This window comes from Narcine bancroftii, chromosome 11 (assembly GCF_036971445.1).
Source record: "Narcine bancroftii isolate sNarBan1 chromosome 11, sNarBan1.hap1, whole genome shotgun sequence".
Lineage (NCBI taxonomy): Eukaryota > Metazoa > Chordata > Chondrichthyes > Torpediniformes > Narcinidae > Narcine > Narcine bancroftii.
In genome coordinates, this window is record NC_091479.1 from 44407919 (window position 1) to 44552097 (window position 144179).

General features: G+C 44.3%; 1 protein-coding gene and 2 long non-coding RNA genes across 7 annotated transcripts; 2 read left to right on the plus strand and 1 right to left on the minus strand.

Annotated features, from left to right (window-relative positions):
- The first annotated feature begins 7171 nt into the window (after positions 1-7171).
- On the plus strand, positions 7172-80705 carry LOC138745739 (uncharacterized). Of its 5 annotated transcripts, none has more exons than XM_069903012.1 (3): positions 7172-7330; positions 42733-42873; positions 63295-66093. In XM_069903012.1, exon 3 carries the CDS (start codon positions 63377-63379, stop codon positions 64367-64369), a length of 993 nt encoding a protein of 330 aa, XP_069759113.1. In that variant the 5' UTR covers positions 7172-7330; positions 42733-42873; positions 63295-63376; the 3' UTR covers positions 64370-66093. The 5 variants fall into 5 exon arrangements, 1 of the variants encoding a protein (XP_069759113.1); XR_011346469.1 differs by lacking the exons at positions 7172-7330; positions 42733-42873; positions 63295-66093 and adding exons at positions 72141-72655; positions 73300-73487; positions 78596-80705; XR_011346467.1 differs by lacking the exons at positions 42733-42873; positions 63295-66093 and adding an exon at positions 78596-80705 and having other exon boundaries at positions 7172-7387.
- On the minus strand, positions 64942-94019 carry LOC138745740 (uncharacterized). Its single transcript, XR_011346470.1, has 3 exons — positions 93701-94019; positions 91293-91388; positions 64942-65084 (listed from the first exon to the last, which is right to left on the minus strand). It is a non-coding gene; the product is annotated as an uncharacterized lncRNA (long non-coding RNA).
- A 45788-nt stretch (positions 94020-139807) lies between these two features.
- Positions 139808-143130, plus strand: LOC138745319 (uncharacterized). The gene is made up of 3 exons (XR_011346167.1): positions 139808-139910; positions 141032-141221; positions 141803-143130. It is a non-coding gene; the product is annotated as an uncharacterized lncRNA (long non-coding RNA).
- Positions 143131-144179: the final 1049 nt, after the last annotated feature.

Genomic DNA, 144179 nt, shown 5'->3' on the forward strand with positions numbered 1-144179 from the left:
GCGGCAGCCAGCTGGAAAGTGACGCCACGACACAATGACGTAAAGCTGGAAGTCGGGGAGTACGTCACCAGAAGTGGGTGGGCCAGCAAGCACACGTGGGGAATTTAAAACAGTATGTGGTAGCGCTGCCACAGCGGATGCTACAAGGCGATAACTTCTTACTTGCTGCAACCAAACAGGTCTGCAAGATACACCAACCTAAATAGAAAACATGACGAGAAATCCAAGAGATCATAAATTCAAAAGGATTAGTGAAATCTTTACTCTGTATTATTAACACCAAAGTCCCTATATTTTTAAGGCATTCGGACAAGTAACTGAGAAACATTGCACTTTAAACACATGGTACGTCAAGATCAGAAGGATTGGAGCATTATTGTTCAAGTGACACAACTTTAAAAAATAACATCTAACTTGATGAAGAATGTGATGCTACAACAGGAAAAACGGATGGAATCAGACACATTCTATAAGCATTGGGAAGCACAGAAAAATGGATTTGTGAGAAGTGGCTTCACGTTCACAAAATCTACTCGAGACAAAAGTTGAGAACAAAGAACATTTATTTACATTTACAACATTGCAAGGTTGGATACTCTCCCCCTACCTCAGGAAAGTACACCGAGGGCGGGAAGCTTCTTTGTTTTTATACATTTTTCAATTCACCTCCCCTTACATTTTTCCTACATTTATCCTTCTTGGATTGGTTTGGCACTTTTCCCTATTCGCCTGACTCTTGACTGACTCCAACTTTCTCCTATCCCGTACTCACACCTCCTTTTCCCCACCCCCTATTAAACAAGCTCTTTGTGTGTGTACGTGCATATTTCTTAAATTCCTTTGTTATCTTGTTTACTCTGTTCTGCTGTTTTTCATGCGCCATTTTACACAAAGAACATTTTAGCTTTTTTCTTGCTTTTTCTTTCTACCTTCTATAACTGTTTCAGAACTCCTAACATTAAAATAATAACTGTTTCTAAACTCCTGCAATTAAAATAATAACTATTTCTAAACTCCTTCAGATTTGTTTTCCATCCCTTCCTAAGCGACCCAATGACCCCCGACAGGTCCTCCCCGACTTGCGACCGTAATGAAACCTGAAAGGTCCCACAATGGACGCAAGTCGGAGATTTGCCCCTGTGCGAGGAGCCCTGAAGTCTTAGAGACTATTTTTAAAATCAAACGAGAACAGAGACAAAATGTGCAGATTGATTTTGTGACTCCGTTTCTCAGGGTCCATCGGCTGGGGGCAGCCACCTTAATTTCAGTGCGCATGCGTGACTTGTTAGTTGGAGCTTCCACAAGGACTTTGCTGAGTGGCCCTCAGTCGGCACGTGCGTATTGTTAGGTCTGCTTTGTTCATGAATGAGTGAGACAAACACCAGGCTGAGTCGAAATCAGGGTTCTTTGTTCTTTATTACCGGATTGTAACACTTGCGACTAAACATGTTAGTCGGAGAATGCATTCTGCCGTTATCAGCAAAATGGTGATTTTTTATACCCTTGGATATGTGCTTAGAACATCATCATATCATTACTTGTCCAATGACTAAAACTGTTGCTATCCTTTCCCTGCTAGCTTCCTGCCTCTCAATCCATCAATGTCTCTCTTATCTTGTAAGTACAAGGATGCATTTACATCTTGTTACAGCCCTGTACAGGGCAGGGTAACTCCTTACACATTCCCATCTCATGATGTTTTACTTTACAGTATCAGCCGCACATGCGCGAACCCAACTCCAAGTAACAAATCCACAGCGCATGCGCCAACCAGACTTCCAAAACTTCACCATTATGGAGGAACATAATCAGGTTGCTAGGCAGGGAAATAACTTATTCCCACGGGCCCACAGGTTGACAATGTAATGTCAGTTGAATGGGTCCGTGGAATGAAAAGGTTGAGAGGGATATGGTTTGTTTGCAAGCAGCTTGGCCAGCAGAAAAGAAGGAGCGAAAGGACTGTTTCAGAGTTGTCTATTTGGACCAGTCATTTGAGTTGAATCTTTAAAAAATTCATGACAGGCTGGACTATCATTTTAGATGGAGATTTTAGATTGACACATGCAGCCCGGGAACAGGCCCTTTCAGCCTATGAGCCACAACCACTCAATTACACCAATGACCTACAACCCCCGGTACGTTTTAAATGGTGGAAGGACCAGGAGCAACTAGTGGAAACCCACGCAGACATGGGAAAAACGCACAACTCCCCACTGACAGTGTCAAATTTGAACCCGGCTCGCTGGCCCCTTAACAGCGTTGTTCTAACCGCGACGCTAACCTCGCCATTCTCAATGGTTCCCAGGGTTCTTCCTCCTACTTTCCATGAGCTGTGATTGCTTCAAATTCCAGTGCCCTTGTTTCGCTGAGGCTCTGACCCCTGCCCAGTGACTCTGTCCCCAATGCTTCTCCCTGGCCAGATGATCATCGCTCTCTTTCCCGGCTCTCACCCAAACTTTCTTACCCCATTTCCACCACCTACAACCCCCCTGTCATGTCCCACCCACTCACCCACAGGGCCAAGGGTAATGAGGTGGGGACAGGTCCAGGCTTTAGTCACACAGCTTGTTGAAGGACAAGTGAGAGCAGGAGTCCTGGGGAAAATGGTGAAGGGTAGTGTGTACTGTAGCAGCCAGCTACAGGGGCACAGCCTCCAGTGTGGGGCGGGGGGGGAGAGAGAGGACTGGCTCAGATGGGACAGATGTCCCGGTGCCAGGGGTCAGGGAATTCCCCAGCTCAGTGAAGGTCTGGGATGCTGCCACCGGCAAGGAGACTGGACCACTGCTCTCCCCACATCTCCACCGTCTGGGGGTCTCTGGAGCAGCAGGTTCCAAGTCCTGTCAGTGGGGGAAGGGGGAGGTTCAGTAACTGGGGTGGGGCAGTCCGATGCGTGATCGATTGGAGATGGGCCTAGTGAGAGGATCGGTCCAGTGGGAGGTCAGACATGATGGGGAATGGGCCTTTGGGGCAGGCCCAGTTGAGGGCTGGGGCTTCAGGATGGGTCTAGTGGGGAGGCGGGGGCTTTGGACACCAGCCAGTGGGGGACAATGGCTTTGGGAATGGACCTGGTGGGGGTCAGGGGCTTTGGGGAGGGACCAGTGGGGAATTGTGTTTGTGAGAGGACCTGTCAGGCAAAATAATTAGTGACAGGCCGAGTTGGGAACTGTATTGGGGACGGAATCGGTAGGAGTTGGGAGGTCCCGGTGGGGATGCGATTGGGAATGGATCCAGTGGGGGATGGTATTGGGGTCTGATCTGGCGGGGGACGGTATTGGGGTTGGATGCAGTGGGGGAATGGATTGGGGATGGATGCAGCAGACGACGGGATTGGGGACGGACTCATCGGGAGACGGGATTTTGGATGGAACCGGCGGGGACAGGATTGGGGATGGACCCGGCGGGGGTTGGGATTAGGGATGGACTCGTCTGGAGACGGGATTTTGGATGGAACCGGCGGAGACAAAATTGGGGATGGAACCAGCGTGGGACGGTATTCAGGTTGGACCCAGTGGGGATGTGATTGGAGATGGACCCGGCGAGGGATAATATTGAGTATGGACGTGGTGGAGGAGAATTTTGGAGATGGACCCAGTGGGGGATGGACCCAGCAGGGGACTGCCCATTAACTCACTCTTCAATGCCTCACACCATCTTTGGCGAATGATCACAGCCAGATGATCACTGCTCTCTTTCCCAGGTCTCACCCAAACTTTCCTACCCCAATTCCACCACCTACAACCCCGTCGTCATGTCCCACCCACTCACCCACAGAGTAATGAGGATGGGGCAGCTCCTGGCTGTGGTCACATAGCTCGTTGAAGGACAAGTGGGAGCAGGAGTCCTGGGGCAAGAGGTGAAGGGCAGCGTGTACTGTTGCAGCCAGCTGAACTGGGCCACAATCTCCAAGGTGGAGGGAGAGAAAGGACTGGCTCAGATGGGACAGATATCCCTGTGCAAAGGGTGAGGGGATTCCCCAGCTTGGTGAAGGTATGGGACGCTGCCACCGGGAAGGAGATGGACCACTACCCTCCCCACATCTCCATTGTCTGGGGGTCCCAAGAATAGCTCATATTCCAAGGCCTGTGGGTGGCAGAATGTGGAGGTTCAAGAACTGGGGTGGGGAAGTTGTGATGGGTGATTGATTGGAGAGGGTTCCAGTGAGGGAACGGGTCTGGTGGGTGGACAGACGTGATGGGGATGGGCTTTTGGGTACAGGCAAATAGGTGAGGGGGGATGGGATGGGGACTTTGGGCTGGGCATGTTGGGGGAGAGGGGCTGGGTGAAGGCCCTGGTGGGAGTCAGGAGCTCTGGGAACAGTCCAAGCAATGGGTGGAGCATTGGGGACGGGCCCAGTGGGGGACAAAGGCTTTGGGGACGATCTCAGCAGGGGGCGGGGTTTGGGGACGGGCCTGGTGGGAGATGGGGGCTTTGGGGATGGGCCTGGTGGGTGACAGGGGACAGTATTGGGGATGGAGCCAGAGGAAGGAGACCACCCCTGGAGCTCCAGTTCACCATTGGGTAACTAACCTTGGCCCACGGATGTACTTTGATCTGCGGGAACTTGAATTCGGTGCACTTGGGGTTCATCTCTCGGATCTGCTCCCTGGTTGAGGTCCCCAACATCTATTGGAACAGAAACCACCTTCACTACTGGCTCAAGGTGAGGGGAGCAGGAGGGTGACAAGGGGAGGGGATGCAGTGTATGCGTACCAGGTCAGGCACATGGGACGAGCCCAAGAACTGGGGTGGTGGTGAAGGCAGAAATCTTAGGGGCATTTAAGAGGCTCTGAGTCACATGGATGAAAAAAGAATGGAGGGTTATGAGGGAGGAAGGGGTTAGTTATTTTTATTTTGGTAGGAATACATCAGTCGGCACAACATCGAGGGCTGAACTGCTTGTACTGTGCTCTCGTGTTCTATGTTAATCCTGTCAGTCTTTCAGCAAGCGGAGATGTTGGGTAGGGAATGCTGCCGACTGGCACATTCCAGGCTGCAGGAGTACATGATGAGGAATGGACGGAGACTTGGCGCTGCCAACACCAAGGCACTATAGGGATGGATCATAACCCTCCCATTACTGGGCACTGAGAGGCTGAGACCAAGGGGAACTCCTCCAACAGCACAGGGGGCAGTAACCACACGGTATCAAAATGGTGGCAATGAAGAGAAACAGAGACGTATACAGCAATGTGCAGTGAAGGGAATATCTGGATTCAACAGGAGGAGGAGAAAGGACTTGCAACGGTCTTCCTCTTTGGAAATAATTTCTGAATAATGTCAATTTTGTGGGGTGGGGGGTTAGGGAAGAGAAAAGCCCTACTCAGTCAACTTTGCTTCATGAGATACATTCTCCGATCCAGGAAATCTCTTCTGCACCTGCTCCAAAGTACAAGGTCAAATTTATTACCATTGGATAACACAAGTACGACCTGATGAAACAGCGTTCTTGGGGTAAACACATGTAAACACACAACCAAGCCCTCACACTAACATACAAATGATACATGTGCAGCACGTCCAGAAAAATAACTCCATATTGTTGAATAAATAGCAGAGTCGAGGAGTATTTGTATGAGCAGCTCATCAATCGTTCCACGTTCTCCCTGCTTGGAGGAAGCAGCTGTTCCTGGGCCTGGAGGTACCGGCTCTGAAATTCCTGGATCTCTTTCCCGACGGGAATAGCTGGATGATGCTGTTGGCCGGGTGAAGGGGTCCTCGATGATTTTGTCAATGATCATAGTGGATCACATTGATATTTGGGGTGGTGGGGGGCAAGAGGGTGTCCCCAGTGTTGCTCTAGGCCTCTTCAGGTCCCGTGGATTGACCTCTGATCATTTAAAAAATATATTATTTATAAATTAAATACACAAAAAATTAACACAATTAATAATAATACAAATTAAATACAAATATATGTGGTATATATAAAAGAAAGAATAAATAAATCCCCCCATAAACCACCTCATGCCCCCTCCATCTGGACATCAGCAAACTGGCCTCTACTCAGCCCCCACGACACAGATATAGGCGACTGAAAGCAGCGAACAGTGCTCCATTCACTGGTTCTGGGGAGGTGGGGGATCATGTTAACTGGGAATCCACCCTTTTCACAAGATGGCTGACGAACATGGTGACCGCACAGAGTCCACGGGGACCAACAACTTTCATCCCAGGGGACAACACGCACGGAAGGAATCAACAAGGACAAAGCCTCCAATCGGAGGCCGGCGCAAATGTGACATCACTCCTGTCGACAGTAGCGGGGAGAGAATAGAAGTAGAGCTATCAGTGTAATGAAGCATCTTTAACTTTGATTGCTTGAGTGTGTGTCCTCCTTTCCACCCTTCACAGTAGCGCGAACACTCCAATTTCACATCGGGAGTCACGTGTCAAGTTTCCTTATATGAAGAATGAGAAGTGCACACATACTGTCAAATTTGTTTCTGGGATGTTTTAACCGGGTGATAGGAGGAAAGTTTGAATATGGATCTCTTTGTCATTGGAAAAAAGGGAGATGACCTTACAACATTATGAGAGGACACAGCAGCACGGATCGAGAGACAATAATGCAAAGGAGCCGATCACCAAGTGTCACAATTTCCCAATAACCGATCGGCTGCTTAGACTTTAAGAAATGTCTTAAATGAATATGAAATATCCTTGGAATTCTCTACCCTATTGAAGGTTAATTTGAAATTGGGATCCATGGACTTGTGATGAGTTTATTGGCGGACACATTCGTAGAGGGATCACATGCATTTAACGTAGATGCAGATACTTTGAAAAAATTAACAGACATTAAATTGGAAGCGTTAATAAATTTGGAGGAAAGATTGAGAATAAATAGTCTCCCTTGTAGTTGGGGTACAATGCATTTCTTGAGATCAGAGGAATCTTGGAGCCAAGACAAAGTGATCCTATGAAATCTAAGGATTTGATTGAGTTGTTGGGGTAGCTGGAAATGGAAGGGCTGAAGGGTCTCCTGCTCTTTCGACTGCCTGTCTTCTGTCTTGCGATGCTGAGTGGGTGCGCCTTTGTGTTCGATCGCTCGCTGATTGGTTGCTTCCGTTGCACGAGTCAATGGGCTGATTCGGTGAGGCCGCTACTTGATTGGACGCTGAAATCGGGTTGGATTGATAGGCGGATTCGCGGACTGATTGGCTCGTGCTGTGAGGAGGCGGGACGTTTGCGGCGACATCGTCTGCTCAGGGTCCGTCGCGTCCCCGCTTGCCCAACGGGAAGAAATTGGCGGCGGCGCCGGGATCCTCAGCTGCGCGGTCCAGGGAAAACGGGCGACCAGCAGCCCGGTGGGACCCACCCGGGAGCGCCGGTACCGGCGGGGTGCGAGGCCTGATGACGCCGACAGGGCGAGGCTGGAGGCCGCGGGGTAACTTGCAGCGGGAGGTGGCGGGGGCAGGAGATTGGCAAGTCTGGTTGGCGCATGCGTGGTGAGTTCGCGCATATGTTGCAGATACGCATGTGCCGATTGAGGGCGACGAAGCGAAACATTTGCGCAAGCGCCAACTGATGACTGGCGCATGCGCATAGAAATTAAGATGGCTGCCCCCATCCAATGGATCCTGAGTCACAAAGTCAATCCGGACATTTTGGGTCTTTTGTGCCCTGTGTCTCTGTTCTCCTTTGTCAAATCATTTGATTTTTAAAAATAGGCTCTAAGGCTTCACGGCTCTTCGCACGGGGTCAAAACCTCGACTTGCGACCATCGTGGACCCTCCCCCACCCCGAAGCGACCATTGTGGGACCTTTGGACTCCACTACGGTCGCAGGTCGGGGAGGACCTGTCGGTGTCATTGGGTCGCTTCGGAAGGGATGGAAAACCAATCCATTTTTCTTTGCTTCCCAATGCTCATACAATGTGTCTGATTCCATCCGTTTTTCCTGTTGTAGTATCACATTCTTCATCAAGTTAGATGTTATTTTTATAAAGTTGACGTACCATGTTTTTAAAATGCAATGTTTCTCAGTTACTTGTCCAAATGCCTTAAAAATATAGGGACTTTGGTGTTAACAATACAGAGTCAAGATTTCACCAATCCTTTTGAATTTATGATCTCTGGGATTTCTGGTCATGTTTTCTATTTCGGTTGGTGTATCTTGCAGACCTTTTTGGTTGCAGCAAGTAAGAAGTTATCGATTTGTAGCATCCGCTGCAGCAGCGCAACCAAATAAAGAGACGTCCCCACAAGGTGAATTTACTGGTTTAAATTCCCCATGTGTGCTCACTGGCCCACCCACTTCTGGTGACGTGCCCCTGACTTCCAGCAGTGACGTCATTGCATTGTGGCATCACTCTCCAGCTGGCTGGTCGCTATGCAGAAGTCAAGGGCATCTCAGCCCGCACATGGTGCTAGGCCCAGGCTCCTTCTCAGTGGTAAAGGGGACTCTGTGCCATCTTGGACTGTCCAAGTGTTGCAGTGATTTGGCCTTTTATGCTTGCCCGGTCGCCTGGTGCGCTACAATCTCAGCATTGATTAGGGGAAAATTCTTTCAATGTTTTATTCACTTTTATTACAGAATTCTTCCTAGTATATCTGTGTAACATTGAAAGTAATGGGTTTTCATGAACAGGGATCATGATTTTACTCATAATTTGGTGAGCCAAATTATGATAGGACAGTTATTGCTAATGCCCCATGGGAATCAAAATAAAAATGAAGTGACAAAATTAGGAAGGTTTTTGACCCTTCCTTTTAAGCAGGATGTCAGGATAACCTTCATGTTACTTGCTGAATTAAAATGTGATTTGTCAGTTCTTATGGCAGCTGCCATATTGGCATTGCAAGGAGAGATGGGAAATGGGTCAGGTCCTTGGTGGTCCCAGTAATGCAACGTAGAAAGATGTCACGGGGCTGAATGTGGTTTAGGGAGGGAGAGGGTATTAATTTTTAGGAAACGTATGTGGCCAGCCACCTATCAATATTTTTTTTATCAAATAGAAATTCCTGCTGGTAGAAGCCATTTCCTACTTTGAACAGGCCCAATATCATTATCCAAACAGATATTGTTAAGAGCCCAAAGGATCCCAAATCCCAGCAGCAAGAGACATTCACCAAGACAATTGGTTTTTAAAACAGAAGTTATTTTTAATCAAATTTAATCATGAAAATAGAATCAAACTTTAACTTAACTCTATACTTAACAAACCCCAATTAATCCCCTTTTAATTCTAAGTGCACATGTTTGTAATGTGTTTAAATTTAAGAAAAGTTATTTGGTTCATAGTTCAATCTCACTTCTCCTTTTTCCAAGTTCTCTGGATACAGGCAATTCTGCTGTGCACAGAATGGAATGTGTATACATTTCACCAGGATTTGGTGCTCAAAAGGTAAATGTTTACCGCTCAGGATAGTTCTTGTAGGGTTTTTAGAGAGAGATTTGTTGTTCCAGGATTTCCACAACTGAGTTACCACCATTAGTCACCTCAGTGTCTCACTGATGAACCTTGCCCCGTTAGGGTTTTCCAGATGGTAACGTCTTTCTGCAAGCTACTACAGAGTTCCATTCCTCTTATTCCAAACAACAGGAATTCTTTCTTCTGCTTAACCTAGTGTTAGATAAACAAAACCGAGAAGTGACTTTCCTGGAAGCACCCTACAGAAAGGCACTTGTAGCCATCCTGGCTCCATTTCCAAACAATGGTCATTCATTTTATAACATCAGTTCAATTAACACCTACTTGTGAATGTGCATAACATTCTCCAGAGATCTTCAATATTTCTTCAGTCTTTCAAATAAGATGTTTTAAAATGTATGTGTGTGTGTATGTATGTAACCTACTCTAAATCTTACCAAAATCCCAAATATTACCAAATTCTTCAAATATATTTATCCATTACAATATCATGTAAGGAGCATTTAAGAGACTCTTAGACAGGCATGCATAGGTGAAATAAAAACAGGGTTGTAGAGGAAGCACAGCGCGATATTACGAACTACCACCATCAGTTCACAGACTTACCTGACACGTCGCGGGCTAACAGTGCTGGGCACCAAAGTACAGTGAGTGTATCAGATGAAGCCCCTGCCTAAAGGCACGGGGCACTAATGGCTCGTAGCTTTAACCTGCTGGTCCTGTGTACCGGAAGGTGTTCACTAATATTCTCATTGACAGGGAGGGAATAAAAGGTCTGTGTATGTCTGCAATAAACCAGTCTTGAGTTGACAACCTTTGTATGTATTTGCCTTTATTTAGTAGCATCTATCGCAGTAGCTCCTACAGGGTATTATTTTTTTGTTAGAAATATAAAGATCAACACAACATCGTGGGCCAAAGGGCTTGTACCGTGCTGTAATATTCTGTTATTTCTGTTATTGCTTGATTTTGAATATCTGTTGTAAGTGTCACATTTGTGGCCCGAAATGTGAAGTTAATAAAACATCAAGCACAAGTTTTATCACGTAAACTTCTCAGTGTCTTTATCTTCCAGTTTCCTTTGTTCTCCTGCTTTTGTTCTTATCTCCCTCTCATACCACGTGACTTCCGGTACATCTCATACATATTCATTATCATGACATCCCTCCTTTAATCAGAAATAAACTTTACCTTCACTTACCAATATCCCTCGGAAACATACAAACATCGTAACTAATGGTAATACTATAACTCAACTACATAAAGTTTACTTCCTACAGCACTCATACATGCACTTTATGATATAAGATTAAAATACTGTCCCAAAGTTCTAATTAAAACTATGGCACAAAGTATTCGTATCGTTTGGGCGCTTTCCGGTTTCGTTTCGGCCTGCCTGCGATATTGTCGTCGCTTCTCGGTTGTTCACTCTCAGCGTCGGAAATACTGCTCGCCACAGCTTCAGGTGTTTCTGGCGCTCTAGTCACTTCATCAGGTGTGCTGATAACTGCCTCTGGAACATCATCAGGTCTCTCAGTTTCAGCATCTCGTATTGGCCTTTCAACATCTTCGCTCGATGTATCTCTGGACTGGTACTTTTTTACACCTGATACATTTCTCTTATACAGGACTCCAGTCGGAGACTTGACTGTCACCATACTGCCACTTCTGGATACGACAGTATAGGGTTGATGGTAATAAGGTGTGTCTAGCTTACCACCAGTTTCATGCCTCACTAGAACATTATCTCCTGGCATGATGACTGAGTACTTAGCTCCACGTTTCAAATCTGTGTACAGCTTTGCTGCACCTTTCTTTTCAGCATCGTGGTCCCTCATCTCCTGGTCATCTCGGATTTCCTTTATTTCTGGCATTTTTGTGCGGATTTTTCTCCCAAAAAATGCTTCTGCAGGACTTTTTCCAGTGGTTGCATGAGTCGTTGCTCGATAGACAGCCACATAAGATAGCAATGCTTCTCGCCAATTTTGTCCTTCTGCCTGTGCAATCCTCAATCATTTTTCAATGGACTGATTTTGTCTCTCTACTTCTCCGTTGGCTTGCGGCCATTTCGGAGTTACTTTATGATGGTGGATACCTGTGGTTCTCATGTATTCCGCAAATGTCTCTGAAATGAATTGTGGACCATTGTCTGAGTATAATGTAACAGGTCCTCATCTCGTGCTGTGCACGCGTGGGTTCGGATTCCATCCTCATCGCCAATGTCACATTTGTGGCCCGAAATGTGAAGTTAATAAAACATCAAACACAAGTTTTATCAGGTAAACTTCTCAGTGTCTTTATCTTCCAGTTTCCTTTGTTCTCCTGCTTGTGCTCTTATCTCCCTCTCATACCACGTGACTTCTGGTACATCTCATACATATTCATTATCATGACAGTAAGCTCTGTGAGACTTCAATAATGTAGCAAATTTGCACAACAACATTGCAGTCAGAAGTTTGTATCTCCTGGTTGACTTGAGCTTTTCACATTTTTACACAATGCTTTATAGTTCTGGTCAGTAAAAAAAGAAATATTGTGCATGTTGAAGATGTCATTATGTCTGAAAATAACACTGGAACAGAGTCATTAACACCAAGGTAAATATCACCCTTTAGTGGCTGGTGAAGTTTCCTGATAGGCATAAGTTATCCCCCAGTGGCTACAGTGATGTGAAAATGTGGGTAAATTATTTTGTATATGATTTATACATGTTAAAATTAGCTGTTTTTTGTTCCAATTTCAGGTAGGTGTGGTTGCAAAGTGGGTAAGGATAAAAAATACTTGGGGATCAAAAACCGGGGCTTGCATTTGATGGTGTGAAAGTCAAAATGGAAACTCAGAATAAGGCTAATCTGATTAAGCAAGCCACTGGCTCTCATACTTCCACCAGAAGTGAATCTAGAATTGAATTTTGAGTCTTTTATGGTGGGTATCTTCAAAGTCTTTTGATTGCAAGACTAAATTAAGAGCCCTTTTGCCCCTGGCTGTGCTGAAAGATTGTTTTGTTTATCAACTAAATCTTTCTGAGAGGGAGAATAGAGTGAAGCTGCTTTCCTACTCATTGGTGATGAATCTTGCAGTAAGATCTTTCAAATAATTACAGATTACTAATTCCTCCCAGTCCTCGGGCATTTTCTCCTGCAATCTACATCAGTTACCACCATCCAGGGATTCTCATGCAGGGTAATGTTTCACAATTACCTCCTCCAACCATGTCCTTGCACTCTGTGGCAGGAAACCCAATCCAGAGTAAATGACAGATTGGCTGAGTGCCTCCACTTGGATCACAATGGCCATCTTGGCTCATGGTCGCAAGCTGTTTTAAGTTCTATTCCATTCCCACACTGACCTTTGTCTTCTGCCTCCTCCATTGTCTGGGTGAGGTCAAATACAAAGGAACCATCTCTTATTGAATTTGTGAATCGATGGTATGAATAAGGAATTGTCCAAGTTCATGTAACCAGCCCACACCCCCCCCCCCAGGTTTTCTCTCTGTCCTGTTGATCCACTCAGTTCCCCTCATATTTTCCCTTCCAAACCAGATGACTTATAAATGTGGGCAGAGAAATGGCAGATGGAGTTTAATCAGGACAAGTGCCTTGCACTTTGAGAGGACTTGTAGTAGTGTTGCAATGAGCGATCTTGGGGTGCAAGCGCGAGCTCCTTGAAAGTGGCAACACAAGTGTAGAGCGTTAAAGAAATTATTCTTCATTGAGCAGGGCATGAAGTATAAATGTGGTTAGGTCACATTTTGAGTGTTTTCTGCAATTCTAGTTGCTGCATGACAAAAGGAGTTTATCAGGGGGCTGCTTGGGATAGAGCATTGGCTCTGAGGAGTGATTGGACAAATTTGGATAGTTTTCTCTGGAGCATTGGAAGCTGAGTGATGGCCTGGTTGAAATGTATCCAATTATTGTAGTCCTGGAGAAGGTAGATTTCTTCTTCTGCCCCCGTGGGAGATGTAAAAAACTACGATGCCTATATTGAACATGAGAGGGGGAAAAGGAGAAAAGTGAGGCAGGTTTTTGCACAGTGCGGTGGGGGTATGGCCCACGCTGCCAGGATAGTGGGGAAATCGCCATTATTTAAGAGGCATTTGGTTGGGCACATGAACAAGAAGGAATGGGTGATGTGTATGGACCATGTGCTGACAGATGGGATTAATTTAAATGAGCATCATGGTCACCACAGATATTGTTCACCAAATGGCCTATTCCTAGGCTGCTCTGTTGGGTGATGATTCATCTCTTTTCAAGGATTGTTGCCGATGGGCAGTAAAATTTTCACAGAGGTCTATCTCCAATGAATGTATTTAGAACATTTCCATGAGTTAATTCCCTGTAGAAACAGCAGTTTATTATAGAAACATGGAAGATAGGAGCAGGAGTAGGTCATTCGACCCTTCGAGCCTGCTCCGCCATTCAACGAGATTATGGCTGATCTTAAAGTTCAGTACCTCATCCCTGCCTTCTCTCCGTAACCTTTAATACCCTTATACTGAAGAAATAAATCTAATTCCCTCTTAAATATATTTAATGAACCTGCCTCTACTGCCCTCTGTGGCAATGAATTCCACAGATTCACCACCTTCTGGGTAAAGAAATTCCTCCTCATCTTGGTCCTAAATGGTTTGCCTATTATCCTCAAACCATGGCCCCGGGTTCTGGATTTTCCCATCCTTGGAAACATCCCATCTGCATCCATTCTGTCCAGTCCTGCCAGAATTTTATATGTCTCTATGAGATCCCCTCTCAATCTTCCAAAATTTGAAGGACATCATTACTGAATCCATTTTAATCAGCCTTCACCTTGTACAATGTTCAGTTGAGACAAGAAAAACAAAATGCAACTTTTAACCTCGAGGAAAGATTAGTAATCCTCTGTACCATAGAATTATTTCTGAAAAAATATTTGGAAAATTTTGTGAATTCAGCTTCCAAAGAGGAACCACAACAAGATTTTTAAAAATTAAACACAGAACATTTATTAGAAGATGTTTATCACTTTCAACATGTTCAGGTTCAGTAATGATCGATTCTGGAATGGAATGTGGCCGTAATAAAAGGAATGCAGGATAGATATATTCCAAGGAAATATAAATTAATGATTTGGATTGTGGTTTAAATGGTTTTGTGGCCAAATTTATGGAGGTTGTCAGAAATAAAACTTCTCACACATGAGTCTCTTTAAAACTGATGACACGACAAGCTTTATTTACAAGTCTGCAGAGTTGGACTCAACTGGTTTCTCACCAGTTAAGCCCCGATACATACAGTGCATTGATTTTTATACCCTTATTGTTTGCCCTTCCCCTTCTTATTAATACTGTTTTAATTGGTTAGTATTACAAAAGCATTCTAAGTATAACTGCATTTTTAATTATCACGTTCGTTACGTACGCTGTGAACTCTACATACACTAAATTCTGTTTCTCACCCTTCTTATCAATCCTTTGTCTCCTGCATGTCTCTCACTATGACCATGAAAAGATAGATTAAAAAAAAACATATTCAGCAGATCCTTTTGTCCTTGACTGCTAGTAAACTCCCTGTCCGTTCTGGCTTCCCTGTTTATGATTAATCATCACATTTTAACTTAAGTCATTTTAACCTAAATTCTCTATATAACAATCCACCCCTTTCTCTCTTTAAAATGTGTTGAATATATATATAGATATGAATGGGGATTTTAATCTAGGGAAGAGAAACGTTTTATGATACATTAATCTCACGCTGAAATAAAAGTCTTACAGGGTCTCCCATTCCCCCTGGTTGCATAGCTTGTTCGACCATGGAAATCACCAGGCTGCGTAGACAGGGAATAATACAGGGCAAAATAAGTAGGAGGAATAAAATACCTTCCACAAGAAGGTACGCCACCAGGTTCCTCCAAACCATTTGTCCATCCAATTTAATTGTGGGAAAGGATGCCAGGTTTGAACCGGTACATGGGACAATGTACGAATATTATCAGCGATTTTTCGAATGGCTTTGCCATTATCATCAATCTGTAAGCAGCAGTTAGTCAAATTAAGCTTTCCACATACACCTCCTTCCGTGGCTAGGAGATAGTCTAGGGCCAGACGGTTCTGATATATAGCAGAGCGCATTTGACCTTGCTGGGATGTAAGTAATTGCAGGGCTAGAGCTGTTTGATTTGTAACAATTTCAAGGACTGCTTGTAAGCGAATTATGCAATTTAACATATATATAGGAGTACGATAACCCCAGGATCCATCTTGAGCCCATGTAGCGGGACCATAATATTGAATTATGCGTTCTGGAGGCCAATCATCTCTCCATTGTCCCAAATGTACCGTGGTAGAGCGGGGTTGACGATGTAATGTATCAAAAACCTTCACGCCTAATTTATGACCGTGATCGTGGGGTAGGAGGAAAAATTCTGGGCGGATTATTCCTAGGAAACAAGTTCCACTCCACTGTGAGGGAAGACGAGTATAAGCTTTATTACCACATACCCAGAATAATCCATCTGGGGAAACTCCATACCCCCTTTCCCAAACTCTTTTAAGAACGGGATTTGATTGGTATGGTCCTGTGATGGTGGAAGTGGTACATTTCCAAAACTGAATACTGCTATTAGACAGGGGTAGGCAATTAGTTTTAAAAACAGTGGATAAGAACCAAGTCTGGGGTTTAGGAAACCAAGTGAAAATACCAGGCGAAATGCGAATCCATACAGCCTTGCAGGGACTTTCTCCTACTGGGTATTTGCCGGCTCGTGAGAGACAATAAAAACCAGAGGGGAAGTTAGAGAGAGACCAGGTTTCTCTTGATCTCGTTCGGTTAGTTGTCCAAATTCGGGAAATCATGGTCAATGAATTGAGGGGCTCCCCCCACCAAGGCCATTGCTCTGACATCCGTGGACCCCCGCAGACCCAACAATTGGTTACATTAAAAGTTCCTGCAATTTTAGTTGCCAGATCTACAAAAAGGTTATCTCCCCCAACTGCATTACCGAAACTTACATGGTTATTTGGATGGACTCGAACTAAGTCCGGCTGTCTTAAAGGGACAGGCATTTTCGAGTGTGGAGTGTAACTTTTCATTGGAACAGTACGCTGGTGTATGCAAAACCAGAGTCCATCAGGGCATGGTGGGTTTGAATCACCCTTCCAACCGTTAAGAGGGAAAGGAGTGGTATTAGGAATCTGTATATAATGACCCATATTATTTCCTTCTTTTTCCACACAAGGGGTATATGGATGTTGGGTGGTATTTTCTGCCCAGCATTTCTCAGGAACTGAGGTATGGGAAATGAAATTACCTTCCTTTCTTCCCCAAATGTGGTCCTGAAACAGGACCACTGTGTCTCTGCATTTCTTACATTTCACACCTGATAAAGACATAGGCAAACTAAGAAAAATCAAAGAACATAACAATAACATTGTGAATTAAGTCTTTTTGCGAAATCGTAAGGTAAGAGGTTTTTCTCCAGGAACACAAGTCCAATCTGAGTTCGTATCAGGGTCCTGAGGCGCCTCTACAGGTCCCTTAAATCTGGATGCGTGTGTCCACCCCTTCTCTCTTGTTCGTGCTGCAGCTTCTGTAGTTAAGAGAACTTGGTATGGACCTTCCCACTGGGGCTGGAGTTTCTCAGTCTTCCAGGTCTTGATGAGAATCCAGTCTCCTGGTTCCACTTTGTGTAAAGAAAAGTCTAGAGGCGGTGTTTGTGCCAATAGTCCTCTCTTTCGTAAATCTGCAAGAGAGCGTGACAGTGCCTGTAAATAGTTCCTAACAAATATATCCCTTTCCCCCAAGGTGGGACACCCCTCAACTGTACTCCAGAAGGGAAGCCCAAACATCATTTCATAAGGGGACAGCCCTACATCTTTTCGTGGGGCAGTACGAATTCTCAATAAAGCCAGGGGCAGACACTTTATCCAAGGCATTTTAGTTTCCACCATTAACTTTGTCAATTGCATTTTTAGTGTTCCATTCATACGTTCAACCCTCCCTGAGCTTTGTGGATGCCAAGGGGTATGTAATTTCCAAGAGACCTGTAATGCATTACAAATCAATTGCTGAATTTTTGAAGAAAAATGTGGACCCCTGTCTGAGTCTATAGAATCCATTATACCATATCTGGGGATTATCTGCTCTAGGAGGAGGCGAGCTACTGTAGAGGCTGTAGCATTTACTGTTGGGAAGGCTTCCACCCATCGGGTAAAGTGATCTATTATCACCAACAGATATTTCCATCTTTGGACTTGAGGTAACTCTGTGAAGTCGATCTGGATACGTTGAAAAGGGCGTATGGCTAATGGTTGACCTCCCATGGTCCCTGTCCTCATTACCTTCTTATTAATTTTTGTGCATAGGTAACAATTCTGCACCTCCTGTTGGGCCAAGGTGTAGATTCCCTTACACACATATTCTCGAAGCACTGTGTCACATAAGGCTTGGGTGCCCCAGTGGCTCTGATGATGCAGGTGTTTTAAAATATTGCGAGTTATTTCTTTATTTAGAACCATTCTTCCATCTGGTGTCTTCCATGTTCCATCAGGCAACTGGCTTGCGCCCAGCTGATCCATGTCCTTTTCTTCCTTAGCAGTGAAAATGGGAGCTTTCTTTATGCCTTGCCTTATTGGGATTAAGGTCAGCAAACGGACTTCTTGTTGCATGGCTGCCCTTTTGGCTTCTTCATCAGCCAGTCTGTTTCCAATTGCTGTCGGGTTATCTCTCCTCTGATGGCTTGGTATGTAGACCACTGCTATTTCCTGGGGTAATGTCAAGGCTTCTAAAGTCAGAGTAATCATCTGTTCGTGTGCCAATTCCTTTCCTCTTGATGTAATTAGACCACGCTCCTTCCAGATCTTACCAAAGGTATGCACTACCCCGTATGCGTATTTGGAATCAGTGTAAATCGTTCCAATTTTCTTTGCCAGTATTCTGAGGGCTCTCTGCAAGGCATATAGTTCACAGGATTGTGCTGACCAGCTTCCGGGTAGTCTCGTGGATTCTACTACTTTCCAAGTATTTCCTTCTATTATAGCATACCCATTTCTTCTCATTCCGTCAACACATCTGGTGGAGCCGTCAATGTAGAATTCATATCCTTCTCCAAGCGGAGTATCGCAAAGGTCTTCTCGGGTCTTGGTCTGAAGATCTGTCAACTCGACACAGTCGTGCTCCACCTCTCTCTCTGTTTCACTGCCGTATAAAAACTGAGCTGGGTTGCAGCTATTAATTTTTGCAAACTGTAAATCTTCTCCAACCATTAAAATGGTTTCATACTTTAATATGCGAGAATCAGTCAGCCATCGATGGGCAGTTTGTGTTAATAAAACACTCACAGAATGGGAGGTGTACACAGTCATCTTTCCTCCAAAAGTAAGTTTACGTGCTTCCTCTACCAACAGAGCAGCAGCCGCTACTCCCTGGATACACGTCGGCCATCCGCGAGACACTGGGTCCATCATTTTGGAAAGGAAAGCCACTGGGTGTCGCTGACCGCCTTTTTCCTGTGTTAAAACTCCCACAGCTGTTCCTTGGTTATGAGTGACAAATAGCTGGAAGGGCTGTTTTAAAGAGGGCAGAGTGAGTACTGGGGCTCGTGTCAGGCGATGCTTCAAGTCCTCGAACCATCCCTCCTCCTCCTGGGTCCATTTCAATGGATATTCATTTTCATTTGTCAGTTTTTCATACATAAACTTCACCAAAGCTGAGTAGTCCTCTATCCATAACCTACAGTAACCTAAGAGCCCCAGGAATTGTCTTATTTCCTTCTTATTACGGGGTAAAGGCATTCTAGTGATTCCCGCAATCCGTTCAGGGGTAATCCGTTTCTGTCCTTTACTTATCTGGTGTCCCAGATAAGTTCTCTCAACAAACTGTAACTTGTTCCTGGACACTCGTAGACCCTTTTTCCCCAGATAATTCAAGAGTCTAATGGTCTCTCTCCTCATTTCTTGTTCCTTGGGTCCTGATAATAGTAAATCATCCACATACTGCATTAGTTGGGAATCATCAGATTGTGGATAGTCCATCAGGATTTGTTCTAGCATTTGTCCAAACAGGTTTGGAGATTCAGTGAACACTTGGGGCAATACAGTCCACCGAAACTGTCTCCGTCTACCTGTCCATGGATTTTCCCATTCAAACGCAAACATATCTCTACTTTCCTCTTCTAACGGACAAGTCCAGAAGGCATCCTTCAAGTCGATAACACTAAACCACTCATGGTCTGGGGGAATCCGACTCATAATAGTATAGGGATTAGGCACCACTGGGTGGCGGGTCTGAACAATAGCATTCAAACTTCTTAGATCCTGAACTAGGCGATAGGATCCATCTGACTTTTTTACTGGGAGTATAGGGGTGTTATAAGGTGACATGCATTCTTCTAATAGTCCGTCTCGTATTAAAGTCTCAATTACCGGCTGTAGCCCTTTTCTCCCTTCCAAAGAAATAGGATACTGACGTTTCCTTACCGGCTGATGACCTGGTATTAATGTGACATGTAAAGGTGGGATGTCCAGACCTCCTCGATTTCCCTCCTTATACCAGACTCTCTCGTCAATCTGCCGTTCATCCTCTTCCTTTAAAGCGCAGAGGTGGACTCGCACTTCTCCGTCCACAGGGAGAGCACCCAAACCTAGGAGAGCCTGTAAGTCCCTTCCTAGGAGGTTAAATCCAGCCGACGGTAATAACAAGAGGTCTTGTACCCCTTCTCTTTCTTCCAGTTTCACTGTTACTTGGGGAATTATTGATACCATTCTGGGAGCCCCTTCTATCCCAGAAATTGTCAAATTACTTTTTACAGGCTCAGTTCCGATTGGCACAGTTATTACACTACTTCGTTCCGCTCCTGTGTCCACCATAAACACCACCTCTTCTCCCTTGGGACCAATTTTTAGTTTTACCAGGGGTTCCCTCTTATATTTGGTCCCTAACATTTGGAACCCCTGACACCCCTAATCTTCTTCCATAAGTTCGAGGGCACGCAATTCCCTCTTGTATCGGGGGCATTCCCTCTTAAAGTGTCCTTCCTCATTGCAGTAATAGCACTTAACGAACCTCCGGGGTCTTCCCTCTCTTGGATATCTTGGATTGTTTAGAGGAAGGTTTTGTTTTCTTTCCCCTCTGGATTCAGCATTCATCTGTCGGATAGTCTGTACCATAACCTTTGTCGCCCTCTTTTGATCTTCTTCTTCTCTCTGCACATATACTTTTTGTGCCTTTTTTAACAGGTCACTTAGGGGTTTTTCGCTCCAGTCCTCCTCCTTTTCTAGTTTCTTTCTAATGTCCTGCCATGATTTGGAAACGAATTCAATTCGAATAAGCTGTTCACCCATTGGTGTACTAGGGTCCACGCCAGCATACTGTTGGACATTCTTTCTCACCCTCTCCAAAAAATCAGTAGGGGACTCGTCTTTCCCCTGGTGGTTCCCAAATGCCTTGGTAAAATTGTGACCCTTTGGCACAGCCTCCCGTATCCCTTTAATTGTCCACTCTCTATATTGTCTCATACTTGCCAATCCCTCGGGTGTTCGTTTGTCCCACCTGGGTTCATTTAAGGGATATTTTTGTTCATGGGGTCTAGGGTCCCCAGGTTGTTCATATTCCCACATGAGGAGGGCAGCCCGTCGAATCATCTGCCTCTCCTGGGGTGAGAATAATGTTCCCATTATTGCCTGCATCTCTTCCCACGTATATGTGTTTGGTCCCAGGAATTGGTCAAGCTGTTCAGCCAGTCCTATAGGATCTTCTAATAACTTTTTCATTTCTTTCTTAAATCCCCGCACCTCTGTACTAGTTAGGGGAACATTCACATATCCCGTTCCCCCTCCCGGTCCTCCCATAGGAACTTCTCTCAGGGGATTTAGGCTTATTGAAAACTTTGATGGTCCTGGACCAGTCTGGGATCTTGTCCAGGGTCGGTTTACCGGTGGAAGTTTAGGGTCCGACTCCCTTAATTCATCCTTTTTTTCCCGGCCCCCTTCGGGGCAATCAGATTCATCACCTTTCCCCTCCGGTAATAAGCTTTCCTCGGGCGCAGTAGGCACCGGGGGAATATAAGGAGGGGGAAGGTTGTCCAGAGGTTCCCATTTCTTTTCTCCCACTACCCTCAATTTAAAACATTTTGTTAAGGATCCTGGCCAGGGAACCCAACAAAATGCATACGCTGACTCTTCTTGATTCACCTTTGGTCTCGAATTTACATATATGTTTAATGCTTGTCTAACCCAATCCTCATCAGATCCAAATTTCGGCCACCAGACCGAGGAACCTTTAATAGGTTGTTTTGACCAAAGGAGACAATATTGGACCATCTTTTTCTTGTTTTTGTCCCGATATCTTTTACTATCCCAATTTTCAAACATTCTCCCCAAAGGGCTGTCAAGGGGTACTCCCAGGAATTGTCCTGAATTTTCAGACGAGCCCTTAGATTTTGATCCTCCCATTTTCCCACCTAGATCTGTTTATCGTTGCTGAGAACCCTCTCGTTCTGGACCCTACTCCCTTCTTCTCAGACGCCTCGTCGGAGGTACTGTCCCTCCTTCGGTTACCGCTGAGGTTTTCCTGGGGTTGACCCCTCTCTTCTCGGCACTTCGTCGGAGGTGCTGTCCCTCCTTCGGTTACCGCCGAGGTTTCCCTGGGGTCTATCCTAGAGTCCCGCGACAGGGTCCTCACACTACGACAAAAGATCTATACCTAATCTATTACGTTAGGTTTTTATCCAAACAGGTGTATCCCGTTACACCTGTTACCCAATCCCCACACCACAATCGTAAGTCGTCACTTACCGGTGTCTTCCCGGGGATTGAACCGTCACCCTTCTCCTCTCCGTCTTGTCGTGTCACCTTGTCCGGATACCACTCGCTCAAGCCGCCCGAAGCGACGAGCAAGGGACTAGGAGCCGCTGAACTCAGCGGGGTGCACCGCCTCCGATGTCCCTCTTCTCGCCTCCCCTCACGGCCGGAGTGTAGATCCTGGACGAGCCCCCATTTGTCAGAAATAAAACTTCTCACACATGAGTCTCTTTAAAACTGATGACACGACAAGCTTTATTTACAAGTCTGCAGAGTTGGACTCAACTGGTTTCTCACCAGTTAAGCCCCGATACATACAGTGCATTGATTTTTATACCCTTATTGTTTGCCCTTCCCCTTCTTATTAATACTGTTTTAATTGGTTAGTATTACAAAAGCATTCTAAGTATAACTGCATTTTTAATTATCACGTTCGTTACGTACGCTGTGAACTCTACATACACTAAATTCTGTTTCTCACCCTTCTTATCAATCCTTTGTCTCCTGCATGTCTCTCACTATGACCATGAAAAGATAGGTTTTAAAAAAAACATATTCAGCAGATCCTTTTGTCCTTGACTGCTAGTAAGCTCCCTGTCCGTTCTGGCTTCCCTGTTTATGATTAATCATCACATTTTAACTTAAGTCATTTTAACCTAAATTCTCTATATAACAGAGGTCACCAAGATAGGGGACAGAGTAGGAAGTGTAGAAACCGTAAAGTTGCATAAGGATATAGACAGATTAGGAAACTGGGCAAAATTATGGCAGATGAGATTTAACATCGAGAAATGTACAGTTGTACATTTTGGCAGTGGAAATAAACAGGAAGCATACTATTTGGATGGGATGAAAATTCAGACCTTGGATGTGCAAAGGGACCTGGGTGTCCTTGTGCAAGGAAACCTAAAAGTTAATGACCAGGTGAAATTGGTCATGAAGAAATCGAATGCTATGTTGGCATTCATTTCAAGATGAATAGTGTACAAGGGAAAAGAGATGTTAATGAGGCTCTATGGGGCACAGGTGAAACCTCATGTCGAGTACTGGGTGCAGTTTTGGGCCCCCTATGTGAGAAAGGATGTGATGTTGTTGGAGAGGGTGCAGAGGAGAATGACTAGGATGATTCCCAAAATGCAAAGGATAACGTACAAGGAGTGTTTGACAGCTCTAGGGTTGTATTCATTGGGGTATCGTAAATTAAAGAAGAAAGCTCATGGAGATATTTTGTATTTTGAAAGGTTTAGATAGGGTGGATGCGGGTAAGATGTTTCCCTCAGTGGGTGAATCGAGGACAAGAAAATTAGAGGTTATCCATATAAAACAGGGATTGGGAAGAACTTCTTTCACCAGTGTCATGGAGCTGTGGAACTTACTGCCTCATACAGCAGTGGATGCCAGATCACTGGGAGTATTTAAACAAGAAATAGACAAGTATCTCGTTAGTGAGGGCATGAAGGGATATGGGGAAAAGGCTGGAAATTTGAAGGAGTGTAGAGTAGCTCAGTGTGTATTTACAGAATAGACTCAATGGACCTGGTGGCCTGGTTCTGTTCTTTTGTCTTGGGATCTTGTTCTCATTTGAGAGAGATTATCGAAGGCAACTGAGAAAAATGGAAACATTCGAGGCAATTGTTGGAGTAGGTTATTTGTTTGCCATCTCTATCTAAAATTCCAAAATTATCTGTCACTTTGGATCGGTGCCGATCCCTCCAATCCCTGAGGAACATAGTCTTTCTAATATGTCATGTGTTCTTTCAGCTACAAATGATTCTCTTTTTCAAACATGGCCACAGGTTACTCGTGCTTCATTTCTGTCTTGCAATTTTTTGGGTGGTTTTTCAGTTGTAAATGTGGCAAATTCCATTTTGGGAGTGGATTTCTTGTCACATTTTTCCGTGATGTATTTGAAAAAACGTTGTGTGGACTGCAGCTCTTGAATGGAAGTGAGCTGCATTTGTTGTCCTTCCAATGCCATCTGCTGCCTGACAAGCCTTCAATCTGATTCCTGCCTTTCCAAGCCTTGCTCAAGTGTTTTCCTCGCCTCGTGACCCCATCGTAACGGTGTAATGGTGTATAAGCCACCATATAAAGGCAGCGTCTGAGACACAGGCTCGTAATACCCCAGATTATCTTAAAATCGCAAGATTGGATTGGCAAGAGTTGGACATAGTCCACAGATCTGACAGCAGCTGGGATTCACAGTTGCATATGGTTCTGAAAAAAACTAGGGATTGGCGGCATTGCAGAGATGATGGTACCGTGAACAATTCCACCGTGCCTGACTGATACAATATTCCAAGTTTACAAGACTTCTCAGCAAACCTCCACGGCAAATATGCATTTGCTAAAATAGATCTAGAACGTGCTTACTATTAGATTCCATTTGAGTCTCCGGATGTTTCAAAGAGAGCAGTGATGCTCCCATTCGGCATGTTTGAGTTTCTGAGAATACCATTCGGTCCATGGAATGCAGCTCAGACATTCCAGTGGTTCATGGACCACGAACTCACTGGCCTTGGGTTTGTTTGGTGCTTGTGTTCATCAATTAGATTCTGGTTGTAAGTGTGGATGAAGCGGAGCACAAGATCCACCTTATCTCATCGTTTCCAAGGCTTGAGGAATGCGGCATCGTGATCAATCCCAGGAAATTGTTTCTGGTGCTTCTGATCTTGTATTTTTGAGGCCTAGAGTTATGCAACGTGGTATTTTGCCTGATGAATGGGAAGTACGTGAATTTTGAGAATTTCCTCCCCCCGTTATGGTTGGCCAGTTGTGATGGTTTTTAGGTATGAGGAATTTTTATTGCTGTTCCCTGGTGAATGCCACAGCATCTCTATTACCTCTTGCTGAATGACTCAAAGGATCTTATGTCTGTTTCAAAAAGAACTTAACTTTGAAAGACAATGCTGTGTATGCTTTCCATGATGTGAACACTGTTCTTACAAATGCCACTAAGGTTGTACATCAAATGCCCAAGGCCTTGCTTTCTTACCACAGATGCATCTGTCAGTGCTGTGTGACCAGTGTTCGAACAACGAGTCTGTGGGCAATTGGAAACTTTGGCATTTTTTGTTCCAGCCAAGTGGTCACCAGCTCAGGAAAATATAGTACATTTGGGCAAGAACTCTTAGCTATCTATCTCGCAGTGAAACATTTCAGTTTTTAAAAAAATATATTTATAGTTTTGTATACAGTTCAATATAATAATAGAATCCTATCCAAATGATACTTTCAATTATGAAAATGGAATAAAAAAATAAATGTTGTACTGTACATAAAAGTGAGAAGAGAAAAAAGTATAAAAGAAAAATAATACAGATCTAGGTGCAAAGCTCCTGTGATAACTATTCCCTCCCAAAAGGAAAGGCAGGATATTAATAAAATAGTAGAATTAAACCGACATTATAAGGTTCAACCATTAAGATTATAGAAAAGTGGTGGTGGGGTGGAGAAGTGAAAACATTAGATATCCAAACCCATATCTAAATATGGTTTCCATATTTTGAAGTAGGTATCATACCCAGTTCTAATATTATAAGTCACCTTTGCTAAGGGAATACAATTTTGCATTTCCCCACAATCAATTTTAAGATGGGATTGAGCTCTAAAACATGAATTTGAAAAATTAGGAATAAATTAATTGATATGGCATTAAATATAATTGATGAATAAGTTATAATTAACTAATCTATCAAAAACATGAATTACTGTCCCAACAAATGTCAGACCAGAAAAAAGGGTTAATTTCAGTTCCCAAATCCAATTCCCATCTTTCTTTTGATTTATTCAAGTCTGGGTTTGGAGATTCCTCTTGAAGTAGAAGATACAATTTGGAAAGGTTTCTTTGTAATTCCCTCATGAATCCCAATTTCCAATCCAATATTTCAGCTTTTTTACTGGAAGGTCATCCTTTGACCATTTGTACAGACCACCAGTCTCTTATGCATACTGTATCTCTACTTGCGAAGGGAGATTCGGCACTTGGACTTCATCCTTCAATTTTCATCGGACACACATGACATCTGAGAGAAAGCGAATGCTGTGGTTGGTGCCCAATCCAGGTGCGACATTACATACAACTACTGGCATCAATTTCAATGCCATGGCTCATGCACGGTGCACTGATCCCGATTTCATCCGGTGTAACCAGATCAACTCTGGTTTCCATCTTCAAGATGTGACCCTGGATGAATCGGCTGAAATGTTGGTCTGATTTTTTTTTCCCCAACAGGAAGCACTAGGCTGTATGTGTGGGCGGCTATGAGGCAGGAGATTTTCTCTTCACAATCTATCTCTTCCTGGTAGAAGAACATCAATCAAACAGGTTAAGGAACATCTTACCTGGCTTCGTGTTAAACAGAATGTTGGATTATAGGCAAGGACTTGCTTGCTAGGTCAACGCCCTAAAGTCTCCAGGCACATGAAATTAAAGCTGGGGGATTTTGTTGCTTTGGATTCCTATTTCCAGCACGTGCACCTTGTGGCTTGGAAGGTCCACTTCTGCCATCTCGGCAATGTACTTATCTGCTCACGTGTGAGGACAGAACTACCAGGTGGAAGGATGAAATTCCTATCATCGGCATCTCTGCAGAGACAATTGTTTGGACTTTTCTGGATAATTGGATTCCATCTTTTGGTGTTCTGGGCACTATTGCAACAGATCGAAGGTCTCAGTTCGAGTCAGCATTGGTCTGAGCTCTCACTGATCCTCTGGGCACTACCTGAATTATGACGAAGCATTTCAGGGCCAACAATTGAAAGCACCATTGACAGCAGGTGGTAAATCATCGACATGGAGCAAACGTTTAACCATGGTTCTCCTTTGCGTGACTACAGCTCTTAGGGCAGATCATGGATGTTTAGTGGTAGAGCTAGTCTATGGCTGTATGCTGACCTTGCCAGGGAGTTTGTGAATCTGAGTCCAGACACAGTGCTCATGAACAGGTCAGTTAACTTGACCGTCTTCGAGAAAATGAGATTACTCTGATGTTCTCCTATGTGGCAGCATCATCTGCAGTGGATGTGCCAAATGATTCACTACAGTGTTCTCGTGTGTTTCTTTGACATGATGTTGTTTGTAAACCACTTTAGCCCATTTACGATGGTTCTTTCCAGGTCTTATGGCACCATCCATAGTGTTTTTTGATTGACAGGAATGGAAAAGGTAACACTGTTTCCATCAACAGGTTGAAGCCAGTGTATTTCGAATATCCACGTTCTGCATCAGGGCCAGAGCGAAAGGACCAGTCATGCACCTGCATCCCCTGTCTTCCAGAATCATATGAGATCAGGCTGAACTGTCAACCCTCCAGACCGTTACACTGGGGACAGTTCCATTCAGTCGCCTCCTTGCATGGATCGGAGGCTGGAGGAGGGAGTGGGGGTAGGGGGCTGTCACGGTGATGCATCTGCCTGCTTTGGGAATGGTGCCAGTTGCCGCTGATGATGTAATTGGATCATCGCACTGGAGGAATAGCCCACGTGCGCAGGTGCATTAAGCGTCAGTATATGGGTGATGGATCTCGGATGCAGGAGTGGGGGAGAGGGAGAGCGTCAGGATCACCATGTGGCACTGAGCTAAGGAGAAGGTCAAAGGGGTTTGGCTGGGTGATGTTTGGGGAGTTGAAGAATGCAATGTTGTGTCTGAGGAGGATAAAGAAGGTCGACTGCATTGTCTTCTGGAGGAAAGAGTGAGGGTATTCTTTAATTGTTTGTAAACGATGGTATATCAGTGCCGTTACAAATCTAACCCTTCCCTACCTCACACTCATTACCCTCTATTATTTTTCCATCCATGTATCTTAGAGTGTTTTGAATGTCTTTATTGAACCAGCCCCCACCTCCACCCCAGCAATGCATCCCAGACCCTCACTGCTCTGTATTTTTTAAAAACTTTTTTAGACGATCAAATCAAAAGATGAATGGAGTTCTACTGCTACATCTTGTGATCTCATCATCATTTCTTTGCAGATTATGGGCAAATTGAGAGAAAAATGTTTGTCTTAAATAGACACTATGAAGGAGAGGGGGAAGGGTGGATCCCTTATTATATCTGCCGTGCAAATACTGCGAGCTGCATTGTTCCACCTCATAACAACACATGTAACACCTCATCATCAGATTTTTAGGAATTCAGGGGAATATTAATGATCTAAAATGCCCAAACTGGATAAATAAGTCGAGATGAATGCCTCGTATTCCCAAATCGGAATGCACTTTGGAAGGCACCATTGGGTTTTCGTGACTTGCTCATGAACCAGAATTTCTCTCACATGGGTTCTTGCTCCTGAGACCATTCTCTTGCTTCCATTTCAATGAAGTGGCTACTTTCCCTTCCTGGCTCCCATGCAAGCTCCCTGTGGCTTCTTTTGTACTGACTGTCATTATGTTGTTGCAAAGTACTGTCCATCCATCTTTTCTCAAAATCTGGACTAATCCGTACCAACTCATGAAATATTGATGCTCTCCATTTATTGACTTTCTTGATTTGAGTTTCTTCCTGTCCAACGTGGTTCGACAGTGGATGGCGCAATCGCAACTCTGTTGCGCTGCCAGTGATAGGGATGGGGTTCAAATCTTGCTCTCTCTGTAAGGAGTTTTTAATGTTCTCCCTGTGTGTGTGTGTGTAGGTTTTCTCTGGGGTGGGGGAGGGGGCTCCAGATTTTTCCCACTGTTCAAAAAGTATGGGGGGGCTTGAAGGTCAATCGGGAGGCACAGGCTTGTGGGCCTAAAGGGTCTGTTACTGTGCTGTAACTAATCCGAATTTCAGATTTTTCTGGATTTCGCGAAGACAGATTTAAGCCCACCAAATTTGTGCTGCTGTATCCACCCCCACTCCCTTCTAGTTGCGCTGCCATTTTCCCCCACCCCTCGTCCGCCTGATTCGCGCTGCATCTCTCTCCCCACTTGCTGGTGTTTGGATCTTTCCGGATTTTAGATGTCCGGATAAATGATTGTGTACTTCTACTTAACAATGAAGAATGATCAGACAAAATCCTACTCTTATACTCTGTATGTATAAATCTACCCTGTAATTGTACTGACATTAAGCAAAAGTCAATTCTCGAAAAAGAATCATGTCTGGGTGAATAAAAAGAAAAGTATTTTTCTGTCAGTATTAACTTCCTCCAGATTTCCACCAAATTCAAATCTTTCATTGAGTCTAACATCCATTTAGCTATTTTGGTTCTTTGTACAGTTTTTTGAAATTTATCCAACTCTCAATTAAAATCCCCACCAACCAAAATATTTTCATTAGCTTGACCCAGATTCAAAAAAGTTACAGAAATAACATCTTCATCATCTTCATTGGGTGGATAAACATTCATCAAAGTCCATGCTTCAGCAAAAATTTTACAATTCACCAACAGCTCTCTACCCAATGTGGCAGAGAATGATTCCAACTGAAACGTTATCTTCATATGAACCAAAGTTGCAACTCACCTCTAGCTTTTGAATTAAATGAAGATGCAAAAACATGTCCTACCCAATCTCTTTTCAATTTCTTTCTCAGACAAACGAGTTTCTTGCAAAAAAGCAACATCAACCTTCATTTTCTTTATATATACCAATATTCCCTTCCTTTTAAGTGGATTATTAAGTCCTTTAACATTAAAGGTCAAAAAATTTAAAAGAGCCATAACTTGATTTCCTCTTGAGATTGACACTTCACACAGCAATTACATATTTAAATAAACCCAACCCCCCCCCTTTCAAACAATAAGAAAACCCTGAAAAAGTGTAAAAACCTACAAGAACCGGACCCCCCTCTGTAGTTCATACCACAAGTGGCAGATGACTTTAGAAGTAGTAGAGTCAACCACCACCCCCCAACCGTAATTTAAAACCCATCAGTCATCCTAGTGATAACAACCACATTGAGCTTGAGCTTCATCTTCAACATCACTCACCAATTCTGATTCCAACTTCTTTACCCCATTCCCTTCCCAATCTTATCCCAGGACATTTTCCCCATCGATTCCTTCAAATCTGGGAAGGAATTCGCAAACGGGAATGCACCATAAGGACTCTCAAAACATTGAGACTGATCTGGCCCGTAAATCACCTTAAATACCTTTGGATACCGAAAAGTAAACTTATATCCTTTCTTCCACAGCACTGCTTTGACGAGATTAAACTCTTTCCGCCACTTAATGATCTCTCGACTTAAATCAGCATAAAATAAAACCCTATTGCCTTAAACCATCATTGGGGTTTGATCAAGGCGAGCTTTCTGAACCGCAAGCCACAATATCATTTCTCTATCCTGATATCACAAACATCTTCAAAGAATCGCTCTTAGCATTTGACCCGGAAATGGTTTTCTCCTTAATGGCCTATGAGGCCTATCTAAAAAACACGACTCCAAACATCTCTGGAATCCATTTCCAAAAATAATTTTACAGGATCTTCTGGCAGACCAACTATCTTAATATTATTACGACAACTTTGATTTTCCAACAAATATCTCTTCTGGACATACCAGCGTGTAAACAAATCCTCAATTTGATCCATTATCTCCACATAATGGTCCACACGGTCCTTACAGAGAAATAAAAATGTTACCTATCCTCTTAAATTGATCTTGTCCAGTGTCCACTGCTGTTGAACTCTTATTAATATCAACTTGAATAGATGTAATTTCTTCACACATACCAGCCATTTTTCTCTTCATACCAGCAAATTGATCATTTAAAGTTTCAAAACCTTAGGTTATAGAAGACATCATCTTTTCATTTGGTTGGATCAGTTCTGTAGACATGAGGTTGACTTCCATCCCTGTTGCAGGGGCCTTGAAGTCTGGGGAAGGCCTCTGTGGTGAAATGACAGTTTTCATTGGAGAAGGAGATGTTCTTAAATCCTTAGGCGTCCCTTCAGTGAGTCCAACTGCAGCAAGTAGTCATTCTTGCTCTTCTTCTTCTCGAACTTCTAAGTTGTCCTCCTCCACCTCTTCTCTGCCACCTCATACCTGGCAGCCCAACTGCGGATCTGATCCAGAATTTCCTGAATGCGATAACTTCTACCCATGCTGAGAAGCTCAGTAGAACACAGGGGAGCATCTCCAGATGCATACAGGCAGTTCCCTTCCCGCTAACTCATGCTGGCATTCGGGCACCAACACCCCGCTCTCCTTAGTCAAGCCGGCTCATGTCGGATTCCATACTCGCGCTCCTCCTGGCCTGCCACCAGGCCAAAGATCTCAGCGCCATCTTGCGTCTGAGGATGCGGACGTTTCTTCCAATTCTCCTGAGTTCCACGTTGAGGATTCGGATCTATCTATAACTGCTCCTGAGGTTCCTTCTGGAAGGTCGGCCTTGCTTCTTTTGTACTTTTCACAGGTTGAAAACCGAGGTTTTTTCTAAGTTGCTGGTAATGAAATGGTATTGTATGAACTGACCAGTACAGGCATGGGCTGGCCCACCCTCCTGATGACATCCTCTCCGAGACTCCTCCCTGGACTCCTCCCCTGTGACCCAGGCCATAAAGTTCGAGGCACCTCTTCCTTCCCTTCACTTTCTTGCTTGGACCCAGGCCTGCAGTCTTGTGTGTAATAAAGGCTATCGTTCCCCTTATTCTTTGTCTCTGTGATTATTGGGCCAACTGGTCGTGCCCAACACTGCTTTTTTCCTTTCTTAATTTCCAGAATCCTACTGTAGTAAATTACTGTTTAAAACATTGATAAAGTCAAAAAAGTCACTACAGTTCGAGTATTGAACAGTTCAGTCAGGGAGAGGTGTCTTCTCACATCTTTTTCCGACGCCATCTTGCCATGACAACCCCCCCCCCCCTCAGCTGACTCCTTGAACACCATCCAATCCATAGAATCTAGGCAGTCCTGCAGCTGTCTTCCCTGATGTGACCACCTTCTGGTTGTCCTGATCTAGTAAGTGTTGTGAGCAATTTTAGGCCCCATTTCTAAGAGAGGATGTGATGGCCCAGAGGTGGTTTACAAGAATGATCCTGGGGATGAGAGGAATAATGTTTGAGGAGCATTTGATGGTTCTGGGCCTCTACTTGCCCGAGTTTAGAAGGATGAGGCAGGACCTCATTGAAATCTGATGAATAGTGAAAGAGCTGGATTGAGAGGATTTTGCCAGTAGTGGGAGAGTTTAGGACCAGTGGGCACAACCTCAGAATAAAAGGATGTCTGCTTAAAAAGAAGATGGAGAAACCTTTTCATCTGAAGTAGTGATTTTCAAACTCCTCCTCCACACCCCCACCCCGGATCATATTCCACTTAATCTCTGTGCCAGAAGTTCTCTGTTAGTAAGGGATTACTTAAGGTGGAATGTTATTGGAAAGAAAATGTTTGAAAACCTCTGTTTTAATTGTACCTCATTGACTGTTTCTATGCGTGGTTTCATATCTCCAGAGGAAATGGGCCAATGACAATTTTTCTCAAGCAAAATATTTCCTTCACAATTGCGTCCACTGCAGTCTTTCTCAGCCTTTTTTCCCATTCATATGCCACTTTAAGCAATCTCTTACTCATTTTTCGACACTCCAAGGAATAAAGTCCCAACCTGTTCAACCTTTCCCTGTAGCTCAACTCCTGAAGACCTGGCAGCGTCCTGGTAAATCTTCTCTGCACTCTTTCAATCTTACTAATACCCTTCCTGTAGCTAGGTGACCAGAACTGCACACAATACTCCAAATTTGGCCTGACCAACATCTTATCCAACCTCACCATAACTTCCCAACTCCTATTTTCCATATGTTAATTAATGAAGGCCAAGATGACAAAAGCTGTCTTTAGAACCCTGTCGTCCTGTGACACCACTTTCATGGTATTATGTAACTGTGTTTTATCTCTTGCTGCCAATTTGTATAACTTCTCTGTTCAATTTCATAAGGTTGGCTTCTGGAGTATTTTATTGTGCCCCTTGATCTAGAGAGTCTGGCAGAGCAAAGCAATTTTGTTTTCTTTTGTCGGCTCAAATTTTGTCACATTGATCCAAAAACAAGTATTTTCACCATTCCTTCATTTCAGATTCTCTGCAGCTGTCGTATTGAACCTCATCATGACGGCATCATGTTTGTCTTGTTTATCTTTTACCCCTCCATCCAGACACAACGAGTCGACCCCACTCATCCAGCACCACTGCCATTTCTGCTGCTCGGTTTTTCATCCCATGTATTCAGTTTGTTATTTCCCCTCTTCTTTTTCTCAGCAAAGAGAATCAGGTTTGTTTGATCATCTTTCTGAATCCCAGTGAAAGGTTATCGACCTGAAGGTTTTAACTCTGATTATTTTTCCAGTAGATGACCTGCTGAGTATTTCCAGCATTAAGTTTTTATTTTACTGCCTTGGTGTATTACTGAGTGCTTTGAATGGGAGAAGAAATATGGGTTGGGTTAAGTGGAGATGTTTCGATCATGGAGTGCGTTTAGAAAAATAAACATAAAAGGGGAGGGTGCATGGAAATAGTTAAATCATCTTTTAAAATTGTTTTTTGAGCTATGATTGTTTTCCGATGTACGTGCAGTGTTCAGAATTAAAAATTTATTGTGATGAACATGTCAGAAAATTTGTCATTTTGTGGCAACAATACAGATGCAAATATTGTTCTAAATTACATTTTAAAAAAAGAAATCCATTTGTGCAAAATGAAGAGTAAGTGAGGGAGTGACTGTGGTTCCTTGAACATTCAAAAATCTGATTGCAGAGGGGGAGAAGCTATGTTTGTATCGTCTTCATGCTCCTGGACCTGTTTCCCTGGTGATAGCAGGGTGAAGAAGGCCTGGTCTGGGTGGTAAGGGGGAGGATAGAGGTTGTTTTCTTGAGACTCCACCTCTTGGAGAAGCCCTTAATACATGGGCTAAGGATGAAAGGGGAAAAGTTTAGTGGAAACATGAGGGGGAGCTTCTCCACACAAGATGGTGGGAGAGTGGAACAAGCTGCCAGCTGCATGAGGAAATGTGAGCTCAATGTTTGTATTGAAGAACTTGGACAAGTTGAGGGATACGAGGGTGTTGACAGGCTCTGGACTGGATGCTGGTCAGTGTGATAAGGCAGGATAAGAGTTCTTCAGTTGGCGCGTTAAACCATAAGACAGACAGCTGTGTTCTCACCCATTTAATGGATTGTGCGTGGTGCAGCGGGCCGAGGAATGGCACGTTGATCTGTGGAGTCCCCTGCCGGAAAGCACGGGATACTCACGGGGCTTAATTTAAACCTGCTGGCAGCAAACTCTTAATGATGTCCCACCTTGTCCCGTGGAGCCCGGAACAAATAACCATATGACAGTTTACTGCATGGAAACAGGCCATGTCGGCCCTTCGATTCCGTGCCGGTTCACATGAACCTCCCCACTAGTTTCCCCCTCCCACACTCCACCCATATCCTTCCAACCCCCTCATATCCATGTACACATCCAACATTCTCTTCAGTGACAGAAAGGACCCTGCCGCAACTATCTCTTCTGCCACCACCACAGAAGCCTCTTATAACATTTCTCCTAAAGTTTTGCCCCCTTACCCTTAACTCATGCCTTCTTGTTCCAACCTCCCCCGCCCTCAGGGGAAAGAGTCTACTTATGTCTAGTCGATCTATTCCCTTCATAATTTTAAATACTTCGATCATAACTCCCTTCAACCATCGACATTCCAATGAATAAAGTCGCAGTCTCCTTAATCTTTCTTTGTATTCTAGATGTTGTAAGTCAGGCAACATTTTTGTAAATTTTCTCTGCACCCTCTCCACCTTATCTATATCATTCCTATAATTTGGAAACCAGAGCTGAACACAATTCTCCAAACCTGGCCTCACCAATGCCTTAAACGCTAGTCTATGCTATGATTTATGAAGGCCAGCATGCCATACCCCTTCTTAACTACCCTGTCTTCATGGGAATCCACCTTCAGTGAACTCTGTACCATAACTCCAAGATCCCTCTGTTCCTCTTCATTTCTCGACCCCCTCCCCTTAACTGCATAGGTCCTATTAAGATTATTTTTTCTGGAATGCAGCACCTCACACTTGTCAACATTAAATTCCATCTGCCATCTTTTCCAAACAAACCAAATCCTGTAATCCAAGAAAACCTTCCTCACCATCCACCACTCCCCCTATTTTCATATAGTCTGCATATTTGCTTACCCAGTTAACCACACCCTCATCCAAATCATGAATATAAACAACAGGGAACCCAGCACCAATCCCTGAGGCACACCACTCGTCATAAGCTTCCATCCTGACAGACAGTTGTCCACCATGACTCTCTGCTGTCTATGTCCCAGCCACCTCTGAACCCATCTCACTATCTATTAATCCCTAGTGACTGAACCTTGCTAGCTAACATTACATGTGGAACCTTATCAAAAGCCTTACTAAAATTCAAATAGATCTCGTCAACTGCCCTACCTTCATCCACTTTTCTTGTCACCTCTTCAAAAAATTCAACAAGATTCATTAAAATGATTTTCCCTTCACAAACCCATGCTGGGTGCCACTGATCAATCCCTGTCTATCCAGATATTTGTACATACTATCTCTAAGAATACCCTCCATATCTTTCGCCACCACCAAAGTCAAACTTACTGGCCAATAATTACTTGGCCTGCACCTTGTGCTTTTTTTAAACAGCGGAACTACATTTGCAACCCTTCAATCCTGCGACACCACACCCTTCTCCAGTGATCTTTGAAAAATCACTGTCTGAGCCCCCGCTATTTTCTCCCTGACCTCCCTTAACGTCCTGGGAAAAATCCAATCAGGACCAGGAGACTTATCCTCCTCTATTGACCCTGGAAGCTCCAAAACCCTCTCTTTACTAATCCCTATTCTTTCCATAATTAAGCTATTCACCTCATTTATCTCACATAGTCCAGTGACACTTTCCCTTGTGAATACAGAAGAGCAAAATATTGTTCAATATCTCCCCCATCTCATGCAGCTCCTCACATACACATCGTCCACCGTTCCCATTTTCCAGTGGACCTACCCTATCTTTAACCCTCCTTTTACTGTTGACATATATGTAAAAACCCCAAGGATTCACGTTCACCTTATTAGCTATTGACACCTCATACCTTCTTTTTGCCTTTCTAATTTCCCTCTTGACGTTCTTTCTGCAATCTAAGTAAGGATCATACATCTCCTCAATCTTTTGTTTCTTATATTTAGCATGGGCCTCCCTTTTATCCTGAACCGTTCCTAATTTTTCTTGAAAACCACGGCTCCCTTGAACTTTTAGTCTTGCCTTTCGGCCGATCTGGAACATAAAGATCCTGTACTCTCAAAATCTCACCTTTTAAATACCCTCCAATTTTCCTCTTCATCATTTCCAGCTAAAAGATCAGCCCACACAACTCTCTACAATCCCTTCTCATTTCCTCAAATCTGGCATTCCCCCACTCGAAGACCTTCAACTTCACACCCAACCTATCTGCTTCCATAATTAAGCTCAATCTAATGAACCCATGATCACTGGATCTGAAGTTCTCCTAACGCTCACTCCACCACATGCTCATTCCCTAACCACAGATCGAACATTGCCCCCCCCTCTAGTGGGCATCTCCACATACTGCTGCAAAAAGCAGTCCTGAACACATTGTTTGAACTCTAAGCCATGCTGACCTCTCACTGACTGTGTTTCCCAATTGATGTTAGGACTTCACTTGCCTCCTTTCTGGACCAATCAACCTCGGGTATTGCTTAATCAGGCTGAAACCTAGATTTGCCTTGTGGCATAATGGCAGAGGACATGAAATTCTGGCATATAGTAGGTGCATTGGATGCTGCTACAGCATCTCAAGTAAGAGAATTTGTTGCCAATACCCTGGCAGAAAACCAGTACACCAGGTTCTGCCAATTTTTCCTGGATATGCTGGAATTGACAAGACATGAGTGCGGCTTGCGGCTTTTAAATATGGAGGGTCTGGGTGACAGGAATCCATCTGATTTAATGAATGAGATGCTCACATTAACAGATGGTCATTCTCATTGTTTACTTTTTGAGACTCTATTCCTGTCCAAACTCCCAGGTCATGTTGCAATACCAATCATTCACATGGATTTCCACCATCCCCATGACATAGCGCGGGAGGCTGACAGGCTCCATCATACTCCAATGCAAGAGTCTGCTCACGTCCAGACTGTTTTTGCAGCAGATCCATCTCCCGTGTCCCTTGAGCCTCCTATATCTGCAGTTCAGTCAAAGAAGGATGAGAGTGGTGTTTTTACCATGGCCATTGGGGTAAAAATGCCCATAAATGTGTCCCACCATTTACCTATTACAGCAAAAAGGCAGGAAACAAAAAAGCCGGCTACCATTAATTGCCTCGGCAGCTGGGACAAGTATGGGCCTATTGTATCTACAAGATGACGCTGGTAAGCACAAGTTTCTTGTAGACACAAGTGCTGAGGTCGGTTTGCTCCCGCCAACCTATTTTGAAATAAAAACCACAATAAATAACAACACCCGGCTCTTCAAACAGCAAATGGGACGACAATTCCCTGTTTTGGCACATGACGGGTCATGATTGGGATAGGAGATGTGACATTCCATTGGAATTGTGTATTGGCTTTCATTGCCCAGCCCATTATGGGTGCAGATTTTTTAAGGTCCCATGACTTGCCAGTAGACGTGGAGGAAATTGGTTCATGCTACCAGTTTTCAAATATACCCACTGGTATGTAGCAAATGGAGAGTTGCCCATCTAGGGGTGCAAACCCTGCACAAAGATGCCTATGCTGCTCTTCTCAATGAATATACCTGTATTTTCTCACCTAATTTCAATACCTCCTAAACAGCCCAGGATGTGTCCCATTACATAGACACTTCAGGCCAGCTGAATTACACCAGGGCTCTTCGTCTTCCACCTGATAAACTGCTCAGGCAAGGGCAGAGTTTAGTGCAATGGAGGAATTAGGTATCATTCAGCACTCCAACAGACCTTGGGCATCACAGTTACACATGGCACCCAAGAAAACAGGTGGATGAAGACTCTGTGGCGATTACCGTAGGCCAGGGGTGTCAAACTCAAATTCGCAGAGAACCAAAATTAAAAACTTTTGCTAAGTCGTGGGCCAAACTAAATATTTATTGAAAATTTTCAACAACATCTGCATGTTTTCTCTTCTTTCAACATATGTAATGTTAAACTTTTTCTCATTAAAATAAATGTTTAATAATATTTTTGGTTAAACTCTTTCCAGACGAAGCATTAACAAATGAGAAATAAAATATAAAATAAAGTTTGCTGTAAAGCCAGACTTCTTTTCATCTCCTCCACCTTCTGGAGCTTTTGCTTCTCGTTCAGATCCTTATACATGTCCTGGAGTTTCGTTTCATAGTGTCGCCGTATGTTATATTCTTTAACTACAGACACGTTGGCTCCACACACAAGACAAACAGGTTTGTCTTTTAAAATGATGAACATATAGTCTGCCTCCCACCTGTCTTAAAAGGTCCTGTTATCTGTCTTTCTTTTGGCCATTTTTCGTAAGAGGTTTATTACATGTGAGTTAGGCGACAGATCGCAGATCCTAATGAAAGTAAACAGAGGAGGTGGGGGCGATTAGCGGGCTGACGGGTCGGCGCCAACGCATTTGCAAAGCATTCTGGGACTTGTAGTATTAGCTGTGCATGCGCTATATTGGCGCGGCGACCAGCGGGCCAGCTCTAATACATATTTTATATGATCTTGCGAGCCAAATATAATTATATCAAGGGCCAAATTTGGCCCGCGGGCCTGAGTTTGATATGTGTGCCGTGGGCTCAATAACTACATCCGACAGATACCCTCTCCCTCATATTCAAGATTTTGCTGCCCAACCGCACAATTTCTGTGCTTTCTCCAAGGTTGATCTTGTCATGAGACACCATCAGATCCCAGTCCATAAGGATGACATTCCTAAAACGGTGATTATTACCCCTTCTGGGATTTTTGAATGTCTTAGGATGCCACTTGGGTTGAAGAATGGTGTTCAAACCTGCCAGCGGGTTATAGACACTTTGGGCAGAGATTTAGAGTTCCCTTAGATCTACTTGGATAACATCTGGTAAAAACAATCTCGTCACGAATATTCTGTCCAGACAAACTATATATCATATTCAGGGTGACATTGATATTCCTGAATTAGCCAGTATCCAGGCAATGGACCCCGATGTTCAGGCATACAGTACGGCCATTACTAACCTGGACATACAGCAGTTGGCACCACAACTGGGTGGCCAACCTTACTTTGTGACATGTCTTTGGGCTACACTCAATCAGTGATTCTGCCATCTTGGAGGCAACACCTTTTTGACCAGATACACAGCTTGTCTCATCCGTCCATCAGAACATCTGTCAAGCTCATGTCAAATAAATATGTATGGCATGGTCTGCAAAAAGGCGTCGCACAATGGGTCTGCACATGTACCTCCTGCAAGACTGCTAAAATTTTGTGGCACACTAAGGCACCTCTTCAACCTTTCCCAGTGGTACGCAGGCGGTTGGAACATGTGCATGTGGACCTGCTCGAATCATTGCCAGTATCTCAAAATATGAGATACATTCTAACAGTCGCAGAATGTTTCACGCGCTTGCTAGAGGCCATCTCGTTTCCATCCAGTGACACTGAGACAAGGGCCAGAACATTCATCATCAATTGGATGGCTAGATTTGTTTTCCGGCCCACATTACTTCAGACCGCGGAACACAATTCAACCACAATCCAACGGCCTTCTGGAACAGTTCCACTGGCAACTGAATGCGCTCCTCCATTAGGTCAATGAGTTGCCATGGGTTCTATTGGGAGTGCGCATTGGCTTCAAAGTAAGATACGTCTGCATTGTCCGCTGAGATGGTGTATGGTACTGTCCTTACAGTTTCATGGGACATTCATTTCACACCAACTCTGATCTGAACGTCCTTCAACAGCTTTGACATGGTGTCGTGATCAGCAAACCTTTTCCTACCTATTGACATGGATCCCCTAAACAGAATGTTCCCCCACCACACCTGGATGCTGATTTTTTTGTGCACAGACAGGTCCCAGGAGTCCCGTTACAACGACCGTATGAGGGCCATTTCCGCGTGGTGAAGAAGGATGAGGTATGTATACTTTGGACATTGGGGGACATTCACAGCTGTTTAGTGTGGACAGACTCAAGCCTGCCCATGTGGATCCCGCTTCACCCATTCAGTACCCCCAACCCAGACGGTGAGGGGGTCCACCTAAGCTGCATGCAGCTGCTGCTTTAGTTTCTGGTGACAGTTCGGGGTGGCGGGTGTTGGTGTAGCAGCTGTCTAGTGGGCCGAGTGGGCACGGTTCTTTGCCGGGTGCGCAAAATCATAAGACAGAGAGCTGGGTACTCATCCATTTAATTGACCACCCTCGCGTGGTGCTGCGTGCCGAGGAATGGCACGCTGATCTGTGGATTCTGCTGCGGGAAGGCGTGGGACACTCACAGGGCTTAATTTAAACCTGTGGTCCCGTGGATTGGCAGGAAACTCAGAATGATGTCCCACCTTCTCCCATGGAGCCCGGGACATGCAGTAAATGAAAGAAGCCTGTAAAGTCTGAATAAAGCAGTCCTGTGTTGACTAACCTGGTGTCTGTGTGTGGCTTTAATAGCTCTATCGAAGTAGCCACTACATATTTAAATATTTGGGGTGATTATCCCACTTACAGGATACTTTTCACAGCCATCTCACAGCCTGTGGGAAGAAGCTATTCCCCAGCCTGTCAGTCCTGATTTTGCTGATGGACGTGGTTAAAGATGCTGTGCACTGGATGGAAATGGTTTCTTTACAATTCCTTGAGTCCTATTTGAAAAACACTCCCAGTAAATGTCATCTACAGAAGAAAGGGAGACCAAAGTGATCCTCACAACTCTTTGTATCATTCCTGTCTGATGCTTTACAGCTACTAGACCATCCAATGATGCAGCCAGACAGGAAACTCAATTGCGCCTGTGTAAAATCTCAGGATGAGAGCCGTTGTCCTTGACCGCCTCAGCCTCCTTGCGAAGTGTAGGCGCTTCTGACCAATAATGAGGTGTGATTGTTTTGTGTATTAATACGTGTCCACCATCAGCCACCTCCCCACCATGACTACCAGCCCCACCATGACTACCAGCCCCCCCCCCCCCACATCACCATCGGGCACACAAAACTCAAAACGGTCACCCAGTTTCCCTATCTCAGCTGCACCATTTCATCGGATGCAAGGATCGACAACGAGATAGACAACAGACTCGCCAAGACAAATAGCACCTTTGGATGACTACACAGAAGAGTCTGGAAAAACAAACAACTGGCAAACCTCACAAAGATTAGCGTATACAGAGCCGTTGTCATACCCACATTCCTGTTCGGCTCCAAATCATGGGTCCTCTACCGGCATCAAATACGGCTCCTAGAACGCTTCCACCAGCGTTATCTCCGCTCCATCCCAGAGATCATAAATTCAAAAGGATTGGTGAAATATTTCCTCTGTATTGTTAACACTAAAGTCCCTATATTTTTCAAGGCATTCGGACGTAACTGAGAAACATTACATTTTAAACACATGGTACGTCAGGATCAGAAGGGTTGGGGCATTATTGTTCAAGTGACACAACTTTAAAAAATAACATCTAACTCTATGAAGAATGTGATGCTACAACAGGAACAACGGATGGAATCAGACACATTCTATGAGCATTGAGAAGCAAAAAATGGATTGGTTTTCCATCCCTTCCTCAGCGAACCAATGACCCCGACAGGTCCTCCCCGACCTGCGACCGTAGTGGAGTCCAAAGGATCATTCAGACCCCACAATGGACGCAAGTTGGAGTTTTGCCCCCGTTCGAGGAGCCCTGAAGTCTTAGAGCCTATTTTTAAAATCAAATGATTGACAAACGAGAACAGAGACACAGGACACGTAAGACCCAAAATGTGCGGATTGACTTTGTGACTCAGTTTCTCAGGGTCCTTCGGCTGGGGGCAGCCATCTTAATTTCAGTGCGCATGCGCGACTTTTCAAGTTCACCAGATTTTGGTGCTCAAAAGGTGAATAATACCATTCGGAAAGGTTTTTGTTGGTTTTCAGAGAGAGGTGTGTTGTTCAGGGAAGCACTAGTGTTTTTGTGACTCAAAGTACCAGCATCTGAAGTCCGCTATCTCTTCAGAAAAGCTCTGATAGCTTTAGCATGGAGCAAAGCTGAACCAGGACTTTGCAGCTATTTAAGGGAGTGTGTGGGCAGGGTTTGTTCTAGACCAACAATCTCACCAAATGACTCTGCTTGAAATCAAGATTCAAACCATTTTGAGGAATACAACAGGAATTGTTCAACAAGAGCCTGGTGTTCCCTGAGGAGTTTTCTTTCAAGAGTGGAAATGATTTTTTTTAAAAGCCCGTTAATCTTCCTGATACAGATCTTTGTATTTAACTTTCAGGTTGCTATCTGTTGTTAACTTGGAGGCCTTTAATGGAATCTTTGCTTTAACCAAGCAGTTTTCTTGCAATTTTCCAGCTGTTGGATGCGATTCAGTTGCGGCAAGTTTAGCAAGTGGGATTTTGATGTGAAACTGCAACTCACAACGTCATTTTTGTGTTTGAAAATGCAAATGTGAAAATATTAACTTTGGTCTCCTTGGTTTGCTTAAGTTTACAGAGTAGACGTTGGGTCAAGCTGAGAAGACAGAGTTGGATGCCCTTTTGGCTAATCGGCTGGGCATAGCAGAAAGCTCAAAACGAGGGTCTGAAAAAATAATGAAGCAGACTGAAGTGCCGTTGAACCAAACCCAGGTAAAGAATTTAATTTTGTGCTGTGTACTTAAGAGAGCAAACGATTTGGGCTTTTAGTGGTGACCTATTTAAATGAACAAAATCTGATTAGAATTAAAGTTTATGGAATGTTTGGAAGGTGCCACAAAAAATGGAGCGTATAAATTAGATGTTGTAATTAAGATAAATGAACAATACAATGAGCCTGGTGTCACAGTATCTGCCTACCTCTACCGTACATCACCATTAAACGTTCTCCCCAGTATGAACCTGATGTCAAAGTATCTGACACAATTAATTGAACATCACTGTTAAACCTTCTCACGAATGTGAATCCTGTCTCATAGTTTCTGCTTCAGTCTATAGTCCATCAATGTTAAACTTTCTTCCCCCTGTGAACCTGGTGTAATAGTATTTGCTTCAGTCTACCGTCCATCACCGCTAAACATTCTCCCCACTGTAAACCTGGTGTCACAGTATCTACCTCAGTCTCCCATACATCACCCTTAAATCTCCTCCCTACTGTGAACCCACTGTCAATGTATCTGCAATAGTGTAATGGGCATCATTTTTAAAAATTCTTCCCATTGTAAACCCGGAGTCACAGTATCTGCATCAGTCTACCGTACATCACCGTTAAACCTTCTCCCCACTGTGAACCCAGTATCTGCCGCAGTTTATTGTACATCACTGTTATACCTTCTCCACACTCTGAAATCGGTGTCACAGTATCTGCCTCAATCTACCGTACATCACTGTGTAACATTCTCCCCAATGTGAACTTGGTGTCACAGTATCTATCATAGTTTATCGTACATTACTGTTCAAACTTCTCACTGTTGTGAAGGCATAATCTTAATATCTGTCTCAGTCTCCCATACATCATTGTTAAACCTTCTCCCCCTGTCAACCTGGTGTCACTTTATCTACCACAGTTCATTTCACATCATCTTTAAACCTTCTTCCTACCGTGGTGAACATGGTGTCACAGTATCTGTCACAGCTTATTGTAAATCACTGTTAAACCTTCTCTCTAGTGTGAACTCGGTGTCACAGTATCTGACACAGTTCATCACTGTTAAACCTTCTCCCCACTGTGAACCTGGTGTCACAGTATCTGACACAGTTCATCACTGTTTTCTCCCCACTGTGGTCTACCATCATATCAAAAATAAAATTCTACCCTCAATGAACCAGGTGTCACTGAATCTGCTGCAGTTTTCCTTACACAACTATTAAACCTTCTCCACTCTATAAACCTGGTGTCACAGTATCTACCTCAGTCAATCATACATCACTTTTAAACCTTCTCCCCACTGTGAACCCAGTGTAACAGTATCTTCCTCAGTCTGCCGTACATCACCGTTAAACATTCTCACTTCTGTGAACCTGGTGTCTCAGTATCTGCCACAGTTTATGTTACATCACTGATAAACCTTCTCCCGATTGTGAACCTGTGTGGCAGTTTGTGCCAGAGTTCGTTGTACATCACCGTTAAACCTTCTCCCCACTGTGAAACTGATGTCACAGAATCTGCCCCAGTTTATGTTACATCACTGATAAACCTTCTCCCGATTGTGAACACAGTTCACAATATCTACCTTAGTCTACCATATATCACCGCTACATCCTATCCCCACTGTTTACCCAGTTTCACAGTATCTGCCTCATTCTACCGTACATCACTATTAAACCTTCTCGCCACTGTGTATCCAGTTTCACAAATCTGCTTCAGTCTCCCAAAAATCACCATTAAAATTTCTCCTCACTGTGTCACTGTATCTGCAACAATGTATCGCGTGTCACGATTAAACCTCCTTCCCACTGTTAACCCGGAGTCACAGTATCTGCCTCAGTCTACTCTACATTACCGTTAATCTATCTCTCAACTGTGAATCCAGTGTCACAGTATTTGCCACATTATATCATACATCACCGTTAAACCTTTTCCCCACTGTTAACCTGATGCCACAACATCTGCTGTAGTTTATTGTATATCACTATTAAACCTTTTTAATACTGCTGTGAACCCGGTCTCACAGTATCTTCCTCTTTCTTCTGTATATCACCGTTAAACCTTCTCCCCACTGTGAACCCGGTATAACAGTATCTGCCTCAGTCTGCCATACATCACCCGTTAAACCTTCTCACTACTGTAAGCCCGGGGTCTGAGTACCTGCCTCAGTCAACCATCCATCACAGTTAAACATTCTCACCTCTTTGAACCTGGTGTCTCAGTATCTGCCACAGTTAAATCACCGTTAAACCTTATCTCCACTGGAAACCTGTTTTCAGAGGTTCTGCCAAAGTTTATCATACATCACTGATAAACCTCCCCACTGAGGTCCCGGTGTAACTGTGTCTTGCTCAGTCTGCTGTACATCACCATTAAACCTTCTCCCAACTGTGAATCTGGTGTCACAGTATCTGCCACAGTTTATCGTACATCACTATTAAACCTTCTCACTTCTGTGAACTCATTTTCATGGTTTCTGCCAACATTTACCGAACATCACTGTTAAACCTTCTCACTACTGTGAACCCTGTGTCATAGTATCAGTCTCAATCTACCGAAAATCACCATTAAACCTTCTCCCTAATGTGAACCCACTGTCACAGGATCTGCCTAAGTCTACCGTACATTAATGCAAACCTTCTCCCTACTGTGAACCCGGTGTCGCTGTATCTGCCCCAGTTTAACATACATCACTTTTAAACCTTCTCCCCATTGTGAACCCAGTGTTTCAGAATCAGTCTCAGTCTCCCATGTATCACCATTAAACCTTCTCTGCACTGTGAAACTGATGTCACAGTATATGCCAGAGTTTTTTGGACGTCACTATTAAACCCTCTCCCCACTGTGAACCCAATGTAACTGTATCTGCCTCAGTCTCCCGTATATCACTTTTAAACTTAGTCCCCACTGTGATCCTGGTGTCACAGTGTATGCTAAAGTTTTATGCCCATCACTGTTTAACCTTCTCACTGCTCTGAACCCAGTGTCACAGTTTCTGTCCCAGTCTACCGTACATCACCATTAAACGTTCTCCACACTGTGAACCTGTTGTCACAGTATCTGCCACAGTTTATTGTACATCACTGTTAATCCTTCTCCCGACTGTGAACCCAGTGCCACAGTATCTGTCTCAATCCAACACACATCTGAGTTAAACCTTCTATTCACTGTGAACCTGGTCTTCTAGTCTCTGCCACAGTTTATTGTACATCACTGTTATACCTTCTTAATACTCTGAGCTCGGTGTCACAGTATCTTCCAATTTCTACCAAACTTACCATAAACATTCTCCCCAATGTGAACCTGGTGTCAATGTACATGACACAATTTATCGTACATTACTGTTAAACATTATCCCCACTGTAAACCTGGTGTCACAGTATCTGTCTCAGTCTACCAGACATCACCATATTACCTTCTCCCCACTATGAACCTGGGTCACAGTATCTTCCTCTGTCTTTAGTACATCACCATTAAACCTTTCCCAACTGTGAAACTTGTGTCACTTTATCTGCCACAGCTTTTTTTTACATCACCATTAAATCTTCTTCCAACGGTGAACATAGTGTCTCAGTATATGCCAGAGCTTATCGTAAATCTCTGTTCAACCTTCTCACTCCTGTGAACTCGGTCTCACAGTTTCTGCCAAAGTCTACCGTACAGCACCCTTAAATATTCTCCCCACTGTGAACCTGGAATCACAATATCTGCCTCAATGTACTGTACATCACTGGTAAACCTTATCCTCACTGTTAACCTGGTATCAAAGTATCTGACACAGTTTATCGTACATTACTGTTCGATTTTCTCTGTCTCAGTCAACCATACATGATCATTAAAGCTTCTCCCCCTATGAACCTGGTGTCACAGTATCTGACTGAGTTTATCATACATTACCGTTAAACCTTCTCACTGCTTTGAATCCAGTGTTACAGTATCTGCCTCAGTCTACCTTACATCACCGTTAAACCTTCTCACTACTGTGAACTCGGTGTCACAATATCTGCCAAAGTCTTCCGTACATCACATTAAATATTCTCCCCAATGTGAACCATTTGTCACTGTTTCTGCCATAGTTTATCCTACATCACCGTTAAACCTTCTTCCTACAGTGAACCTGGTGTCACAATATCTGCCACAGCTTATCTTAAATATCTGTTCAACCTTCTCACTCCTGTTAACTCAGTCTCACAGTATCTGCCAAAGTCCACTGTACATCACCATTAAAAATTATCCCCACTGTCAACCTGGGGTCACACCATCTGCCTCAATCAACTGTATATCACTGTTAAACCTTATCCTCAGTGTTAACCTGGTATCAGAGTATCTGACACAGTTTATCATACATTACTGTTAGATTTTCTCACTCTGTGCACCCAGTGTAACAGTGTCTGTCTCAGTCGACCGTACATGATCATTAAAGCTTCTCCCCCTGTGAACCTAGTGTCACAGTATCTGACTCCGTCTTCCGTACAACACTGTTAAACCTTATCCCAACTGTACACTTGGTGTTATGGTATCTTCCTCAATTTACCATACATCACCTTTAAACCTCCTCCCCACTGTGAACACAGTGTCACAGTATCTGCCTCAGTCTACTGTACATGACCATTAAACTTTCTCCTCACTGTGAACCTGGTGTCACATTATCTGACACAGTTTATCGTACATTACTTTTAAACCTTCTCACTGCTGTTAACCCAATGTCACAGTGTTTGTGAAAATTTATCATACATCTCTGTGAAACATTCTCCCCACTGTGAAGCTGGGGTCAGGTTACCTGCCTCAGTCTGCCAGGTACAGCACCAATTGCTCTCAGCCAAATGTGCTGTAGTTGAGTTTGAGTGGCCAGAGGTTACTGCTCAAGAAGGCCAGGGGCTGCCATTGCCCTTCAATTAATTGCTCCAGTGCGCCCCCTACTGCTGTGCTGGATGCATCTACTGTGAGTGTGGTGGGTGTCCCTGGCCTGGCGTGTACCACAAGGATTGTGTTGGCCAGTGTGTCCTTGGCCCTCTGGAACACCTCCAAATCCTCATTGTCCCAGGTAATGTCTTTACCTTTCTCCGCATGATGTGGGCCACCACTGGTATGAATTGGTTATAAAAATTAATTGTACTGGTGAATTTATGGTGTGTTTGGGTAAGCACTGAACAGCCTCTACCTTTTCAAGCAGGGGCTTAGTTCCATGCCTGTTGATTTGATACCCCAGGAAGTCGAACGTTTCCAACCTGAACTGGCACTAAGTAAGGTTTATAGTGTCCAAATTGCTGCAGTCGAGTGCACAGACGCCTTAGATCACACATGTTAAACTCAGGCCCGCGGGCCAAATTTGGCCCATGATATAATTATATTTGGCCCACAAGATCATATCAAATATGTATTAGAGCTGGCCCGTTGGCCGCCGTGCCAGTATAGCGCATGCACAGCTAATACTACAAATCCCAGAATGCTTTGCAAATGCATTGGCACTGACCCGTCAGCCTGCTAATCGTCCCCACCTCCTCTCTTTACTTTCATTAGGATCTGCGACCTGTCGCCAAACTCACGTGTAATAAACCCCTTATGAAAAATGGCCAAACGAAAAACAAAAACAGGACCTTTCAAGACAGGTGGAAGGCAAACTCTGACCCCACAGTTTGATGAATTTGTATCTTTTTCCTATATCTGACATGATCATCTCTAATCTATTCATTTTTTCTTCTGTACTTTTAATTCTTCTTTTTATTTCATTAAATTCTTGTAATTGCCATTCTTTTACTGATTCCATATATTCTTTAAAAAAATATATCCATTGTCTTGCCCTTCCCTTCTTCTTCCATTTCTCTGTGTTCTTCTACTTCTTCTTCCTCTGGGTTGCTCATCTGTTGTTTCCTCGATTTATTTTTACTCTCTTCTTTCTTGTTCTCGTTGTTTTCTATGTTCTCTTCTTGATGTTGTGCTGTGGCTGTCATTCTCAGCTGTGGAGATCGACTCCTCAGCTGATCCCCCCTCCCGTCAGTGTTTTTTTTTTGTCTTGCGCATCGCGCATGTGCGAGGAGTCGCGCCAGCGCAGTTGTGCACTTTTGCTTGGCTCCGCGAGCCATTTTTGTAGTCCCGAGCTCGGGACTTTGGGACTTTGACTGACCTGAGGGAGCGGGCTTCTCTCTCCACAGCGGGCTTCCTCGGACAGGTAAGGCCTTCACCTTCTTCTTCTGATGTCTTTTCTTCTTCTCTTCTTCCCGTTGCTTTCGACTTTTCTTTCTTTGCTGCCATTTTCTTCCCACCTTTACTTTCACTTTATTTTAATTTTTGTGTTTGTGCCTTTGTGTTTTCTGTGTTTTTTTTAAACTTTTCCAGAAAGGGCTGGAGTTCCCCGACTGGCCACTACTCCATCACGTGACTCCTCCATGTGACACAGTTTATCGAACATTACTGTTGAACATTCTCCCCAATGTGAACCTGGCGTCACAGTATCTGCTACAGTTTATTGTACATCATGTTAAACATTCTCCCTACTGTGAACCTCGTGTCACAGTATCTTACACAGTTTGTCGTACATTACTGTTAAACATTCTCCCCTCTGTGAACCTGGTGTCACAGTATCTGACACAGTTTATCGTACATTACTGTTAAACCTTCACCCCACTGTGAACCTGGTGTCACAGTATCTGACACAGTTTATTGTACATCATGTTAAACATTCTCCCTACTGTGAACCTGGTGTCACAGTATCTGACACAATTTATCGTACATTACTATTAAACATTCTCCCCAATGTGAACCTGGTGTCACAGTATCTGACACAGTTTATTGTACATCATGTTAAACATTCTCCCTACTGTGAACCTGGTGTCACAGTATCTGACACAGTTTATCGTACATTACTGTTAAACATTCTCCCCAATGTGAACCTGGTGTCACAGTATCTGACACAGTTAATTGTGCATTAGGTTAAACCTTCTTCCCGCTGTGAACCTGGTGTTACAGTACCTACTTAAGTCTACTGTTTATCAACGTTAAAACTTCTACCCACTGTGAATCTAGTGTCACAGTATCTGACACAATTTATCGTACATTAATGTTAAACATTTTCACTCCCGTGAACCCATTGTCTCAGTATCTATCTCAGTCCACCGTACATCACCGATAAACATTCTCCCCACTGTGAAGCTGGTGTCAGAGTATCTGCGTACGTCTATCGTACATCACCATTAAACATTCTCCCAACAGTGAAAACAGTGTCACTTTCTCTGCCACGGTTTATCATACAGAACTGTTAAACGTTCTCCCCACCGTCAATCCCGTCAGTGTCGTAGCATCTGCCTCAGTTTCTCGTACATCATCAGTAAACCTTTTCCCCACTGTGAGGCCGATTTTACTGTACCTACCACAGTTTATCGTACATCACCATTAAACCTTCTCCGCGCTGTGCACCTAGAGCCATGGTATCTACCTCAATTCACCGTATATCATCGTTAAATCTTCTTCCCACTGTGAATACAGTGTCACAGTATTTGCCTCAGTCTACTGTACATCACCGTTAAACTTTATCCCCAATGTAAACCATTTGTTAAAGTTTCTGCGAGCATTTATCATACATTACAGTTAAACCTTCTCTCCATTGTGAACACTGTATCATAGCTTCTGCCTCAGTCTACCATACATCACTTTTAAAACTTATCCCCACTGTGCACCTGGTGACACAGTATCTATCTCAATTTACCATACATCAGCGTTGAACCTTATCCCCCAATGTGAACAATTTGTCAAAGTTTATGCCAGCGTTTATTGTACATCACAGTTAAACCTTCTCCCCACTGTGAACACTGTGTCATAGTATCTTACACAGTTTATTGGACATGAGTACTAAACATTCTCACTACTGTGAAACAGGTATCACTGTATCTGCAACAATGAATCGTGTATCACTGTTTACCCTCCTTCCCACTGTGAACCTGGTGTCAAATTATCTGTCTCAGTCTATCGTACATCACCGTTGATTTATCTCTCAACTGTGAATCCATTGTCACAGTATTTGCCACATTATATCATACATCACTGTTAAACCTTCTCCCTAATGTGAACCCACTGTCACAGAAACTACCTAATTCTACCGTACATTAATGTTAAACCATCTACCTACTGTGAAACTGGTATCACTGTATCTGCAACATTGAATTGTGTATCACCGTTAAACCTCTTTCCCACTGTGAACCTGGTGTCACAGTATCTGCCCCAGTTTATCTTACATCACTGATAAACCTTCTTCCGACTGTGAACCCGGTGTCACAATGTCTACCTCAGTTTACCATATATCACCAATAATTCCTCTCCCCACTGTTTACCCAGTTTCACAGTATCTATCTCAGTCAACCATACATCAGCGTTAAACCTTCTCCCCACTGTGAACCCGGTGAAATAGTATCTGCCTCAGTCTCCCGAAAATCACCATTAAAATTTCTCCCCACTGTTAAATCTGTGTCTCTGTATCTGCACCAATGTATCACGTGTCACCTTTACACCTCCTCCACACTGTGAACCCGGTGTCACAGTACCTGCCACAGTTCATTGAACCTCACTATTAAACCATCTCACTAATGTGCACCCGGTTTCACAGTATCCATCACATTCCACCGTACATCTCTGTTAAACCTTCTCACTACTGTGAACTTGTTGTCACAATATCTGCCATGTCTATCGTACATTAAGTTAAATGTTCTCCCCAATGTGAACCATTTGTCACTGCTTCTGCCATAGTTTATCGTACATCACAGTTAAACCTTTTCACTGCTGTAAACCCATTGTCTCAGTATCTATCTCATTATCATTAAACCTTCTCCCGACAGTTTATCGTACATTAGTGTTAAACCTTCTCCCTGCCGTTAACCCAGTGTCACAATGTTTGTGACAGTTTTTCGTACATCTCCGTGAAACATTCTCCCCACTGTGAAGCTGTGGTCAGATTACCTGCCTCAGTCTGCCAGATACAACACCGATTGCACTCAGCCAAAGGTGCTGTAGTTGAGTTCAGGTGGCCAGAGGTGTCTGCTCAAGAAGGCCAGGGGCTGCCATTGCCCTTCAATGAATTGCTCCATTGCGCCCCCTACTGCTGTGCTGGAAGCATCTACTGTGAGAGTGGTGGGTGCATCTGGCCTGGCGTGTACCAGAAGGATGGTGTTGGCCAGTGCGTCCTTGGCCCTCTGGAACACCTCCAAATCCTCATTGTCCCAGGTAATGTCTTTACCTTTCTCCGCATGATGTGGGCCACTACTGGTATGAATTGGTTATAAAAATTAATTGTACTGGTGAATTTATGGTGTGTTTGGGTAAGCACTGAACAGCCTCTACATTTTCAAGCAGGGGCTTAGTTCCGTGCCTGTTGATTTGATGCCCCAGGAAGTCAAACGTTTCCAGCCTGAACTGGCAATAAGTAAGGTTTATAGTAAGTCCAAATTCCTGCAGCCGGGTGCACAGTCGCCTTAGGTGGTCTCTGTTTAGCTTCATTGCCACCAACTTGATATCTTGTGGTTACTGCCACCCTCTGCTGTTGGAGAATATATTCCTTGGTCTCAGCCCCTCAATGTGACTAAGAGCCCCTTAAATGCCCCAAATGTTTTGGCCTTCACTCCTGGCAAGGCATTCCTGGCACCCACAATTCTGGGTAAAAGAAAATACCCCTGATATCTCCCCTAAATCTTCCTCCCTTTGCTTTAGACAGATGTCTTCTAGTGTTTGCTACTCCCATGTGCGTTTCAGGCAAACTGAAGGGCATCTTTCACCGAGTTTCTGGTTTTCCAGCAGTTCTGGATGTCTGTCTCTGGATGCTCTGCTCCGTGGACCACCCCGCAGTATCCCATCTAGTCCTAGAGTCTCTGTGTCAGACATTCTCTGCTGACCACTGCCTGATGGCTTTGTGGTCAAATGTGTTTGTCTATGAAACCGTTCCCAGGAAGGTAAAGGGGCAAAGTCTTGCTGACTGGAACATTGTGCAGCACCAGGGCCAGGCCAATCTTTCGCAACATCTGAGCCAGGTAGAACCTCAGCACATAGCGGCATTTGGTGCCCTTGCACTTTGGTTCCATGGACAGCCACACACAATGATGGCCATGCTGGTTACACCCTTGTCCCCATTGATTGAACATACATGGTCCTTCTCCAGACTCTATCCATTTTGGACCCCCACATGAATAGGAAATCTGTTTTGGGAATTGCCAGGGTGGAGGTGTGGAGACGGGCCACACCTGCCCCACGTGCAGCAGGACTGAGAGTTCCTTGCACCTTGCAACTGATGATCCGATTGACAGAGTTGGGCATCTCTGTGGTTCTCCTTGTCTCCTGGAGCTGGGGGTCTCTGTACTGCTCCCCATCTCCTTGAGTTGGTGCTTTGTTCTCCACCAGCCCCACAAGACAACCAAGACCCTTGGATGGAGAGCAGAGGTGCAGAGAGATCAGTGAGAACATGGGTAGTTTCAACAGGGTGGGGTCCATCCAGGTGCCTGATAACAGGTGGAAACCAAGGGGGAAGGAGAATGCAGGACATTCATTAGCAAGACATTGCGAGAGAGTGGATTCCTCGAACTCTTGAGGGGGGAAGGTGTTGATTGATCCATCGGTTTAGGTGGGGCAGGGTATAGACATGGCAGCTGACTGGAATTGTCAGCGGGATACTGAGACTTGGGAGAGGAGGGGAGGGTGCAGTAGTGTTCTGACGAGAGAGTGCTGAGGGAGAGGCAACATTGGTGGAACCTCAAGGTAAGGGACCCCTGATTATTTGCAGGGATGGCATTTGTAAATAGGTTTCGAGCACAGAGCCTCTTTGTCCCCCTGCCATCAGGAAGGAGATATGGAGGAATAGAAGCAGGACAGCCAGGCAGCTTCTTCCCACAGGCCATGAGATTGACAAGGCAACATGAGCTGTCTGGGAGCAAAGAATGAAAAGGGGGAGAGGAATATGGACTGATTACAACAGCTCAGCCAGCAAAAGAGAGGGGCCAAAGGGCCTGTTTCTGTGTTGTCTATCTGGACCAGCCTTTTGAGTTCAATCTTAAAAAAACCCAACCATTTTTAAATTTAATAATAACGGTACAGAATGAATCAAGAGACAAGATGTCTGTCCAGCAGCGAGCATCGAAGGCACTTCCTGAAACCGAGGCTCTGAAACTACAGGGAGGTTCTGGCCGGAATGAGGCCCAACTTCTGCTAGAAGGAGGAGAGGAGAAGCAGGGATAATGTAGGGGAAGGGGTGGGGAAGGGAGGGTGTAGAGATACCTTCCTCCATTCACCTCCCCTTTCCTCCACCCCGTTCCCTGTCCTGGCTAAACTTGTACCTCTCACTTTGTTCGTTTTAGATTGGTCACAGTGTTCGAGCTACCATAAGAAAATAGACACCCACACCGAGAGCAGTTCAGTTTAAACAAATTTTTATTACAAATTCAAAAGCTGATTTCAAACTACAATATGCAAGCCCTTCCCAATTATACTTATCAACGCCTGGACTGGTCCCAACTGCCGAAGCAAGGCAATGACTGCACACTTGTAATAGGTTGTCGGTGCACTGGTTGCAGCTTCTCCACCTCCCACGACCAGGACGTTAGCTGGACTCTAGAAGTTCTTCTTGCTGAAAGATGTTGCCACCACTCGGAGAGTCTCAAACTTCAGCAGCGGGACCATGGCTTATATTACCCAAAAACTGCTTACCCAAGCATGTATTCCCAGCGCAGTAAGAAAGATAAGCGAGCAAGCTAGCATGTTAGGCTTCTAAGAAATAACGTAATTTTCAGCTTATCACTTTGAATACAATGGTTATTTTGCATCAAGGCTAGGCCTCTGACAGTCTGTGACGAAAACAAGCAGGAAGATTAAATGTTCTTGGTACACAGATGTCCTTTTGTCAGATAACTGCATCTCTGGCCCCTTGGTGGAATTTAGCTTATGTCTGCTGATTGTAAAAAACAAGCAGGTTCTCAGCCTTGCAGAAGCAAAGGTTGCAAAGGTAAAAAAAAAAACACGGTTTAAATCTTCTATTACATTCCCTTCCCCATTCCCCTTCCCCTTTCCTTCCCCCGCTCGCCTCCCGGTTCCCCTCCCCCTTCCCATTCCCCTACTCCTAACTCTAACCCCTAACAAACCCTAACCTTAACACTACCGATACCCCCTATCACTACTCCACATCCCCTAACTCTACCCCTACCCCGTCCCCTAACTCTATCTCTACCCCTACGACGTCCCCTAACCCCAACCCTAATTCTGCCCACCTTCCTCTAACCCAAACACTCACCGCACCTCTATCTCCTACTCCTAACCCCTTCCCCTAAACCTAATACAAACCCACTTCCCCGAACTCTCCTAACCCTAAACCTAGACCTAATCCTAGCCCATGTCTCCTAACCCTAACCATGATGTTACCTCAATCCCGGCCCTAACCCTTACTCTCACCCAACCCAAGCCTAAACCCTACCCCTATCCTCTACACCTCTCTCCTTCCCCAAACCATACCCCTTACCCCTATCCCATACCCACACCCCCAAGCCTACCCCTTACTCACCCCGCTTCCATTACCCTCTTTCTCCTACCCCCCTTCCCCTACCACTCCTTCCCCCGGTTAGGGTAGGAAGGGGAAAGGGGGGGAAGGGGAGGTGAAGGGAGGAGGGCTGAGGGAAGGGGAATGTAAGCAGGAGGGGGTTGGGATGGAGGAGGTGCAGGGGAGAAAGGGGGTGTGGGTAAAGGGACATAGAAAATGCAGGGAATGGGGTTGGCAGGGCCAGAGGGAGAAGAAGGGGAGAGATTCAGGCCATCATGATGTTGTCCATCCTCTGTTCAGCTGGGATGCGAGGTTCTTCTGGACTTGTGTCTTGTCTCTGAGATCACTCCTTCTCCTGGGAAGAGAAATACGAGTGATAGAGATGTGGTCTCCGAGGCCTGATCATAATGATTTTGGAGGGTCCCAATTCTTCCCCCATCACCCCCCTCCCTACCCCTTCACACTAGGGCCTTTCCACTTCCTCTGCTTTACCTGAGGAAGTGTGTTTTTGAGAAAAGCACAATCTATCTGTGCAGAGCTCAGAGCACCGTGTCCCCATCAGGCAACACCCTGGTTCACCACTACATGACAGCAAGATGCTGGACAAATCATGGATGGATCAGTCGAGTCCCTTCAGCTGACCCATCTGAACCTACCCCACAACAATATTACCCTTCCCTTCCTCACACCAGTACCCTCTGTTTTTCTTTTATTCCTGTCCCCATATTAAAATCTTTTTTATGCCTTTTTTGGACCAGCCTCCTTTAAATCAAATATTATAACAATTAATATCAAATCACAACGTTACAGTGTTTACAAATATATGTTGATAACATATAAAAAAGAAAAGAAAGGAAAAGAAACTAAGATACGACTGTAGCGGCGGCTACTCTGTTACTGAATGACCTCACAAACAGACGGGTTGAGTTTAGTGAGCAAAAACTCCTTTATTCAGGTCTTATGCTCCGAGCCCGGACCTGGCTGAGAAGCACACCGGGGGCCCTGATGTCACTGGGGGGTCACGTGGGCCGCAGGTTGCGGGCTTCTGAGTCTGGTGCCGAGGTCGGCGAGAAACCCCCGACAGCGCCATTTTGGCTGGCTGCCCCGCCACGTGCGTGACATGAGGGGCTAGATCGCCTGCCTCATGGCTTGCCGCCACACACCCCCCCAGAACCGGCGTCAATGGCCTTTTTTGCCGGGCAGCCTCGCTTCTTGGTTTGAGCCGCAACCACTGCCTCGTTGGGATCGAGGTGTGCTTTCTTTAATCTGTCCACAGTAAACAGTTCCCTCTTACCACTGATGTCTGGTGTGAAGGTGGATCCCGAATGCTGGATGACTCTGTACAGCCCTTCATATAGTCTTTGAGGGAGTGCTGTGGAAGGGCCTCATCTGATAAAAAACATACTCTGTGGAATACAGCTCACTGGGGATGTAAGAGGCCTGTGTGCTATGTCTGGGCGGTGGTGGGGGTGTGAAGGAGTCCAACTGGGCCCGCAGGCAGAGAAGTAAACCGTGCGGTGACTGTTGCAGGTTGTGAGGTGCATTGATAAACTCACCAGGCAGGGCTAGTGGTTTACCGTAGACCAGATCAGCAGATGACATTTGCAGGTCTTCTTTGGGTGTCGAGCGGATTCCCAGGAGTACCCAAGGCAGCTCATCCACCGAGTTGGGGCCGGTGAGGCAGGCCATAAGTGCCGACTTAAGGTGGCGATGCAATCGTTCGACCAGTCCATTGGCAAGTGGGTGATAGGCCATTGTGTGATGCAGCTCAATTCCCAGTCTGTTGGTGAGCTGTGCCCAGAGTGAGGTGGGCCGGGATGCCGAACCAGGTAACCCAACCTGCTTGGGAACAGGAGTCCGTGGAGACATCTGGCATCGGGATCACCTCAGGTCAACGAGTGGTGCAGTCTACCAATGTGAAAGGATAACAGTTACTTCGGGAAACGGGTAAGGGGCTGGCAATGTCCACATGTATGTGGCTGAAAAGTCTCGGACGTGTTCAAAATCGATCACGGGCATTCTGGTGTGCTTGTGTACCTTGGAAAGCTGGCAATGGGTGCAGGTTCTGCCCCAGTCCACAATCTGCTTTCGAAGCGCATGCCAGACGAAGTGTTCTGCCACCATATGAACCTTGGACCTGATGGAAGGTTGGAAAAGGTCGTGGATATGGTGAAAACTTGCCTGCGCCACTGCTGGGGAACCACTGGTCACATGGTGCTCATCACTGAGAGGCTTCGAGAGGATCTGGAACCGCAGGCCCATGATGGTAGTCCTGAAGGCCTGCATCTCCTCGTCGGACTTCTGATCCGGGACAAGCTGGTCGTAGTCTAGTCTGGGTATCAGCGAGCAAATGGCCGGTTGGGAGAGCGCTTCAGTAACCACATTGTCTTTCCCTGCCTTGTGCTGAATGTGGGTGGTGAACTCCGATACAAAGGACAGGTGACGGTGTAAGTGGGCCAACCAGGGATCTCTAGCTATAGTGACAGCTTGAGTGAGGGGCTTGTGGTCGGTATAAATTGTGAAAGGCCTCCCCTCCAAGAAATAGCAAAAATGAGGCACAGCAAGGTACATGCCCAGCCACTCACGGTTGAAAGCACTATACTTGCAGTCTAGCGGATGAAGAAGTTGGCTAAAGAATTCCAGTGGTTCCACTGTCCATTAACCTGCTGCTCCAAGACAGCACCAATGGTAGTGGCAGAGGCATTGATGGAGAGCACCATAGGAAGGTCGGTGCGTGGGTGGAGGAGCAGGGTAGCCTTCACGAGGGCAACCTTCGTGGCTTTGAACGCCCTGTTGGCCTCTGGAGTCCAGGCGAGTATCTTGTCCTTGGCGAAGTGTGTCTGCATGATGTGTGCAGCTCCTGGAATGAATCGGTTGTAGAAGTTGACCATACCTGCGAACTCTTGTAGCCCCTTGTGGTTGTCCGGGCATGGAAAATCTCTGATTGCAGTGACCTTCATAGCAGCTGGTGTAGCTCCTTCGGCCATGATGATGTGGGCCAGAAACTTCATGGACTCTTTCCGGAACTGGCATTTGGCCAGGTTGATTGTTAGGCCAGATTCGGCCAGTCGGGAGAAGTGGGTGTGCAGGTGAGACTTGATTTGTGCCCAGTCTCTGCTGGCGACAAGAATGTCATCCAGATAAATGAACATGATATTCAAATCCCTGCGCACCATATTCATGAGGTGCTGGAAAGTCTGGGTGATGTTCTTGAGCTCGAAAGGCATGCGTAGAAATTCAAACAAGCCGAAGGGGGTGATGATGGCCATTTTGGGGATGTCCTCAGGCTACAATGGGATTTGATGACACACGCGCACCAGATCGACCCTGGAGAATAACCTCGCGCCATGCAGATTGGCCGTAAAATCCTGAATGAGAGGGATGGGGTAAGGGTCAGGTACTGTCGTGTCATTAAGCCATCGCTAATCTCTGCAGGGGCGCCAGCCACAGGAGGCTCTGGACCAGGTGGAGCGGCGAGGCCCCAGTTCCTGCAGATGCGAGAACTCCTCTTTCGCTATCTGGAGCTTATCCGGCAGGTTTAACAGTAATGTATAATAAACTATGTCAGATATTGTGACACGAGGTTCACATTGGGGAGAATATTTAACAGTGATATACGGTAGAGTTTGGCAGATACTGTGACATCAAGTTCACATTGGCGAGAAGTTTATGGTGATGTACGGAAGACTGACGCTGATACGGTGACACTGCATTCACAATAAGGAGAAGGTATATCAGTGATGTACAATAAACTGTGGAATATACTGTCACTCAGTCACACCAGGTTCACATGGTGGAGAATGTTTAACGGTGATGTACAATAAGTTGTGGCAGATACAATAACACCAGGCTCACATTGGGAAGAAGGTTTACTGGTGATGTACGGTAGACTTTGGCAGACTCTGTAACACCAAGTTCACAGTAGTGAGAAGGTATAATAGTGATGTACGATAAACTGTGCCAGATACAGTAAAACTGGTCTCACAATGGGGATAAGGTTTAATGGTGATGTGTGGTAAACTTAGGCTGATACTTTAACACCAAGTTAACAGGGGGAGAATATTTAATGTTGATTAAAGGTAGACTGAGGCAGAAACAGAGGACTGTGAAGGTTTAACAGTGATTTACTATAAATTGTGTCAGATACTGTGACAAGATGGCGCAGAGGGTAGACATGTGGTTCCACCCTTCCCCAGTTAGACTATTAAATGCTCAATTTTAAAAGTTGTAAAATTGATTAAAAATACTGTTTATAGACTTTGGAATAGTCGAGGATCGAAATAGCTGCAAATTTTAAAAAAAGTGAAAACTCAGTTACAGAAGAAATTACCTTACAAAAGTGTTGAAGAATCGAGGCCTAGTTCAAGTTGAAGCAATGGAGTCGTTGACTGGAGTCCCCAAGCCTCAGAAGACTCCTGCCCGGCTTAGTATTACAGCAGCGCCATCTTGTGCAATCGCAAGATGGTGCAGGCTCAGCGATGAGTTTGGCTGGTTTCAACTCATACGCTCGTTAACTCGGGGGCGAGGACGGGCCAACTGCGTGCCTGCAGCATTGCCTGGTGGTCCGGGGGTGCGCAGTGTAGCGTCGGAAGATACACGTGTGCGGTGGGTGGCCCGACCAGGCATGCGCCATGCGTCGAGGGTCCACGAACCTTTGGAGAAGGTGTGGGCTATGGGGGAGCCCGAGTGATGGCCAGCTGACGAGGTAGGCATGCTGTTGTCGGGTGTCCAGACCTGCAGCTGCACTGGAAGAGAACCTACTGCTTTGGAGGAAGAAGAGAGCTCAACTTCATTTGAATTTGAAGAACTGGGGACTGAGGCAAAAGACGGTCGGCCTCAAAGGGAGGTGATGGATCCTGGACTGGATTCTGTGTTTCCAATTCTTGAAGAGATTGCTTAGCTCATGGAAGATATGGCAAATATATCAATGCAGATGACTCATCAGATGACTCAAGGATTTTTGGAAATGAAAACTCAGATGAACACTGTGTGTGAAGAAAGAACTTTTCTGAAGCAAGATATTAATGTAGTTAAGAGTGATGTTACGAGATGGACACGATCAGTGGATACTGTGCAAAATCATTTTAAAAAGATTGAGGAGGCTTTCTTGAATGCAAGAGTCAAGTGGAGAGTAATAGAGAAAAAATGGAAATAGTGGAAGATCCTTTTGTAGATTGGGGGATTCAGAAGAAGGAATTATTGAAGAAGTTGGGCTCATTAGAAAACCAAAGTCGTAGAAATAATGTTATGATAGTAGGTCTTCCGGAAGATATGGAAGGTTTGGATCCGGTGAAGGTTTTGAAGAAATGGATCCCAAAAGTGTAGGGCAGGTAATTCATTCCAGATGGACTGGAATTAGATCGAGCAAACAGAGCGTTAAGGAAGAAACCGTTTCCAGGCCAATTACCACGAGCAGTTTTGATTCGCTGTTTTAAATATCAAGACAGAGAGGTGATCCTCCAATTGGTGGTGCAGAAAACACGGCAAAATCAGGCTCCACTGATGGTTCAAAATAATAGGTTTTTTTTTAAATGCAGATCTGAGTCAAGAAATTATCAGAAGATGCTGAGAATTTAATTCGGCTTAAGAAGTATTGTGGCGAAAGGGATATAAATTTGCTTTTCATTATGCAGCAGTATTGAAAGATTTTTATGGGAATTTTTAATCTCAGTTTTTTGAAAATGACCATGATGCTTTAATATTTGCTAATTCATTGCCAGATGTACGAGGAAATGGGCGATCATCACCATTGTCACCGAAGGGAAGGGTCAATGGGAATGGAAATGGGAAGATTGGAAAATATGGAAAGAATGGGAAAAAAGTTGAATTGAAGCAAAGTCTTCGCAATATTGAAGATCCGGAACAATCATTGGGACTGGAATCACTGGGTTGAATGTTTTTGTTTCAGGACTTTGTGAAAGTCTGACTGGGGGTGGGTGACACTGAGTCCTTTAGTCACCTGCCACTTGTGGACTTTACCACCCCCAGATTTTTAGGGGGCTACTACTTTTGAGTAGATTGTTTTGGGATTGATTTTTCTCTTTTTTTTTGGAACTTTTAAAATAGGTGGGGATTCGAATACAGCGAGACTTAGAAGGGGAGCATTATTTTATAGTAGGATTCACATTTGTGAGAAGGTTTAACAGTGATATACTATGAACTGTGTCAGATACTGTGACACCAGGGTCACAGAGGGATCAGATTTAACGGTGATGTACAGTATGTTGAGGGAGATAATGTGACACCAGATGCACAGTGGGGATAAGTTTTAATGGTGATGTACTGTAGACTGAGGCAGATACAGTGACACCAGGTTCAGAGTTGTAGAGGGTTTAACGATGATGTACGGTAGACTGAGACAGATACTGTGACAATGGGTTCACAGCAGTGAGAATGTTGAATAGTAATGTCCGATAAACTGTGTCAGATACAGAAGTTTAACAGTCATGTACGGTAGACTGAGGTAGATATTGTGACACCAGGTTCACATGGGAATAAGGTTTAACGATGATGTATGGTATGTTGAGATAGATAATGTGACACCAGGTGCACAGTGGGGATAAGGTTTAATGGTGATGTACTGTAGACTGAGGCAGATACAGTGACAGCAGGTTCACAGCGGGGAGGAGGTTTTATGGTGATGTAAGGTAGACTTTGGCAGATACTGTGACACCGAGTTTACAGAAGTAAGAAGGTTTAACTGTGATGTACAATAAACTGTGTCAGTTAACGAGACACCAGATTCACAGTGGGAATCAGGTTTAACAGTGATGTATGGAAGGCTGTGGCAGAAACTTCGACACATGGTTCACAATGGGGAGAGGTTGATCACTAACGTACGATAAACCATGGAAGATACTGTGACAGCAGGTTCACAGTGGGGATAATGTTTTAAGGTGATGTACAGTAGACTGAGGCAGAAACTGTGAGACAGGATTCACATTTGTGAGAAGTTTAACAGTGATGTGCTATAAACTCTGTCAGATACTGTGACGCCAGGTGCACAGTGGGTATAAGGTTTAACGATGATGTACGGTAGACTGAGTCAGATACTGTTACTCCGGGTTTTCAGTAGTGAGAAGGTATAAAAGTTATGTTCAATAAACTGTGGCAGATACTGTGAAAGCAGGTTTACTATGGGAATAAGGTTTAACGTTGATAAAAAAAAATAAAATGTGGCAGATAAAGTGACAGAAGTTTCACTGTAAGAAGAAGGTTTAACGGTGATGTAAAATAAAATGTGACAGATAAAGTGACACCAGGTTCACATTGGGGAGAGGTTTAATGGTGATGTACGGAAAACTGAGGCAGATACTGTGACACCGAATTCACAATGGGGATAAGGTTTATCAGTGATGTACGCTAAACTGTAGAAGATACTGTAATCGCAGGTTCACAGTGGGGAGCAGGTTTAGCGGTGATGTACGATAAACTGTGGAAGATACTGTGACCCCAGGTTCACAGGGGGAATAAGGTTTATCAGTGTTGTACAATAAACTCTGTTAGATACTGTGACCCCAGGTTCAGAGTGGGAAGAATATTGAAGATGATGTACGGTTAACTTTGACAGATATGCTTACGCTGGATTCACTGTAGTGAGAAGGTTTAACAGTGATGTACAATAAATTTTGGCATATACTTTGACATTGTGATGGTACAGATCTATCACCAATGTATATAGTGTATATAGTTACAGTATCTAGACTGTATTTACAGCGATTGGCTGAGAGCTTAGCCACGCCTACTGTCTGGGCCTTAAAGGGTTCTGTCCCTAGCCAGGTTGGATCATTCTGGACTGGTCGGCCACCTGTGAAGAGCTCCTGTCTTTTGCTAATAAAAGCCTTGGTTTGTATCAACAAGTCTTTGATTCTTTTGACGAGCTCTACAATTTTATTAGCAAAAAGAAAAAATATTTTTTTTTGAACAGGATAGAGCGTTTGACTCGGCAAGAAGAACTTGACATCGACCCACAGTCAGGTACAGCCTTCAAAGCCTTTAAGTTCTGGCTAATGAACTTTGAAAACTTCCTGAGATTCATTCGGGTGGAGGAGGATAACCAGCGTCTAACATCATTGCTGTCTATGGTGTCCTTGAGAGTCTACGAGAACATCCAGGATGAGACCACTTACACCACAGCCATAAAGGTACTGAAAGAACTGTATGATCAACCGGTGAACAGAGTTCATGCCCGGCTCATGCTTGCGTCGAGGAAGCAACAGCCCAGCGAGTCCAGCAGGGCATATTTACAAGTATTAAAGGGATTGGGCAAGGACTGTAACTGTGTGGACAAAACTGCTGCCGAGATCACTAGCGACCTTGTCCGGGATGCCTATGTGGCCGGGCTCCGATCGAACGAAGTGAGGCTGTGCTTGCTCGAACAAGGGGTAGAAAAACTAGAGGACATGGTCTGGATTTCGATCACAATGGAGGATGCAGCCTTAACGCCCAATGAGCTCTCTAGGGACTGGACCACACGTTCTGATGTCGGTAGAGTGCCCTTCTACCTACCACCCCCCGAGATACTGATGGCCTATCGGCTGCTGCTACACTGCCCCCTGCGAACCCAAAATGTTATTTCTGCGGGAGGGACAAGCACAGCAGGTCCCAGTCCCCAAAAAGAAAAGCCAGGTCCCAGAAGTGCCTTAAAAAGGGCCACTTTGCTGCAGTCTGTAGGTCTAAAATGGCCGCCAGCAAACACAGTGCCTCGTGTGAAGCCCAACCACCACTATCCCATTCAAACTCTTCTTCCCCAGAGCTCTCGTCCAATGAGAGCGAGGGCTCCCTGCACGGCAACACCTAACGTCACGGAAATGCCAAACCCGGAAGGGGCAGCCCACCCTCGCAACCATGGTGTTGGCCCACCTCTCGCCCCCGTGCGGAACACTCGACCCAGCCACGGTCCCGACTGTGGCAACCGCTGCTGCTGCTGTCGCCACAGACACCCCCGGGGCCGACGCTACTGCTGCCCGCTCCCCGTCTGCCGCTGCCGACGCCGCTGCTGATGTGGCCACCACGACCGACTGGGGACCGGCCGCGGCCAACGCTACCACTGTGGAATATACTGTGACCCCAGGTTCACAGGGGTAATAAGGTTTATCAGTGTTGTACGATAAACTCTGTTAGATACTGTGACCCCAGGTTCAGAGTGGGAAGAATGTTGAAGGTGATGTACGGTTAACTTAGACAGATAATGCTGACACCGGATTCACTGGAGTGAGAAGGTTTAACAGTGATGTACAATAAATTCTGGCATATACTTTGACATTGTGATGGTACAGATCTATCACGAATGTATATAGTGTATATAGTTACAGCGATTGGCTGTAACTATATTGGGGAGAAGGTTTAATGGTGATGTATGGTAGAGGGAGGCAGATATTGTGACACCAGGCTCATTGTATTGTTCATTTATCTTAATTACTATATCTAATTTATATGCTCCATTTTTTTGTGGTAACTTCCAAACATTCCATAAACTTCAATTCTAGTCAGATTTTGTTAATTTAAATAGGTCACCACTAAAAGCCCAAATTGTTTGGTTACTAAAGTACGCTGCACAAAATTAAATTCTTTACCTGGGTTTGGTTCAACGGCACTTCAGTCTCCTTCATTATTTTTTCAGTCCCATGTTTTGTGCTTTCTGCTTTGCTCAGCCAATTCCCCAAATGGGCATCCAGCCTCTGTCTTCTCAGCTTGACCCAACGTCTCCTCTGTAAACTTAAGCAAACCAAGGAGACCAAAGTTTTCACATCTGCATTTTCAAAAACAAAAATGACGCTGTGACTTGCAGTTTCAACAGATAGCAACCTGAAAGTTAAATACAATAATCTGCATCAGGAAGATTAACGGGCTTTTTAAAAAAAATAATTTCCACTATTGAAAGAAAACTCCTCTGGGAACACCAGGCTCTTGTTGAACAATTCCTGTTGTATTCCTCAAAATGGTTTGAATCTTGATTTCAAGCAAAGTCATTTGGTGAGATTGTTGGTCCAGAACAAACCCTGCCCACACACTCCCTTGAATACCTGTAAAGTCCTGGCTCAGCTCTGCTCGATGCTAAAGCTATCAGAGATTTTCTGATGATATAACGGTTTTCAGATGATGATTCGTTGAGCACAAATAAACACTAATGCTTCCCTGAACAACACACCTCTATCTGAAAACCAACAAGAACCTTCCCGAGTGGTAAACATTCACCTTTTGTGCACCAAAGTCTGGTGAGCTTTTGATATGTTCAATTCTGTGCACAGTATAAGAATGGCCTGCAAACAGTGGACTTGGAGGAATGAGAAGTGAGATTGGACTGTGAATCAAGGAACTTTTCTGAACTTACACATACATTACACACACGTGCACTTAGAATTAGAAGGGGGGGGGGTAAGTTAGGTAAAGTAAGTTAGTAAAATGGTGATAAGTTAAAGAGTAATTCTGTTTTCATGTTTAAAGATAATTAAAATCAACTTTTATTTAAGCAACCTTTTGTCTTGATGAATATCTATTGCTGCTGTGTTTTGGGATCCTCTGGTCTCGTAACAAAGCACCAAGCTTCAGAACAACCCGAATTCTTTAGGTTGTGATATTTGTTCATAATTGGGCCCCGGCATCTTTTGAAAGTTATTATTTGACTCTTCAATAATTTTTGGTAAATATCAACAAGACATAATATCATTTCACTGTTGTGTTTGTGTCGTTGGACAATTCCCTTTCCATTCAATCAGAATTAGAGTTTTGGGTGCCGTATTTGAGAAAAGATGTGCTGGTGTTGGAGAAGGTCAGAGATGATTTACTGGAATGATATCAGGAATGAAAGGGTTAGTGTATGAGGAGCAATTGTCGACTCTTCGACTGTACTAGTTGGAGTACAGAAGGATAAGGGGGTCCTCAGAGGCATTTCAAATAATGGAAGGCCTGGACAGAGTACATATGGCAAAGATGTTTCCCATGGTAGGGGATTCTAGGACAGGAGAGCATAATTTCAGGATAAAAGGGTGTCAATTTAAAACAAATGTGGAACAAATTATTTTGTCAGTGGATCGTGAATCTGTGGAATTGAGGTCATTGGGCGTATTTCAGGCAGAGATTGACAGGTATTTGATTAGTCAAGGAATCAAGGGTAATGGGGAGAGAGCTGGGCAGTGGGGCTGTGCAAGAATAGTGGAATAGACTCAAAGGGCGTACTTCTACTCCTTTATCTTGTGATCTATATCCTGCTGGAGACCTAGACAACCTTCCTGTTGTTTTCCATTCTTAGAAAACAGTCTGCATCATGTGTTTATGTCATGTGAACCCATTTCCGATTGAATCGCATGCTACACGTGACCCACACTCCTCCAGGATATTTGCTCTCATGTTATGCCATTTTAGCCAATTCAATAAGATAACTAAAGACAGCTGCGTTTCTCTCAATGCAAATTCTACATTGACAGGACTACATCTTCCTCATTTTGAAAATTAGTATCGAACAGCTCAAATGAGATTTCTTGCTTCTTTTTTTGAAAGGGAAAAAATTGCCATGGGTTAAATTTGAATCAAATAAAATAGGAGAGAGGAAAAGCAGAAGAATTTATATCCAAGTGGGAATTGAAATTAATGGTTGGTGATAAAGATAAACCATTGTTTAAACATTTGATTAATATATGGAATAAAATAAATTATGAAATTGGTGTAAGTGGATATACAAATCCTCGTCTCTTTTTCGAAGGATCATCAATTTCTGAATAGCTGATTTCGTAAAGGGATTATAAATGTTGAAGATTGTGATGAAAGGGGTAAAATAATGTCATTTGAGCAACTGAGAAATAAATATCGTATAACTCATTGCAATCTTTTTTGCTCTTTCCAACTAAGGAAATATTTGAAGGATAAGTTAGGACCAACCATGTTGTACTGAAATAGAAATTCCTTATAAAGAGGAATTGTTAAAATGTTTACTTCGATAATGTATTCTTTATTGCTAGTAGGAATTTTTAAATGAGGAGTTCATAAGTCTAGACAAATGTGGGAAATGGATTTGAATGTTGTAGTAATGTATGATATAAATTAGTTCAGTATAATTGTTTTTACATCAGTCATGTACCAGATGTCAGCAAGGATTTTATCTGAAAGCTACACCTAGAATCAGGTGACTCACGCAGTTGGATATGAAAAGCACTGCAGGAAGCTGATTTGGCAATAGGGATCACGTGATCCAGGGGAGTTGTATTAATTCACTTCAACTCAGCAGTCTGGAATTATTGACCAGAGTTCCACACTACAGCAGTGAGGAAGGAATTTACAACTAGTTTTTCTTCTACAGTTACTTCTTACACTAGAGAAATTGATTAGAATAAAATCAGAATTATCAGATCAATGTTTTAAGTGTGGTGAAGATGTAGCAACTTTCTTGCATTCAACTTATCTTTGTCCTAATGTAAGATCTTTTTAGGGAGAATTATAAATTTTTTGAAACAAGCTACAGGAGATGTTTTTCCGCAAAATCAAACTTTATTTTTATTAGGAAATATTGAATGAACAAGGCCCAAATTAAAACTATTAATATATCAATTGAAATTTGTTAAATTAGCCTTAGTGGTGATGAGGAAATGTATTTCATTAGTTGGAAATCAGATATATTTTTAGGGATGCCAAGATGACATGCAAACATTCAAAGTTGTATTCTTTTGGAAAAAATTACATATAGCTTGAGAAATATATACTCTATGCTTTTCCAAATTTGGCACATGAATATTCAAATATTAGGCTTCAATTTGTAATAATGCCCTTTCCATCCCTCTAGACATGGGAGATTCTCCTCTAAGTTGTAAAATTTTAATTTAGATGTGTTAAATTTCCTCGGCACCGCGAACTCTAGGGAAGCGCAGGACTAGCGCAGGGCACCAGAAAACAAGAAGACCAAACCCCATCAACATCTTAGAAGCAGAGGATTCAATCCACAGGTCAGTGACAATGGAAGCAGACCAGTGAGGGGTTCTGCAGCTGAAGGACCCACACAGGTGACAGGCTGTTGGTGACTTGAGGAGAGGAACCCACGCAGGCTGTGGGCTTCCGGATAAAGCAGTCAAGGAACTCACACCAGGCCGTGGATTCCTAGAGACTGGTTGAAAACTGGCTAAAAGGGTGTCAGACCTGGGATATGAGTGGGTGCTGAAGGATTCCTAATCGTGTCAGAGGTTCAAAACTGGAGCTCGCATTACCAATGGCTTGGATTGGTCTGTGAGCACTGAAAGAGAATCCACAGACCCTCAGTGACTTGACCCAGGATTCGGGATGGTGGGGGTGGGGGAGAGTGACTCTCTTTTCCTTCCTTCTCTGGCTGCAAGAGGCATTTCAGCCAATTTCTGCCAATGGCGAATCTGTCTGTCTTTCACCAAGAAAAAAACAATTTTGTGTGATATGACACATTTTAAATACATGAGAGTAAATTGTCTCCTGAAATAGAGAGAGAGGTTCAAGTTTCAAACTATTATAAACTCCACTCACCAGAGCTACCTGGATTATACCTCTTCCCACTTATTTTTTTGCAAGGACACCATTAATTTTATCACAACTCCTCTGCTGCATCTGTCCTGTGACAGATTATATATTTTACATTGTATATAGAGATGTTTTTGAAGGATAGATTGTAGGAGTTGTATAGGTCACAAACAAATACAAACACTTTGCAAAACAGCTCTTACTTAATATGCAAGAGCTTTGCCGAGAGTGAGTCATGCAGGCGCCGAGAGCCGCCGAGAGCCTTTGCAAAGACTGTCTAGCTAAATAATTTTAAAAGCAGGTGCAAAATGGAATATTGTTTTTAAAACAACATATTATTGGACTCAGAAGTTAACTGTTCTAAGAAGGTCATGTGCTTTTGCAAGCAGAGAGGAGACACCAAATAGGCTTTTTGCTAAAAGAGAGAGAGATGGCAAGCTGGCATCTTGTTGAAACCCCATTTTGAAGACGGTTTGTGAGTTCTCAGTTCAGCCTGTTGAAAAACCTTGTTCTACATACAAGAGAAAATGGCTGGCTAGAAATGGTGTTTCACCTGAAATAAGTGAAACAAAAGGAACTCAATGGTGACCTGCAGAGGAGGTTATCATTTGGAAAACTCTGATGGTGAAAGTTTCTTTGGCAAGACACCAAAGTGGCTGATCAGAGGGAATCAGTTTTTGTGTGTCCAATGAGCAAGAAATCCCTCTCTGAAACCAACAAGAGCCTTCGTGGAGGGTAAACATTTACTTTTAAGCACCAGAGCTTGGTGAAAAGTCATAAATGTTGAATTCTGTGCACAGTATAAGAATTGATAGATACCGGTGAACTTGTAAGAGTGTCAAAGAACTTTATACACATTAAATACACCTGTGCTTAGAATTATAAAGGGTTAATGTTAGGCAGTTACATTAATAGTGATAGTTTAAAGTTTGATCCTGTTTTTTTGTTTCAAGGAAATTAAAAAGACATTTGTTGAAGTATCCGTTTGTCTTGGTGATTTTCTATTGCTGCTAGGTTTTGGGGTCCTCTGGGCCTGTAACAACCCCAAGTTTAGGTCTTCATACCTGGATACCCAAAATGTCTTATTTCTTCAATAATTGCCGATTCCCCCATACATTCATTGATAAAGCCTGCAACCATATCTCCAATTATCTTTCTGCCTTTACCCCATCTCCTTTCTGGCAAAACACGGACAGAATCCCGCAGATTTCTCACTTACCACCCATCAGCTGCCACATCTGACACGTTATCCTTGGACACTTCCAACATCAGCACCATCCTCTAACCTGCTACATCTAACCCGCTCCACTCATATCCTTTTTTCATAGGTGCACGTCTTTCTGTGACTCCCTCGAAGGCACTTCCCTCTCCACCCACCACCACCTGATGCACTCCCCATTGGAACTGCAGAAATTGCCAAACTTGTCCCTACATCTCCTCTCACCTCCATCCAAGGCCACAATCAGGCCTTCCAGGTGAGGCAGTGTTTCACATGCATCCAATCCAACCTAATCTAATACATTTGGTAGACTCAGCTGACCTCAATATCAGCAAGACCAAATACAGACTGGGTGGCCATTTTGCTAAATACATGTGCTCCGTGGATCTAAACTTGAGCTTCCTGTGACCTACCATATCAATTCTCGAACCCTTCCAGCAACATGTCTGTTGGCCCCATCCTTCGCCATGATGAGGGCAAACAATCTTAAAGAAAACACATTATATTCCTCCTGGGCAGCCTTAAACTCTATAGCATGAACACGAATGTTTCTAATTTAAGCAGCCACTCACCTCTGTCTGATTTCACTGTTTCCATCTCTTGATCTACTGCCCATTTCAATATATTTACTCCTTTAAGGCGGAAGTGTTGACAGTGGTGTTTTCCCCATATAGCTTACATAGATACATAGAAGATAGGAGCAGGAGTGGGTCATTCGACCCTTCGAGCCCGCTCCGCCATCCAAAGAGATCATGGCTGATCTTAAAGTGCAGTACCCCGTCCCCGCCTTCTCTCCGTAACCCCTAATTCCCTTATACTGAAGAAATATATCTAATTCCCTCTTAAATATATTCAATGAACCTGCCTCTACTGCCCTCTGTGGCAATGAATTCCACAGATTCACCACCCTCTTGGTAAATAAATTCCTCCTCATCTCAGTCATAAATGGTTTGCCTATTATCCTCGAACCATGGCCCCGGGTTCTGGACTCCCCCACCATTTGAAACATCCCTTCCGCATCCATTCTGTCCAGTCCTGCCAGAATTTTATATGTCTCTATGAGATCCCCTCTCAATCTTCTCAACTCCAGTGAGTTCAATCCCAATTTGCGCAATCTTTCCTCATAAGTCATTCCTGCCATTCCAGTTATCAGCCTGGTGAATCGCCTCTGCACTCCCTCCATTGCAAGAACATTCTTCCTCAGATAAGGTGACCAATACTGCACACAATACTCCAGGTGTTGTCTCACCAAGGCTCTGTACAGCTGCAGTAAGATATCCTTATTCATATACTCAAACCCTCTTGATATGAAGGCCAACATACCATTTGCCTTTTTAACCGCCTGCTGTACCTGCATGCTCACCTTCAGTGACTGGTGCTCAAGAACCCCCTAGGTCTCTCTGCACTTCCCCATCTCCCAATCTATTGCCATTCAAATAGTAATCTGCCCTCTGGTTTGTATTACCAAAGTGGATAACCTCACATTTATCCACATTGTAGTGCATTTGCCTGTATCTGCCCAGTCCCCCAATTTATCCAAATCACACTGGAGCTTCCTGACCCCCTCTTCAGTGCACACTAGCTTAGTGTCGTCTGCAAATTTGGAGATATTACATCCAATCCCCTCATCTAGATCATTAAAGTAAATTGTGAACAGTTGGGGTCCCAATACAGATCCCTGTGGCACCCCACTGGTCACCGCCTGCCACTCAGAAAACGAGCCATTTATCCCAACTCTCTGTCTTCTATCTGCCAGCCAGTTCTCAATCCACATCAATACCTTGCCCCTAATCCCATGAGCCTTGATTTTGCATGCCAGACATTTATGTGGGACCTTATCGAAGGCCTTTCGGAAGTCCAGGTACACCACATCCACTGGCTCTCCCCCATCTATATTACCTGTTACCATCTCAAAGAATTCCAATACATTTGTCAAGCATGATTTTCCTTTTGTAAATCCATGTTGACTCTGTCCGATCCCTTCTCTGCTAGTCATAGGCTCCGCTATTACATCCTTAATAATGGATTCCATCATTTTGCCCACTACTGCTGTAAGCCTCACCGGCCTATAATTCCCCGCTTTTTCTCTACCCCCCTTTTTAAATAGTGGGGTAACATTAGCTACCCTCCAATCCATGGGCACTGATCCTGAGTCTATTGAGTTCTGGAAAATAATTCAGAATGTCCACTTCCTTAAGTACACTAGGATGTAGATTATCAGGCCCTTGGGATTTATCGGCCTTCAATCCCTTCAATTTCCCCAAGACCATGTCCTTAGAGATACTGATTTCATTCACCTCCTCCCTTACATTAGTCTCTATGTTTCCCAACATCCTTGGGAGGTTATTTGTATCCTCTCTTGTGAAAACAGAACTAAAGTAAGAATTTAATTGGTCTGCCATTTCCTTATTCCCCATTATATATTCCCCTGATTCTGACCGCAAGGGACTGTGAGAGATGAGAAAAACTGACATTGCAATATGAACATGAAGAAATGAAGAAAATAAAATTGATACATAAGTAAATGAATGAAGCCAGTGCAAACAACATGAGACATGGATATTGGAAGGCAGGAAGCTGACACTGTCTGAGTAAGGTAAGAATCTCTTACACCAGCAAGTTCACTGAATGAAGGAGAGAAGGACAGACAATTGAGAATAGAAGTAGAGTTAGTCTGAACGAGATAAGGGTCGCCAAGCCCCAGATAGAATTAGCAAGGCTTGCATAAATAATTAGAAGACCTTAGACAGTATTAGCAAGTTATACATATATAATTAGTAAGTCATACAACAGATTTTTCAAGTATGCGTATTTAACTAGTAAACCCTAGACAAGATTAACGAACCCTGCAGATGAAGGGACTGTAGCCCTGAGAGTCGGGAAGGTGTGAATGGGGACAAGGGCTAGGATGTGAATAAGGACAATGGGAATAATGGCAAAAGAAGACACCGACAGGATACCCCCTGGTCCTCCAAGTATACTGAAACTGCACGTAGGCAGGAAGGATTGCCTCTGCCAAACCCATCCAGGGGGCAGAAGAATGTAAGGGGGAGGGTATTCTGATACTGAAATTTACTGTATAAAAGTTGGGTGAGCCCCAGTGTATGTGTGTATTCCCATGGTAAGGGGAAGCACCCAACTTTGCATTGTTGTTGTAATAAATGTTCTTTGTTCTCAATATTTGTCTCGAGCAATTTCTTTAAAGGTACTTCTATTTCTAACAAATGGGGGCTCGTCCAGGATAACACTCCCTCCACTGACAGAGTGCCCGACGACGAGAGTAGGTGCATCCCGGCTGATTCAGCTGGACTCACGGACGACGGATGGCTAGTCAGTGGAGGAAGCGAGTGATATCCGAGAAGAGGCATTGAGAACAAACGACGGAAGAACGTTAAGGAAGCGCGCTAGAGCCTTTCTACTGGAACCCGGTAAGAGGAATTTTACTTGCCTATCAGTATGGGAAATATGGGTAGCAAGGAAGAGAGTCCTGGTAAAGGATGTGAGGATCAGATAACTACACACAGCCCGCTTGGGTTGATGTTATCTGACTGGGGCACGGGAAGGACCCGTGGAAAGGACAAACTGACCATGGTCAGGTATTGTTGTAGGGACTGGGTTAAATACCCGATAAAAGGGAGCTCCGTGTACTGGCCAAAACTCGGATCCGAGGATGACTGGATGTGTCAAGCTTTGAACATCTGGCTCTATCAAAACCAGAGAGAGAACCTAGAGAGCAAGGAATATGCAGCCTGCTGGCTTAGGGGATCGTGTGATCAATTGGTTTTGAAAGAAAAAGAGTACAGGGACAAGAGAGAGGAGGAACCTTTTGTCCCTGAAACACAAGGGTGGGATGTGCTACATTCCCTCCCTCCACCTTATGTTCCTCCTATGCCGGCTCCTATCTTTCCTCCCCCTCCTATAACCTACCCTTCTGCACCTTCCCCACCTCCCCCATCACTAGAGAAGAAAGAAGAGAGCAGGAGTGGTATGATGACTCGCTCACAAAGCACTCGATTACCACCCCCGTTGACAGGAGAGAGAGGAAACTTTAATTCAGAACAGTGTGAGACTCTTCAGGAAGAAAGGGCAGAGCCCCCCAATCCATCTCCCAGGGGGCAGGAACCCAGACCTAATAGGCCAGAAACCAACTGGATGCGACCCCTGCGGGAAGTTCCCGTAGGAGAGGGTCTCGGTTTCGTAAATGTGCCCCTGACCAGTACTGAAGTGCGTAACTTTAAGAAAGAACTCACTTCCCTGATAGAAGATCCCCAGGGATGTGCCGAACAGTTAGACCAATTTTTGGGACCAAATCTATATACTTGGGAGGAGTTAACATCTATCTTTAGGACCCTGTTTACTTTGGATGAGCGTGGAATGATCCGCCAGGCAGGGATTAAAGTCTGCGATAGGGATCACCAAGGGGGACTAGATGCGGTACCAGGAGAAACTAAATTCCCCTTGGCAAGACCTAATTGGGATAAAAATACCAATGACGGTCTGGTATTGATGGAAGAGTACAGGGTTAATTTGATAAGAGGAATCAAGGAATCTGTCCCAAAGAGACAGAATTTCAAGAAAGCCTCTGAGGTTCCCCAAGGTCCCGACGAGACCCCCTCCGCATTTCTGAATAGATTGCGCACGGCAATACAGCAATATGGGGGTCTCGACATAGAATCCCCAGCAGGGCAACAATTGGTACTAACTGGTTTTGTTACCAACTCAGCCCCAGACATTAGAAGAAAATTACAAAAAACAGAAAACTGGCATGAGCAAGGAATTACCCAGCTACTACAGATTGCACAGAAAGCATTTGTCCAGAGGTCTGAAGATAAGCAAATAGGGAAGGCAAAAACATTAATCCAAGCAGTCAGAGAGGTAGTAGATGAGCGACATAAAAAGGATAGGGACTGTGTGCCAGCTCCTGTATGCGGTGAGGGAAGCCACGGGTGGGGAAGTGCAGACCCCAGTGGATGGAGGAGTAGAGGAGGATTCCGGGGATGAAGACCCTTCCCGGGGCACCTTAGAAACCCAGGTAGAGATTGGGAAATGGGAACATTTGTCTGTTTCCATTGTAAAAAGGAAGGACACTTTAAAAAGGATTGCCCACTGCGAGCCAGGGACACACGATCCTATGCCCCGATGGAAGCAGATTATGAATAGGGGGGTCACGGTTCTCAGTCAATACACACTGTGGGGCTGCACGGAGAACCATTAGTTAATTTATGCATAGGACCCCACAGTGACAACATGATATTTTTAGTTGATTCTGGAGCAGCCCGATCTAGTATTTTACACCAACCAAAGGGGGTTAAAATAGAAGGGACAATGATAGTTTCGGGGGTGGGAGGAAGAGACTTCACAGTCCCTGTATTAAGAGAGGTCAGAATCCAAATGGGAAATAAGGTAATAGTAGAGGATCTTCTACTACTTCCCCAGGCTGGAGTATGCTTATTAGGACGAGACTTACAGCACCAATTGGCTATCGGTACCAGACCACTAGAATCAGGCATTGGGGTTCAATTTTATATTTTAAGCGAGGAAGATCGAGAACTTATCAATCCAAGAGTATGGTCAGAAAAAGGCAATAGAGGAGTTTTAGACATTCCTCCCCTCCAAGTTACTTTAAAAGACTCGCAACAAACAATTAGAAGAAAACAGTACCCAATTCCTATGGCTGGCCGCAAAGGTCTGCAGCCCGTAATTGACCAGCTGCTTAAGGATGGTATACTCGAACCTTGTATGTCACCCTTTAATACCCCGATTTTACCTGTCCAGAAACCAGACGGTACCTATCGATTAGTACAGGACTTAAGGGAGTTGAACAAAATCATTCTCACCCGTCACCCTGTTGTACCTAATCCCTATACGATCATGAGTAAAATCGATCCCCATAGTAAATGGTTTAGTGTGATTGACCTCAAAGATGCTTTCTGGACCTGTCCGTTAGCAACAGAAAGCAGAGACATGTTTGCCTTTGAATGGGAAAACCCTTTTACTGGACGTAAAAATCAATACCGGTGGACTGTCCTTCCTCAGGGCTTTACAGAATCTCCAAATTTATTCGGTCAGGTCCTGGAACAGATACTAGATGAGGCTCCTCGAAGAGACAATTGTCAGCTAATACAATACGTAGACGACTTGTTAATTACTGGAAGAATATATGAATTGGCTAAAGAATTTACTGTTGCACTTTTAAATTTTTTAGAAAAAAAAGATCTTAGAGTGAGCGAATCCAAATTACAATTTGTTCAATCAGAAGTTAAATACTTAGGTCACCTGGTAAGTCAGGGAACTAGGAAAATAAGTCCAGAGAGGATACGTGGTATTCTGCAGATTCCCCCTCCCAAAAATGCCAAGGAACTTAGGAAATTCCTTGGCTTAGTGGGATTCTGTAGAATCTGGATGGAAAATTATTCTAGCCTTGTCAAATTTCTTTACGATAAACTCACGATTATAGAGACCGAAGCTCTAGTCTGGACAGATGATGAGATTAAAGATTTTGACTTCGTTAAACATAGCCTTACGCGTGCCCCAGTCTTGGCACTACCCGACTTAAATAAGCCTTTTGATTTATATACTAATGCCAAAGGAGGTGTAGCCACCGGAGTACTAACCCAGGACAGGGCAGGCTATAGACAACCAGTGGTTTTTCTATCAAAGATTTTAGACCCCGTTTGTCGTGGCTGGCCAGAATGTGTACAAGCCATCGCAGCCACTGCTGTTTTAGTTGAGGAAGGAAGGAAAATTACTTTCGGCGCCCCTATGATAGTTCACACCCCTCACACAGTCCGCAATATTCTCTTACAACGTGCTGGGAGATGGCTCACGGACCCTAGAATTTTAAAATATGAAACGATCCTAATGGATAGGGATGATTTGACCTTGCTCACGACTAAAACCCTTAACCCAGCAGCCTTCCTCGTTGCTCCAAATTCGGACAATTCCACAAATGAATTAGAACATGAGTGCTTAGAAGTCATAGATCTACAAACCAAAATTAGGGAAGATCTAACTGATGTCCCTTTAAAAGAAGGTGAAAGGTGGTTTATTGACGGCTCTTCACGATGCATTGCAGGAACTCGCTATAGTGGGTACAGTGTAGTGGATGGGAAGCAAGGACTAGTGATTGAAGCCGGTCGACTCCCTGGTCATTGGTCAGCACAATCCCGTGAATTATACGCCCTATGTAGAGCACTCCACGGCTTAGAGAACAAAATAGACACTATCTACACTGACTCTAAGTACACTTTTGGTGTAGTCCACACCTTTGGGAAGATCTGGAAAGAACGGGGAATGATAACTGGTAAAGGACAGAAGTTAGCCCATGAACAGTTAATTGTCCAATCCCTAGATTCTCTGACTCTCCCGACTGAAATAGCCGTAGTACATGTCCGAGGACATCAAAGTGGTGACAGTCCTGAAGCGAACGGCAACAGACAAGCTGATGCAGCTGCCAAACAGGCTGAACTTGCGGAAAAGATTCACATCCACCTATTACTGCCCACACCACTAGAGATTTAAAAAAAACCCATCTTTTCACGGGAAGAAGAGGTCTCAATGAAAGATCAGGGATTTCGCCAAACTGCTGACGGGTTGTGGTGGACAGCAGACGGACGTCAAGTCCTTAACAAAGCATTAGCCCGCCAAGTGGTAGATCAGCTACACCAACAGACACATTGGGGAACTCAGGCGCTTGTTGATGCCTTTCAACGATCTTTATACTGCTCCGGTATATATACAATTGCTAAACTTACTACTCGCAGCTGTCCGATCTGTCAGAGAATCAATAAAAAATCTATGCGGCCTGGCGGTCGCGACATAGCAGTTCGCCCGTTTCAACGCATACAAGTTGACTTTACAGAACTTCCTAAAATTGGTATTTACAAATACATTCTAGTCATGGTAGATCATTTTACACGATGGGTTGAAGCTTTCCTCACCCCGAATGATCGAGCTATCACTGTAATCGGAATACTTATTGAATCTGTGATTCCAAGATATGGTCTGATTCAAACCATTGATTCAGACCGAGGAACACATTTTACCTCTCAGGTTCTCCAGGGTGTCTGCAAGAAACTGGGAATAGACTGGCAACTACATACCCCATGGCACCCCCAAAGTTCAGGTCGAGTTGAAAGAATGAATCAAACTTTGAAAAATCAACTCACTCGACTTCATGAAGAGACTGGCCTCTCCTGGATTAAATCTTTACCATTAGCCCTGCTTAGAATTCGCACAGCCCCTCGTAAAGACCTTGCAGTCTCACCATACGAAATGATGTTTGGACTTCCATTTATGGGATTCCACACTGATACCCCTATCCCTGAGGCTAATGATCAATACATTTCAAAATTTCTACAGGGTCTTTCTACTTCTATACATGACCTGAAACAGAAGGGATTATTAGCCCAAACTCCACCCCTGGAATTTCCTATCCATTCTATTAAACCTGGTGATTGGGTTTATGTCAAAGCATGGCAAGATAACCAACTGAAACCTGCCTGGGATAGTCCCTACTGTGTCCTTTTGATTTCAGACGCTGCCGTGCGAACAAGAGAAAAAGGCTGGACCCACATCCAACGGATTAAACCAGCTACCAAACCACAGGATCAAGACACTCAAACTCAACCCTCCACCTGGCGTGCAGTGCCTCATCCTTCTGACCTGAAACTTACACTACGCCGTGAAAAAGTGCCGTAATGTTGTTTTTATTCTTTATTGTATTGTTTAATTGTTGCTTCTCCATTTCTGGGACATCACTTAATTACTCACAATGTATTAAGTCCTCCTGGAATAGGGGCAGCAGAGGTCACAATTTTTTTCCTTTAGAGTTTAGACAAGGTGTAGATTTAGTTTTTAGCCATAGTAAGATATGTTTTAATAAGGGATTCCAATACGGACCAGGGGACCAGAACAGCTGTAGAGACCGTCACTTAACTTCCCACATAGATATTAAAGGTATGAGTTCTAAACCTGTAGCACAAAGAGAGCGATATGACACAGACACACTGAATGTTAGTAACCAATGCACCTGTCAGAGAAAGAGAGAGAAGACGTTTGCTAATGTACACAGACAGGCTTCGACTCACAACTTCAATTCTACTCAGACTGTTAAACACATCTCTAATCGTAATGCACAATCCTCCCCAGACTGGTCTTTTCTCAAACATCCTTTGGGTTCCGCCGGCATTTACAATCCTTACTACTGCATCGTTAAGGGAAGTTCCAGTTATAAACGGCAACAGCGGCTACAGATCGCTAACGCTCCTTGCCACCTGAAACATCTAATCAGACTCCATGCAGCCTTGGGCATTATCATCCAACACAACACAATGGCCCTGAGGTTACGGGCTGAAGATAAACAACGTTTACCAGACACACTTCAACAACACCGCCTGCCTCTCGATTACAGCTTCGCTGCTGAACGCAGCACTTGTGAAAGACTCCTTAAAGACACTACTCACAACGGGCAGGCGGTTAAGAACACTTCTTCAGGACGTCAAAAAACTTCCCATGCCCAGGGACAGACTTTGCCACCTCGGTCCTCTGCAGGATCGACTGGACTTTTCACCGGTTACTGGAATCTGATACTCGCAACCCTTTTAACAGCTGGACTCATTACTCTCACCATCTTACTGCTTCCCTACATACAGACTGGTACACATCGTTTAACTCATCAACCCTTTCGTCAGAACACTTACACCCAAAGGATGTACAATTCCCAACATCTTTCTGAGGACATAGAAACTGCTATCCGTTTATTTACCAGCTGGGAAAACCAACAAGTTCCACTTTACCGCATCAGTAATACTGATCTAAAAGAAAACGGAGGATTGTGAGAGACCAGTAACACTGAGATCAGTAACACTGATCATTGTGTGAGATCAGTATTACTGATCTAAAAGAAAAGTGAGGATTGTGAGAGATGAGAAAAACTGACATTGTAATATGAACATGAAGAAATGAAGAAAATAAAATTGATACATAAGTAAATGAATGAAGCCAGTGCAAACAACATGAGACATGGATATTAGAAGGCAGGAAGCCGACACTGTCTGAGTAAGATAAGAATCTCTTACACCAGCAAGTTCACTGAATGAAGGAGAGAAGGACAGACAATTGAGAATAGAAGTAGAGTTAGTCTGAACGAGATAAGGGTCGCCAAGCCCCAGATAGAATTAGCAAGGCTTGCATAAATAATTAGAAGACCGTAGACAGTATTAGCAAGTTATACATCTATAATTAGTAAGCCATACAACAGATTTTTCAAGTATGCATATTTAACTAGTAAACCCTAGACAAGATTAACGAACCCTGCAGATGAAGGGACTGAAGCCCTGGGAGTCGGGAAGGTGTGAATGGGGACAAGGGCTATGATGTGAATAAGTACAATGGGAATAATGGCATAAGAAGACACCGACAGGATACCCCATGGTCCTCCAAGTATACTGAAACTGCATGTAGGCAGGAAGGATTGGCTCTGCCAAACCCATCCAGGGGGCAGAAGAATGTAAGGGGGAGGGTATTCTGATACTGAAATTTACTGTATAAATGTTGGGTGAGCCCCAGTGTGTGTGTGTATTCCCAGGGTAAGGGGAAGCACCCAACTTTGCATTGTTGTTGTAATAAATGTTCTTTGTTCTCAATATTTGTCTCGAGCAATTTCTTTAAAGGTACTTCTATTTCTAACAGGACCTACTCTGGATTTCACCAATCTTTTCCTCTTGACATATCTATAAAAGCTTTTGCAGTTGGTTTTTATGTTTGCCGCAAGCTTACTCTCGTAATTTATTTTTACCCTCTTGATTAATCCCTTTCTCCTCCTTTGCTGCATCTTGAACTGTTCCCAGACTTCGGATTTGGTACTTTTTTGGCCAATTGATATTCTCTCTCTTTGGACCTAACACTGTCTCTAATTTCCCTTGTTATACACGGTTGAGTCACCTTTTTTGGTTTATTTTTATGCCAAACTGGTATAAACGATTTCTGCAATTCTTCCATTAGATCTGTGAATGCTTTCCATTGTCTATCCAACGTCAACCCCCCCCCCCCCATAAACACCACCCAATCAATCTTACTCAACTCCCATCACATACCATCATTATCCCCTTTATTTAAATTCAGGACCTTAGTCTCGGTTTTAATTTCTTCACTCTCCATGTCGAGTGTGAATTCGATCATATTGTGATCGCTCCTACCCAAAGGACCTCGTACAACAAGATTGCTGATTAGCCCCTTTTCATTGCATAATACCCAGTCTAAAATGGCCTGCTCCCGAGCTGGTTCCTCGACATATTGGTCTAGATAACCGTCCCGTAAACATTCAAGGAACTCCTCCTCCTCAGTATTTTTACAGATTTGGCTAGTCCAATCAATATGTAAATTAAAGTCTCCGACAGCTGTTCCCTTATCTAATTTCTCTTTTTATGCCTTCCCTCACCTCTACATTACTATTTGGAGGCCTATATACCACCCCCACTAACGTTTTCCGCCCCTTGCTATTCCTCAATTCTACCCATATAGATTCGGTATCTTCCGAGTTAATATCCTTTCTGTCAATCGTGTCGGTCCCTTCTCTCACCATCAATGCTACCCCACCCCCTTTTCTTTCTTGCCGATCCCTCCTAAATATCATATTCCCCGGGATGTTAAGTTTCCAGGCTTACCCACCTTGCAGCCATGTTTCTGTAATCCCAATCAAATTGTATTTGTTTGTCTCAATGTCCACAGCCAATTCATCTACCTTGTTCCGAATGCTTAAGATATAAAGCCTTCAAATTTGCTTTTTTTTTACCTTCCCTGCTCTTTCTGATTTTTTTACTTTCGCTGCCCAACCTAACTTTTCCTATTTTATCTTTCCTGTCCTTTGCCCTATCATACAGGTTCCCATCCCCCTGCCAAATTAGTTTAAACCGCATCCGACAGCTGTACCAAACCTAGCTGCCAATATATTGACCCCTTTTGGGTCTAGGTGTTACCCATCCTTCTTGTAAAGGTCATGACTTCCCCAAAAGAGATCCCAATGATCCAAGAAGCCAAAACCCTGTCTTTTACACCAGCCCCTCAGCCACACATTTATTTGTCTTAACCTTCCATTTTTGTCCTCAGTTGCACTTGGCACAGGTAGCAATCCAGAGATCACCACCCTGGCGGTCCTTTTTTTTAGCTTCTGTCCCAGCTCGCTGTAATCCTTTTTTAGTACCTCCTCCCTCTTTTTATCTATCTCATTGGTACCCAATGAGGCATATACCAAGACATCAGGCTGCTCACAGTCTCCTTTCAGAATACTCTGGACCCGATTTGAGATATTCCTGTACCCTTGCACCAGGGAGGCAGCACGCCATGTGGGTATACCTATCTGGCTCACAGAATCTCTTGTCTGTACCTCTGACAATGGAGACCCAATGACCACTGCATTCCTTCTCACCTTTTATCACCTTGATCCTGAATGTTGAATGTGTATGTTCATGTAATTTCCCCGTCTCTGTCGGTTTCTCCGTCCTAATTAGAAGTGTAGAGGCTTGCCTAACATATCAACCCTGTTGTCCTGTTTCCATCCCCGAAATAAATGTGTGCTTTGTACCTCCGCTTTGGTCTGGTTCTTAATCTGTGGGACCCACACGAATGTGACAACAATGGAGGAGGGGAAGCAAAGTATGTCAAAATGTGTTATTGCCTATGAACAGAGGCAATAGAATATTAAATTTATGTTATGACAGAGTATAAGATATTTTGAAGACGCTACATGGAAGAAATTCTTCAAACAATTAAACACAAATATGGAGAGGCAAGTGGGACCTTCTTCTGTTTTCTCCCGCTTAGATCGTTCTTATGAGAAAGATAGGGACCAACATTGACGCCACCTAAAATTAGTGAAATGGAACAAAGAGTTGGATGGGAAATACACCCAAAGTTATCAATGAAATGTATGATGCTCTCCAGAGAGAAAATCCAAAACTAGGATAGCAGAGGTCAGGAGAAAGATGGGAGTCGGGCTTGGATGTGACGATTTCAGAAAGAAGCTGTTCAGAGTGGTGTGAAGATTGAAATATACAAATTCAAGAAGAAATAGGGTCAGGATTGTGTCAAGAGTGTTACAAATATGATTAATGCCAGATATAAAAATAAAAATCTCCACATCAATTCTGCTATACTACATATAAATTAAATGGACTATCTCCAATTATTCCGAGAAATGTTTTCAATGTAATCAGGTGATTGAGACTTTTCTTTCCTTTCGGTTTGGACCTGTGTAAAAGTGGAAGGATTTCAGTCTATTATTAGGACAAATTATGAAGATTAAAATACAAAAGGATGTGAGAATATTTGTGCTTGGTCAGAGATATGAAGCAGATACAAAACTGAAGTTGAATAAATATCAAAAACATTTTCTGAGTCCAGCCATAACAGCAGTGAAGAAATGTGCAGCATGAACGTGGAGAGCAGAGAGTTGTGTAACGAGAGATGGGACATTGAAATGAAAACTGTGGCACCATGCAACCATATAACCATTTACAGAGCAGAAACAGGCCATGTCAGCCTTTTGAGACCGCACCGGTTCACTAGAACAACTTCACTAGCTCAATCCTCCTGATTTCCGCCAATATCCCTCCAACCCCCTCACCTCCATGTACACATCCAACCTTCTCTTAAATGACAGAAGGGACCCTGCCGCAACTATCTCATTCGGAAGATCATTCCATTCTGCCTCCACTCTCTGAGTGAAGAAGCATCCTCTAAAATTTCTCCAGAAGTTTTGCCTCCTTACCATTAACTCATGGCCTCTTGTTCCAACCTTCCCTTCCCTCACGGGAAAGTGTCTGTCTATGTCTCGTCTATCTATTCCTTTCATAATTTTAAATAGCTATATTGTCCCCTCTCATTCGTCTACATCCCAATGAATAAAGTCCCAGTCTCCTTAATCTCTCCCTGTAATCCAGATGCTGTAAGCCAGGCAACATTCTCACAACAGCCTCACAAAGATAAGCGTATACAGAGCCGTTGTCATAACCACACTCCTGTTCGGCTCCGAATCATGGGTCCTCTACCGGCACCACCTACGGCTCCTAGAACGCTTCCACCAGCGTTGTCTCCGCTCCATCCTCAACATCCATTGGAGCGCTTACACCCCTAACGTCGAAGTACTCGAGATGGCAGAGGTCAACAGCATCGAGTCCACGCTGCTGAAGATCCAGCTGCGCTGGATGGGTCACGTCTCCAGAATGGAGGACCATCGCCTTCCCAAGATCGTGTTATATGGCGAGTTCTCCACTGGCCACCGTGACAGAGGTGCACCAAAGAAAAGGTACAAGGACTGCCTAAAGAAATCTCTTGGTGCCTGCCACATTGACCACCGCCAGTGGGCTGATAACGCCTCAAACCGTGCATCTTGGCGCCTCACAGTTTGGCGGGCAGCAACCTCCTTTGAAGAAGACCGCAGAGCCCACCTCACTGACAAAAGGCAAAGGAGGAAAAACCCAACACCCAACCCCAACCAACCAATTTTCCCTTGCAACCGCTGCAATCGTGTCTGCCTGTCCCGCATCGGACTTGTCAGCCACAAACGAGCCTGCAGCTGACGTGGACTTTTTACCCCCTCCATAAATCTTCGTCCGCGAAGCCAAGCCAAAGAAGAAAGAAGCCAGGCAACATTCTTATAAATCTCTGCACATTCTCCACCTTATCTATATTCCTCCTATAATTTGGAGACCAGAACGGAACACAATTCTCCAAACATGGCCTCCCCAATGCCTTAAACAGCTGCACTCTAGCCTATGCTATGATTTATGAAGGCCAGCATGTCATTTGCCTTCTTAACCACCCTGTCTACCTGGGAACCCACCTTCAGTGAACTCTGTACCATAACTCCAAGATCCCTCTGTTCCTCTTCATTCCTCTACCCCCTCCCTTTAACTGCATATGTTCTATTTTTTATTTTTTTTTTCCGGAATGCAGCACCTCACACTTGTCAACATTAAATTCCATCTGCCATCTTTTCCAAACAAGAAAATCTACCTCACTGTCCACCTCTCCCCCTATTTTCGTATCGTCTGCATATTTGCTTACCCAGTTAACCACACCCTCCTCTAAATCATTAATATTAATGATAAACAACAAGGGACCCAGCATCGATCCCTGAGGCACTCCACTTGTCACAGGCTTCCAACATGACATATAGTTGTCCACCATGACTCTCTGCTGTCTATTTCCCAGCCACTTCTGAACCCATCCCACTATCTATTAATCCCTGATGACTGAACCTTCCTAAATAACCTTACATGCAGCACCTTATCAAAAGCCTTACTAAAATTCAAATAGATCTCATCAACCACCCGACCTTCATCCACTTTTCTTGTCAACTCTTCAAAAAAATTCAACAAGATTCATCAAACATGACTTTTCTTTCAAAAACCCATGCTGGGTGCCCCTGATCTATCCCTGCCTATCCAGATATTTGTACATACTATCTCGAAGTATACCATCCATAATCTTCCCCACTCGGAAGTCAAACTTACTGGCCGATAATTACTTGGACTCCACCTACTGCCTTTTTTGAACAATAGAACTATATTTGCAACCCTCCAATCCCACGGCACCACACCCTCCTCCAGTGATCTTTGAAAAATTGCTGTCAGTGCCCCCGCTATTTGTTCCCTGACCTCCCTTAAAGTCCTGGGAAAAATCCCATCAGCACCAGGAGACTTATCCAGCTTAATTGACCCAAGAAGCTCCAAACCTCTCACTTTACTAATCCTTATCCTTTCCATAACTAACCCCTTTGCCTCTCTTATCTTGTATTGCCCAATGTCCGTTTCCCTCGTGAATACAGACGAGAACAAATTGTTCAATATTTCTCCATCTCATACGGTTCCTGACATAGTTTCCGGTCCCATCATCCAGTCGACCTATTCTATGTTTAACCCTCCGTTTACTGTTCACATATCTGAACAAACCCTGAGGATTCACCTTCGCCTTATTAGCTATGGACACCTCTTCCCTTCTTTTTCCCTTTCTAATTTCCCTCTTCAAGTTCTTAAGAGTATGTCAAAATGATCACTGGATCCGAAGTTCTCCCTAACGCTCACCTCTGTCACCTGCCCCATTGCATTCCCAAACAACAGATCAAACGCTGCTCCCACTCTAGTTAGCATCTCAACATATTGCTGCAAAAAGCAATCCTGAACACAATGCATAAATACTAAGCCATCCTGCCCTTTCACTGACTGCATTTCCCAATCAATATTTGGAAAATTGAAATCCCCAACCAACACCACCCTATTTCACCTGCATATCCCACCTATTTCCTTGCACATTTGCTCTCCTCGTTTCCTTTCCCCATTTGGAGGCTTATAATATACCCCCATAATAATAACCTCACCCTTCTTATTTTTCTGCCTCTCTTGACGAGCCCTCCAGTCTATCTTGCCTCAGCACTGCTGTAATATCCTCCCTGACATGTAATGCCACACCTCCCCCTCTTAATCCACCAACTCTGTCACATCTGAAGCAGCAAAATCGTGGAACATTCAACTGCCAGTCACAACCTTCTTTCAACCATGTCTCGCTAATGGCCACACATCATAATGCCACATGTCAATCCACATTAATCCTCGCATTAAAATAAATACAACTCAGGGATCTCCTACATCCTACCTTCTGCATATCCTCCTATCTACCATTCTCACAATTTTCACTGCAGTATCTGTTTACTACTTCCTGCTTTTCCTCGCTCAAATTATCTAAACTTGTCTCTTTCCTTATCCTACTAACCCTCACCCTCCCGTCCTGCCTAACTTGAAACCCTGTCCCCAACCATACTAGTTTAAACTCCTCCTGACAGCCCTAGCAAATGCTCCCACCAGGAGACTGGTCCCTCTAAGATTAAGATGTCACCCATCATTATGGTATAGGTCCCAGCTTCCCCAAAAAAGGTCCCAGTTGTCCAAGAATTGAAACCCAGTCTCTGACTCCACCCCTTGAGCCACATGTTTAACCTCCACCTAATCCTAGGTGCTCGCTGGAAGTGCTAGCTGCCTGATGTTACTCTCGGAATAAGTGAAACAGGAAGGACCACAGTGCTAGCCTGAAAGAAAGAAGTTATCATCTGGAGAACCCTGATGGGCCAAGTTTTATCAGCGACACATTGAGGTAACTAATGGTGGTAGCTCAGTTGTGAAAATCCTGGAACAACAAACCTCTCTCTGCAAACCCTACAGAACTTTCCTAAGTGGCAAAGCCTGATGAACTTTATACATGTTCAATTCTGTGCACAGTATCAGAATTGACTCCAACCAATGAACTTAGAAGAATGAGAAGTGAGATTGAACTGTGAACCAAATAACTTTTCTTAAATTTACACACACATCATACACGTGCACTTAGACTTAGAAGGGGATTAAGGTTAGTTAAGTTAATAGAGATAAGTTAAAGTTTGATTCTGTTTTCATTTTAAAAGATAAATAAAACAACTTATTTTTAAATAACGACGTCCTGGTGAATGTCTATTGCTGCTGGGTTTTGGGATCCTTTGGGCTCATAACACCATAGTCTGGTGATGTACATGGACCTCCTTCCCACTCCATCCATTTTGGACCCCCACATGAAGAGGGAAACTGCTCTGGTAATAGCCAGGGCAGAGGTGTGTGGGATGGGCCACGCCTGCATCACACGCAGCAGTACCGAGAGCACCTTGCACCTGATGACCAGGTTCTTCCCCATTACTGAGAGGGAATGTCATTCCCACAGACCCAGTTTCTGGTGGACTTTTACAATCGGCTCTGACCATTTTTTTGTTGCATGCCTCGGCCTCTCCAAGCCAGTTCCCTGACACCTTCAGGTAGTCAGATCTGACTGTGAAGAGGACAGCGGACTGATTTACCAAAGTGCATTCCTCGCTTTTGTTCCAGTTTACCCTGGAACATAGATTTGTATACTTCCTGGTCCAGCCACTTACAGACTTGTGTACAACTCAGCCGGTCTCCCAGAACTGGGGGGTCTCTGTGCTGCTCCCTGTCTCCTGGAGCTGGGGGTCTCTGCACTGTCCCCTTCTTGGAGATCTGGGGGTCTCTACACTGCTCAGTGTCTCCTGATATTGTTGTTTTATTCTCCACCAGTCCCACAGCACAACCCTGACCCCTGGACGGAATGTAGAGGTACAGAGGGATCAGTGAAAATATGGGTAGTTTTTCCAGGGTGGGGTCCATCCAGGAGCATGATAACAGCAGGGAACCCGTGGAAGGGGATGGAGGGCATTCGATGGTGCACCAGCAGGACACTGCTGAGGGTGCAGATTCCCTCAGGCTCTCAAGGGTAGAAGGCGCAGGTTATTCCAATGGTTTAGGTGAGGCCAGGGTCCAAATTAGAGCTGGCGCAGGTCATCAAGGGTCGACATAACAGGTGCCTGGAACTGTCATGAGGATACTAAGGGCTGGTAGAGGTAGGTAGGAGGGGATAGTTGTGTACCGACGAGGGATTGATGAGTGAGGGGCCACATGGATGGGACTTCGAGACAAGGGGCCTCTGATTGTCCAGGGATGGGGCCTGTAAATAGACCCGCAGACATCCAGCACACAGCATCTTTGACCCACTACCATCAGGAAGGAGATATGGAGGAACAAAATCAGGCTGCCAGACAGGGAAATAACTTCTTCCAACAGGCCATGAAATTGACAATGCAATGCGAGTTGAATGGGTCCGTGGAATGAAAAGGATGAGAGGGATATGGACTGTTTGCAAGCAGCTTGGCCATTAGAAAAGAAGGGCCAAAAGGATGGTTTCGGAGTTGTCTATCTTGTCCACACTTTTGAGTTGAATCCTTAAATAATTCATGACAGGCAGGACTATCATTTTAGATGGAGATTTAAGATTGACACATGCAGCCCGGGAACAGGCCCTTTCAGCCTCTGAGCCACAACCACTCAATTACACCAATGACCTACAAACCCCGTTTTAAATGGTGGAAGGACCAGGAGCAACTGGTGGAAATGCACGCAGACACAGGAAGAATGTACAACTCCCCAGAGACAGTGTCAAATTTGAACCCGGCTCGCTGGCCCCTTATCAGCGTTTTTCTAACTGTGGCACTAACCTCGCCACTCTCAATTATTCCCAGGGTTCTTCCTCCTACTTTCCATGAGCTGTGATTGCTTCCAATTCCAGTGCCCTTGTTTCCCTGAGACTCTGACCCCTGCCCAGTGACTCTGTCCCTAATGCCTCTCCCTGGCCAGATGATCACCAGTCTCTCCTGGCTCTCACCCAAATTTTCTTACCCAATTCCACCACCTACAACCCCCTCGTCATGGCCCACCCACTCGCCCACAGGGCCAAGGGTAGCAAGGTGGGGGAAGGTCCAGCCTGTAGTCACAAAGCTTGTCGAAGGACAAGTGAGAGCAGGAGTCCTGGGGCAAGGGGTGAAGGGCAGTGTGTACTGTAGCAGCCAGCTACACAGGGTCACAGCCTCCAGGGTGGGGGGGAGAGAGAGAACTGGCTCAGATGGGACAGATGTCCCGGTGCCAAGGGTCAGGGAATTCCCCAGCTCGGTGAAGGTCTGGGACACTGCCACCGGCAAGGAGACTGGACCACTGCCCTCCCCACATCTCCACCATCTGGGGATCCCAGGAGCAGCTCAGGTTCCAAGGCCTGTCAGTGGGGGAAGGGGGAGGTTCGGGAATTGGGGTGGGGTAGTTCTGAATGGTGATCGAGAGGATCGGTCCAGTGGGAGGACAGACATGACACACATGAGGGCTGGGGCTTCAGGACAGATCCCGTGGGGAGGCAGGAGTTTTGGGGTCCAGCCGGTGGGGGACAATGGCTTTGGAAATGGACCTGGTGGGGGTCAGGGGCTTTGGGGAGAGACCAGTGGGTTTGTGGGAGGACCTGTCGGGCAAAAGAATTAGTGACAGACCAAGTTGGGAATGGCATTGGGGATTGGCTCAGCAGGAGATGGGATGTTGATGGACCCGGCGGGGATGCGTTTGGGAATGGATCCGGTGGGGGATGGTATTGGGATGGATCAGGTGGGGGATGGTATTGGGGTTGGACCCAGTGGGGGACAAGATTGGGGATGGACCCAGCGGGGGGTGGGATTGGGGATGGACTCGGAGGGAGACGGGATTTTGGATGGACCCGGCGTGCACAGAATTGGGGATGGACCCGGCGGGGGACGGTATTGGGGACAGATTCAGCGGGGGACGGTTTTGGGGTTGGACCCAGCAGGGGACGGGATTGTGGATGGACCCGGCAGGGGATGATATTGAGGATGGACCTGGCGGGGTCAGTTTTGGAGATAGACATGCTGGGGGAGGGACCCAGCAGGGGACTGCCCATTGACTCCGTCTTCAATGCCTCACACCGGCCGGATGATCACCGTTCTCTTTCCCAGGTCTCACCCAAACTTTCTTACCCCAATTCCACCACCTACAAACCCTTGTCATGTCCCACCCACTCACCCACAGGGCCAAGGGTAACTAGGAGGGGGAAGCTCCTGGCTGTGGGCACACAGCTCGTTGAAGGACAAGTGGGAGCAGGAGTCCTGGGGAAGAGGTGAAGGGCAGTGTGTACTGTAGCAGCTAGCTGAACTGGGTCACATTCTCCAGGATGGTGGGTGGGGGAGAGAGAGAGAGAGAAGACTGGCTCAGATGGGATAGATATCTGTGTGCCAAGGGTCAGGGGATTCCCTAGTTTTGTGAAGGTATGGGACACTGTCAACGGGAAGGAGATGGACCACTGCCCTCCCCACATCTCTACTGTCTAGGGGTCCTAGGAGCAGCTCAGATACCAAGGCCTGTGGGTGGGGGAAGGGGAAGGTTAAAGAACTTTGGTGGGGTAGTTGTGATGGGTAATCGATTGGAGAGGGTCCCAGTGAGGGAACTGGTCTGGTGGGAGGACAGACCTGGATACAGGCGAATTGGCGTGGGGGACGGGGACAGGGACTTTTGGCTGGTCATGTTGTGGGACAGGGGCTTGTTGAAAGCCCTGGTGGGAGACAGGAGCTCTGGAGACGGTCCAAGCAATGGGTGGAGCATTGGGGATGGGCCCAGTGGGGAATAGAGGCTTTGTTGACAGGCCTGACAGTATTTTGGGGATGATCTCAGCAGGGGGAGGGGTTTGGGGACAGGCCTGGTGGGAGATGAGGGCTTTGGGGAAGGGCCAGGTGGGTGACAGGGGACAGTATTAGGGAAGGACCCAGAGGACAAAACCACCCCTGGAGCTCTGGTTCACCTCCGGTCACTCACCTTGGCCCATGGATGTGCTTTGATCTGCGGGAAGCTGAATTCGTTGCAGTTTAGGTTCATCTCCCAGATCTGCTCCCTGGATGAGCTCCGCAACACCTGTTGGGACAGAAACCACCTTCACTACTGGCTCAGGGTGGGGGGAGCAGGAGGGTGACAAGGGGAGGGAATGCAGTGTATGTGTACCAGGTCATGGACATGGGACGAGCCCTAGAACTGGGGTGGTGGTGAAGGCTGAAACCTTAGGGGTATTTAAGAGGCTCTGAGTCACGTGGATGGAAGAAAAATGGAGGGTTATGAGGGAGGAAGGGGTTAGTTACTTTTATTTTGGTATGAATACATCGGTCGGCACAACATCGCGGGCTGAAGTGCTTGTACTGTGCTCTCATGTTCTATGTTAAACGTGTCCTGTCAGTCTTTCAGCAAGCGGATATGTCGGGGAGGGACCGCTGCCGACTGGCACATTCCAGGCTGCAGGGGTACATGCTGAGGGATGCACGGAGGCTTGGCGTAGCCAGCACGAAGGCACTAAGGGGATGGATCATAATCCTTCCATAACCATGCACTGAGAGGCTGAGAGCAAGGGGAACTCCTCCAACAGCAGAGGGGGGCAGTAACCACACGGTATCAAAGTGGTGGCAATGAAGGTAAACAGAGACGTATGCAGCAATGTGTAGTGAAGGGAATATCTGGATACAACAGGAGGAGGAGAAAAGACGGAACGGTCTTCCTCTTTGGAAAATATTTGTAAATAAAGTCAAGTTTGCGGGGTTGGGGGAGGGGAAGAGAAAAGCCCTACTCAGTCAACTTTGCTTCATGAGATACATTCTCCGATCCAGGAAATCTATTCTGCACCCGCTCCAGAGTACAAGATCAAATTTATTACCCTTGGATAGCACAAGTACGACCTGATAAAACAGAGTTCTTGGGATAAACATACGCAAACACACAACCAAGCCCTCACACAACAGACAAATGATACATGTGCAGCACGACCAGAAAAATTACTCGATATTGTTGAGTAAATAGCAGAGTGGAGGAGTATTTGTATGAGCAGCTCATCAATCGTTCCACGTTCTCCCTGCCTGGAGGAAGAGGCTGTTCCTGGGCCTGGAGGTACTGGCTCTGAAATTCCTGGATCTCTTTCCCGACGGGAATAGCTGGATGATGCTGTTGGCCGGGTGAAGGGGTCCTCGATGATTTTGTCAATGATCATAGTGGATCACATTGATATTTGTGGTGGTGGGGAGCAGGAGGGTGTCCCCAGTGTTGCTCTAGGCCACTTTACGTCCTGTGGATTGACCTCTGATCATTTTTTAAAAATATTAATTATAAATAAAATCCACAAAGAATTCACACAATTAATAATAACACAAATCAAATATAAATACACTTGTCATAGTTAAAAGAAGGAATAAAGAAATTCCCCCCCCCCATTAAACCACCCCATCTGCCCTCCATCCCCTTGCTAAAAGAAAAAGAAGAAAAATGAGGACAAGGGACCCCCAACAGGAGAACCAATTACTTTAACGTTCCTTTTCAAAAACTGAGGCCTTAAGGAGAAAGGGAATGTTAGAGCCACCCTTTCTAAATATGGGGTCCATATTCTTCCACAATATATGGTTGAGGCGGCCTGCTCACCAGGACGAAAGCCAGTACACAAGATGGATGACGAACGCGGTGACTACACAGATCCTGCGGCAACCAATCATCTTCGTCCCAGGTGACATCCCACACAGTGGGAAGCAATGAGCAATGGCGAGAACACCCACCAATCCGAGGCTGGCTTTGCCGTCTCGAAAGACCTGTCATCACTAGCGGGAGAGTATATAAGCAGAGCTGCCAGTTCAATGAACCAGTCTTCGACTTCGACTTCACGGGTGTGTATCATTCATTCCACACATCATGGTGAGCGTGCTGGATATCGGTGCGAAGGAAGAGACTTTCACCATTGACCACCTCAAACCAGCACATCTGGACATTAGCAAATTCACCCCCCACGACCCAGATATAGGCGACCGAAAGCAGCGAACAGCGCTGGTTCTAGGGAGGTGGGGCATCATGCTAACTGGGATGCCACCCTGTACACAAGATGGCCGACGAATGTGGCAACTGTTCAGAGTCCACGGGGACCAACAACTTTCATACCAGGGGACAACGCGCACGGCAGGAATCGACAAAGAAGGGAACACCGAACAATTGGAGGCCGGCATGGATGTGACATCACTCCAGTCGATAGCAGCAGGGAGAGAATAGAAGCAGAGCTGCGAGTGTAATAAAGGAGTCTTTGACTTTGATTTTTTTGGGCGTGTGTCCGCCTTTACACCCATCACAGTAGCGCGCACGCTCCAAGTTCACATCGAATGGTCTTGCTCATCTTACATCGGGAGTCACGTGTACAGTTTCCTTACCTGAAGCATGAGAAGTGCACAAAAATCGTCAGATTTGTTTCTGGGGTGTTTTAAGCAGGTGATAGAAGGAAAGTTTGAATGTGGATCTCTTGGTCGTTGGTAAAAAGGGAGATGACCTTACAACATTATGAGAGGACACAGCAGCACGGATCGAGAGAGGATAATGCAAAGGAGCCGAACACCAAGTGTCACAATTTACCAATACCCGATCAGCTGCTTAGACTTTAAGATATGTCTTCAATGAAAATGTAATATCCTTGGAATTCTCTCCGCTTTTGAAGGTGCATTTGAAATTGGGATCCATGGACTTGTGATGAGTTTATTGCCGTACCCACTCGTAGAGGGATCATATGCATTGAACTTAGATGTAGATACTTTGAAAAAAGTAGCAGACATTAAATTGGAAGCGGTAATAAATATGAAGGAAAGATTGAGAATAAATAGTCTCCCTTGCAGTTGGGGTACAATGTATTGCTTGAGATCAGAGGAATCCTGGAGCCAAGACAAAGTGATCCTGTGTTTCCCAAGGATTTGATTGTTGTTGGATTAGTAAAAAGTGGAAGGGCCGAAGGGTCTTCTGATCCTTCGACTGCTTGATTTGTCTTCTGATGCTGATTGGGTTCACCTGTGTATTCGCTCGCTCGCTCGCTGATTGGTTGCTTCAGTTACGCGAGGCAACGGGTCGATTCGGTGAGGCCGCTATTTGATTGGAAGCTGAAGTCGGGTTGGATTGATGGGCGGGTTCGCGGGTTGATTGGCTCTTGCTGTGAGGAGGCGGGACATTTGCGGCGGCGTCTGCTCGGGGTCCGTCGTGTCGCCTCGGGCGCGAATGGGAGGCGCCGGAACCTTCCACAGCCGCGCGGTCCAGGGAAAGCGGACGACCCGCAGCCCACCGGGCCCCACCCGGGAGCGGCCGGTACCGGCGGGGTGTTTGGGTGGAGCCGAGGCGTCGGTGCGAGGCCTGATGCCGCCGACAGGGCGAGGCTGGAGGCCGCGGGGTTACTTGCAGCGGGAAGGGGCGGGGTCAGGTGATTGGCAAGTCTGGTTTGCGCATGCGTGGTGAGTTCGCGCATATGTTGCAGATACGCATGTGCCGATTGAGGGCGACGAAACGAACCCTTTGCGCTAGCGGCAACTGACGACTGGCGCATGCGCACAGAAATTAAGATGGCTGCCCCCAGCTAATGGACCCTGAGTCACAAAGTCAATCCTGTGACTGTTCTCGTTTGTCAAATCATTTGATTTTAAAAATAGGCTCTAAGACTTCAGGTCTCCTCGCTCGGGGGCAATACCCCGACTTGCGACCATCGTGGACCCACCCTCCCCCCCGACTCGACCTTTGTGGGACCTTTGGACTAAACTCCTTTAATTAAAATAATAACTATTTATAAACTCCTACAAGACTTCAGGGCTCCTCGCACGGGGGCAAAACGCCGACTTGCGACCATTGTGGGGTCTGATTGATCCTTTGGACTACACTATGGTCGCAGGTCGGGGAGGACCTGTCGGGGTCATTGGGTCGCTGAGGAAGGGATGGAAAACCAATCCATTTTTTGCTTCCCAATGCTCATAGAATGTGTCTGATTCCATCCGTTTTTCCTGTTGTTGTATCACATTCTTCATAAAGTTAGATGTTATTTTTTTAAAGTTGTGTTACTTGAACAATAATGCTCCAATCCTTCTGATCCTGATGTACCATGTGTTTAAAATGTAATGTTTCCCAGTTACTTGATCGAATGCCTTAAAAATATAGGGACTTTGGTGTTAAAAATACAGTGTAAAGATTTCACCAATCCTTTTGAATTTATGATCTCTGAGATTTCTGGTCATGTTTTCTATTTAGGTTGGTGTATCTTGCAGACCTGTTTGGTTGCAGCAAGTAAGAAGTTTTCCATTTGTAGCATCCGCTGCGGCAGCGCTACCAAATAAAGAGACATCCAACCAAGGTGAGTGTAAAACAAAGACTGGCTTTTCTGGTTTAAATTCCCCACATGTGCTCACTGGCCCACCCACTTCTGGTGACGTACCCCTGATTTCCAGCATCACTCTCCAGCTGGCTGGCCGCTACGCGGAAGTGAAGGGCATCTCAGCCCGCACATGGTGCAAGGCCCACGCTCCTGCTCAGTGGTAAAGGGGACTCTGTGCCATCTTGGACTGTCCAAGTGTTTCAGTGATTTGGCCTTTTTTGCTTGCCCAGTTGCCTGGTGCGCTACAATCTCAGCGTTGATAAGGGGGAAATTCTTTCAATGTTTTATTCACTTTTATTACAGAATTCTTCCTAGTTTATCTGTGTAACATTGAAAATTATGGGTTTTCATGAACAGGGATCATGATTTTACTCATAATTTGGTGAGCCAATGGATAGGACAGTTTTTGCTAATGCCCCATGGGAAGCAAAATAAAAATGAAGTGACAAAATTAGGAAGGTTTGTTGACCCTTCTTTTTAAGCAGTATGTCAGGATGATTTTCATCTTGCTTGCTGAATTAAAATGTGATTTGTCAGTTCTTAATGGCAGCTGCCATTATTGGCATTGCAAGGAGAGATGGGAAATGGGTCAGGTCTTTGGTGGTCCCAGTAACGCAACGTAGAAAGATGTCACGGGGCTGAATGTGGTTTAGGGAGGGAGAGGGTATTAATTTTTAGGAAAAGTATGTGGCCAGCCACCTATCAATATTTTTTTATCAAATAGAAATTCCTGCTGGTAGAAGCCATTTCCTACTTTGAACAGGCCCAATGTCATTATCCAAGCAGATATTGTTAAGAGCCCAAAGGATCCCAAAACCCAGCAGCAAGACAAGTGGTTTTTAAAAGAGAAGTTATTTTTAATCAAATTTAATCATGAAAATAGAATTAAACTTTAACCTAACTCTATACTTAACAAACCCAAATTAACCCCTTTTTAATTCTAAGTGCACATATTTGTAATGTGTTTAAATTTAAGAAAAGTGATTTGGTTCACAGTTCAATCTTACTTCTCTTTCTTCCAAGTTCTCTGGATGCAGGCAATTCCGCTGTGCACAGAATGGAATGTGTATAAATTTCAACAGGATTTGGTGCTCGAAAGGTAAATGTTTACCGCTCAGGATAGTTCTTGTAGGGTTTTTAGAGAGATGTGTTGTTCCAGGATTTCCACAACTGAGGTACCACCATTAGTCACCTCAATGTCTCACTGATGAACTTTGCCCCGTTAGGGTTTTCCAGACGGTAACTTATTTCTGCAAGCTACTATAGAGTTCCATTCCTCTTATTCCAAACAACAGGAGTTCTTTCTTCTGCTTAACCTAGTGTTAGATAAACAAAACCTAGGAGTGACTTTCCTGTAAGCAGCCTGCAGAAAGGTACTTGTAGCCATCCTGGCTCCATTTCCAAACAATGGTCATTCATTTTATGACATCAGTTCGATTAACACCTACTTGTGAATGTGCATAACATTCTCCAGAGACCTTCAATATTTCTTCAGTCTTTCAAATAAGATGTTTTAAAATGTATGTGTGTGTATGTATGTAACCTACTCTTCTTTTTTTTCTTCTTTGGCTTGGCTTCGCGGACGAAGATTTATGGAGGGGGTAAAAAGTCCACGTCAGCTGCAGGCTCGTTTGTGGCTGACAAGTCCGATGCGGGACAGGCAGACACGGTTGCAGCAGTTGCAGGGGAAAATTGGTTGGTTGGGGTTGGGTGTTGGGTTTTTCCTCCTTTGCCTACTCTAAATCTTACCAAAATCCCAAATATTACCAAATTCTCCAAATATATTTATCCATTACAATATCACGTAAGGAGCATTTAAGAGACTCTTAGACAGGCTTATATGGGTGAATGAAAAACAGGGTTGTAGCGGATGCACAGCGCAGTATTACAAACCACCACCATCAGTTCACAGACTTACCTGACACGTCGCGGGCTAACAGTGCTGGGTACCAAAGTGCAGTGAGTGGATCAGATGAAGCCCCTGCCTAAAGGCATGGGGCACTAATGGCTCGTAGCTTTAACCTGCTGGTCCTGTGGACCGGAAGGTGTTCACTAATATTCTCATTGACAGGCAGGGAATAAAAGGTCTGTGTATGTCTGCAATAAACCAGTCTTGAGTTGACTACCTTTGTATGTGTTTGCCTTTGTTTAGTAGCATCTACCGCAGTAGCCGCTACAGGGTATTATTTTTTTGTTAGAAATATCAAGATCAACACATCGTGGGTCAAAGGGCTTGTACCGTGCCGTAATATTCTGTTATTTCTGTTATTGCTTGACTTTGAATATCTGTTGTAAGTACTGTGAGACTTCAATAATGTAGCAAATGTGCACAGCAACATTGCAGTCAGGAGTTTGTATCTCCTGGTTGACGAGCTTTTCTCTTTTTTACACAATGCTTTCTAGATCTCGTCAGTAAGAAAAGAAATATTGTGCATGTTGAATATGTCATTATGTCTAAAATTAACACTGGAAAAGAGTCAGTAACACCAAGGTAAATAGCACCCTTTAGTGGCTGGTCCAGTTTCCTGACGGGCACAAGTTATCACTTGGTGGCGACAGTGATGTGAAAATGTGGGTAAATTATTTTGTATATGATTTATACATGTTAAAATTAGCTGTTGTTTGTTCCAATTTCAGGTAGGTGTGGTTGCAAAGTGGGTAAGGATAGAAAATACTTGGGGATCAAAAACTGGGGCTTGCATTTGATGGTGTGAAAGTCAAAATGGAAACTCAGAATAAGGCTCATCTGATTTAGCAAGCCACTGGCTCTTATACTTCCACCAGAAGAGAATCTAGAATTGAATTTTGAGTCATTTACGGTGGGTAACTTCAAAGTCTGTTGATAGTAAGACTAAATTAAGAGCCCTTTTGTCCCTGGCTGTGCTGAAAGATTGTTTTGTTTATTAACTAAATCTTTCTGAAAGGGAGAATAGTGTGAAGCGGCTTTCCAACTCGTTGGTGATGAATCTTGCAGTAAGATCTTTCAAATAATTATAGATTCCTAATTCCTCCCAGTCCTCGGGCATTTTCTCCTGCAATCTACATCAGTTACCACCATCCAGGGATTCTCATTAAGGGTAAGTTTCAAATTCACCTCCTCCAACCATGTCCGCGCCCTCTGTGGCAAGAAACCCAATCCAGAGTAAATGACAGATTGGCTGAGCGCCTCCACTTGGATCACAATGGCCATCTTGGCTCATGGTCACAAGATGTTTTAAGTTCCATTCCATTCCCACACTGACCTTTGTCTTCTGCCTCCTCCATTGTCTGGGTGAGGTCAAATACAAAGGAACCATCTCTTATTGAATTTGTGAATCGATGGTATGAATATGGAATTGTCCAAGTTCATGTAACCAGCCCACACCCCCCCAGGTTTTCTCTCTGTCCTGTTGATCCACCCAGTTCCCCTCATATTTCCCTTCCAAACCAGATGACTTATAAATGTGGGCAGAGAAATGGTAGATGGAGTTTAATCTGGACAAGTGTCTTGCACTTTGAGAAGAGTTGTAGTCGTGTTGCAATGAGGGATCTTGGGGTGCAAGCGCGAGCTCCTTGAAAGTGGCAACAAAAGTGTAGGGTGTTAAAAAAGTATTCTTCATTGAGCAGGGCATGAAGTATAAACGTGGTTAGACCACATTTCAAGTGTTTTCTGCATTTCTAGTTGCTGCATGACAAAAAGAGTTTATCGGGGGTTGCTTGGGATAGAGCATTGGTTCTGGGGAGAGGTTGGACAAATTTGGATAGTTTCCTCTGGAACATTGGAAGCTGAGTGATGACCTGGTTGAAATTTATCCAATTATTGTAGTCCTGGAGAAGGTAGATTTCTTCTTCCCCCTCCCCTGTGGGAGATGTAAAAATACTACGATGCCTATATTGAACTGAGAGGGGAAAAGGAGAGAAGTGAGGCAGGTTTTTGCACAGTGCGGTGGGGGTCTGGCCCACGCTGCCAGGATAGTGGTGAAATCACCACGATTTAAGAGGCATTTGGTTGGGCACATGAACAAGGGGGAATAATGGGTGATGTGTATGGACCATGTGCTGACAGATTGGATTATGCTCTGTTGGGTGATGATTCATCTCTTTTCAAGGATTGTTGCCGATGGGCAATAAACTTTTCACAAAGGTCTATCTCCAATGAATGTATTTAGAACATTTCCATGAGTTAATTCCCTGTAGAAACACCAGTTTATCATTCAAGCTGTGTAGCTACAGCAATAATGCAACATTTGAAGGCCATCATTACTGAATCCATTTTAATCAGCCTTCACCTTGTACAATGTTCAGTTGAGACAAGAAAATCAAAATGCAACTTTTAACCTCAAGGAAAGATGAGTAATCCTCTGTACCACAGAATTATTGCTGAAAAAATATTTGGAAAATTTTGTGAATTCAGCTTCCAAACAGTTGATGAAGAGGAGCCACAACAACATTTTTAAAAATTAAACCCAGAACATTTATTAGAAGATGTTTATCACAATAAACATGTTCAGGTTCAGTCATGATCGATTCTAGAATGGCATGTGGCAATAATAAAAGGAATGCAGGATAGATAAATTCCAAGGAAAAAGAAATTAATGATTTGAATTGTGGTTTAAATGGTTTTGTGGCCAAATTTGCGGAGGTCATCAAGATAGGGGACAGAGTCGGAAATGTAGAAACCGTAAAGTTGCAGAAGGATATTGACAGATTAGGAAACTGGGCAAAATGATGGCAGATGAGATTTAACACCGAGAAATGTACAGTTGTACATTTTGGCAGTGGAAATAAACAGGAAGCATACTATTTGGATGGGATGAAAATTCAGACCTTGGATGTGCAAAGGGACCTGGGTGTCCTTGTGCAAGGAAAACTAAAAGTTAATGACCAGGTGAAATTGGTAATGAAGAAAGCGAATGCTATGTTGGCATTCATTTCAAGATGAATAGTGTACAAGGGAAAAGAGATGTTAATGAGGCTCTATGGGGCACTGGTGAGACCTCCTTTTGAGTACTGGGTGCAGTTTTGGGCCCCCTATCTGAGAAAGGATGTGATGTTGTTGGAGAGGGTTCAGAGGAGAATGATCAGGATGATTCCCAGAATACAAAATATAATGTACGAGGAGTGTTTGACAGCTCTTGGATTGTATTCATTGGGGTATCGGAAATTAAAAAAGAAAGCTCATGGAGACATTTTGTATTTTGAAAGGTTTAGTTAGGGTGGATGCGGGTAAGATGTTTCCCTTGGTGGGTGAGTCGAGGACAAGAAAATTAGAGGTTATCCATCCAAAACAGAGATTGGGAAGAACTTCTTTCGCCAGAGTGTCATGGAGCTGTGGAACTTATTGCCTCATACAGCAGTGGATACCAGATCACTGGGAGTATTTAAACAAGAAATAGACAAGTATCTCGTTAGTGAGGGCATGAAGGGATATGCGGAAAAGGCTGGAAATTGGATTGAGTGTAGAGTAGCTCAGTGTGTATTTACGGAGCAGATTCGATGGGCCTGGTGGCCTGGTTCTGTTCTTTTGTCTTGGGATCTTGTTCTCATTTGAGAGAGATTATCGAAGGCAACTGAGAAAAATGGAAACAATTTGAGGCAATTGTTGGAGTAGGTTATTTGTTTGCCATCTCTATTTAAAATTCCAAAATTATCTGTCACTTTGGATCAGTGCTGGTCCCTCCAATCCCTGAGGAACATAGTCTTTCTAATATGTCATGTGTTCTTTCAGCTACAAATGATTCTCTTTTTCAAACATGGCCACAGGTTACTCGTGCTTCATTTCTGTCTTACAATCTTTTTGGGTGGTTTTTCAGTTGTAAATGTGGAAAATTCCATTTTGGGAGTGGATTTCTTGTCACGTTTTTCCGTGATGTATTTGAAAAAACGTTGTGTGGACTGCAGCTCTTGAATGCAACTGAGCTGCATTTGTTGTCCTTCCAATGCCATCTGCTGCCTGACAAGCCTTCAACCTGATTCCTGCCCTTTCTAAGCCTTGCGCAAGTGTTTTCCTCGCCTCGTGACCCCATCGTAACGGTGTACAGACATGCAATAAGCCACCATATAAAGGCAGGGTCTGAGACGCAGGTCGTAATGCCCCCAGATTATCTTAAAATCGCAAGATTGGATTGGCAAGAGTTGGGTGTCGTCCACAGATCTGACAGCTGCTGGGCTTCACGGTTGCATATGGTTCTGAAAAATACTAGGGATTGGCGGCCTTGCAGAGATGATCGTCCCCTGAACAATTCCACCGTGCCTGACTGATACAATATTCCAAATTGACAAGACTTCTCAGCCAACCTCCACGGCAAATATGCATTTGCTAAAATAGATCTAGTACATGGTTACTATTAGATTCCATTTGAGTCTTCGGATGTCACAAAGACAGCAGTGATGGTCCCGTTCGGCATGTTCGTGTTTCTGAGAATACCATTCGGTCTATGGAATGCAGCTCAGACATTCCAGTGGTTCATGGACCACGAACTCACTGGCCTTGGGTTTTTTTTGGTGCTTGTGTTGATCGAGGAGATTCTGGTTGTAAGTGTGGATGAAGAGAAGCACAAGAGCCACCTTATCTCATTGTTTCCGAGGCTTGAGGAATGTGGCATCGTGATCAATCCCAGGAAAGTGTTCCGAGAGCTGCTGATCTTGTATTTTTGGGACGTAGAGTTATGCAACATGGTATTTTGCCTGATGAATGGGAAGTGCGTGAATTTTGAGAATTTCCTCCCCCCATTAAGGTTGGCCAATTGTGATGGTTTTTAGGTATGAGGAATTTTTATCGCTGTTCCCTGGTGAATGCCACAGCATCTCTATTACCTCTTGCTGAACCACTCAAAGGATCTGATGTCTGCTTCAAAAAGACCTTAACTTTGTGTATGCTTTCCATGATGTGAACACTTTTCTTGCAAATGTCACTAAGCTTGTACATCAAATGCCTAAGGCCTTTCTCTCTTACAACAGATGCATCTGTCAGTGCTGTGGGAGCAGTGTTCGAACAGCTAGTCTGTGGGCAATTGGAACCTTTGATGTTTTTTTTCAGCCAAGCGGTCACCGGTTCAGGCAAAGTATAGTACATTTGGGCAAGAACTCTTAGCTATCTATCTCGCAGTGAAACATTTCTGTTTTAAAAAATATATATTTATAGTTTTGTATACAGTTCAATATAATAATAGAATCGTATCCAAATGATACGTTCAATGATCAAAATAGAATAAAAAAATAAATGTTGTTCTGTACATAAAAGTGAGAAGAGGAAAAAAAGTATAAAAGAAAAAAATACAGATCTAGGTGCAAAGCTCCTGTGATTACTATTCCCTCCCAAAAGGAAAGGCAGGATATTAATAAAATAGTAGAATTAAACCAACATGATAAGGTTCAACCATTAAGATGAAAGAAAAGTGGTGGTGGGGTGGAGAAGTGAATACATTAGATATCCAAACCCATATCTAAATATGGTTTCCATATTTTGAAGTAGGTATCATACCCAGTTCTAATATTATAAATCACCTTTGCTAAGGAAATACAATTTTGCATTTCCCCACAATCAATTTTAAGATGGGATTCAGATCTAAAACATGAATTTGAAAAATTAGGAATAAATTAATTGATGTGCCATTAAATATAATTGATGAATAAGTTATTATTAACTAATCTATCAAAAACATTAAGTACTGTCCCAACAAATGTCAGACCAGCAAAAAGGGTCAATTTCAGTTCCCAAATCCAATTCCCATCTTTCTTATGATTTATTCAAGTCTGGATTTGGAGATTCCTCTTGAAGTAGAAGATACAATTTGGAAATGTTTCTTTGTAATTCCCTCATGGATCCCAATTTCCAATCCAATATTTCAGCTTTTTTATTGGAAGGTTATCCTTTGACCATTTGTACAGACCACCAGCCTCTTATGCATACTGTATCTCTACTTGCCAAGGGAGATTCAGCACTTGCACTTCATCCTTCAATTTTCATCGGACACACGTGACATCTGAGAGAAAGCGAATTGGTACCCAATCCAGGTGCGACATTACATACAACTACTGACATCAATTTCAATGCCATGGCTCATGCACGGTGCACTGATCCCGATTTCATCCGGTGTAACCAGATCAACTCTGGTCTCCATCTTCAAGATGTGACCCTGGATGAATTGGCTGAAATGTTGGTCTGACTTTTTTCCCCCAACAGGAAGGACTAGGCTATTTGTGTGGGCAGCTATGAGGCAGGAGATTTTCCCTTCACAATCTATCTATTCCTGGTGGAACAGCATCAATCAAACTGGTTAAGGAACATCTTACCTGGGTTCATTTAAAACAGAATGTTGGATTATGGGCAAGGACTTGCTTGCTGGGTCAATGCCCTAAAGTCTCCAGGCACATGAAATTCAAGCTAGGGGATTTTGTTGTTTTGGATTCCCATTTCCAGCACGTGCACCTTGTGGCTTGAAAGGTCCACTTCTGCCATCTCGGCAATGTACTTTTCTGCTCACGTGTGAGGACAGGACTACCAGGTGGAAGGATGAAATTCCTATCATCGGCATCTCTGCAGAGACAATTGATGGGACTTTTGTGGATCATTGTATTCCATCATTTGGTGTTCTGGGCACTATTACAACAGATCGAGGGTCTCAGTTCGAGTCAGCATTGGTCCGAGCTCTCACTGATCCTCTGGGCACTACCTGAATTATGGCTAAGCATTTTAGGGCCAACAGCTTCTTTGAGCATTTTCCTTGACGATCAAAAGCACCATTGACATCAGGTGGCAAATCATCGACATGTAGCGAACGTTTGCCCATGGTTCTCCTTTGTGTGACTACAGCTCTTAGGGCAGATCATGGATGTTTAGTGGTAGAGCTAGTCTATGACTGTATGCTGACCTTGCCAGGTGAGTTTGTGAATCTGAGTCCAGACACAGTGCTCATGAACAGGTCAGTTATCTTGATTTTCTTGGAAAAATGAGTTTACTCTGATGTTCTCCTATGTGGCAGCATCATCTGCAGTGGATGTGCCAAATGATTTACAACACTGTACTCGTGTGTTTCTTTGGCATGATGTTGTTCGTAAACCACTTTAGCCCATTTACGATGGTCCTTTCCAGGTCTTATGGCACCATCCATAGTGTTTTGAGATTGACAGGAATGGAAAAGGTAACACTGTTTCCATCAACAGGTTGAAGCCTGTGTATTTTGAATGTCCATGTTCTGCATTAGGGCCAGAGGACCGGTGCGCCAGAGGACCGGTGCGCCAGAGGACCGGTGCGCCAGAGGGCCGGTGCGCCAGAGGGCCGGTGCGCCAGAGGGCCGGTGCGCCAGAGGGCCGGTGCGCCAGAGGGCCGGTGCGCCAGAGGGCCGGTGCGCCAGAGGGCCGGTGCGCCAGAGGGCCGGTGCGCCAGAGGGCCGGTGCGCCAGAGGGCCGGTGCGCCAGAGGGCCGGTGCGCCAGAGGGCCGGTGCGCCAGAGGGCCGGTGCGCCAGAGGGCCGGTGCGCCAGAGGGCCGGTGCGCCAGAGGGCCGGTGCGCCAGAGGGCCGGTGCGCCAGAGGGCCGGTGCGCCAGAGGGCCGGTGCGCCAGAGGGCCGGTGCGCCAGAGGGCCGGTGCGCCAGAGGGCCGGTGCGCCAGAGGGCCGGTGCGCCAGAGGGCCGGTGCGCCAGAGGGCCGGTGCGCCAGAGGGCCGGTGCGCCAGAGGGCCGGTGCGCCAGAGGGCCGGTTGTACCCCTGCATCTCCTGTCTTGCAGTATCATACGCGATCAGGCTGAACTGTCAACCATCCAGACCGTTACCCTGGGGACAGTTCCATTCAGTCACCTCCTTGCATGGAGCGGAGGCTGGAGGTGGGGGCTGTCACGGTGATGTATCTGCCTGCTTTGGGAACGGTGCCAGTTGCCGCTGATGATGTCATTGGATCGTCGCACTGGAGGAATAGCCCACGTGCGCAGGTGCGTTAAGCGTCAGTATATGGGTGATGGATCTCGGACGCAGGAGGAGTTGAGAGAGAGGGTCAGGATCACCGTGTGGTACTGAGCTAAGGAGAAGGTCAAAGGGGTTTGGCTGGGTGATGTTTGGGGAGTTGAAGAATGCAATGTTGTGCCTGAGGAGGATAAAGAAGGTCGACTCCATTGTCTTCTGGAGGAAACGAGTGAGGGTACTCTTTAATTGTTTGTAAACGATGGTATATCAGTGCCGTTACAAATCTAACCCTTCCCTACCTCACACTCATTACTCTCTATTATATTTCCATCCATGCATCTTCGTCTTTTGAATGTCCTCATTGTACCAGCCCCCACCTCCACCCCAGCAATGCATCCCAGACCCTCACTTCTCTGTAATTTTTTAAAACTTGTTTAGACGATCAAATCAAAAGATGAATGAAGTTCTACTGCTTCATCTCGTGATCTCATCATCATTTCTTTGCAAATTATGGGCAAATTGAGAGAAAAATGTTTGTGTTAAATAGACACTATGAAGGAGAGGGGGAAGGGTGGATCCCTTATTATATCTGCTGGTCAAATACTGCGAGCTGCACTGTTACACCTCTTAACAACATATGTTGAAGAATACTGCGGAATGGTAATGATCTAAAATACCCAAACTGGAGAAATAAATTGAGATGAATGCCTTTGGAATGAACTTTGGAAGGCATCATTGGGTTTTCGTGACTTGCTCATGAACCAGAATTTCTCTCACTTGGGTTCTGGCTCCTGAGCCTATTCTCTTGCTTCCATTTCAATGAAGTGGCTACTTTCCCTTCCTGGCTCCCATGCAAGCTCGCTGTGGCTTCTTTTGTACTGACTGTCATTATGTTGTTGCAAAGTACTGTCCATCCATCTTTTCTCAAAATCTGTACTAATCCGTATCAATTCACGAAATATTGATGCTCTCCATTTATTGACTTCCTTGATTTGAGTTTCTTCCTGTCCAACATGGTTCAACAGTGGATGGCAGAATCGCAACTCTGTTGCATTGCCAGTGATAGGGATGGGGTTCAAATACTACTCTCTCTGTGAGGAGTTTTTATGTTCTCCATGTGTGTTTGTAGGTTTTCTCTAGGGTGGGGGAGGGGGGTCCAGATTTTTCCCACTGTTCAAAAAGCATGAGCGTGTTGAAGGTGAATTGGGAGGCACAGGTTTGTGGGCCTAAAGGGTCTGTTAGTGTGCTGTAACTAATCTTGAAGTATCACATTGACTCTGATATGTCACTAATGTAAATCTTGGTAGTAATGGTGTGTATGATTCAGCTTTGTCTTGATCTCTGCGGCTATTGGCCTCGCCTCTCATGTGGAACCCTATAACTTGGGTGTTTTGGAATTACCTCGTTGTGAGGAGTATATCTGAATGAATAGCTTCACTAATTACTCACCATGTTCATGTTTAAAGTCCATCTATCCTTGTCTGCCCAGTCTGGACTGGAAAATTGTAAATGTTACTCCACTCTTTAAGAAGGAAGAGAGGCAAAAGACTGTAAATTTTAGACCAATCTTCACATTTAAAAAATCACGTAATTTGTTATCTTTTCCAAATAAATACAAGCTTTCATTTTGCCAACTATTCATATTTAAATCCACATAATTTTTCCAAGTAATCCCAATACATTCAATTAGAGATTTATCCATTCTTAAACCCATTGTTAAAGTTGTAATATACCCCATTTTAAAAAAGCAGTGGATCTAACATTAAAGTAGTCTCCAATAATTCCGTCTTAAACTCTTTAATTTTTATCCTAAAAGACTTACTTTATCACACAACCAGACAGAATTGAAAAAAAAAAGTACCAATTTGAGTCCCACAATTAAAACATAAATCCGAATGACTAAATCCATATCTTTTTAACTTTTCCGGCATTTAATACAACTGATGTAGAAAATTGTAGTTCACCAAATTTAGTCACACTATCTTCACACAGAGTAGTCCATCCTTCTTGGGATAATTCTAAGGATAAATCTTTCTCCCATTTAGGCTTCGATTTGTCTAAATCCAGTTTAGCTAGTTTTTCTTGCAACAAAGAATACATTTCTGAAATAAATCCCTTTCTGCCCTATTTACAATTAAATTTTTAAATTTAGTTAACTTAGGCATGTTCAATTCCCGCCCAAAACTCTTCACTACTGGAGCATGTACTTGAAAATATGCAAGCAAAGAATTTAACAGTACCTCAATTTTTTCCTGAAGCCTAACATAGGAAAAAAATATCCCATCTTCAAAACAATCTGCTAACACTTGAACACCTTTCATCTGGCAAATCTTTAAACACTGAGATTATTCATTGAGAGGGAGATGTATTTATCCTGATATGATGGAATTTGTAATGAAACCTTATCTCCAGTTCCTATTGCCAGATTTCTTTTATACCAAGTATCACATAAATGTCATAATACTGGCACATTATTATAATGCAAAAGACGAGGAGTCCATCTAAATATACACTGATGTATAATAAAATGTGAAATCTGTGATAATAACATTTTAGCCCAGTGTGGAGGTTGATTAACATTGAACATCCTATTAATAAATTTTAACTGATAATTAACTAATAATTTAATGAATAATTCTGAAAATGAGGCCATTGTCGTCCCTAATGCATATTGCCATGTTAAGTTTTGCAACAATACTCTAGCCAATGTACCTTTCTATAAAAATATTCTGATTGCTGCATAACTCTTTAAAAATATGTTTGGAAGCAAAGATGGAATTGATTGAAAAAGGTATTGAATATAAGGAAAATTATTATTTTTAATACAATTCACATGTGCCATTCATGTCAAAGGAAGGTTTTTCCATTTGATTAAATCAGCTTTAATTTTATCAATAGAGAAACATAGTTCAACTTACACAAATGTTGATAATCCACATCAACCATTACCTCTAAATATTTAAGTTTCATTTTTCATCTAAGCTGTGTAATCTGTTTACAAGCAGGATAATCTTCCTCTGTAATTGGTAATATCTTCCTCTTATCCCGATTAACCTTATAACCAGACATTTCTCCATATTGTACCAAACAGGTTTGCAGATGTCATAACAATTACTGAGGATTTGTTAAATATATTGGTACAAAGGAACCTTATATTCTCTTCCTTTATTTTAATCCCACTAATTTTATCATTTTGTCTTATAGCTTGGGCTAGCGGTTCTATCACCAATGGTGACAAAGGACAACCTTGCCCAGTGAAATGTGTTAAATTAAACGTATCTGAAATTTGTCCATTTGTCACCATCCTCACCAAGGGATTTTTATACAAGTCTTTAACCCAACCAGGCAAAAAAGGTCCAAACTTAAATCTTTCAAGTATTTAAATAAAAAGTACCTTTCAACTCGATCAAAGGCTTTTTCTGCATCTAATGCCACTATCATTGATTGATTCAAACAATGTCTTGACACAGGAATCAACGTCAACAGTCTAACAATATTTTCAGAAGAAAATCTATTCTTAATAAAACCTGCTTGATCAACATGTATTAAACGTGATAAATACTTCACAAGTCTATTAGCCAATACCTTAGCTACTATCTTATAAACTACATTTAATAACGATATTGGTCGATATGAGGCAACTTTCAATGGGGCTCTTCCTTCTTTGCAATAACTAAGTCTAGGTCTAGAAAAGGATTCTGGAAATGCTTTTGCTCTTCTGTAGCTTGTTTAAGAACATCCATCAAAACAGGAGACTTCATAAAATTCTTTATAAAACCCTCCTGTAAACCCATCTTCTCCAGGTGATATTCAATATCACTTCTTCAATTTCTAAATCACTGAAAGGAACTTCCAATTCTGTCCTATCTTTATCGTCCAAAACCGATAACTCCAAACTACCTAAAAAAAACTCAACACGTTCCTCATCCTGATTTACATCAAAAGGATATAAATTCTGGTAAAATGAGTGAAATTCATCATTCATTTCCTGAGGTTTAAAAGTAACTCTTATATTATTTCTTATCGCATTTATTGTCCTTGATGCCTGTTCAGTCTTTAATTGCCAAGCAAAACTTTATGCGCTCTTTCTCCTTACTCACAGTAATTCTATTTAGATCATTGTATTAATTTTTCATATTTATATGTTTGCATTATATTATAACAGTTTCAACTGAATCAAAAAAGTCTTTTTATCCACAGTCGAATTTCGTTGGGATTCCTTCTCTCAAATTGTTATTTCTTTCTCCAAATTTTGCCTCTCTGCCAAATGCTGCGTCTTAATTCTTGCAGAATAATTGATTATCAGATCTCTTAAATAAGCTTTTGAAGCATCCCACAGAACAAATTTACTTTGTACTGAATATGTATTAATTGGCAAATAAGATTGAATATGGTCTTTGATTTAACTTAGAAACTTTGGGTGCTTCAATAACATCCCATTAAACCTTCACCGGTTAGGGGTGTCTACATTATGCAAACCAGAACATGTGCAGGTGCACAATCCTTTATCCAGATCCCTTTGGTGGGGGGGGGGGGGGGTCACTGTGTTCTGAATTTCAGATTTTTTTGGATTTTGGAAAGCCAGATTTAAGCCCACCCAAATTATGCTGCTGTATCCACCCCCACTCCATTCCAGTCACACTGATATTTTTGCTCCACTCCTCACCTGCCTGACTCGCGCTGCCATCTCTCTCCCACTTGCTGATGTTTGGAGCTTTCCGGATTTTAGATGTCTGGAAAAAGGATTGTGTACTTCTACTTAACAATGAGGAATGATCCGATAAAATCCTACTCATATACTCTGCATGTATAAATTTACCCTGTAATTGTGCTGATGTTAAGCAAAAGTCGATTCTCAAAAAAGGATCATGTCTGGGTGAATAAAAAGAAAAGTATTTTTCTGTCAGAATTAACTTACTCCACATTTCCACCAAATTCAAATCTTTCATTGAGTCTAACATCCATTTAGCCATTTTGGTTCTTTGTACAGTTTTTAGAAATTTATCCAACACACAATTAAAATCCCCACCAACCAAAATATTTTCATTAGCTTGACCCAGATTCAAAAAAGTTTCAGAAATAGCATCTTCGTCATTTTCATTGGGTGGATAAACATTCATCAAAGTCCATGCTTCAGCAAAAATTTTACAATTCACCAACAGCTCTCTACCCAATGTGGCAGAGAATGATTCCAACTGAAACGGTATCTTCTTATGAACCAAAGTAGCAACTCACCTCTAGCTTTCGAATTAAATGAAGATGAAAAACATGTCCTACACAATCTCTCATCAATTTCATATGTTCTTTCTCAGACAAACGAGTTTCTTGCAAAAAGGCAACATCAACCTTCATTTTCTTTATATATGCCAATATTCCCTTCCTTTTCATTGGATTATTAAGTCCTTTAACATTGAAGGTCACAAAATTTAAATGAGCCATAACTTAATTTCCTCTTGAGATTGGCACTTCACAGAGCAATTACATATTTTAAAAAACCTAAACCCCCCCTTTCAAACAATAAGAAACCCGTGTAAAAAATGTAAAAATCTACAAGTACAAAAGTCGGACCCCCCTCTGTGGACCAGCTGCAGTTAATACCACATTTGACAGATGACTTTAGAAGTAGCAGAGTCAATCACCACCCCCCAACCGAACATTAAAACATCCCAGTGATAACACCCACATTGAGCTTGAGCTTCATCTTCAACATCACTCACCAATTCTGATTCCAATTCGTTTCCCTGTTCTGTTCCCAATTTTAACCTTGGGCATTTTCCCCATCAATTCCTTCAAATCTGGGAAGGAATTTGCAAAAGATAATGCACCATAAGGACTCTTAAAACACTGAGACTGATCTGGCCCATAATTCACCTTAAATATCGTCGGACACCGAAAAGTAAACTTATACCCTTTCTTCCACAGCACTGCTTTGACCAGATTAAACTCTTTCTGTCACTTAATAATCTCCTGACTTAAATCAGGATAAAATAAAACCCTATTGCCTTGAACCATCATTGGGCTTTGATCAAGGCGAGCTTTCTGAACTGCAAGCCGCAATATAATTTCTCTATCCTGATATCACAAACATCTTAAAATAACTGCTCTTGACATTTGACCCAGAAAAGGTTTTCTCCTTCACGCCCTATGAGCCCGATCTCAAAAGACTCGACTCCCAACATCTCTGGAATCCATTTCCAGAAATAATTTTACAGGATCTGAACCATCAATATCTTCCGGCAGACCAACTATCTTAATATTAATTCGACAACTTTGATTTTCTAACGAATCAATGTTTTTTAACAAATCTCTCTTCTGGACATCCTAGCCTGTAAACAACTCCTCAATATGATCTATGCTCTCCGCATAATGGTCCCCACAGTCCTTACAGTCAATAAAAATGTCTTCGATCTTCTTAAATTGATCTTGTCTAGTGTCCACTGCTGTTAAACTCTTATTAATATCAACTTGAATAAATGTAATTTATTCACACATACCAGCCATTATTTCCTTTATACCAGCAAATTGATCATTTAAAGTTTCAAAATATTAGGTCATAGAAGACATCATCTTTTCATTTGGTTGGATCAGTTCTGTAGACATGAAGTTGACTTCCATCCCTGTTGCAGGGGCCTTAAAGACTGGGGAAGGTGTCTGTGGTTAAACAACAGCTTTCATTGGAGATGGATATGTTGTTAAAGCCTAAGGCCTTCCTTCAGTAAGTCCAACTGCAGCAAATAGTCATTCGTGCTCTTCTTCTTCTCGAATTTCTGAGTTGTCCTCCTCCACCTCATACCTGGCTGCCCTACTGTGGATTTCCTGCATGTGAGAACATCCATCCATGCTGAGAAGCTCAGTAGCACCAGATGAGCATCTTCAGATGGGCCGCTGCATACAGTCATTCGCCTTCCCGCGAACACGCGCGCATATTCGGGCACCCACCCCCCTGGTCTCCTTAGTCAAGCCAGGCTTGGGTCGGATTCCACGCTCACTCTCCTGGCCCACCCCCAGGCCAAAGATCTTGGCGATATCTTGCGTCTCTGGAGGCGCAGAGGATGCAGACGTTTCTTCCAGCTTCTCTTGGGTTCCACATTGAGGATTTGGATCTATCTCTAACTGCTCCTGAGGTTCCTTCTGGAAGGTCGGCCTTGCTTCTTCTGCACTTTTCACAGGTTGAAAACCTAGGTTTTTTTCTAAGTTGCTGGTAATGAAATGGTATTGTATTAACTGACCAGTATCGGCATGGGCTGGCCACCCTCCTGATGACATCCTCTCCGAGACTCCTCCCTGGACTCCTCCCCTGTGACCCAGGCCATAAAGGTCGAGCCACCTCTTCCATCCCTTCACTTACCTAGCTTGCACGCGGGCCTGCAGTCTTGTGTGTAATAAAGCCTATCGCTCCCCTTTGTCTTTGTCTTTTTGATTATTAGGGCAACTGTCAGTGCCCAACACTGCTGTTTTCCTTTCTTCATTTCCAGAATCCTACAGTAGTAAATTAATGTTCAAAACATTGATAAAGTCAAATAATTCACTACAGTTCGAGTATTGAATAGTTCAGTCAGGGAAAGATGTCTTCTCACGTCATTTTCCGATGCCATCTTTCCACGACCCCCCCCCCCTCCCAACCTCCCCTCAGCTGACCTCTATCATAACCCCCTTCATCCACCTACGTTCCAATGAATAAAGTCGCTGTCTCCTTAATCTTTCTCTGTACTCGAGATGTTGTAAGCCATGTATCATTTTTGTAAATCTTTTCTGCACCCTCTCCACCTTATCTATTTCCTTCCTATATTTGGAGACCAGAACTGAAAACAATTCTCCAAACCTGGCCTCACCAATGCCTTAAACAGTTGCAGCATCACTTTCCAGCTATACTCTAGTCTATGCTATGATTTATGAAGGCCAGCAGACCATATCTCAGGATAAGACCCACTGTCTTAACGTCCCTCATATGGAAGATTTTGCCTCCCATCTGCACACTTCTGTGCTTTCTCCACGGTTGATCTTATCATGAGATACCATCAGATCCCATCCATAAGGAAGACATTCCTAAAACGGTGATTATTACCCCTTCTGGGCTTTTTGAATGTCTTAGGATGCCACTTGAGTTGAAGAATGGTGCTCAAACCTGCCAGCGGGTCATAGACACTTTGGGCAGAGATTTAGAGTTCCCTTAGATCTACTTGGATAACATCTGGTAAAAACAATGGCATCACGAATATGCTGTCGAGACCGACTATATATCATATCCAGGGTGACATTGATATTTCTGAATAAGCCAGTATCCAGGCAATGGACCCAGATGTTCAGGCATACAGTCCGGCCATTACTAACCTGGACATACAGCAGAGGGCAGCATAACTGGGTGGCCAAACTTACTTTGTGACATGTTTTTGGGCTACATTAGACCAATGTTTCCTGCATCTTGGAGGAAACACCTTATTGACCAGATACACAGCTTATCTCATCCGTCCATCAGAACATTTGTCAAGCGCATGTCAAATAAATATGTATAGCATGGACTGAGAAAAGGCGTCGTGCAATGTGTTTGCACATGTACCTCCTGCCAGACTGCCAAAATTCAGTGCCACACTAAGGCACATCTTCAACATTTCCTGACAGTATGCAGGCAGTTGGAACATGTGCATGTGGACCTGCTTGGACCATTGCCAGAATCTAAAAACATGAGATACATTCTAACAGTTGTAGAACATTTCACGCGCTGGCCAGAGGCCGTCCCGTTGCCATCCAGTGACACTGAGACAAGGGCCAGAGCAATCATCGTCAACTGGATGGCAAGATTTGGTTTTCCCACATTAATTCAATCCGCGGAACACAATTCACCCACGTTCCCACCAGCAACTGAAGTCCACTTTTAAGGCCCGAATCACTGGTCCCAATTAGGTTGATGAGTTGCCATGCATTCCTTTGGGAGTGCGCACAGCTCCAAAGTAAGATATGTCTGCATTGTCCGCAGAGATGGTTTATGGTACGGTCCTTACAGTTTCATGGGACATTCATTTCAAAACCAACTCTGATCTGAACTACCTTCCACAGCTTCGACATGGTATCGTGATCAGCAAAGCTTTTCCAACCCACTGGCTTGGATCCCCTTAACAGAATGTACCCCACCACTCCTGGACACTGATTTTGTTTTTGTGCGCAGACAGGACCGAGGAGTGCTGATACAACAAGCGTATGAGGGCGTTTTCCGCGTGGTAAAGAAGAATGGGTTTGAGTATACTTTAGACATTGGGGGACATTCGCAGCTGTTTAGTTGGGACAGACAAAACCTCTGCCCATTTGGATCCCGCTTCACCCTTTCATTGCCCCCAGCCGAGACGATGAGGGTGTCCACCTAAGGTGCATGCAACTGGTGTTTTACTTTCTGGTGACGGTTCTGGTGGGGGGTGGGGTGTGTATCAATAATGTAGCGGGCCGAGAGAGCCAGGTTCTTTGGCGGGCACATGAAATCATAAGGCAGACAGCTGGGAACTCATCCATTTAATTGACCGCATGCACGTGGTCCTGCGTGTCGAGGAATGGCACGTTGATCTGTGATTTCCCCTGCCGGAAGGTGCAGGACACTCACAGGGCTTAATTTAAACCTGTGGTCCCGTGGATCTACAGCAAACTCACAAATGATGTCCCACCTTGACCCATGGAGCCCGGGACACGGTGTAAATAGAAGAAGCCTGTAAAGACTGAATAAAGCAGTTTTGTGTTGACTAACCTGGTGTGTGTGTGTGTGTGTGTGTTTCATCCATCTCACAGCCTGTGGGAAGATGCTATTCCCTAGCATGTAAGTCTTGATTTTGATGATGGACGTGGTTAAAGATGCTGTTCACTAGATCAAAATGGTCTTTGTACTATTCCTTGAGCCCAATTTGAATAACACTCCCAGTAAATGTCATCCACAGAAAAAGGGAGACCCCAGTGATCCTCACTACTCTGCATCATTGCTGTCTGATGCTATACAGCAACTAGACCATCCAAAGGTCGAGACTCAACTGCGCTCCTGTAAAATCTCAGGATGAGAGCCGTTAGCCTTGACTTTCTCAGGCTCCTTGGGAAGTGTAGGCCCTTCCTGACCGATAAGGAGGTGTGATCGTTCTGTGTATTAATATGTGTGCTGTATGGATGGGAATTTTATGTGATTGTATTGTCTATTCTTGCTCTTTAACAATCTTTAGTGGATAGAAGTAGTCATTGTACTTTAGGATGTACAATCATGTACAGATTGTCTTTAAATAGCCATTTGGCCCAGATGTCTATTCAGTCCAAGAATACTTTCCATCACAGGCAGATTTTAAGCAATAACACCATTCATACTTAAACAAACATTGTTTTTAATTTTCTTTTTAAAAAAAACAAGATCAAACTTTAACTTATCACTATTAACAGCCTTCCATTACCCCCTTCTAATTCGTAGTGCAGGTGTATTTAATGTGCATAAAGTTCTTTGACACAACTCCAAGTTCACCGGTGTCTATCAATTCTTATACTGTGCATAGAATTCAACATTTATGAATTTGAATATGAATGATAAGCTCTGGTGCTTAAAAGTAAATGTTTATCATCCAGGAAAGCTCTTGTTGGTTTCAGAGAGGGATTTCCTGCTCATTGAACACACATAAACTGATTCCCTCTGATCAGCCACTTTGGTGTCTTGCCAAAGATCCTTGACCCATAAGGGTTTTCCAAATGATAACCTCTTCTGCAGGTCACCATTGATTTCCTTTTGTTTCCCTTATTTCAGGTGAAACATCATTTCTAGCCAGCCATTTCCTGTTTTTCAACAGGCTGAACTGAGAACTCACGACCCATCTTAAAAACAAGATGCTGGCTTGCCATCTCTCTCTCTCTCTCTCTCTTTTAGAAAAAGCCTATTTGGTCTCTCTTCTCTGCTTGCAAAACCACATGACCTTCTTAGAATAGCAAACTGGTATCAGCCAGATGACTGCACTGGACTCAAACTTCTGAGTCCATTAATCTGTTGCTTTAAAACAATAATCCATTTACACCTGCTTTTGAAATTCTTTAGCAAAACAGTCTCCTTGTTTTGTCTTTGTAAAGACTCTCGGCGCCTGAATGACTCACTCTCAGCAAAGCTCTTGTATTTTAAATAAGAGCTATTTTGTGCAGTGTATGTGTTTGTTTGTGACCTAAACGACTCCTCCAATCCATCTCTTTCAAAAACATCTCTATATACAATGTAAAATACATAATCTGTCACAGGACAGATGCAGCAGAGGAGTTGTGATCAAATCAATGGTGTCCTTGAAAAAAAAAAGTGGGAAGAGGTATAATCTGTTGAGTGGAGTTTGTAATAGTTTGAAACTTGAACCTCTCTCTATTTCAGGAGACAATTTACTGTCATGTAATTTAAAAGTGTCATGTCACACAAAATTGCTTTTTTCTTGCTATAAGGCAGACAGACTTACCTCTGGCAGAAATTTCCTGAAATGCTTCTTGCAGTCAGAGAAAGACTGAGTGCTCCCCCCCCACCCCCCACCACCCCAAACCCTGGGCCAAGTCACTGAGGGTCTGTGGATTCTCTTTTAATGCTCACAGATGTATGCTCCAGTTTTGAACCTCTGACATAATTAGGAACCATTTAGCACTCACTCGTATCCCAGGTCTGATACCTGACACCCTTTTAGCCAGTTTTGACCAAGTCTCTAGCAATCCACAGCCTGGTGTGAGTTCCTTGACTGCTTTGTCCAGAAGCCCACAGCCTGCGTGGGTTCCTCTCTTCAAGTCACCAACAACCTGCCACCTATGTGGGTCTTTCAGCTGCAGAACCCCCCACTGGTCTGCTGCCTTGGTCACTGACCCATGGATTGAATCCTCTGCTTCTGAGATGTTGGTGGGGTGTGGTCTTTCTGTTTTCTGGTGCCCTGCACTAGTCGTCCGCTTCCCCAGAGTTCACGGTGGCAAAGAAATCTAACAAATCTAAATAAAAAAAAAATTAACTAAGAGGAGAATCTCACATGTCTAGAGGGATGGAAAGGGCATTATTACAAATTGAAGCCTGATATTTGAATATTCAGGTGCCAAATTTGCAAAAGCATAGAGTATATATTTCTCAAGCGAAATGTAATTTTTTCCAAAGGAATACAACTTTGAATTTTTGCATGTCATCTTGGCATCCCTAAAAATATATGGGATTTCCAAGTAAGTTCAATACATGTCCTCATCACCGCTACCGTTAATTTAACAAATTTCAATTGATATATTAATAGATTTAATTTGGTCCTTGTTCCTTCCATATTTCTTAATAAAAATAAGGTCAGATTCTGTGGAAAAACATCTCCTATAACTTGTTCCATAAATATTGTAATTCTCCCCAAAAAGATCTTGCATTAGGACAAAGATAAGTTGAATGCAAGAAAGTTGCGATATCTTCACCACACCTTAAACATTGATGTGATAAATCTGATTTTATTCTATTCAATTTCACTGGTGTAAGAAGTAACTGTAGAAGAAAAACTAGTTGTGAATTCCTTCCTCACTGCTGCAGTGTGGAACTTTGGTCAATAGATCCAAAATGCTGCATTGAAGTGAATTAATACAACTCCCCTGGATCACGTGATCAAGAGAGCAAAAATAAATTATGAAAGTAAGCTTGCGGCAAATATAAAAACCGACAGCAAAAGATTTTATAAATATGTCAAGAGGAAAAGATTGGTGAAATCCAGAGTAGGTCCCTTGCAGTCAGAATCAGGGGAATATATAATGGGGTGTAAGGAAATGGCAGACCAATTAAATTCTTACTTTCATTCTGTTTTCACAAGAGAGGATACAAATAACCTCCCAAGGATGTTGGGAAACATAGAGACTAATGCAAGGGAGGAACTGAAAGAAATCAGTATCTCTAAGGACATGGTCTTGGGGAAATTGATGGGATTGAAGGCAGATAAATCCCAAGGACCTGATAATCTACATCGTAGGGTACTCAAGGAAGTGGCCATTCAGATAGCAGATGCTTTAAGAATTATTTTCCAGAACTCGATAGACTCAGGATCAGTACCCATGGATTGGAGGATAGCTAATGTTACCCCACTATTTAAAAAGGGGGGTAGAGAAAAAGCAGGGAATTATAGGCCGGTGAGGCTTACATCAGTAGTGGGCAAAATGATGGAATCCATTATTAAGGATGTAATAGCGGAGCATATGACTAGCAGAGAAGGGATCGGACAGAGTCAACATGGATTTACAAAAGGAAAATCGTGCTTGACAAATCTATTGGAATTCTTTGAGATGGTGACAGGTAAAATAGATGGGGGAGAGCCAGTGGATGTGGTGTACCTGGACTTCCAAAAGGCCTTCGATAAGGTCCCGCATAAACGACTGGCTTACGAAATCAAGGCTCATGGGATTGGGGGCAAAGTATTGATGTGGATTGAGAACTGGCTGGCAGGTAGAAGACAGAGAGTTGGGATAAATGGCTCATTTTCTGAGTGGCAGGCGGTGACCAGTGGGGTGCCACAGGGATCTGTATTGGGACCCCAGCTGTTCACAATTTACATTAATGATCTGGATGAGGGGATTTGATGTAATATCTCCAAATTTGCAGATGACACTAAGCTAGGAGGGGTTGTGTGCACGGAAGTGTGAGTCAGGAAGCTCCAGTGTGATTTGGATAAATTGAGGGACTGGGCAGATACATGGCAAATGCACTAAAATGTGGATAAATGTGAGGTTATCCATTCTGGTAATACAAACCGGAGGGCAGATTACTATTTGAATGGCAATAGATTAAGAGATGGGGAAGTGCAGAGAGACCTAGGGGTACTTGTACACCAGTCTCTGAAGGCGAGCATGCAGGTACAGCAGGCGGTTAAAAAGGCAAATGGTATGTGGCCTTCATATCAAGAGGGTTTGAGTATAGGAAAAAGGATACCTTACTGCAGCTGTACGGGGCCTTGGTGAGACCACACCTGGAGTATTGTGTGCAGTTTTGGTCACCTTATCTAAGGAAGGATGTTCTTGCAATGGAGGGAGTGCAGAGGCAATTCACCAGGCTGATACCTGGAATGGCAGGAATGACTTATGAGGAAAGATTGTGCAAATTGGGATTGTACTCGCTGGAGTTTAGAAGATTGAGAGGGGATCTCATAGAGACATAAAATTCTGGCAAGACTGGACAGAATGGATGCAGATGGGATGTTTCCAATTGTGGGAAAATCCAGAACCCGGGGCCATGGTTTGAGGATAATAGGCAAACCATTTAGGACCGAGATGAGGAGGAATTTCTTTACCCAGAGGGTGGTGAATCTGTGGAATTCATTGCCACAGAGGGCAGTAGAGGCAGGTTCATTAAATATATTTAAGAGGGAATTAGATCTATTTCTTCAGTATAAGGGTATTAAAGGTTACGGAGAGAAGGCGGGGACGGGGTATTGAACTTTAAGATCAGCCATGATCTCGTTGAATGGCGGAGCAGGCTCAAAGGGTCGAATGACCTACTCCTGCTCCTATCTTCTATGTTTCTATGTTTCTATTGCCAAATCAGTTTCCTGAGGAGGTTTTCAAATCCAATAGCCTGAGTCACCTGACTCCAGGTGCAGCTTTAAGATAAAATCCTTGCTGACATCTGCTACATGACTGATGTAAAAACAATTATACTGAACTAATTTATGTCTTGCATTGAGATCCTGATATGGACCTCCCCATATTTGCCAATCAATTACAATATTCAGATCCATTTCCCACCTTTGTCTCAACTTATGAACTTCTCATTTAAAAGTTCCTACTTGTCATAAAGAGGACATCATCAAATAATTTTTTTTAACAATTCCTCTTTATAAGGAATTTCTATTTCAGTACAACATGGTTGGTCCCTACTTATCCTTCAAATATGCTCTTAGTATAAAACGCAAAGCTTACCAGATTCATGTAAAACAGCAATAATTACAGTAATACTAAAGCAAGGGAAAGATCCACTCACACCAGCGTCATATAGACCAATATCTTTACTTAACACAGATTATAAGAAAATAGCTAAATTATTAGCAAATAGATTAACAGAGTATTTACCGAAAATGGTAAATCTAGACCAAACTGGATTTATCAAAAAAAGACGCACAACAGACAATATTTGTAAATTTTTTAACTTAATTCATGCAGTAGAAGGGAATAAAGCACCAACAGTAGCAGTTGCTTTAGACGCAGAGAAGGCCTTTGACAGAGTAGAATGGAATTATTTGTTCAAAGTATTGCAAAAATTCAGTTTACCGGAGAAGTATATTAATTGGATTAAAGCATTATATAAGGGACCATTAGTGAAAATGACATTAAATGGACATGTATCAAAGCAATTTAACTTAAGCAGGTCAACACGACAGGGATGCCCACTATCACCTTTATTGTTTGCGTTAGCTATAGAACCACTAGCAGAATTGATAAGAACAGAAAATAATATAAAAGGGATAAAAATAAAAGACAAGGAATATAAAATCAGTCTATTTGCGGATGATGTTATAGTGTACTTAACAGAACCAGAACTATCAATAAAAGAATTATATAAGAAATTGAAGGAATATGGAGAAGTGTCGGGTTACAAGATCAACGTAAATAAAAGTGAAGCAATGCCTATGAATGATGCAGATTTCTCAAAATTTAAGAAAGAATCACCATTTAGGTGGCAAATGCAAGCAATAAGATACCTAGGTGTACAAATAAACAAAAATCTCGGCCAACTATATAAACTCAATTATTATCCAATAATGAAAAAATTACAGGATGATTTAGAGCATTGGAAAGATTTACCATTAACACTAATAGGAAGGATAAACTGTATTAAAATGAACATTTTTCCAAGGATATTATACCTATTTCAGGCATTGCCAATACAACTGACAGAGAAATTCTTCAAGGAGTTAAAGAAAATAATAAGGAAATTTTTATGAAAAGGGGGGAAACCGAGGATAGCACTAGATAAATTAATGGAATGGTATAAACAAGGAGGCTTACAACTGTCAAACTTTAAAAATTATTATAGAGCCGCACAATTAAGATACCTATCAGATTTTTATCAAACAAGGGAAAAGCCAGATTGGACTAGATTAGAATTAGATAAAATAGGGGAAAAGACACCTGAACACATATTTATAAATGGGATGAAAAATTGGTACAACATAGAAGTTCTCCAGTATTACATCATCTACTCAATATTTGGAAGAAGATTCATGTAGAAAGAAATAATACAAATTATCAATTACCAAAACTAATATTGACGCAAAACAAGTTACTCCTTTTTACAATAGATAACCTTTCCTTTAGAGAATGGGAGAAAAAAGGGATTAAAAGAATAGAAAATTGTTTTTCAGGAAATAGATTATTATCCTTTGAACAAATGAAAGATAAATACAGTATAACTCAAGATACAGCACTGGCATATTACCAATTGAGATCCTACTTGAAGGATAAATTAGGAAGCAGTTTGAGTTTGCCAGAGGGAAGTAACTTTGAATATGTGATTACAGCTACAATGATAATCAAAAGATTTATAACAAATATGTATATTAAACTGCAAGAAAAGGGGAATGAAGAAACAAATGGTAAAACTAAACAAAAATGGGAACAGGATTTAAATATAAAGATAAAAAAGGAAACATGGGAGAAGTTATGCTGTGGAACGATGAGAAATACAATAAATATGAGGTTACGTATGATACAATATAACTGGATACACAGGCTATACATTACACCTCAAAAGTTAAATAAATGGGACCCAACAGTATCTGATAGATTTTTTCAATGTAAAAAAGAAATGGGAACAACAATTCATGCAATCTGGACATGTGAAAAAGTAGAAAAATTTTGGGAAGATCTCAATCAGATATTAAATAAAATAACAGAAAACAATATGCCAAAGAATCCAGAGATCTTTCTCCGAAGTAACATAAAAAACAAAGAATTTGGAATTGATTTGGAGGATGCACAAAAAAGATTTGTTAAGATAGCTCTAGCCGTAGCAAAAAAATGTATTATGTCAACCTGGAAATTGGAAGATAATTTGAAAATACAACAATGGTATATAGAAATGAATAAATGTATTCCATTAGAAAAAATAACATATAGTTTAAGAAATAATATTGAAATATTCGAACAAATATGGGAGTCTTATATTAAACACAATAGCGAAAACCTACTGGGGACAATCACTACCTAAGTTAACGGAAGGAAAAGGAAATGAAAAGAATGGACTCAGTGGAATTTCTGGTGTATTTTTATTGAATGACAACATTGTCTGACTGGTTTAATGTATCCTAGATTTTATACCTTAAATGGACGGGAGGGGGGAGGTGGGGAGGGTGGGAGGGGAGGAGGGAGGGGGGGGAGAAAATGACATTGTATATATGTGAAAAGGAAAAAATGTGTATCATGGTTAATGTGATTTATGGTGTGAAAAATAAAAAATTATATAAAAAAATGCTCTTAGTTGGAAATAGCAAAAAAGATTGCGATGAGTTATATGATATTTATTTCTCAGTTGCTCAAATGACATTAATTGACCCCTTTCATAACAATCTTCAACATTTATAATCCCCTTACGAAACCAGCTATCCAGCAATTGATGATCCTGAAGATACGAGGATACGAGGATTTTGAATCAAAGCCATTCTGGGTGATGTACATCCACTTACACCAATTACATCATTTATTTTATTCCATATATTAATCAAATGTTTCAACAATTGTGTATCTTTATCACCAACCATTAATTTTGATTCCCACTTGTACATAAATTCTTCTGCTTTTCCCTCTCCTATTTTATTTGATTCTATTTTATCCCTTTCAAAAAAAGAAGCCTCATTTGAGCTGCTCCATAACAATTTTTAAAATGAGGAAGCTGCAGTCCTCTCAATGCAGAATTTGCATTGGGTTACTTGTAACATGGTATTCAATCGGAAATGGGTTCACGTGACATAAAACCACGATGCAGAATGTTTTCTAAGAATGGAACACAAGAGGAGGGTTGTCTAGGTCTCCAGCAGGATATAGATCACAAGATATAGGAGCAGAAGTAGACCCGTCGAGTCTGTTCCACCATTCTTCCACTCAGCCCCACTGCCCAGCTCTCTCCCCATTACCCTTAATTCCTTGACGTATCAAATACCTGTTAATCTCTGCCTTAAATACACCCAATGACCTCACGTGGGTTTTACGACGCACTGACAAAATAATTTTTTCCACATTTGTTTTAAATTGACACCCTTTTATCCTGAAATTATGCTCTCCTGTCCTAGAATCTCCTACCAATGGAAACATCTTTGCCATATGTACTCTGTCCAAGCCTTCCAGCATTTGAAATGCCTCTGAGGTCCCCCTTATCCTTCTGTACTCCAACTAGTACAGTCGAAGAGTCGACAATTGTTCCTCATACACTAACCCTTTCATTCCTGATATCATTCCAGTAAATCATCTCTGACCTTCTCCAACACCAGCACATCTTTTCTCAAATACAGCACCCAAAACTCTAATTCTGATTGAATGGAAAGGGAATTCTCCAACAACACAAACACAACAGTGAAATGATATTATGTCTTGTTGATATTTACCACTCGGGAAGGTTCTTGTTGTGTTGTTCAGGGAAGCATTAGTGTTTTTGTGACTCAATGTACCAGCATCTGAAGTTTGTTATCTTTTCAGAAAAGCTTGATAAATTTAGCATGGAGCAGAGCTGAGCCACGATTTTGCAGGTACTTAAGGGAGTGTGTGGGCAGGGTTTGTTCTGGACCAACAATCTCACCAAATGACTCTGCTTGAAATCAAGATTCAAACCATTTTGAGCAATACAACAGGAATTGTTCAACAAGAGCCTGGTGTTCCCTGAGGAGTTTTCTTTCAATAGTGGAAATTATTTTTTTAAGCCCGTTAATCTTCCTGATACAGATGTTTGTATTTAACTTTCAGGTTGCTATCTGTTGTAAACTTGGAGGCCTTTTATGGGGTGAGTGGGTGGAGTCTTTGCTTTAACCAAGCAGTTCTCTTGCAATTTTCCAGCTGTTGGATGCGATTCAGTTGCTTGCAAGTTTAGCAAGTGGGATTTTGATGTGAAATTGCAACTCACAGCGTCATTTTTGTGTTTGAAAATGCCAATGTGAAAATTTTAACTTTAGTCTTCTTGGTTTGCTCAAGTTTACAGAGGAAACGTTGGGTGAAGCTGAGAAGACAGTGTTGGATGCCCATTTGGCGTATCGGCTGGGCAAAGCAGAAAGCACAAAATGAGGGGCTGAAAAAATAATGAAGCAGACTGAAGTGCCGTTGAACCAAACCCAGGTAAAGAATTTAATTTTGTGCAGCGTACATAAGAGACCAAACGATTTAGGCTTTTCGTGGTGACCTATTTAAATGAACAAAATCTGATTAGAATAGAAATTTATGTAATGTTTGGAAGTTGCCACAAAAAAATGGAGCATATAAATTAGATGTTGTAATTAAGATAAATGAACAATTCAATGAGCCTGGTGTCACAGTATCTGCCTCCCTCTACTGTACATCACCGTTAAACCTTCTCCCCAATATGAACCTGATGTCAAAGTATCTGACACTGTTAATCGTACATCAATGTTAAACCTTCTCACGAATGTGAATCCTGTCTCAAAGTTTCTGCCTCAGTCTATCGTACATCAACATTAAACTTTCTCCCCCCTGTGAACCTTGTGTAGTAGAATCTGCCTCAGTGTACCGTCCATCACCGTTAAACCTTCTCCCCACTGTGAACCTGGTGTCACGGTATATATCTCAATTTACAGTATATCACCGTTAAAACTTCTCCCCAATGTGAACCTGGCGTCACAGTATCTGCCTCAGTCTACCGTACATCACCGTTAAACCTTCTCACTACCGTGAACTTGGTGTCACAGTATTGATCTCAGTCTATCGTATATCACTGATAAACCTCCTCCCCACTGTGCACCCGATGTCACGGTATCCATCTCAATTTACCGTACATCACTGTTAAACATTCTCCCCAATGTGAACATGGTGTCACAGTATCTGACACAGTTTATAGTAAATCACTGTTAAACCTTCTTACTACTGTGGAATCCATCTCACATTTTCTACCTCATTCTACCGTTCATAAACATTAAGCCTTTTCCTCCTGTGAACCTGGTGTTAAAGTATCTGCCTCAGTTTAAAGCACATCACCATTAAGCCTTCTTACTGCCCTGAACTCAGCGTCACAGTATATCCCAACGTCTACAGTACTTTACCGTTAAAACGTCTCCCCACTCTGAAGCTGGTGTCGCAGTATCTCATACAGTTTATTGTACATGACTGATAAACCGTGTTAATGTTCTGAAACCATTGTCTCAGTATCTCTCATCAGTCTACCATACATCATCGTTAAACATTTACACATCTGTGAACGGGTGTCACTGTATCTGACACAGTTTATCGTACATTGCTGTTAAACCTTCTCCCCACTGTGAACCTGGTGTCACTGTATCTGACACAGTTTATCGTACATTACTGTTAAACCTTTTCACTGCTGTGAACCCAACGTCACAGTAACTGTCTCAGTCTACCGGACATCATCGTTGAACCTTATCCCCACTGTGCACCTGGTGTCACATTATCTACCTCAACATACGGTATATCACCATTAAACCTCCTCCCCACTGTGAACCTGGTGTCACTGTATCTGCCTCAGTCTACCGTACAACACCGTTAAACATTATCCCCATTGTGCACCTGGTATCACATGATCTACATCAACATACCGTGCATCACCATTAAACCTTATTCCCATGTGAACCTGGTGTCACAGTATCTGCCTCAGTCTACAGTACATCACCATTAAACCTGATCCCCACTTTACTCCTGGTGTCAAATTATCTACCTCAACATACCGTATATCACTGTTAAACGTTCTCCCCCTGTGAACCTGGTGCCACAGTATCTGACACAGTTCATAGTATATCACTGTTAAACCTTCTAACAAATGTGAATCCTACTATAAAATAATGCTCCCCTTCTAAGTCTCGCTGTATTCGAATCCCACCTATTTTAAAAATTCCCAAAAAAAGAGAAAAATCAATCCATAAACAAGCTACTCAAGAGTAGTAGCCCCCTAAAAATCTGGGTGTGGTGAAGTCCACAAGTGGCAGGTGACTAAAGGACTCAGTGTCACCCACCCCCAGTCAGACTTTCACAAAGTACTGAAACAAAAACATTCAACCCATTGATTCCAGTCCCAATGATTGTTCCGGATCTTCAATATCGAGAAGACTTTGCGTCAATTCAACTTTTTTCCATTCTTTCCATATTTTCCAATCTTCCCATTTCCATTCCCATTGACCCTTCCCTTCGGTGACAATGGTGACGATCACCCATTTCCTCGAACATCTGGCAATGAATTAGCAAATATTAAAGCATCTTGGTCATTTTCAAAAAACTGAGATTGAAAATTCCCATAAAAATCTTTCAATACAGCCGCATAACGAAAAGCAAATTTATATCCCTTTCGCCACAATACTTCTTAGGCTGAATTAAATTCTCGGTCTCTTCTGATAATTTCTTGACTCAGATCTGCATTAAAAAAAACCCTATTATTTTGAACCATCAGTGGAGCCTGATTTTGCCGTGTTTTCTGCACCGCCAATCGGAGGATCATCTCTCTGTCTTGATATTTAAAACAGCGAATCTAAACTGCTTGTGGTAATTGGCCTGGAAACGGTTTCTTCCTTAACACTCTGTTCGGTCGATCTAATTCCAGTCCATCCGGAACGAATTACCTGCCCTACACTTCTGGGATCCATTTCTTCAAAACCTTCACCGGATCCGAACCTTCCATATCTTCCGGAAGACCTATATCTTAACATTATTTCTACGACTTTGGTTTTCTAATGAGTCAAACTTCTTCAATAATTCCTTCTTCTGAATCCCCCAATCTACAAAAGGATCTTCCACTTTTTCCATTTTTTTCTCTATTACGCTCCACTTGACTCTTGCATTCAAGAAAGCCTCCTCAATCTTTTTATAATGATCTTGCACAGTATCCACTGATCGTGTCCATCTCGTAACATCATTCTTAACTACATTAATATCTTGCTTCATAAAAGTTATTTTTTCACACACAGTGTTCATTTGAGTTTTCATTTCCGAAAATCTGATGAGTCATCTGCATTGACATATTTGACATATCTTCCATGAGCTGAGCAATCCCTTCCAGAATTGGAAACACAGAATCCAGTCCAGGATCCATCACCTCCCTTTGAGACCGACCTTCTTTTGCCGCAGTCCCCAGTTCTTCAAATTCTAATGAAGTTGAGCATCTTCTTCCTCCATAGCAATAGGTCATCTTCCGGTGCTGCTGCAGGTCTGGACATCATTTTGATCCTCCACTATTCTAAAGTCTATAAACAGTATTTTTAATCACTTTTACAACTTTTAAAATCAAGCATTTAATATTCTAACTGGGGAAGGGTGGAACCACACATCTACCCTCTGCGCCATCTTGTCACAGTATCTGACATAGTTTATAGTAAATCACTGTTAAACCTTCACATTACTGTGAATGCTGTCTCTCAGCTTCTGCCTCACTCTACCGTTCATCAACGTTAAACCTTCTCCCCCTGTTTACTTGGTGTTAAAGTATCAGCCTAAGTTTACCACACATCACCATTAAACCTTCTCCCCATTGTGAGACCAGTTTTACTGTATCTGCCACAGTTTATCGTACATCACTATTATATCTTCTCACTACTGTGAACTCGGTGCTACAAAGCCTGCCAGTCTACCGTATATCACCAGTAAACCTTCTCCTCAATGTGAGCCTGGTGTTACTGTATCTGCCACAGTTTAGTGTACATCATCATGAAAAATTTTCCCCAATATGAAGCTGGTGTCACTGTATTCGCCAAAGGTTATCGTACAGCTGTGTTAAACATTTTCCCCACTATGAACCCGAAAAACAGTAACTGTCTCAGTTTCCCATACAACACCAATAAAGCATTTTTTCCCACTGTGAGCCCAGTATCAACGTATCTACGTAGTCTCCTGTACATCACCATTAACTTCCTCCCCACTGTGAACCAGGATTCACAGTATCTGCCACAGTTATTGTACATCATTTTTAAACTTTCTCACCACTGTAAACCTGGAGTCACAGAATCTGCCTTATTCTACCATACATCTCTGTTAAACCTTCTCAGTACTGTGAACACAGTGTCACAGTATTTGCCAAAGTTCACTGTACATTACCGTTAAACATTCTCCCCACGTTGACCCATTTTTCACTGTTTTTGCCACCATTTATCATACATCACAGTTCAGCCTTCTCCCCGCTGTAAACTTGGAGTCACAGTATATTCCACAGTTTATTGTACATCACTGATATACCTTCTCCTCGTTGTGAATGCGGTGTCACCATATCTGCGTCAGTCTTCCGTACATCACCATAAACTTCTCCCCAATGTGAAACTGGTGTCACTTTATCTGCCACAGTTAATATTACATCACCGTAAAACCTTCTTCCAACTGTGTACCTGGTATCATAGTATCTGCCACAGCTTATCATGCATTACTGTTAAACCTTCTCACTACTGAAAACTTTGTGTCACAGTATCTGCCGAAGTCTACTGTATATCACCGTTAAATATTCTCCCAACCGTGAACCTGGTGTCACAGTTTATCGTACATTACTGTTAAACCCGCTGGATAAGCTCCAGATAGCAAAAGAGGAGTTCTCGCATCTGCAGGAACTGGCGATCATTCATCGCTCCGACAGTCCTTGGGCCTCGCCGCTCCACCTGGTCCCAAAAGCCTCCGATGGCTGGCGCCCGTGCGGAGATTATCGACGGCTTAATGACACGGCAGTACCTGACCGTTGCCTCATCCCTCACATTCAGGACTTTATGGCCAATCTGCATGGTGTGAGAGTATTCTCCAAGATCGATCTGGTGTGCGTGTATCATCAAATCCCATTGCACCCCGACGACATCCCCAAAATGGCCATCATCACCCCCTTCGTCTTGTTCGAATTTTTATGCATGCCTTTCAGGCTCAAGAACCCGCCCAGACCTTCCAGCACCTCATGGATACGGTGCGCAGGGATTTGAATTTCGTGTTCATTTATCTGGATGACATTCTTGTCGCCAGCAGAGACTGGGCACAACACAAGTCTCACCTGCACACCCTCTTCTCCCGACTGGCCGAATTCAGCCTAATGATCAGCCCGGCCAAATACCAGTTTTGTGCAGAAGAAAATTTGGATGGGATGAAACTAATCCAGAATCCATTGCACAAGATTGGAAAAATTAGATTGAGCGACTTCATATACTTGGAAGTTTTGACGTCAACAGACTTTGGAGTGGCCACATTTGGTCAGTTACACCATTTTTCTGATGTAAGTGAAGTTGGTTTTGATCCTGTCAGTTACTGAGTCCTGTGAAGTAACCAAGTGCGAGTAGATAGTGGATTTGTATTGGGAAAAGCCAGAGTGGCTCGATTAAAGTCAGTCACCAGACCTTGAATGGAATTGACTTCTGCTATTATGGCGAGCAAAATGGACGCTATGTTAAGAAGAGAATTCCAGATGGAGTTAGCAGATCCTGTGTTTTGGACTGATAGAACATCAGTGCTTAAATATATTAATAATGAAATCATGAGGTTTCATCTCTTTGTGACTAACAAAGAGAATGAAAACCTGGACAACAACAAATGGCAGATTTACCACAGGACAGAGTTTCACCTGATGAATTCCCATTTACATCCATGGAAGTTGATTATTTTGGTCCTTTGCAAGTAAAGTGAGGACGAAGTGTTGAAAAACGATATGGAGTTATTTTCACGTGTTTGACTATGAGAGCAATTCATATTGAAGTAGAGTCATTGTTTGATACAGACTTTTTTATTAATGTTGTTTGGCGTTTTATTCCTAGACGTGGTCAAGTAAAAGAATTATGTTCTGATAATGGATCTAAATTGAAAGGAGCTGAACGAGAATTATGAAAAGTTATTCAAAATTGGAATCAACATCAAATTCCTGATGCATTAATTCAGAAAGAAGTTAATTGGATATTTAATCCACCCATAGTTATGGGTGTGGTACGGGTAAGGGTTAGTTGGTTGTGGAGAACGTTAACAAACGTCTGTACTGGGCAATACTGGGCAGCAATGCTTAATGTTGTAATGGATGCGGAAGCTCTGGGAAGGGGTAAGGGAGGGACTGGCCAGGAAGTCTGCAGATGCTGGGTCCGAGGGCAATGCACAAACATGCTGGGGAAACTCATGAATAGTTTTGTGAGGAGCAGATCCTGCATCACGAGTCAAATTGAGTATTTCGAGAAGGTGTCAAAGGAAATAGATGAAGGTCAAGGTCTGTATGTGCTGCACGTGGATTTTAGTAAGGTGCTTGACAAGGTCCCCACGGTGGCCTCATTCAGAACGTCGGGAGGCATGGGATCCATGGAGCCTTGGCTGTGTGGATTCAGAATTGGCTTGTCTGCAGTAAAGAGAGGGTAGTAGTAGATGGAACAATGACTAGTGGCGCTTCAAAGGGATCTGCTCTGGGACCCCTGCTCTTTGTGATTTTTATGAATGATGATGGGAGTGGAAGGGTGGGTACGTCAGGGGATGACACAGAGGTAGAGATGTTGTAGACAGTGTAGAAGGTTGTCATAGGTCATCCAGTTTGCAGAGAACTGACAGATGGAGTTGAATCCTGTAAATACAGATGTACTTAAACAAGCAACTGGTACAGGTTTATTTCCAGAGTCATTTTCAAGGGCACGAATAAAAGTTATTCCAAAGAAGGTTGGAGACCCATTAAAATTAGCTTCATATAGTGCAATATTTTTATTGAATGCGGATTACAAGATCGTGAGCGCAGAGCACTTGGTTAATGGCAGGATTATGAACAGTGTGCAGGACAGAGAAATATTTAGATCCTGCTCCATAAATCATTCAAGGCTGCTGTGCAAATTGAGAAGGAGTTTAAGATGGTGTATTGTGCGCTGGCCTTCAGGAGTCAGGGAATTGAGTTCAAGAACTGAGAGGTAATGTTGCAGATGTATAAAATTCTAGTCAGACCACACTTGGAATATTGTGTGCATTCCTGGGGCGAGAATACCAGTGGACGTCTAAATAAGGTGAGACGAGGGAACTTTAGACAAGATGTGAGGGGGATATTTTATTCACACAGAATGTAGTGGGTGACTGGAATGCATTGCCAGGGGTAGTAGTGGAGGCTGGTCCACAAAAGGCATGAAAAAGATTTTAATATAGGGACAGGAATAAAAGAAAAACAGAAGGTACTGGTGAGAGGGTGGGAAGAGTAATATTGTTGTGGGGTACGTTCAGATGGGTCAGCTGACGGGACTCGACTGATCCATCCATGATTTGTCCAGCATCTTGCTGCCATGTCGTGGTGAACCAGGGTGTTGACTGATGGAGACACAGTACTCTGAGGTCTGCAGATATAGATTGTGGTTTTCTCCATAACACACTTCCTCAGGTAAAGCAGAGGAAGGGAAAGGCCCTAGTGTGCAGGGGTAGGGAGAGGGGTGATGGGGGAAGAGTTGGGGCCCTCCAAAGTCATCATGATCAGGCCACGGAGACAGCATCTTTATCACTCGTATTTCTTTTCCCAGGAGAAGGAGTGATCTCAGAGACAAGACACGAGTCCAGAAGAACATTGCATCCCAGCTGAACAGAGGACGGACAACATCATGATGGCCTGAACCCCTCCCCTTCTCCCTCTGGCCCTGCCAACTCCATTCCCCACCTCTTCCATATTCCTTCACGCACGTCCCCCTCCCATTTCTCCCCTACCTCTCCTCCATTACAACCCCCTCCCGCTCACCTTCCCCTTCACCTACCTTCACACCTATGCCCTAAACTCAGCCCTCCTCCCTTCGCCTCCCCTTCCACTCTCCTTTCCCCCTCCCCTTCACCTCCTACCTTTCCCCTCCTTCCCTTCCCCTCCCCTTCCCTTCCAACCCCTAACAGGGGAAGGAGGGATAGGGGAAGGGGGTAGGAGTAAGGGGGTAGTGAGAGGGTAGGGGTAGGTAATGGGGTAGTGGTAGGGGGTGCGTGTATGGGTTAGGGGAAGGGTGTAGGTGTTGAGGATAGGGGTAGGGTTTAGTTTAAGGTTGGGGAAGGTGGGTAGAATTAAGATAAGGGTCATGGACAGGTAGAGGTACAGTTAGGTTTAGGGTTAGGAGATGTGGGCTCGGGTTAGGTCGAGGTTTAGGGTTAGGTTTAGAGTTCGGGGAAGTGGGCTTGTGTTAGGTTTAGGGGAAGGGGGTAGGAGTAGGAGGTAGGGGTGGGGTGTGAGTTGGGGTTTGGGGAAGGTGGGAAGAATTAGGGTTGGGTTTAGGGGACAGTGTAAGGATAGGGTTAGGGGACAGGGTGGAAATAAGAGTTAGGGTTGGGGATGTGGTGTAGTGTTTAAGGGTATCGGTAGTGTTAACGTTAAGGTTAGGGTTTGTTAGGGGTTAGGGTTAGGTTGGGGAGGGGAGCGTGGGCGTGGAGCGGGGCACAGGAAATGGGGAGGTGATGAGGGAGGGGAATGGGCAGGGAAATGAAGAGGGGTATGGTGTAGAGGAAATGGGAGGTGAATGTAGGAAGGCACCCCTTCCCCCACATTATCCCTGCCTCCTCTCCTCCTTCCAGAGGAAGCCGGACTTCATTCCGGCCAGAACCTCCCTGTAGTTTCAGAGCCTCTGTTTCAGGAAGTGCCTTCGACGCTTGCCACTGGACAGACATCTTGTCTCTTGATTCATTCTATACCGTTGATATTAAATTTAAAAATGGTTTGGTCTTTTAAAGCTTGAACTCAAAAGGCTGGTCCAGATAGACAACACAGAAACAGGCCCTTCGGCCCCACTCTCCTGCTGGCTGTGCTGTTGTAATCAGTCCATATTCCTCTCCACCTTTTCATTCTTAGCTCCCATCAAGCTCATGTTGCCTTGTCAATCTCACGACCTGTGGGAAGAAGCTATTTCCCTCCCTGGCTTCTCTGCTTTTATTCCTCCATATCTCCTTCCTGATGGTAGGGGGACAAAAATGCTCTTTGCTGGATATCTGGGAGTCTATTTCCAGAGCCCATCCCTGCAAAAAATTCAGGGGTCCCTTGCCTTGAGGTTCCACCCATGTTGCCTCTCCCCCAGCATTCTCTCATCAGAACACAACTGCACCGTCCTTCCCCTCCTCTCCCAGGTCTCAGTATCCCCCTGACAATTCTGGTGAGCTGCCATGTCTACACCTGCCCCTCCTGCTATCAAATGCCCTGCATCCTCCTTCCCCGTTGGTTTCCTCCTGTTATCAGGCATCAGGATGGACCCCACCCTGTTGAAACTACCCGTATTCTTACTGATCTCTCTGAGCCTCTGCCCTCCATCCCGGGGTCTTGGTTGTCTTGTGGTGATGGTGGAGAACAAAGTACCAACTCAAGGAGATGGGGAGCAGTAAGGAGACCCCCAGTTCCAGGAGACAGGGAGAACCACAGAGATGCCCAACTCTGTCAATCCGGTAGAACCTGGTCATCAGGTGCAAGGAGCTCTTGGTACTGCTGCACGTGAGGCAGGTGTGGCCCATCCACACACCTCCACCCTGTCAATTCCCAAAACACATTTCCTATTCATGTGGGGGTCCAAAATGGATAGAGTCTGGAGGACCAAGTGCGTCGTCAATCAATGGGGGCATAACCCTAACCAGCATGGCTATTGTGTATGGCTGTGCTTGGAAACAAAGTGCAAGGGCACCAAAAGCCACTACATGCAGAGGTTCTACCTGGCTCAGGTGTTGCGAAAGATTGGTCTGGCCCTGATGCCACACAATGTCCTAGTCAGCAGGACTTTGCCCCATCACCTTCATGGGAATGGTTGCATCGACAAACACTATTGACCACAGGGCCATCAGGCAGTGGTCAGCATGGAATTCCTGCTGACACAGAGACTAGGACTTGATGAGATATTGCAGGGTGGTCCCCTGAGCAGAGCATCCAGAGACAGACATGCAGAACTGCTGGAAGACCAGAATCTCAGTGAAAGATGCCCTTTGGTCTGCCTGAAACCCAGATAAGAGAAGCAAACACTAGAAGCCCAAAGCAAAGGGAGGAAGGTTTAGCAGCAATATCAGGGGTACTTGTTTTTACACAGAGTTGTGGGTGCCAGGAATGCCTTGCCAGGAGTGGTGATGAAGGCTGAAATATTAGCAGCATTTAAAGGCTTCTTGGACACATGAATGAAGGAAACATAGAAGATAGGAGCAGGAGTAGGTCATTCGACCCTTCGAGCCTGCTCCGCCATTTAACGAGATCATGGCTGATCTTAAAGTTCAGTACCCCGTCCCCGCCTTCTCTCCGTAACCTTTAATACCCTTATATGAAGAAATATATCTAATTCACTCTTAAATATATTTAATGATCCTGCCTCTACTGCACTCTGTGGCAATGAATTCCACAGATTCACCACCCTCTGGGTAAAGAAATTCCTCCTCATCTCGGTCCTAAATGGTTTGCCTATTATCCTCAAACCATGGCCCCGGGTTCTGGATTTTCCCATAATTGGAAACATCCCATCTGCATCCATTCTGTCCAGTCCTGCCAGAATTTTATATGTCTCTATGAGATCCCCCTCTCAATCTTCTAAACTCCAGCGAGTACAATCCCAATTTGCGCAATCTTTCCTCACAAGTCATTCCTGCCATTCCAGGTATCAGCCTGGTGAATTGCCTCTGCACTCCCTCCATTGCAAGAATGGAGGGTTATGAAGGAGGAAGGGTCTAGTTTTTATTTTGCTTGGAATTGATAGGTCAGCACAACATCGAGGTCCGAAGGGCATAACTGTTCGACGTTAACCTGCTGGTCTTTTAGCACATGGAGATGTGGGTGAGGGAACGCTGCCCACCGGCCTATTCCAGGTTGCTGAGAGATGCACTGAGGCTTGGCGCAGCCAACACGAGGGCGCTGTGGGGAAGGACTCTAATCCTCTGGGTCTTAAGGGGCAGAGACTAAGGGGAACCCCTTCAACCACAGAGTGCAGGGAGTAACCACAAGGTGTCAAAGTGGTAGAATGAAGCTAAACAGAGAACAGGTGCAGTGAAAGGAATATAGGCATGCAACACGAGGATGAGAAAAGACATGGAACAGTTGTCCTCTTGGACAATAATTTTAGAATAAAGTTAATTTTGGTGTGAAAAAGAGAAAAGCCCGAACTCAGTCACCTTTGTTTCATGAGGTACATTCTCCTATCCAGGAAAGCTCCTCTGTACCCGTTCAAATTTAACCCGAGGAAACTGTATTCATGGTGGAAACTTCTGCAAACACACAACGGGACCTACGCACAGAGAGACAAATGATACACGTGCAGTCCCTCCCAAAAAAGAAATAAATTCTGTTGAATCAATAGCAGAGTCATGGAGTCTTTGTCTGAGTTGGTCATCCATCATTCTCCATTCTCCCTGCTCGCAGGAAGAATCTGTTTCTGGGCCTGGTGCTCCTGGCTCCGATATTCCTCGACTTCTTTCCCGACGAGAAGAGCTGCCAAATGCTGTGGGCAGGTGGAAAGGATCCTTGACGACGTTGACAATGAACCCGGTTTATCCCATTGATATTTGGGGTGGGTGGGTTGGTGAGAGAGAGTCCCCATGATCCTATCTGCCACTCGTGGTCCTGCCGATCATTTAAAAAAAATATTTATAAACTTAAAACCACAACAAATTCACACAATGATAATGCTCATCTAATGTGTGGCATGTATAAAAGAAAGAATAAAGAAACCACCCCCACCCCCATCCCCAATATCCTACCCCCTCCCCCTTCTCTCCTCAACAGAAATGTCTGCTACAGTGGTGACCTCAGCAGGACCCAGCCCTTCAGTTGGACTTGAAGATCACGGTCCAGGTGGCTCTTCAGATGGTTTGGTTGAAGCTCTCAACGTTCTGGTTGTCGCAGCCCCACATGGGGTTTAAACAGGCCAAGGACCAGTTCCACCTCCAAGACATCACTGCTGATGACATCCATTACTCCTCCATGATGTTCTTGCTCATCAGGACATGGCAGCAAGGCTCATCGACTTCCGACATCAGCCTCCCGAGCAAGGCAAATAGGATGCACTCAAGGAGCTCTTAACCCACACCTTCAGGCCACGCCTTTATCCTCCACCTCATTCTGTTCCTGCTCTCACTGTCACAGGGCCTAGACAGTCATCCCAACATGAGTCCCTTCAAGCTATTTCTTTTCAGCTCTCACCAAATGCCCTGGACCCACTTTTCAGGAACTCTTCCCTCTACCTCCCTATGTCATTGGTATCTCCATGTACCACAACCTCTGGCCCACTTTAGGATGTCTTGGACACCAGCAGCAACACCCCAGACACTGGCACCAGGGAGGCACCACCTGGAAAAGGTCCAGGGTCCTAGTCCAACAGTCCTTTTCCTGAGAATCCAGGCAGCAGAGAAATATCAATGGTTGCTCAAAGCAAAATCCTCATTGCGGTGCCCACCAACAAGTTGAGCACAAAGTTTTGCGGGTCTTTTGGGTTACTGGTGCCAACATATTCCCCATCTCACCCTGCCCCTCCATCTACTGTACAATGTTGCCCAGAAAAAAAAACTCTACGCTTCATTGATGACCTGAACAACAAATGGCTTCTTAAATGGCAAAACACGCTGTTGAACACCACTGCCACTGACCACAAGCACCCCCCAACCCCTCAAAACTGGAAGACCCTTTGAATTACTTGTCTCTGCCATGAAGACAATGGCCTAGTGGAGCCTCGAGCAAAAGAGGCAAGGTCGCCGAGTCCCACACAGCTTCTGGTTCAATTCCCTCCTGGAACCTGCCTCCCGCCACTCCCCATCTGAGTGTCAGATGCTCGCCTGCTCACCACAGAGAACCAGATGGCAGCAGAGACAGTCACACGCCAGCCACACCTCCCCAACATGTGATGGGTTAAATCTGCGGATGCCACTCACAGCGGACCGAAGAAGTGGTACATGGCAGACCGCACAGAGGCCGGGCCCGAAGGGCTGAGCCACTTGCAAGAACAGATCATGTCCTGCCCGAAAGTGACAGCCTACCACCTGAATGACCCCGAGAAGAGCTTGGCGCCATGGCCTGGGCCAAACCATTCAACATCCTCGATGCTGGACAGCAGGAAAAAGCTTGGTTTACTGACGGCTCCGGCTGATGGAGGTGCGAAAAACAGCGGTGTCAGGTGGGAGCGCTCCAGCCCACCACAGATAAAGTACTGACATAAGAGGGTGAGGTGGAGGGGAGAGCCAACTGTCCAAGTTGGCAGCTGTGGCACTGATCCGAAAAGGGACAACCAGGCGGGCCCAGGAGCCTCTTTTCCAATTAGTGCCACAGGATTTCTGGGCTGTGCCAAACAGCACGTCAGTGTGGATGGGTCGGCGTCAGGAGACAGGGAGGCAGATCCATGGCTGCCTGCTCTGAGGACAACAGCACTGGCAGATCTTCTGAGAGGTGGAACAACAAAAGAATAGTCAGGGTCCACCACGTGGATGGACACATCTCCAGGAAAACCGCTGAAGCTGACGCGATGCCACTGTGGACTGAGCTGCTCAAATATGCTCTGCCACTATTTTCCCCAAGCAGAGTGACCCCGGAGCCTTGGCAGCATTGGTGCATCATAAATGTGGGCATATGGGGGCACTATGATGGACAAAGGATCTGGGGGTCTCATGATGTTGCAAGAACTGTGAAGGCCAAATGCCCTATTTGTCAGCAATTAAAACCAAGGGCCACATTTGCTGGGGTTCGGGAGCTGGCCAAGTCTGATAAATTGACCATATCAGGCCTCTCCCCTGCCAAAATAAAAAGTGATATGTTCTCACGATGGTCAGCACATACTTGGATATCTTGCCAGCGGGCCGATCAAGCACCATTTAAGCGTGCTCCATATGTGGAATACCCTATCGGGTAACGTCCACCAGCAATGGGTGGTGATGCCAAGTATTTGGGGCCACCTGCATATCCCCTACCACCCACAGGCATCCAAGATCAATGAGTGAATGAATGACCTGTTCAAGGTATCATATGTGACAAGTTGATTGTCAAGTCTTCTCTCCACGAGTGGTTGCAAGTGTATCGATTAATCCAGTGAGTTTGTGTCTCTGTGTGTCTTTTACTCCTCATGCGACTTCACTCCGTGTCAATAAAAGACAACTGTGTTCAAATTCGCCACCCTTGGGACCCCTCAAATCAGTTTCACACACATAATAATTGGTGCAGTGAGCAGGGTCCTTCGAGTTCCGACTGAACACAGCTGCAGTGGAGTGCTTTGGATCGGGGCAGGAAATCTAGTGCAGGCAGGGAGAACAAGATGTGCGTGTCTACTGACAAGAGTGCAGGGTTGGGGAGCTTGGCAAGCATGCTGGCGGACCACGGCAAACTGGTAGACTGGTCCAAGCTCCTGGATCCACATCTTGAGAAAATAGGTCACCACGGTTGTCCCACTTCAAGAAGTCCGGGGTTCCCAAAATTTAAGGGGAATCAGAGGGTGCCTTTTGGCTGCCAGTGTTTCTCCTGAGAAACCAATGTGAGATCAAAGAAAGGAAAGATTTGCAGAGGGCCCAGGAAAATAAGGAGATAAAGGTGGTCCAGCAGTGCTGCTGTGCACTGCAGGAGGCAGCTCAGACTCCCCCAACCTGAGCCACTGATTTCGAGATGAGAGGGACAGAAGTAGCCAACAGGCATGCCGATCAAGGTCAGACTCCCCCCCCACACCCACAGTGAGTGAGTTTGTACTGGCCATGGAGCGATTAGCCGAAGCCATTTGCCAGGATTCTGGCATTAAAGGTTTCAGAACAGGCCAGGAAGAGCATGAAATCAATTTATTTGCAGAAGTTGTTCTGATATATCTGACAGACCGGACACACTCATTGCCCAAGTTGTGCTCCACGCTGGAGGACTATGGGGAGATCTCTGGGTATAAGTTCTTTTGGGATATGTGCAAAATCATGTCACTTAGGAAGAGGGATTAGAGCCAATGTCAAGAAAATAGTCAACAAATGTGGAGGCAAAATGGAATCAAATATCTAGGAGTTAGAATAGATAACAACGAGTAATTTAGACCAGCTGAATTATTCTCCCCTTGCTTGGGGAAATTGAGGAGGATTTAAATGGTTGGATGTCCCTGCCCATTACACTAGTGGTGTCACAGAGAGGGGAGGTGTCACAGAGGGGGGAGATGATGACACAGAGGGGGTGATGATGTCACTGCATGGGGCAGCCATAGCTGAGTCGTGCCATGGCACAGCAACACGAGAAAGATGCCTCTCCTGGAAGGGGATTCTGGCCTGCATGTCGGAGTAGGACGCTGTCTCATCCCAGGGACCCTCTGATCAACAGGGTTGTGTTTGGAAGGACCCTGCACCCATGGGTGAGATAAAGAGCCTGTTACAGGCTCCCCTACTGGGACAGAGACTCCTCTGGCACCATCCTTCACCCAGTGTGGGCGGAGAGAATGGAGGCTGCAATTAATCTCTTCTCCCCATCCTGAGTGCAGGGCACTTTATGAGGCAGCTGGAGGGTACTGGGGAGGGGAGAACAATGGCATGTGAGGGGATACAGGGATGGGGTCTGTAGGAGTGGAGGGGAGAACGAAGAAACGGGGTTTCACCAGGGGCTAATGTCAAGGGTGATTGGATCAGAGGTAGGGGACATAGGGTTGAGCTGGGGGGATGGGGTGCAAGGGGACAGAAGGCACTGGGGAAACCATGGGGGTGGTGTTGGGTGGGGGGAGAATGTGGTAGAGGAATCGGGGCAGGGGAGAGTGTGAGGTGTCTGAGGGAGAAGAGAAGTTGCGAGGGGGATGGAAGGTAGACCTTTCAACAGAAATGGGACAGAGCTCCCCCTCCACCTGGAACGGGATCTATCCACTGAGAGACAGGACCGCTGCTCCACCCACCACCCCCCCACCGGTTACAAGATCCCTTCCACCCTTGAATACACCCCCACACCCCCACAACTGGGATAAGATTCTTTGCCCCAGTGGACCTGGATCAAGGTGCTAGAAAGTGTTTCTGCTGCGGCGGACCCAACAGAGTTGAGCGGTGAAGAGTGGGGCTCTCTCCGCACCACCTGCTCCCTCAGGCGACGAGGTCTCGCTTGCATCATGGAAGATCTCGGTGTTGCTGAGCTTCTGGGAATGTGGAGGGCTTCTGCTAAACCCGTGGTAGGGTTCAGAGTGGTTCATCTCCCCGGGACGTGCTGAAGGTCAAGGATGACCCGATCCTCCCATGGAGGGAGGGTTGTAGACAAAGTGAACGGCTGCGGAACTGGCCTCAGTCTGAGGAGAGTGATCAAAGAGGGACCTGGGGTGGCAATATTTCTACTGAGAGGCTGGAACAAACCACCAGAGGATCAATTCTGACATTTAGGTGATCCTTGGAAGGGAGTTAGAGGGAGGGGTAGAGACTAACTTGGACAGCAAGGCTAGGTTGGGATAAATGACCTGTTGTGTACCCTCTGGGTGTGTAAATGCTGCTGCTTCTGCCCCAGAGGACATGGCAATAAGGTCACAACAGAGGTGGCCTCACTGGGTCATGGACCCAACGTCTCCAAGGTGGTGTCCTGCACAGATGTTAAAATCATCGACAGTGGATCTTTCGGTGTGGTGTAGCAGGCAAGGCTGGTGGACTCCGGAGAGCTGATTGCCATCAACAATATCTTGCAGGACAAGAGATTCAAGGTGAGGGGGAGGAGCAGTTGTGTGGAAATGGAAAACCCTGATATTTAACTTTAGGGCCTACAGCACGTTCACAGGCCCTTGCGACACATGAGCCCGTTTCACACAATTACACCCAATTGACAAACACCCCAAACACATTTTTGAAGGGTGGGTGGAAAGAGGAGCATCTGACAGAGACCAAGGCAGCCATGGGGTTTGGAAACAGAGAAAGTCACACAAACCCACAACAGCACCCCCCTACACATAACCCCCCACCCCACACACACACACACACACACACACACACCTGGCAAATAGCAGAGATTTTCTGCAAATTAATTGTTTTGTAGAAGCTGGGAAAACAATCATAAAAACTGAAATGATACTTCATTGAACCCCCTGACGAGTCCCCGCTCCAGTGACACGAAATGTTCCCCCCCACCCCGACTCTCGATGAGTCCCACACTTCGGCCTCCCTAGGAGTTCCCCACCTCTGACCTCTTGACGAATCTCCTCCCCGCCTCCCCCCTCAACTTGGACAAGTCGCCCCTCAGGGCCCCGACCCATCGCCCAGCCTTGCTGATGTTCCTCTCTCGCCATAGAACCGCAAACTGCAGATCGTGCGAAAGTTGGATCACAGCATCATCGTCCCTCTTCTCAACTTCTACTCCTCTGTAGTCAAGGTAAGATCCACCTGCACCCACTCCACCCTCACTCTGATGCATCTCATTTGCTGCTACCTTCCCCATTCCTTCAATCGATCTGTCTCGCTGCAGCCTCTCTGTTGCCTCCATCCTGCCCCTCTGACCAGTGCCGACTCTTTTACACTGGCTGCCCTGCTCCTCACCCATTAACTCATGACCTCTTGCCATTTCAACTCCAGACAGCAGCAGCCAAGACCACAAGACAAGGTCGCCAAATTCGGCCACTCAGCCCCTCCAGTCTGTTTCCCCAATTCATTTCATGAATGTATTTTCCCCCATAACTCACTTCCCCAGAACCTTTTCGTGCTCTTCCAAATCAACGCCTGCTCTGAATCTTCCCAACAACTCAGCCTCCACATGTTCGACCCCAGCCAACACCTGGCTGCAAACATTTCTCATCTCGAAACGTCAATGGTTTTTCTCTCCTGGTGAATCCTTGCCTCACGAGGGAGGGCGGTCAGAGCTGCACATTTTTGCAGTCTCACCAGAAGCTGAATGATGGGGCAGCGGACGGGTCCACTACGGCCTGTTGGCGCTCTGCTCGCTGAGCCCTTGGATTCATGCCATGTTGTGTTGAGCACTGGGGGCATCAGGCCTACAGAGAGCAGGAGGGGCTGGCACTCCTGTTGGGAGAGGTGCTGGATGTTGGTGGGTAGATCCAAAAGAAAGAGGAGGCTTATTTGAATCTGGGTCTGGACTATGTTCCCGAGACGGTTCACTGCATGGCCCAGCTCTTCAACAAGGCCAAGCAGCCCATTCCCATGATCTATATCAAGGTAGTTGTGGGTCTGGGTGGTCAAGTTGTCCACTGGGGCAAGCTTGGATGGTGGGGATGGAGGATATGGAGGAGTTTACTGGCTGAGTCTCGCTGGGGACTGGATATCGATGAAGGGTGTATGAGGGTCTCAATGGGTATTGGTGAGGAGAGAAAGGTTAGTGAGGGGAGAGGGGTGGAGAGGATGATGAGGATGGATGTTGATTGGCAGGGAGGGGCCCTTCACCCACCTCCCCTTACCCTCAGGATCCAGACCTGGCCAGTGTGGAGGCAAAGTGGGTCATGTTATATTGTTGTGTTGCCAGATGTTCATGTACCAGCTGTAGCAGAGCCTGGCCAACATCCATCCTCAGGGGGTTTGCCATTGAGACATCAAGCCCCAGACGATGCTGGTAGATCCCGAGATGGCCTTCTTATTGCTCCTTTATTTCGGCAGGTAGATCCACCCGTGTCTGCCCGTTCACCACCTCAACGCGGTCCTGATCCCTCTCCCCAACACGGCCTTGTCCCCTCCCCACCAGCTCTCACCCCTCCCCCACCAGCTATCTACCCTCCTCCCTCTCCCAACTTGCCCCTTCCACAGCTTAATAACTAATTCTAAATAAGATTGTGGGGGGGCTTAGATGGAATGAACAGCCAGCAACTTTTCCTAAAGTGTCAGGGGCAAATCCCAGAGGGCATCCGCTTCAGGTGAGGGGAGATTTTTTTTATGCAGAGAGTTGTGAGAGCTTTGAATGCGTCACCGGAGAAAGTGGTAGTGGCTGGGAGAATAGGTACATTTAAAAGTCTCTGAGACGGGCATGTGGATGTAAGGGAACAGAATTTTTACATGATAGAGGAATTTGGGGATATGGCGAGAAGGCAGGTAGGTGGAGTTAGGTCATAAATTAGATCAGCCATGATCGTATTGAATGGCGGAGCAGGCTCCATGGGCCATTTTTGTCCTACTCCTGTTCCCACTTCCTATGTTCCTATGGGTGTGGTACAGGTAAAGGTTGTGGAGAACATTTACAAAGGTCAGTACAGCCTTTATGGGCCAAAGGGCCTGTATTGGGCAGCAATCCTTGATGTTCTAATGGATGCGGAAGCTCTGGGAAGGGGAAAGGGAGGGACTGGCCAGGAAGTCTGCAGATGCTGGGGCCGAGGGCAATGCCCAAACATGCTGGGGAAACTCATGGATAGTTTTGTGAGGAGCAGGTCCTGCTTCACGAGTCAAATTGAGTATTTCGAGGAGGTGTCAAAGGAAATCGATGAAGGTCAAGGTCTGTATGTGCTGCACGAGGATTTTAGTAAGGTGCTTGACAAGGTCCCCACGGTGGCCTCATTCAGAATGTCCGGAGGCATGGGATCCATGGAGCCTTTGCTGCGTGGATTCAGAATTGGCTTGTCTGCAGAAAACAAAGGGTAGTAGTAGATGGAACAATGACTAGTGGCGCTCCAAAGGGATCTGCTCTGGGACCCCTGCTCTTTGTGATTGTTATGAATGATGATGGGAGTGGA

Bases quoted from the DNA above. Each gene is read 5' to 3' on its own strand.
- LOC138745739 (XM_069903012.1), top strand. From the start codon at position 63,377: ATGAACTTTGAAAACTTCCTGAGATTCATTCGGGTGGAGGAGGATAAC.